General features: G+C 39.2%; 1 long non-coding RNA gene across 2 annotated transcripts; it reads right to left on the bottom strand.

The window, feature by feature from the left end:
- Positions 1-1,266: 1,266 nt before the first annotated feature.
- On the bottom strand, positions 1,267-44,062 carry LOC136790367 (uncharacterized). Of its 2 annotated transcripts, none has more exons than XR_010830192.1 (3): positions 43,670-44,062; positions 40,027-40,157; positions 1,267-1,350 (listed from the first exon to the last, which is right to left on the bottom strand). It is a non-coding gene; the product is annotated as an uncharacterized lncRNA (long non-coding RNA). The 2 variants fall into 2 exon arrangements; XR_010830191.1 differs by lacking the exon at positions 1,267-1,350 and adding an exon at positions 23,560-25,028.
- Positions 44,063-121,896: the final 77,834 nt, after the last annotated feature.

The raw sequence follows: 121,896 nt of genomic DNA, 5'->3' as shown, positions 1-121,896 counted from the left end.
TCTGTCTGGGAAGAGGCAAGGTCCCAGCACTCCCTGAGCAATTGTTTTAACCAGGAAATTAGGATTCAGCAGTTTACAGCGGGAGGGAAGGTAGAGACTTCAATGTGTTTGAGGATGAGGAAGAGTTAGGAAGCAGCTGTGAGAAAGATTTGCCCATTTCACTTACAGAAGTAACTACAAAGCCATCACTCTCCAGACAGACTGAACTGGTGACCTGGAAATGAGAAACAAACCATTTCCTTGCCCTCTGCCAAAAATTCACTCAGTGTTTACATTTACTTATTTATTTTCTTTAATAATTTATCTTTCAAATCATTATTTAGCCATCAAAGCTCCTGTGAGCTCATCATCTCCAAAATAATCTTTAATGCCAAGCAGAAGTAACGAAGCAGACAGACCTGTTTATAACAACCACACATCTACCAGTCTCCCATTTCCATTGCCACAACTCTGACGTGTCCCATTTCTACCCCTTCACACTTTCCACCTCTTATATTTTGTGTATTCAGGCCCTTGTTCTGCAAACCAGGACCTGCTCAGAGCAAGGATCTTCCTAACGTGCTGTATTCATATGTACCATGAACAAGTATGCAGAAAGGGGTACCTCCCGCAGTGAATTCACAGTGACAGCTTTTGTGACAGTGCCTGTTGTAGAGACATCTAAACTCTGAAAGTGTCAGAGGTAATGACAATTCTGCTCTGTCTGAGCATTCATAGACGTGTGAATTGGGGCAACAAGCAGAGACAAGAGAGCAGCACAGAAGTTCCTGAGCTAAAAGAGCCAGAAAATGGAAAGTGTAAAGACCAGTATCGATCAAGCAGACTGAGTCAGAATCTGCTCATGAAATGTGTTTGCTTGCTAATAAATCCTACGACGATATTTTCTCCATCCCTTCTGTAGCAGATAGCTGTGCTATTGCTTATCAAAGAATGAGATAAAACAGCAGAGCATGAGCATGCACTCAGTGAAGACAGTATTCGCTTGAGAGACAGTTGTCTGGGTAACAGCCTTGTTTCCGGAATTATTTGTGCATTTTTAGCCATTTTTCAGTACGATATAGGGGTGTGGACCACAGTTCAGGACAACCCTCTCCCAGAAGATCTTCTTTTATCTTCACAGTCCTGGTTTATATTAATTTGTTGCCATAAATGCTGTATCAATCAGCACCTCTAAATGTCATAGTCTTGTTCAATTAAATCAATGAAAGCCATTGTGACTACTATGATTTGTGCAGCATCCAGTGCACTGAATGTGCTTCAGGTATGGCAGACCTTCACTGACACGGTGAGAGGAACAACTTGCTTCCAAGATCTCAAATGGCTTCAGCAGATGTGCTGAGAAATTCAGTTCTGTCAAAACAGATGCAGATCTGAGCACCCAGAGGAAAGCACCTGGCATCTTAGAAGCCTTAGTTCTACGGAGAGCTTGAGTTTTGAACAGGAGTTTTCTGGGTCATACAGCTGATTTTCATAGAATCATAGAATGTTTAAGGTGCCTTCAGATGCCATTTAGATGCCAAAGTCTTTCTGCTAATCTGAAATGATTCTGTTTTCAGAGGTATTTAGGCATTCGTTGTGTGGGCTCATTAGGATTTGATTATCACATTCTGGAGTAATGAAAATTGCTTTGAAAAAATATTATTTTGAAAACACTTATGACCTTGTACACTCCTCCCCTTTCTCCAGCCTTTCAAAATGCTTAGGGAAACACAGTTTTCAAAATGCACCTGAAGGACAGCTTCTCTTTTCAAGTTTGTTACAGCAATATAATATTAATGCGACACATAGGGACTGCAAAAAAAACAGGTTGACATTCACGGCAATATTCACATAAAAAAAAAAAAAGAGAGAAGACATGAAGGAAGAGTTTCCTAGGACATGCTGCTGCATGCTTTGTTGGTGAGTAAGAATAGGAGCAGAGGCACAGGTTCATTTACCAGGGTTTTCCAACACACCCAGAAACCTTTGGATTGAGGTTGTTCCTCCTAATACAGACTTTAAGTAACATTTTATCATGTGTTTACATAGCACATTATGGACCAATGACAAACCTTTGCCCAAGGGAACCTGTAGTTTCAGAGATGCAGCCAAATACTAATTAAACCGAAATGTAGCATTTATTTGCCAGTACAAGTCTCCTCTGCAGTAGATCTTTGCATGTGCCCATTATTGCTGCACAAAAGACACAAAGTCCCTGGTGTTCAGAGCGCTCATCAATTAAAAAACAGATTAAAACTTCAACATTATTACAGAAAATGAAGGAATCACAGACCTTTAGGTCCTTGGGCTCCAAAATATTTAATTTAAAAAACCAAGAGGACTATCTCTGCAACAATGTTATATTACTATATTTATTACCTTCTCTGTCTCTACAGTAACAACTTTTTCTATAACCATAGATCTCAAACTACTCACATTACTATGATGATATAATTTGTAACGTTTAGCCATAGGGTAAGCATAATTTCTTTTATGAATTGCGTACTTATGTTCATTACAGTAAAATCTTTCTTTGAAAGACTTATTTAGATTTTACCAGTATACCTGCAGTTCATCGACATTCCGAAAAGATAAGCCAAATTGTCTGTCTCAAATTATTAAACCTCTTATTTGAAATTTCTTCTGTAAGTGGAAATAATGATATCTAATGATTATGTAATAATAACTATGCTGGGTTTAAGTATAAAATACATATTTTGAACTGTGAGCATATATCTTAGAAGGGCTCTATTCTCTGAGGAATCCTTACCCTGCTTACTATGCTTAGATAATTTAAGATTTTATGAAAAACACTTAATATTTAATTAACATTTGTTTGTTTGAAGACAAAAATCCTAAAACCATGAACTAACTGTAATTAGGCTGGTACCATCAGCCTGTCCAAACACATGGCTGAGAATAACAGAATAGCTCATTCCCTTAGGAGCTATTTGTTACAACGGGCTGTTAACAGTGAAACCTACAGAAAAACATTTAACTATCACCACTGCTCCTAATCTTCAGAAACATTTAAACATCAAAAGAGATAACTTTATCCTATAGTCTCAAAATGTTAATCAAATACAGACTGCAGCAAATGAATCTGAAATACAGGTTGCCATAGGGGCTTCTCTGTGCTGTTGAAAGTGCTTCACAGCCCAGGGTCAAGCGGAGCTGTGAAGAGCAGGCTCTCTGGAGGATGAGCTCTAGAACAGAGACGGGAGCTGCACTTTGGACAAAACCTGAACTTCCTGAGGGTGCCTAAATTCCCAGGTACTGACACAGGGGCTGATGGATGGTGCGCACAGCAGAGGTGATGACAGAAGTGCTCTTCTTCCACTTAGTCCTCACCTGACAGTACTGCACTTAAGGAACACCACAGATGCTTTCCTAAGGTAACAAATTGCCATACAGGTCAATTCCAAGCTAAACAAAACTAAAAAGCAGAGACATTTTTCTATTTAAAGTAAAACCCAAATAATCTATTGACTGCTTTTTATGTAATCACATGTTAAGCACACCATTATACAGTAGTGGATGAACACACCTCTAATTCAGGCCATTAACAGCAAAGTAGTTCAGAGGTTCGACCAAAAATAACATTTGGCGAGGCATGCCAGAAGACTTAGAAAGCAAATGCTGTCACTGGAGCTGTGACTTGATTTTTTCACGTGTGATTAATATTCATGAGGAACAATAGTCTGAAGCTTTTGTTAAAAGAACAGTTCAAAGACTAGAAAGTTTTTTTCAAAGGAATGACAGGTTCAGGTTCTTACACATGTCAACATGAAGAAGGCTTAGCTCTTACAGTTAAGGTCAAATGAATGTGCAGCTTCACTCATGCTTTGTGATTTCTAAAGGTAAATACATGCGTTCAGAAGGGAAAACAAGGCAATAAGCTGTTAGTTGCACTTTGGTTGGAACCAGAACTTGCCAAAGATGGCTCCTGTCCTTTGTATCATTTGATTTTAACGTAAAATAAATAAATAAATAAATAAATAATACCTATAACTATGAATGTAGCAACATTTAATTCTATAATTCAAGGATCTAGTTATGCCGATGCACTGTTCCAAGCACTGAAAATAACACGATGACAGTGTTGCTGTTTCAAGAGGGTGCAATCTAAATAGCTACACCAAAAAGGAAAAGTAAAACCTACAAACACAAGACTGAGAATGGAGGCAGAGAAAGACTTCAGCAGCGTCCAAAGCCTGCAATATAAACCAGGAAAAACACTTCTAGTTTTGAACTCTCACCTGCAAGGAGGGAGAGGAACAAAATTATAGGCTCTTAACCAGAAAGAAAAACTGATAATCATCATATAGGCATAAAATGTTGCAGGCCCTAGTAGTGTAACAAATTGCTCATCACTGGTTGCAAGAACTGCGAAGTTGGATTCTTTACTTTTTTTTTTTTTTTTGCCTGAAGGTGAACTTATTTTCATACTGATATATGTAATTTTGTATATTCAAAACTACGTGTATATAACATAAAGTCCTCCTTCAGCTCAGACTTTGGAAAGGATTCTGAAAGAATCTGCGGAGAGGAAATCAGGTTCTGAAGAGGTTAACATAATTTAACAACATTTGAGCAGATAAACTCCTCACCCCCATCAATGACAAGCACTTCTACTGCAAATGTAATTGAAATATCCCTCAGTTTGACCACCAGTACATTTCCACCTCCAAATCAAACTGCATCTACCATGGGACAGGAGCACAGTTTCCAGACAAATAGCGTACAGATGATAAATTGTAATTCATTGCCTGTTCATTCCATCATGTCACCACTTGCAAACTTGAAACTCAATATTGTAGTGGTTCAGTATTTTGAATGTAGCTATCTAAGATTACTTACCACAAAGTAAATCTGATTATTTGCTATGTACATCACAACTGCTTCTGATTTTCAGTTTCATGGAGGCTGCTTATTTACTGGAATGTACAGTAACTTTCAGAGAGGTTTAATCCAGCCCATAATACCTAAAAGTAATTTTACTTGGCTGCGAAAGTACCACTTCAGAAACTGTTCTTCACTGAGATTCAGCTCCTTACCCTCTTGATCCCCCAAAAGCAGAAGAGGTTAATGATGCCAACTTTGCTAGCTGATCATTTTCCTTTTCTTAAAGCCTTATCTGTAATAAAGATTCATCTGCAATTACTGTCTCTGTTCTAAGCCTTGCATAGAGAATAGTTTCTAGATTTCATCTAATAAAAAGTCAACATAAAATAACTAAGCAGTCTTGGGAGCAGGGACTGGACCGGGACTCAAACTTCCCCTACTGCTTGCTAATCTACAATTATTAGACTCCATACATTGCCATAGTCAGTGGAGCACACTGTGCAAGACAGATTGATTTTCTACAGATCCATGGTTAAGGTCCATGGTTAGCAGATGCAGGAAAGGTAATGTATATTAGAACTACCTGAAGCCAAACAGAAAAGTGAGCCAGTCTCTCCTACTTCCCAGGCAACCTCACCAGCAAGCAATAATATATTAGAAAGGTAGACAGTGGCCCTCATCTGATGTTTGCGGTTTTAGTGAAAATAACTGAAAATAACTTTTCCAGGCTTTTCACTTGGAAGAGATGCAGGGCTGCAGATCTCAAATGGACAGAAGTAACTCATTTCCAGAGCAGCACAGGAGAACAGGAGGACCTCTCTCCTCAGCAGAGCTGACTAGGATATTCTTCCATGCAGTGGCCGTTCTGGACCTCGCTCAAATTTGCTCCTTTCACAGTGATTGGGTCTCCTACAGGGCACATATTGTTAACTCATTGAAGTGTTCAACTTTTAGGCTCTGAAGTCCATCCCTGGTTCCACTTTTCACAGTTCTTGGGCAAAACCCAGCTCCCGGGCTGCAGGACCAGTTCACAATGGGGATTCGATTGCCCAAACCAATGAAAACCTGCTCCTGTTCATCTGGGAAGGCATGGATACTGTTCATTCCAGTGCTGCTGCAGACTAGATGTTACAGAAGTACAAAAACAACTACATAAAGATGTGAAACAGTTTATTAACATTGAGATACCACATGACAGAAGTTGAATTGAATCATCTTCTGACCTGCAATATGCTAGCAATGCTTTATGACCTGAAAGATTTTTCTATTTATACAAGTTTATACTGTGGCCCTATAGTGTATTTTGTGCTCATACTGGTCAGGTTGTTTTTATGCTTTGGGCCTTGTATGCGCTTGCAGCAAAGAGGCAAGAAATAGGACAGGGAACAAAGGAAAAATAAAAACACAGTACTTCACAGTTATGGGGTCTATAAATGTATTTATGATGATGGAGGTGCCAAACAAGACTGTATGTGAGCTATGACATTCACCTGCTTTGTCTTGCTGGTTGAAACCTTTCTTCAGGCAAATCCAATGTAGTTAAAAGTTAACAAATTAAAGATGTAAAAGAAGTGGAGACCCTTAATTATCTGTAGGGTTTTTGTTTTGTTTTTTTAAAACAGCTGTAGCATGCATCTCTTCCATGCTGCTTACTCTTTCCTTCCAACAAGTTAAGCATACAGAGGAGTATTTGTGAAGATAAGACACACAGGAGCAGAATCTCAGCAGGTGTAAATCTGTAATGATCCTTTCAAACCCAAGAAAGTTTTAAACTCATTTTGATGAAAAGTACTAATGAAATACAGAATTATACTGAACTCTTCAGGGTTTGGAATGTGCTCTTAAAAACTCAGTCATTGTTCTGCTGATGGCTGTTCTGCCTGAATAGGTTTTCCCGTTGGCCTCAGACACAGAGACAAGGAAGAAAGAGACCAAATTGCCTTTCCATTTAACAGCTCCTAAAGAGGTGTTGAAACAGGCAACTACATAAATAAGGAAATGAGCTGCTGCTTTTCTCTTACTGCTAGAAAAAAAAAACTTGGATTAATTCAGGCCTGACAGGGAACGAACGTCTACTGCACCTCAGAAAGAGTCTGGTGTCTGTCTAAAAACTGAAATCACCAGATGGGGTCAGCTCCCTGACAGTAAGAAGTACTTCCCACATTGGAAAGAAAAGTAACAGAAGAGACAAAGAACACAGGATTGCTGTGAGATATCTCCTCAAGGTATTGCTCTTTAAGCACATTATAATAAAAGAAAAACAAATTAATAAATGATGGGCAGTGAAATAAATGCCATGAGACTTCTGATACATTCTGAGTGCCTGCATACCAATTCAGTGTGCATTACCATCAGCCATGTAATAATCTCCCACTATTTCTTTGTCCTATAGCATCCACCAAATGTTTCAAATGAAAATCCATAGTTGTTATGGAGTGCATTATCCAAAGGAACAGTCTTTGTCCTAATTAATACCCAAATTCTGTACAAAAGTTCAGAACAGTCTTGAGTACAACTACTGTATCAAAAGATGTTTCCACTTCTTGAAATACGACATTCCAGGTCTGTGCTCACATAACATTGAAAACTTGTGTTAAACCTGCTACCTTGCAATTTTCTCAGTTTTCTCCTGCTTTTTCCATTGTGAATATGGAACACTTACTCTATTTTTTCATATTTTCCCTGTCATTTATGATTCTGTGAATGTATATCCCAGTCATTTCTTTTGCAATGTAGAGCATCTTTTTCCAAACTGAATAATGCTGTACAGTATTCAAAATGTAGGAGTGTCACAGGTATATAGCACAGAATAATGGTGTTTTCTGTTTGGTTCTCTGTTCCTTTCCCAGTCACTCTTATCTTCTTAAATCTACAAAAACTGTTATATTTTTTCCTAATTTTGTATAGGTGGACTTACCTACCTCCTCAGTCTGCTCATCCACATTTCATTTCCAGCTATCCCTGAACTTAGCTTGATGATTTCTCACCTACTTATCCAATATCAATCTATCCTTCTGCAGCTCCTCTCATACATCTTTAATTTTATTTTTAAAACATCTGAAAAATATCTGTAACATCAGCAGATGGTATCATGTTACTATAAACTTCTGTAGAGACAGTTTATGGATTTGTTGAGCACAGATCCTAATGGAAGACATTGGAAACTTCTCTTATTTGTAAAACCTTATCATTATTTAGCGTGCATAACCCATGGCTGACCAGATCACCCCTATGTTTGATGACTCCTCTTGAGTATTCAAAAATACAGCCATAAGACATGGCCTCCGTACACAAATATATGGCATTTTTTTCCAATATATCATGTTCATCCACATATGTACTGCTAGAATAGCTGTTATGACCTGTAAAGGAGGCAAATAACCATCTATCTAGATCAGCCCCATAAAACCTTTTAAAAAATGATAACGTTACATGCCCAGTTCTCAGATAATGGAACAATTTTAAATGATAAACTATACATGGCAACTAATAGTTCAGTTATCACATTCCTGAATAGGGCATTACTAAAAAGCAAACCCTGAACAGAAAAGAATCTTAAGCAGATATATCTATAGCTCTTACTTTTTGTGTGATAATCTTACATTGATCTTACCCCCCATTTACTTCCATTAAATTACTCATGGAATAAAGCACTCTTTATCCTGAATAAGAGAATCACAACCTTGTGCTTAATAGGGTTCATGTCTGTACAATACAAGGCTTATTTATGCTCTCAACTCTTTAATAGCAGAAATGGCACTTTGTGGTTTTTCTGAGCTCTGACTTTGGCCCTATTTATTTATTACCTGGAGTTTCTTTTTAGAACAAGGTAACAAGCAGGAGGTTTGTGTTTGATGCTCAAAGTCAGCAATACTTGCTTGCTCCTACTGGCAAGAAGGGAGAGTCAGAGAATCTAAAAAAAGCCCTCAACCCGAAATTGGGGGGTGGGGGGTGGGGGGGTGGGACACCTGTCAGCTTGTTTCTATCAGACTTCAACCTTATTGGGGGTCTAATCAGCCATGGCAGATTGATTAGGGTAGTAAGTTACATCTTTGTTATACGAGACAGGCTTAGTATTTCCCTAACTAGCCTTTTGTGCCTTTGCAAACCTCTTTCTATGGAAAATAAAGTCACAGTGCAGCAACCGCAGAGTGAAAACAGTGCACGTGAGCTTGGAGGCTACTGCAGCAAGGGCCAGCATAGTGGTCTGATTACATGAAGCACCAGGAGGTGAGTGAGCAAAAAAAATGTAAGATAGCTACATGGATTCTCCATTCCTGTCCGTACTTGTTTTGTGAAGGATGGTGAACAGCTGTAAGAGTGAAGGCACTAGTATCTAGTAGTGCTTCACATGGTGAGAGACTAGGATTTATTCAGCTACATGAACAGGCTGTGCCTATTAGCAACAAGAGCTGCTAGAGAAAAGTCTTGAAGCTCATGAAGGGTCCAGTACATTTACACATAAAAAGAAAATAATTTGAATGTGCTCTTTGCCATTGGAATTCTTCCTTGGTTCTACAATATTTTCAATACATGCAAATTTACAGTGCCCCCAAAATTGAGAGGAACTTACCTGTGCGTCTACCTCAGTAAGAGAATTTTCCACAGCACTTTTCTTCAGAGAAGTCACATCCCAGACACTGAACTCCAGCAAATTATATTTTTCCACAAAGACATTTTAAAAGCATAAATGGTGATTTGGCAACGGTTTCCCATAAGAAGTGAATGAGATTTGGTACCCTATTTCCCTTTGCACTTTTAAATATTGTATCAAATTTCTGTCCACAAAAAGAGATAAATTAACTAAGACCTTGATGTGGTGGTTTCATCCTTATGGACAGCTAAACTCTACCATGCCATGCTCTCATTCCTCCTCCTCAAGGAAAAACTATGCTGAAAAAGGGTTCAAGGGTTGAGATAAAGACAGGGAGATCACTCATCAATTATTGTCATGGACAAAACAGACTCAGCACAGGGAAATAAATATTTATTGCCTACGACTAAGAAACCAGAGCAGCGAGAAACTAAAAGGAAACTAAAACCTCCTTCCCCCCATCCCTCCTGTCCTACATCTTCCCTCGCATGGTGCAGGGGAACAGGGGCTGTGGTCAGTCCCTGACGCTTCGTCTCTGCTGCTCCTTCACAGACACTCTCTGCCCCTGCTGCACGTGGGGTCCCTCCCACGGGATGCCGTCCTTCCCAAACTGAGCCTGCGGGGGCTGCCCACAGGCAGCAGCTCTTCAAGAACTGCTCCCCCATGGCTCCGTACCATTGGGTCCATCTCCCAGGAGCAAACTGCTCCAGCACGGGTCCCCCACGGGCAGCAGCTCCCCCCAGACCCCCTGCTCCTGCGTGGGCTCCTCTCCACGGGCTGCAGCTCCGGCCCGGGGCCTGCTTCTGCGGGGGCTCTCCATGGGCCGCAGCCTCCTCCAGGCCACATCCACCTGCTCCACCGGGGGCTCCTCCACGGGCTGCAGCGTGGAGATCTGCTCCGTGTGGGACCCATGGGCTGCAGGGGGACAGCCTGCTCCACCAGGGGCCTCTCCACAGGCCGCAGGGGAACTGCTGCTCTGGTGCCTCAAAGCACCTCCTGCCCTCCTGCTGCACTGACCTGGGGGGCTGCAGGGCTGGTTCTCACTCCTCGCTCTCCCAGCTGCTGTTGTGCAGCAGTTTTCTTTTCCCTTTCTTAAATCTGCTCTCCCAGAGGCACAACCAACATCGCTCACTGGCTCAGCTATGGCCAGCAGTGGGTCCCTTTTGGAGCTGGCTCTTTCTTCCCTATGATGGGGCAGCTTCTGAGCTCTTCTCAGAGGCCACTCCTGCAGCTCCCCTGCTTCCGAAGCCTTGCCACATAAGCCCAATATACTTGATTTCTGTCTTACAGGGCTGAGTTCCAATGCAAGTGTCTAGGCAGAAGATGTAGATCAAAACTCAGAGATCTCTTCAGTTTTATGAAAATCAATAATTTACCAACACATTATTTTATACTTGTTTCTGTTACATGATTCAGCCACAGTTCTTGCCAACTTTCTTAATACAGAAAGAGTAGCTTTGTTGCACTGGAGTCAGGAAACACATCACTATATGCAATCAAAAATCCCTCATAAGGTGAGTCCCCAAGTGCTTTTCCATGAGCTGTCCAGCTTCCCCATCCAACTGTATCTGTATTTGTTGATCATTTTAGTGTTCTCAAACTACAGGTACTAGATTTGCAGGCATTGCTTTGACAGAACTAATTTCTTAAAAGTCGTAAAAAAACATTTGACACAAGGGAGTATTTGCCTTTTTATACTGAACCACACAAACAGCCTGCAGAACAAAACATGCACCATTTCCAAGCTCTAGTTTGCAAAGCAAGTAGTAGAGCCTGAAATGATGATTAGATCTTTACTGTAGCATTAGCTTATACAGAAATGTGTCCTTTAAAAACAAAATAAAACACTTTTCTCTATATAGCTTCTCAGTAACTATAAAAATAAAATAAATTAAAAACAGACAAGAAAAGCTGTGCTGTTTTATGGTCTCCCATACAAGGTGAGTTACTTATATGACTTCAGTAATAACTTAATGTCTAGTATTATCTTTATGTGCTAAACAATAGCTCCTTTTCATTCCATTGTATGTTCATCCCTTTTTGCACTGCTTAACATTTTTCTCAATTCTCTATAGTTTTACCTGTCCAAAGTCAAACAATTTATACCACAAACTGCACAGAAGCAAAAGCAAACAAGTTTCTATATGCCATCTCACAAAACGGTTTTAGCCAGCGGGATTTTCTAGTAACATATAGTACAGACTAGATGCTGAGCACTTCTGCATCTTCACAGTATTTACAATTAGGAGGTTTTAATTACCTGCTTGACAAGAACATTTCCTTCTATGATTTATCAGGTGAATAAAGTGCACTTATAATTAACTTTTAAAATACACATTATAGGTGCAATTGACTGTAGCAGCCTTTTGTGATGTATTTTAGAACGGTCTCCAACAAATACAAGTATGGGCCACATGGTAGAAGATCACTAAGCAATCCTTTGGTGTAATAACCTGTGTTCTAAGACGCAAAATAACTGTTCTAAGGGAATACAGAAAGGAAGAAAGCAGCAAAATATTCATCTTGGTTATGACTCTGTTCATCCTGTTGTTTTAAGTTCTCTCATTTTCTTATTATGAAACTTTAAAGGGCATTCAAAATCCCTTCAACAGTATTTCCTAAACAATTTCAATCTTGATAGAGTGAAATCTGACCCCAACAAACCTGATCAAAATTCTCATGCATTGTAATACGTTAGCAATTCACCCACAGGACAGAGGGGACTTACACGAGCAGGAGAATGACTGGGATATTCGTCAGTTAATTTTTTAAATAATTTTTCTCCTTTTTCATCAAACATTGCTGCTCAGCTGCTATTGACCCTCCACAGACAGTAACAGTTATACTTAGTGTTGATCTGTTTGGCACGTTCTGCATCTGTGCATGTTTATCTGCAACTTATCCATCAAGTTAAGTAAGAGGGGTGTACTGGCAGATGTGCAGCGAAGTGTAGATAAGAGTAAAGGATGAGAAACTCACAAAAGTAATCAATAGCTGTTATCCTAATATCAATGCCCTTCTATAGTACCCTTTCAAAGTTGTTTGCCTGCTATGATGCATGCATATGGAGTATGCAAAAAGCACGGGAACAGTCTAGGAGTATGTCTTTAGTAATCTGCCACATGTCCAAACATTAACATGATTTGCTCACACTGCTCAGACCTGCCTCATGCAAAAGACATTGAGACTTAAATACACGAAGCTACATTTGACAAAAAATCTACAGGGAAACTAGGAGAGGAAACTTATTTCTTCCAGATTTTATTACAAGGAGAACAAAAGCATTTATTTTATTCTTTTATTTATCAGCTTTTTGACATTCAACCCCCATCAAAAACTACACTTTAGGTTAACAGTACAGATTTGTGTGTAATCAAAGCATTTCTTTCCAGAAGAACCTCCCAGGCCTTTTGAATTTTTTGTCACTGACAACTTTAACACCTCGAGCAGAAATACCATATGCTCCCATGACACAGTCATTAATTTTGGTCTGACCCCTAATTCCTTAAATACAGACCTTTAAAATTAGCATCCTGATTCTATTGTCATTTGCATTAATTTCATGATTTTATTTCCCTCAAAGGAGATGATACTCCTGAGAGGGTTGGATTATTTCTAAAAGTTTCCATTCTATAAAATCAAAAGTTATTCAAAAATAACCAGGGTCTTCCCAAGGTTACTAAAATTCAAACTTGGCTGACCTGTATTTCTGTAGCATTCAAAATCATTGCTCTCCCTTATTTTACTCAAACACATACACAGAAACATCTTGTGAAACTGTAATGGTAGAATCAAAATAATGAACTGCTGGTGTTGGGTCAAGCATCTATTGTGTTGTGAGCTCCACATTAGCATACAAAAGCTTGTTTCAGCAATATCTTAATTTTTTCTATTCACTCCTTATTGCAATATCTGACTTGGGATAATTTGTCAGGCTTGTATTGAAATGCATCTGCCATCAGAGAGAATGCAACCAGAGATTTTTTTTTTTTTCCAAGGAGATTGGGTAATACCTGGGTTTGGTCAAATATGTCTATGCTAAATGTTGTGTATCTGCAAGTTTCTGATGGATAAACAACCCTGCTGCACATAACATCTTCACTGCAAGGCTGTTTTCTTATTTTACTGACATTTCTACAAGGATACAGTCAAAAGGAAAGAAAAATATGATCCCTAGAGCCTTGTAGGCCACTCAGGACAGTCAAAGAAGCAACACCTTGATTTCTTTTTCCAGAAAAATGCTCCAATGCCCACAAAAGCTGCACACCCCAGAAACTGAATATGGGATTCTTTAAGAAACCCAGTTCTAGGTATGACAAAAACAACAGCTAGCTACTACAGAGATCCTTTGGGAATTGTGAACTCAGCAGCTCAAACTGAAAAGCCAAACAGGGTTCAATAAAAACTAGCTAAACAGTATTTTTGTTTTTGGAAAGGAGAGCTTTGCAATGACAGGAGAGCCATCGCAGTGGGGCTGATCTATCAGAGCTGTGTAACAGGGGCAACAGCAGTAGTAGAGATTTTACAGGTTGCATTGGCAGAGTGGTTGGGAACAAGGACTGACGGTGCAAGGGTTGTTTTCATGGCAACAGCTTGCAGTAAATCCAAAAACTGCTGCTCAGATCTGAAGAGCTCTGACAACAGCAGATACTGATGGATTATTGTTAACCTTAATCCTAATGCACAGGTATTTAAAAAGCCTTCATGACACCTGTCCACATGATACCCTACTCTTAGTAATGCCACTAAGAAACCAGCGATACATTTCCTAAACATGAGGCAGAAATCCATTGTGAAGTGCTAACTTCTGCCTTTAGCAACTGTTCTGAGGTTGCGACTGTTTTCAAAGTCTAGAATAGACCTTAAATACCACCCCCACCCCCACGAAGCATCACTACAGCAAAAACAACTTTCTTCAGCCTCAATGCAGATGTCTCTCAGCATAATCCCAGTTCCGTAGCACTTGTGCAGATGTAAGTGGCAAGCTATTTTCTATAGCAAAGCATACAATAATGTAAGGATGAAACAGGAAAAAATAGTTAATAATGAGAAGTATTCAAGATGATCCACATGTCCTGAATATATGTGCCATTTAGAAGAGACACTTCAAGCCTGCCCTGCTGATGCTTATTAGTAAGCACAATGATGCTTTGTACTGAAATGTCACACTGAAAGTCACATCAGGTTTATACTCAGATCTCAATTTTCCACTGTAGTTTTATCTGGAGAAATTTTTACTTACTCATCTAAAAAAAAAAAAAAACACACCAAAAACTTTTGCTTTTAAGATACAATACAGAGCTTGGAGTGGCAGAAGGCCCGGCTGATAGACAACTTTTGAGGGACTAACTGAAATAACATCCACAGGATTTCATTAAAATACAGATCAGAGAGAGGAAAAGAGAATCAGACTAGGCAGACTAGGAGTAAGTGGATCATAACTGCAAATGACTAGCTCACTCCCCATCACATTGTCAGACATAACACCTGTGTGAATTTATGGCTGTATTAAGGCAAAGTATAGACTTATGAGCAGTCGAAGAGATATAGGTAACCAAAGGGCAACTTGAAGTATAATGATACTTTAACCATCTCCACGGTGGGTGTTAGTTTTAAAACTTGATTTGGAGGAGCTGATGCCAGAAGACTAGAAAGAAATTTGTTAGCATGATCTCTTGACTGGCCCCAAGTTCAAGACTCGTAAGCAATATAGCCTGTACACTTCAAGAACAGCTGAACCAATCATATGGCCTGAGTCCAGTTTGCCTCAGTCAGAGGAAGGAAAGGAATAGCTTGTGCAGAGTGGTAAAACAGGTGATCCCCAAGGTTTGAACTATCAAACCATGCCTCCATTAGTCTTTTTGTGTTAAGGGTAGCTACTAACCTCAAACATGTTTATGAAGGCAACTAATTAGTACTGGAGAAGCAAAAGTAAGCATCCAGGGTCATGTTTCCCTGATTGCTTTAGAGGCTCCCAGTGAGAATGGTGAAGGAATTAGCAGGCACAGAAATGTCAGACAGAAATAACCATGCACCTAAACAGAGGAATTTACAAAACATTTTTCTATGTTAAATTTTCCTCTTTCACTTTGTTCCTTTGTGTGCTCTAGTCTTCTCCAGAATAGGAAATATCAAGACACTACAAAAAAAGCACCCTTTACAATTTATTATCATGGTGCTACATGAAGTATTACAGAATGCCAACTGTCATGACTCATTACACAGCATCTAACTCAGCTTTCTGCAATGTTCCTGAAAACTAAGGGAGATAACAGTAACTTTATAAAGCACAGCTCAGATATCATTGTTGACTTAATGTGCAGATGTCAGTCATGTGTCACTCAAGTCATCCAGTCTCTAAGGAACTAACGCTGCAGTAGTTCTTCAGCAAGCTAAAAGAAGGTCCCATTTCCCTTGCTGGCTCAGGACTCAATATCAACTAGCAGTAAAGATATCTAGTGTCTCTGATCAGCACAAGAGATCCCAGATTCATTCAGATGCTTAAGGCTTCTAAAGATAAAGAATGACCAGAACAGACTCGGGGGACCTTTCAAATTTCCTGCTTTAGGTCCTAAAATGATTAGAAAGATCCAATGTAAAGCCCTTAGAAAACTGGTCTGATCAGGTAATGCACCTACTGGAGCACCAGTAGTATGTTGAGTGGAAGATGAATTGCTGGAGAAAGCATCAGAGCATTCTGATGACATAGCTTGAAATAAAGCAATCAAGGCAAGCAAATGCTTTAGTAAGTGGTGAGCAAGAATGCAGTGCTCCTATTTGGCATTGGATAAGAACTTTGAAACAGCCTACTTTGCTCTTCTACAGAAAACACCAGTCTGAATAAGCACACCTTGAAAATGTAGTAGTTACAATTTCAGACAAAAGAAATTTAAAAGTGTATCTATGGCAGGTACTTTCATCAATCTGGCATTAAAGTAAACCAGCAAAGCCACGCACTGAAGGTCACAGCTACTTATCTCTAGAGGCTGAGAACTTGTTTGCTGCAATAAAGGTAGTCATGGACCCTGAATATGGGTATAATTTATCCCAAAATAATTTAATGTAGCTCCTTGGGATACCCGTTTACAACAGAAACAGTAAACAGCTTGATTACTGACCAAAATTCTACTGAGGTAGTCACAGCACCATTACAGAAAAATCAGAACCTTGCTTTAAATATATAATGCACTGATGGTTGGGGACCAAATCCTACCTTTTTAGATTAGTTTGCACCCATGTTTTCTGCATTTCCTTGAGTGATGTAACTTAGATCAATGCAAATGTGACTGGGAACAGAAGTGATTTTAGAACTACTAAGATGTACATTTGTTTCCTCTTGAAGAGAATTTTCTGAAGTTACTGCGGCCTTTGTCAGACAGCATGAACTAGGATCATTCAAGCAGTTATTGCTGAAAGAAGTGTAAATATACAACAGATGTACCCGCCAACGGTCACTGCACTGCTCATGTAGCAGTGTTTTCCAGGGTTTGTCTGCTGACAGAAAGGAATGGGCACTTAACGGTAGTGTTTTTGCAGCTCTGATGGTATAAAAGGTTTGTAGTCAGTTTTTGTTTTGATTTTCTCTAGCTAGAGCTCTGGTTTAATAAAAATAAACAGCCTTTCAGAGACACGCTATTCCTTTGGCAGAGCACCTTTTAACCAAGCCATCCATTTATACCCATTTACACCCAGACTTTTGGTAGAGTGGGTCAGATATCACAGAATCGAAGGGGTTGGAAGGGACCTCGGAAGATCATCGGGTCCAACCCCCCTGCCAAAGCAGGCTCCTTAGAGCAGGCTGCCCAGGTAGACATCCAGACATGCCTTGAATATCTCCAGAAAGGGAGACTCCACAACCAAATGCATATAATAAAATAAAATATGCACCATTGTTTTTCAGATGTTACCCCTGGACTTTTTCTCACTTTGTTTTGTTTTCCTATATTTGTTTTCCTCTTAAGGTAGATACTGATCTTGTTGGATTACTTCACATTGCTTCCTTCAGCACTATACAATCTCTACAGGAAATTGTTATCCTGGATGACTGATGGTCCTGGCAAATCCCTGACTGCTCCAGTCTTCATAGAATGACTTAGGTTGGAAGGGCCCTTAAAGATCATCTAAGTCCACCCCCCCGCCACAGGCAGGGATACCACCCACTAGATCAGGTTTGTCAATGAAGTCATTTGCCTTGAACTCTTCCAGGGATAGGGCACCCACAACCTCTCTAGGCAACCTGCTCCAGTACCGAACCACCCTCTGCCTGAAGAATTTCTTCCTAACATCCAATCTAAATCTCCTCTCTTTCAGAAACCATTCCCCCTTGTCCTATCATTATCTACATGATTAAAGAGTCCCTCTCCATCCTTTTTATTTTTATAAGGACACTAAGTATTGAAAGGCTGCAATAAGGTCTCCATGCAGCCTTCTCTTCTCTAGGCTGAACATCTCCAGCTCTCTCAGCATTCTTCATAGAAGAGGTGCTCCAGCCCTCTGATAATCTCTGTGGCCCTCCTCTAGACCCATTCTAACAAGTCCACGTCTTCCTTGTGCTGGGGGCCCCAGACCTAGATGCAGCACTCCAAATGGGGCCTCATGAGGGCTAAGTAAGGGGAGACGATCAACTCCCTCAACCTGCTGGCTGCGCCTCTCTTGATGTGGCCCAGGATGCAGTTGGCCTTCTGGGCTGCAAGCGCACTGCCAGCTCATGTCAAGCTTCTCATCCACCAGAACTCCCAAATCCTTCTTCACAGGGCTGCTCTCAATGAGTTCTTCTCCCAGCCTGTACTCATGCCTGGGATTGCTCCGGCCCACGTGCAGCACCCTGCCCTTGGACTTGTTGGACCTCATTAGGCTCACATGGGCCCACTTCTCAACCTTATCCAGGCCCCTTTGGATGGCATCCCTTCCTTCTGTTTTATCAACTGCACCACTCAGCTTGGTGTCATCTGCAAACTTGCTGAGGGTGCACTCAATCCCATCGCCTATGTCATTGAAGACATTGAAAAACACCAGCCCCAGGACAGACCCCTGTGGGACACCGCTCATCATTGGCCTCCTCTGTGTGCATCCATCAAGCCAATTCCTTATCCACCAAATTGTCCACCCTTCAAATCCATCTCTCTCCAATTTAGAAATCAGGATGTCATGTGGGAGCATGTCAAAAGCCTTACAGAAGTCCAGGTAGATGACATGGGTCGGTCTTCCCTTGTCAACTGATGCAGTCACTCCACCACAGAAGGCCACCAGATTGGTCAGGCATGATTTGCCCTTGGTGAAGCCATGCTGGCTGTCTCAGATCACCTCCTGGTATTGCATGTGCCTTAACACTGCTTCCAGAATGATCTGTTCCATGATCTTGCCAGGCACAGAGGTGAGGCTCACTGGTCTGTAGTTCTCTGGGTCTTCCTTTCTACCCTTTTTAAAAATGGGAGTGATGTTTCCCTTTTTCCAGTCACCAGGGACTTCAACTGACTGCCATGACTTTTCAAATATGATGGCAAGTGGCTTGGCAGCTACATCAGCCAGTTCCCTCAGGACCCCGGGATGGATGTGATCATGCCCCATAGACTTGTAGCTTTTCAGTTGCACCAGGAGGTCCCAAACCTGCTCTTCACTTACAGTGGGAGGGACTCTGCTTCCCCAGTCCCTGCTTAGAGGTTCAGGGACTCGAGAGATGTGAGAAGCCTGACTGCAAGTTAAGACTGAGGCAAAGAAGTTAAGTACCTCGGCCTTCTCCATGTCTGTTGTTACCAGTCCTCCATCTACATTTTTCAGAGGTGGTACACTCCTTAGTCTTTCTTTTCTGGCCAACGTACCTGTAGAATCCCTTCTTGTTATTTTTTGCATCCCTCACCAAGTTCAGCTCTGTCAGTGCCTTGGCTTTCCTGATCCCATCCCTGCACATCCAGACAGCATTTCTGTACTCTTGCCAGGGCACACGGCCCTATTTCCACTGCCTATGCAGTTCCTTCTTTTGCTTAAGTTTGATCAGGAGGTCATTGCTCAGCCATACCGGTTTCCCGCCTTCCCTGCTGCATTTATTGCACATGAGGATGAAGAGTTCTTGCACTCTAAGAAAAATATCCTTAAAGAGTTGCCAGCTCTGATCAGATCCTCTGTCCCTAAGGACAGTGTTCCATGGGGGCTCATCCACTATTTCTTTGAACAACTAGAAGTTTGCTCTTCTGAAGTTGAGGGTCCTGACTTTGCTCTTTGCCAGGCCCACATCCCTCGAGATCACAAACTCAACCAGGGCATAGTCACTGCAACCCAGACTGCCTTCAATCTTCCCTTCTTTAATGAGGTCATCCACACTGGTGAGCACCAGGTCCAGAAACGCTTCTCCTCTGGCTGGTTTGTCTAATACCTGCACAAGGAATTTGTCCTCAATGTACTCCAGGAGTCTCCTGGATTGCTTACTGCCTGCCATGTAGCTTTCCCAGCAAACATCCAGGTGGTTGAATTCCCCCAGCAGGATGAGAGCCCATGAGGGCGATGCTTCTTGTAGCTGGAGCAAGAAGACTTCATCAAAAGGCTCCCCTTGTTCGGGCAGCCTGTAGTAGACCCCAACCACAAAGTGGCCTTTATTGGTCTCATGCTTAATTTTCACCCAAAGACTCTCAACCTGCTTGTGGCTGTTTCTCAGCAGCAACTCTTCACAATCTATCTGGAGTTATCTGCAACTGGGGGTCTGGGAAGCTCTTTCGGGTCCTCAGGGGCTCTGTCCATGTGTAAGCATGTGCCATGGGGGGTCGTGTCCCCTCCGTCTGGGTTTTGGTCTCGGTGCAGCGGGCGGACGCCATTTTTGCTTCAGCACCAGCCCGCTCTTCGTCACCACATGTACAGAGGGGCCGCCTCCCGCCCTTCTACGCGCCCTGCCCGCGCCAAACACCGCGCCTCAGCCTGATCGCTGGCGCTCCCTGGGGGCTGCCTCGGTATGTGAGGGGGAACAGTCGCGGCTCCCGGCTCCGCCCCAGCCTCGCCAGCGGCTCTCGTGAGGGCTGCCTGCAGCATCCATGCAGGGAACCCCTCGGGCGTCGGCACCCCCTTCCCCACTGCAGCACACGCCAGCCCCGGAGTCCATCACCTCAGCGAGTCTGTAGCGTCTTCCTGGACACTGCAGCCTTCCCCCACACAGTTTAACATTGCTGCATAGATTTAAACTGAGTTCGGCCAAGCAGCAGGTGATTTACAGTACTGTAGATCAGCATGACAAGTGCTGTGCAGCTGGGGCAGTGGCAGAGTGCCGCAGTCCCGCTTGGCAGAGGGGACTCACCTCCAGTCAGCCGAGGTTCACTCATGGCTCACTCAGTCCCTGGTTCTCTCCAGAGGTTGTCATCGCAGAGCCATTAGGAGTCCTGGACCAACTGTGGCAAGCCCCAGCCAGCCATCAGTCAAAGATAAGTTCGCTCGCCTCTGACTGTCAGCATTTCTCCATGCTCCACTACCCAGCAGTAATGCACAGAGGAGAGCACCATTTGGGTAATGGAGTCAAAATCCCCCCGATGTTTCCACCCGTCTAATTTATTCCTAGTAAAATTACTTAAGTCATTGATCTTTTTAATTGCTATTTTCAGCAAGCAGCAACTTTTTATGCACTTTTTTCTTTAAAGAAAAATTAACATTAAAATTTTGAATATTAAATGTTTTTTTATAGGAATTGACATTGGAAACTTTAATAAATATTTCTGTGAAATAACCCTATCATTGTGATTTGGTTTTCATTGGGATTTGAGCAACAAATACATATCAAAATAAGGATGACTTTCCTAGCAGTTTTAATTATTCTTTTTTTTTTCTCTCAGTGACAAAAGAGTTGTGAAAGATCTTAAGGAAATATCTTCAAAATCTGTAACAAAGCCAACATATTCAACTTCTCACTGTTTTCCAACTCTTTTGCCTACCAGTGCACATATACACTATTTTTAATGTTGATCTCCCTATTGATCAAGCACAAAAAAATGCAGAATGCCAATATACACCCCATGCATACCAAGATGTTGAAAACGGACAATGCAGTTTCCTTCAGCCCAACTGAAATTAACTGTGTAAAGAAACAAATATGGATGTGAGCTTTTAACTGTTGTAACAGGTATTTAGCAGACAGCATACTCTCCATGCATCTCTGAAACATACCATACTCTGGTGAGTTCCTGCTAGTACTGATCACTTTATTCCTCATGTCTTTCAGGGTACATACTGTTTATCTTTTATGCTTGCTTTTCCAAAACAGCATAGCCTAGACATTTATGTTTGGCTAGTGGTCTACAACAGAGACCAGATTCCTTCCCAAACGCTGCTGACCAGTGAAACCTTTTCACTGTCTGTTTTTAAGGAAAATTCTTTTGAAATTTAACAACTTGTTGTCAAAGGTCATTCATCCTACCAGCACACACAATGCCATTACTTACCCTCGGGAAAGTGGATTTTAAAGGAGTTTAGCCCCACTTTTTCCCAACTCCTCCTCAGAAGGTTAGTTTTCTATTTCCAGCCATTTTGACAGGAGCACACAGTTCTTGCTATTTAAACTCTACTTAGCAGGTAATAGTCACTCGTTTTGTAGTGAACACATACCACACCTGTGCCCTGTAGTATTAAAGTTAACACAAGACATTTCCTAAAGTGAGCACCATAGGAGAGCTCTGGAGCTCTCCACAGACTGAATTCCCTGCTCCTACACAAAGACTGTTTTCAGCTAGTAAACTTTATGCTTTCCTCTTTCCAGCTGGTTCCCAATTCCACACCTAAATCTACAGAACAGATGCACTTGTCAAGGTACATATTGACCATCATAACCTAAACAGCTTTTTCATACCTGCAATAGGTGTGGCTCTGAAGTGCATTCTAAGGCAAGGCAGCTAATTGGTGAAGCACCAAGCCACTGTGGAACAGTTTTGTGAATTGTCTGATGGATATCTGATGTGTGGAATAAAAGTGCTCAATGCATAAGACTGGAAAGTCAAGCTGTAAGAGGTAAGAATGTACTCAGTTCTTTGATTGTTCCTAGTAGATAATTCTGCTGTCCAGAGACATGGATGTTATCATGCCCCGGGACCAAGTCAACTAATGCATTTTACCAAGAAGAAATGCATTTTACCTAAAAGAACATGCAATAACATCAATGCAACTGCTTGAGATGCACAGGAACAGACAGAATAGAATCTAGTGGCAAGGATAATTGTTCTAGCTGAGCAAATGGACACTTGGTTAAAATACTGCAAGGAAAGTGAAAGAAAGGCTACAGTAAGGCTTTATCTACAGCAACAGGAAATAGAACAATCTGAACAGCTTTTTTTTTTTTGAGGGAGGAAGGCAGGAAAAGAGATAGCAAAAGTGAATCTGATGTTCAAAAACAATTATATTGTCAAAATCTGTATTCACCTGAAGTGAAATGCAACATATTTGGATGAGTTGCATAAAATCAACATAGAAGAAAAACTGAAGTGGCACCCTGTTACAGTACAGGAGGAGCTAGCATAGAGTAGAATATTCAGACAAAAAAGTGCTTTATTTTATTTATTTTTGCCACAACATATATATATAGAAGCTGAGAATTTCTGCCTTAAGCTATCAAGAAGACCTTGAGCTTGACACATTTCTGGGAAGGATTAGAGTCCCAAGTACAGGCAACTCCCCACCTATTGATATGGTTCATTATATCTATATAGAGATACTATGTTAGGGTATATAGATCCATAGCATGGAACAGTCTTCAGATATACATTTAAATTTGTCAGCGTGAGTTCTAGAATAATATAAGGCTTCATCCCTCAGAATATCAGGCTTAGAAACCACTCATTTAGAGGAAAGGATATTTTCTAACTGCCTATGTTGGTCTTGCCAGTATAATGCATTAACTAAATTGAATGTGTTGAGTTTTCACTAAACCAAAGAACTCCAAATGGTGTGTGGAACAGGGAATTGGAGAAGTCTGATTATTTTTTAAAGACGTTCTGCACAAGTTTTTAGTTGAAATCTGCTTCCCACCGAGTAAAAAGAGGCAAGTCTTTGATCAGGTTTATTTAAAGTCCTCAAGGTCTAAACTTTGAAATTAAAAGAATGCGAAATTTCACCATTGTAAGTACTTAATATTTAAAGAAAATAACAATATGAACCATGTTAACTGTAATAGTGAAGAACCACCTGCATTCTTTCCCTATCATACTGGTAAGACAAAATCCCATGGACAGTGAAGACAAAACTCTCTAGTCCAATTAAGGGAGGCTATTCCATATTAACAAAGTAGTGTTGACCATGCCCTTCTGAAAGCCCCTATTGAACATAAACTAGTAAGGTTTCTACAATCTTTCATCCATTTTACAATACTTAGTAAAAACAAGTTTTGTTTTAGATTGCCACTGGACAGAGGAAGAAAAATTTCTACAAAAAGGATACCTTCTGGTAGACACTCAAGTCCTTTAAGTGTCTCTGATATATTGCAACTTACCACAGAGATTTTAACTGAGTTCATTTTTATCATCTTTGGTCAATTTGTGTCAAGAAATATCGCAAAACTGCTTCCTACAGGTACTAAATAGCCACACAGTGATTTCCAGACCTAGAAAAAAAATTCCTTGACAGGCAGAAGAGATTACTTAGTACCAACTGCCAAGCTTCAGAAAGTTCATCTTTGCAAGGAATGTGTACACATCTGCTGTTGAATATTCCACGAGGGATAGCATTACATTTCCTTGGCACACCATCTCCTCCACTGGCACACTCAAGCAGCATCAGATGTTATTGTCTGTACCATATCAGCTCTGTATAAAAATGGACATCTTTTGCCCTGTCACATCAGCAACTTCCCTTTCCACTGAAATCTCAGAGTGCTTGCCAGTATTCCAGGTTTGCAGTTTCTTCCCTCTTCTTCCTCTCCTACGTAAGCAGAATGCTTTTCAAGTCTCTTTTCAGATGAATTTTGTTCCATTTCAAATAAACAATCTTTTAATGGAATAATCAGAGGCTGTATTTTGCATAACAATAGTCTCTCGATATGCCAAACATGCACAAAAGATTAGATACTGGAAGCACCATTACCTACCGTACCACTGTGTACACACAACTATGTTCCTCCTCAAGCTGCCAATGCTACCCTTGTCCTGACACTTAGCCAAACCCTAAAACATTAAATTGAATAGCACTCATAATACCTGCTAGTGATTGATGTGTCACTGGCAACTGACAAATTCACAAGACAACAGTAATGTGTAATTTGTCATTAATGGACCCAGCTTGATATCATTCACGGCCAGTTTAAGAAACTTAACTCAGAACCAATTCATTCACACAAATGTGACAATCAAGAAAATCACTCTCTCCAGCACTAAGGAAAGAATAAAAAAGATGAATATGAATTCCTATGGGAATATAGGGTTGGCATAAAGTACTCAGCTCTGGAGAATAAAAACCTGTTTATTCACTGAAAAGCTATCACAGAGGGGAGGCAATTTCTCCAAAACTGCAGTTATTTGACATGCCTCAACAATAAACTGGAGAAAATGTTTTCAGAACAGAGAAGCTCTTCTCTCCCCACCACCTCCCCTCAGCGATGCTGTTAAAGGTAATTATCAATTCTTGTCTTGATAGTGTCTTAGGTTCTTCCTCCATCCTGAAGAAAAATAGCATAATACATACCATACAGAATTATAAGCAGAAATCTCAAGACAGACGTGCTTAGTTAATACCACAGTGAGGTACCTGAAGGAGAAATACTCATTTCTGCATATCACACTTGGGACACAACTCTGACAAGGGATAACCTGTCAGAACTGTTCCTTCAGAGAAAGGGTATTTGTCAGAGGTATTTTAAATTAAGACCATGTGATACAAACAAGCCACCCAGCACTGCTAAATTCCTCCCATTAGAAGTATGCATGTGCACTTACTTACACTTATTTCCCTCCAAACACCACTACGTATGTTTAGGATAGCAAGTTCAGAGAAAGAAGACGACTAAGTTATAATTTTGGGACTTTTAGACATCATTAATTACAAAAGGGTTGTCTATGATTAGTGAAAACAACCACTGAGTAACACATCCTATTCCTGAGTGGCCTGTCCAGTAGCAAGCCATATCTTGTAGTATGACTGTAATAGTGGTAATATTGCACATGTAAACATGTTTGAGAAGTACAAGATGCATGTGGTCATTCATTTTACTCAATATAGGGGAACAGCAATGGAGACGTTATAGGAAGTTTGACTAGAGGTGATTAAATACAACTATATCTGAAATACTGACTAAAACTGCGCGTCTGCTTTGGAGGCATCAATCCCCCATGTGCTTTAGGTCAGGACACAAGACAGGAAAGCAATAAAACATGATTCACAAATAGATCCTAATTACTAAGTTCCAAGTTGCAGGCAAATGCTGAGTGTGGTTAAAAAATCCCACTTTAAATGTTTGTTAAACATGGAAGTACAGGTTGACAACATGGATGCTACTGTACACAATCCTAAATCTGGAAAACAATGTTGAATTAATTCAAAGAACCCACTGCTGCAATGTTTCTTTAAGAAGCACAGGTAAAAAGCAGAAGGAAGGAGATGGGAAAACACTTCAGTTTAAACAATATGCAATACCAGGCTTCAGGCATGAGTGTTGAGAGATCATTCTTTAAATAGCTGACAGTTAACAGTAAGAACAAGAAAACCAAAGACAGCAAATACACAACTTTGTGTGTCATCAGATCTTATAAGGTACCAATTTATAAGTATTCCAGTATCTATGAAAGTGTTTGTTCCTTCCTTTGCTTCATGAATTCTAAAACTTGTCTCATGATTCATCTGCAAGTTCCTACCTGCAATTCACAGTTTACTTTTCACTTCAATCTCTTGTTAATCACTCAGGCAACAGAGCTAACATAACCAACAGGCAAAGTAAAATATCTAACAACCAAAGTAGTCCAAAAATATTCATCCAAAGTCTTCCATATATAAAAATCTACATGTAGGTTATCTGTCAATGTATTGACATGAACCAGTAGTAAATTGGGAACTAACCAAAAACAGAAATCCACCTGCAGTGAATGTGGTTTAAAACTAGTAGTTCAACTTGTGCTCCATAGGGCAATGATAAAGTGCACTAAATGCCTAACCCCGTCTCTTAATTTAATCCTCTGTCATTTATCTCAGTTTTCATGGTCATCAGTTCCAAAGATGAACATGCTTTCCCATATTGAAAAATGGCCATCAGTTTATCCATATCTGTGACCTAGAAAATTTATATTTAACATGTATAAGATGTTTTTAAGGATTACATTCTAATCATGCTCGGGAGAGGCAGCTATTAAGTGGAAGTCTCAAACTTCTCTTGACTGCAAGTTACCCTCAAAATTACATTCAATGGTCTTGAAGTGAGTGCTATAAGGGACTGGGAAGCAGGATTTCCAGGTTCTGCTCCTGACTTTACTCCATAATCTTGTGCAATTTCACTAAGACAAAAAGAAAAAAACAAAGTTCTACTAAAAGACAAATGAAACAACCCCATAGCCAGTGGTGTGGTGTTAGTGCGACTAATGGAAATACTGTATATGTAGTGCCTTTACCACTTTTTTTTTTTTACAGTTGTCTTGTTTTTCTAGTATTGAGGCTTTTAACTCTCTAGGAATCAGTTCCGTGCTTTCTCTGAAGAAAAAAATATTACCTCTACAAATATTCCTATTCCTAAAAATCACAAGCTTTCTGGCAACACAAAATTCCAGTTTCAACTACTAACAGCCCTTACCTGCTTGCCATTGCCTTCCATGCATACTAGGTTTCTCACTGAAAGCGTAGGGGGTAGGGCTGTGGTGTAAGTTACTCTTTCAGAGATAAGGATAATATTTTGTCCTTACTTATATGAAAAGTGACAATAAGGTAGAAACATGGACATACTGTAAGTAACCACAACTCTTTTTTCACACTTGTAAGCATCTCTACCAAAAGCTCAACAAGCATTACTAAAAATGCAGCAGACAGCAGGGAACGTGTTTTTTTTGGAGACAAGAAATGGGTCACAAGCAAATTCCTGTCAATATTTCAGCATCAGAACTGGAAAGTGGTATTCTGTTATTGTTAGGTCCCAGTAGAGACAGCTCACCACCTCCCATCATCCTTGACTTGTTGGGCTTCAACCAAAACTAGTAAGGAATAAGTGTTTTTCAGTAACCTGCTTGAGCTTCTATCTTCAATATCATGCATTTCTCACCCACAGCCTTGTAATTTCCTTTGGCACACCCTGTCTCGGAGGTTTAGCAATTCCAGCTGAGAGATGGTTCTTCTAAATACTTTTAGGTGTTTTTTCGTGAAGAAACATGTCTAGATCTGAATACTTCCTTCTCTTGGCCATTTCACCTCCAGTTGGTGATGAGGCTTAGGAAATAGGATGTTTTTTCACAGGAGTCTGGGAACAGATACTCAGATTTTTAAAAATTTTTTATTTTTTATTTTTTTTAAACAGACCTCTATATCCCCAACACTACTTAGAAATCAAGAGAACTGGCAAAAACAATAAATATAGGCAGTGCAAGGAGGTAAGCACACGAAAAATGAATTCTTCTAGTGCATAAAGAAGAATTCTGTGTAACAGCTAAGGAGCTAGAGGTGGCTTTAGGTTACTTTTTCAATTCCTCAGTCTCTGGCTAGTATAGGAACAGGCATTTTTCCAAAGCAGATTAAAGTAGCCATACATAACCCCATGCTAAATTTTTGCTTGAGTTCAGCAGTCATGTAAGTAATTGCTGACTACACTCTAAACATGAGCCAAAAGACTTCTAATCTGGATCCAAGTCTCCCTGGAAGCTTAGAGGTACTTAGATCCAGCTTTCTGGGTCACATCCAATTTTGAACTCTTTTGTTTATCTTGTACAAGCTATTAAGTCTCCATTAGATGAGGAATTTAGAACAACAAGTAACAGCATGGCCTTCCCTAGCGACCTGTGTGATGGCCATGTCATCCAAATAAGATCTCTTAACTAAGAGAGACTCAATAGTGCTAACAGTGAGCAATTGCTTAGGAAAAAAAAGCTGTAATCCAATAAAAAAATAGAAGAGACCTGAACTGGGAAATGAAGCAGTGAAGAGAGGAATGAATTTACAGAATGGTGTACAGCCTGAACAAAAAATGTGAGCATCTGGTCCCCCTGTTTCACAGAACAAAGGAAGATGAAAGGTGGAAAAGGAGAAAGAATCATCATTCAGGGAGTGTGAAATCAGCTTGAGGAACTTATTGCTTACGTGCCAAGATTCTGACTGGATTCAAAGGAGGAAGTTATGCATAGCAAAAATACCCCAAATTATAACAGCTGCTTTTTAAAAAGCTATGTTTAAGAAAGCAGGGAAGAAAATGTAAAGGACAAGGTCTGTGTCTTTCAGCCTTAATTTGGTCTCTGGAAGGTGACAAGTATAGGAGGTGCAAGATTCTCATGCCACCATGGTTTTTCACAGCTTTAACAAAACTCCCAGTGATGCCCAGTGTTGAAGATCATCTACTGGGACACCTGGACCTACACAACACTTCTGTTTTCCCATGAAATGTTGAGTGTTGTAGTATAAGCAATATTTTATTTAACCAAGGTCTGTTTTCAGTTGCTTGTACATCAACATCATTTTCCTTTACTCTGATAGCTGCTTGTGAGGAGCAGTTTATACAGTCACAGAAGCCATTTGGCAGCTTAACATGCCCTGGAAACCCTGCACACAGCTGCCCATGACTGAGCAGTCAGTTCACTGCCAGTAATTAGACATTATGAGTGAATGGCACCAGAGTCTTCGTAGCCAGCACACTCTGGCCGAAGGCACCAATGCTGCCAAATCCCACTGCAAGGGAAAGCCCTCTACAGCTACAGACATCCTCTGAGGAGCATGCAGGGCCAGACCCCAGCCCACAGCTACAGCCTTCAATGAACTGAGCTGCAATAAAGATGAATTTAAGTTTCAAAGCAATCCTCAAAGTCATCAGGTTCCTGAGGTTTACAGGTACCACATGCATTGCATCTGGGACTGTTTGCTGTACAACTACTAAGACACTATAGAACACCAGCCTCTCCCTGAAGTATAAATGCAGAATTTTACTTTTATGCTATGTTTTCCAGTCAGCTGCTCTTCTTCCTCTGCACTGTAGGTAATTGTTTACCTGTACCCCTCATCCTTCATGTCTGTCTACACAAAGGAAAGGCAGTGCTGGGTGAGAGAACAAGAAGCAGCCTATGTGCAAAGGGGAAAAAGTAGCTGTCAGGTCTTGCATGCAGGAAAGAGCAGCTCAGCAAGAGTCAGCTCCAGAACAAAGGACAAAACTGACAGTTGGAGTCTCGGCCAGGTTCAGACATTGGATAAGGTCTGCTAAATTCACCAGTGCTCCCCTATCACCTCCACTTGATCCTAATTCTGAAGAGTATATTGGAATAGGATTGTTAGTGGCAACAGATGCTCATGAAAAGTTCATCCACATCTTTAAAGCAGCAGCTGCTGGAGACTAAGCATAATGCAGAAAAATATCAGGAAAAGCCCAGTCCTTCAGTGCACTCTCTTCACTAGCATCCTTTACACATGATGTACAACATCTGCTACCACGTGACTCCTCAGTGCATAGATGCTTCTCAGTCCCAACGCAAAATACTCCCAACAGCAGTCCAAAAGCTCTGCAGAAGTACTCCAGACACAGAGGGCACTTCTAACTCCAGCTCTGAGACTCCCATGTTGTCCAGCCAACACGATCAAGGACAACACAAGCTAACCATCACTGTCACAAATCTAGCTATCTTTAAACTGAAAGTTGCAGCTATGCTATGATGTTCCTATTACCTGTCATGCTCTGGTAAGTGGAAGAATGCCTCTAAACTTCATATTTACCTGACCTATTCAGGCACAAACTTACAGAAGCATGAAAGACTCTGGCCCCACAGCCACTTCTAAACTATTCAAGCAGAATTTACCCTGTCAACCTCAAGTCACTTCAACTCATTTTTACATTCTACAAGTCCACTATCAGCTATAGGTTTTTTCTGTGTTTAACTACATTAGGGATCCCAAGCTGATCAAGATGAGCATTTAAGACCTAAGTTAGCAGGGCAAGTCTTATAATTCATTTCCCAATAGAACACTGTTTGAGGTATTTGAGTGATGTTGAATATTTACATTCAAGTTTTACCAAAGTAATTACCAGTTTTTATTTTTAATTTAAAAATACTTGCACAAAAATTCTAAAAAAAGCCACGTAAGTACATTTCCCTTCTCTCAAAATGCCTCTCAAGTTTTAATTTTCTTTAGAAGTTAATGTTTTAAATATTTCAGATAAGATTTGGTAACATATTGCAGATACTAGAAAAAGATTTGCATAGCAACAGTAACACAATTTTCTCCCACACAATGACCCTGAGTTTTCCTAAAAGTAACCTGAACAAATGAGATCAGATTCATTTTTGGAGTGGCCTCACAAGGTTTACTGCAACTACCCTTAAGATGAGTCTGTCTGAATTGCCTCTGGAAACTTGTCCACTCGTTGCTTCATCAAAACTGTGCCTGTGTTAAAACTTCCCAAGGAATGAATGCATGGTGAGGTTTACAGGCACCCAACATTCATTTGGCATATTTCAGTTAAATACCACTCAACATAATACCTTTTGGTCACACTAACAGTTTAGTTCTTTTATCCTTTGATAGTTCTCTGGATTATTCCGATTTCTTTGCCTAAACCATTGAATCTTCAGTCACCATACAGAAAAAATACTAAGGAGCTTTTGATCAAGATATCTCTTTAGTTCGCCTTAACAAGTAGCACTGATTTTTAAAGAAAATCACCAGAAAACTACACAATAAAGCACTCTAAAAACAGGTGCCAGATATAAAACGGACTTCAGATAGCTCCTGGGTTCCCCTAATATAGTTCACTGGCTGCTGAGCATTCAGAGATCATAGTTATGAGTCTCCCCAGCACTTAAGGTATGTGGTATGTTCCCCAAGATATATGGAAAGCATTAACCAATACAATTGCAAGAATGTTAGGCATAATGGTTAGGAACTGTCGGGATATAGCATTTTTCCAACCACATCTGCCAAATGGAGATGTTTCTAAGCTTCTAAGCAGTGACATCAGATGAACAGAGATGTACAGAAGACTTACTTCCTCTTCATTTTGTCTCCAATAGGAAGGGAACTATCAAACACTGCCAGCTAGCAGTGCATACTACAGACTCACTGGCAAACTGGGCAGATGCAAATGAAGGCAAGGAAACACTTGGGGAGTGGTGGGTGCTTCATTTAAAATCTGTGGGCAGATGGTCCGTATTTATTCAGCCAGAGATGAAGTCAGAAAGAACCACAAAGCTTTAATAAATATTTGTTCTGTCTTTAAGACAGCTTCTCTGCAGAAGGTAGAAAGGTTTCTGGTCTATGTTCTTTGAAAACTACTGTTTCTCTCTCCTCTTTTCCTTTTGCAGCAACACATTTTGCTCCAGTTAAACATTTCCCCCTCCTGCCCATGATATCTGCTCCAGCACTGTACCTTTCAGATAAATGAGCTCTTCCTTCATGTTAATCATCCCTAATGAGACAGACATATCCATAAATTTAGTTTCTCCTCAACGTTTTTTAGATCCTGATATGGAGGCCTTCTGTTGCAATCCCCTAGACACAGGGAAGCAGGTAGGTCAGATTATGATTTTTTTTTATACCTTGGTTTAATGCAACTCAAACAGCAAGAGGGCAGAAAAGTGGTAGTAGCCAAGGGAAGTAAGCCTGGGTTGCAAAGGATTGTTTTTGACTCAGCAATTAAAACACCTAGTCACATCTATACTTGCTTTAGGACAGGTGCAACGAACTGTGTGGAGTGATATTACCTACCTTCTATAGCAAAAAAAATTAGGTTCTTCCCATCTCCTTCAAACAGTTTGCATAATTTGAAAGAGAAACTTTTTGTACAAGGTTTACCTTTCACAAATGTAGAAGTACATCTTGAGTTGATACTTAAGAACCCCAGGACACTAATCAAAGGATAGTGCCACCTCTTGAGGGCAGTATTCAAGCAGGTACCCTGTGCAGGATCTCCCAGAACCCTGCACCTTCTCATGCAGGGCAGGAAAGGAACAGGGAATGCAAGACCTGTCATATATGTATTTATGAAAGACCACTTCTGTTGACACATATCACACTGTCATGTCAACCATATTCATGAAGAATTTTTATTCTTGACCATACTGCATTGCCAACTGTTCCCAATCTCAAACAATCCTACTGAGCCAGCATCCCACCCAGGAGCATTTAGCTTTGAATAATTGCATGAATACTTGAATAATTGCTACAAATTGTAAACAGGCTATTTTCTAATAGTAGTAGTTCACACTGTTTACTTTTTTCTTTCAAAGACCTTTTGGATATAACTTACTTCTAGACAAGTACAGAAGAAAATTAAATTGACCTGAGCAATAATGTTAACAGCATATTGTGAACATGGTTAGGGAAATCTAGCAGATATTCGAAACTGTGTAAAGAAAAATAAAACCACCACAGAAGACCTGCAACACCCTACATGCAGGGTTAAAGATCTGCTAGAAAACCTTTATCACCTAAAGATCTTAGAGGCAGAAAATGGATTTTTCAATCAAGCTGACCATATGGTGGTGTTTTTTCCTAATACTCCATGTTATGTTCATGCAGAAAAGATAAATCATAGAAAAGGTCATTACATGCTTAATCTGATGTTCTACAGAAAAGAAGCCAAATCTGTAATATTTTTGTAATTTCAATGCAACAAGAACATTCTTACCGTAAGGTGGGGGAATACTGTTAATACCCAAGTCTGACACTCTTAATCTTTAAGTATACAGACCACTACACTATTTTGAGTAACCTGCAATTTTCTTCATAGATCTTCATTTAGTGAGTTATTTTCTTCTTTCCAACTAACTGAAAAAATACAGCAAGTGTTTTTTATCATCTCTTTCTGACACTGGACATTTCAAGATGTTTTAGTGGAAAGAATGAGCTATTCCAAATAGATGAAAGATTTTTGAAGTATTAAGTGTTTTTCTAAAGAAAAATAGTAATATATACGTAAGCCCATCTTGATGTTTTTGAAGAACACCTCTTCATACAGGTATACTGCTTTAAAATTGACCCTGGCTTTGTAGTGTTTTAGGGAAATGGAGCTTTATTAAATATAGTTTTTCTAATACAAGTGTTTTCTATGCTAAAACTGAGTCTTAGATCCACCTGAGGACTACTCCACTGGCTTCAGTTATAAATCTGTCCCAAGTCTTCAGACAATAGTTTTCTCTTTATTTTACAGATGTTCTTGTAAGGGGTGGCTGAAGTTATGTATACATATTGTTTATTTTTCCCCGTCAATCCAATACTCAATCTCACAACATTTAACCATTTTGCTTCCACTTTCCCTAAATAACATCTCTGAGCCAAGACAACAAAATCCAGAAAAGGCACCTAACATTTTTAGAAGGTATCAATATCTGAGAAAGTAGCCCTTGGAGCTATTAACCTTAAGGGAAACAAAAACCTAACGCTTTGGCTAACTTGTCACAGAACTTGATATGTCAACATGTACAGATTTTCTCTGTGGGAAGGAGAAATTAAATCTTCATCTACTGTACCATGAAGATTTCAGGCATTTTTATGCCCTGGGCTTGGTTAATTTCACTGACTTCAGTGCCAAGGAAGTACAAAGAGCAACAGAAATTTGATGTTAAAAAAAGCCTGTGTTGAAGGAACTCAACCCAACAAAATCCAATTGACAAATGGCAGGCAGCCAACTGCATGCATGCAACCAACCTTTTAAATGCTGTTCACACAGACTTGTAGTACAAACAGCTCATCTTTTACAATCTGCCTTTAACAAAATATTTGAATATATCCTCAGCCAGTGTAAGGTGGTAATGTTATCTGATATTTAGGTACTCTTTAACACGTGTGCAAGAGTTCAGGATTTAGTGTGTGAATTTCATGGGTGATAACAGCCTGAGAACCTATACTATGATCTGTAAATTTCCATGCAAGCTATACCAAAATTGTTATATAAAATTTTATACTTTTCCAACATATAAGTGTCCTATAGTAAATCCTTACTCTGAGCTATAAACTCATTTGTGATAAAACAGTGCTTCTGCTCAGGCCAAAAAAAATTTATTGCAGCTTTAAGTGCAACAGCAGGCAGGGTACAAAACAAGGGAGCTCTTCCTCCTGAGCTCTGGGTCTGCATATACCAGAGACCATATATATTTTTTTTAATCTTCGCACAGTGGAAGTAATTCTTAAGCAGAACAGACCTAGCATGTTTCCTTCCTATCACATGCAATTCTGATTTCAGCTGATTTAGGTGGGTGTATGTGAGAAAATAACTGGAACTCCATTGTCTCTAAACATATCACTGCTACATTAATTTAACTAGCTGTGCTTCCTGGCAAATGGCTCACACTTTTGCAGGGACATTTAGGAATGGCTTTGCTCTAAAAAAAATATTAGGTTAATTAGACATCTGCTCTTTCCTCTGTTTACACTGCTTTCCTGATCCTCTCTCATTTTTCCTCAGCATTGGCACATACAAATAATTTAAGTTTCTTCTATGCTGTGCGATAACTTCCCTCCAGGTTCAGCCCAGATTTGCTCATAGCCTGGTGCTCTTCCTGCTTCTCCACACCTTCTTAATCCTTCTGCTTCAATTCTCTCCTTCCTTTTTCATCAATAATGGCTCATCATCCATGTATTTATCTCATCTCCACTCACCAAGGTAAGAAGCATTTCAACAATGTAGAACACTAAGTGCTACAATGCTATATAAATGTTTTGAAATAATTCCATTGGGGTAAAAAAAGGAAAATTTTCATCCAGCTGAAATTAATAAGATGATCTTACAAATAAGATGAGATGAATTTGCTCAAAATTATATCTTAATATAATATTCTAAATTTATTCCCTCTCTCATTCTTAGAGAAGTATAACAACAGTGCATTACCACAATTTCACTGGAATTTCTGACAAACGTTTTGCATCCAACACAACCATGGGCTTACACTCCATCATGGTAAGACATAAGCATCAGAACACAGTGGTACAAGTTCATTTTGTTTCAAAACCAAAGATAAGGTGATGTCGTACCCTCACACTGAGTTTGAGTATACAAACCAGCCTTGACTTAAAAAGGCATCCTAGAATAGCAATGTTTTCATAATTAACATGAAATATATCCAGTTTATTTTATTACATTAATATATTAAGTAGGTTCCAAAGTCAGTCTCTTGAAGTGTCACTGAGGGAAGCAAAGAGCCTTGCACTGACAAGTCCATTTTCCTCCCCATGAACTAATCCACCTCGTGCATAGTCTTGATCATATGCTGTTTTGAGGCTCAGCTAGCTACTCTAGGAATAACAGCTAGAAGAATGGAGAACAAGTCCAATCACCTGTCCAGCCTCCCCTAGTATCTCACCGGTGCCCAAAACCTGAAGCAACGGTGCTTGGTGCAGCGAACATGCTAGTAGTGATAGGAAGAACGGAGGACTCAGGTTCCCAGATCCTTGCTGAATGGAACATGAGATGTAGACAGACCACTTGCTTGAATTAGAAGACACCACCGCACACATAATCCAGTCTAGTGTGGGGAAAACTTGACAATTTTACAAGATTGGGTTTAACTTTTTTGGAAGCACAAATCTTCTGACAACTTACACACCAGCCTGTGCAGACTGAGGGAAAAACACTGGTTATTCTAAATAACCTTTGGAGCTTGTATCAGCTGTGATAAACAAATTGGTAATACTGTCTTGGATAGAACCAGTTAACAGGTCTCAGCTGAGCATGTCTTCAGGTATGTTAAAAGCAATCTCAAATCTCAGTAGATCTCAATACTACTTGGGGACAAAATTACAAGTCTGAAAACTGTCAGCCTTTCTAGGCCCATTTCTGTTTCCAGACTGGGTATAAGTGAGATTTAGGGGTGTATTATTCACTGCTAGTGCAGAAAATACCAAACAGTGCCAGGACGCCTTTGGCATTCTTGTTCAGAGTTCACTGTCTGGGATGTTATTCCTTGTGGGACTATATGACAACAGACATTAGTCACTTCAGCAGATATTAGCATGGCAAGCCTACCCAGAACTACATGCACCAATTCTTCCTTGGCTTTCAGTGCAAAGCTCTGTCAATAAGCTTAAAGGCCAGAAGCACAGCATTTCCTTTGGGATAGGATTGTGTTTGTTCTCAGGTTCCGTCCTGAAACAACAACGGTGTTTTCACCTCAAGGTGAGGTTTCACATTCTGCCAAACTCCTATGACAAAGTAAAATGCAAGTGCACGTGGCCCTCTTGCTTCTGAAAAAGACTGACCACCTCTTACCTAGTATAACACCCAAGTCAGCACCTCCAGGATTTGCTGCTTGTCAGGAATTACTCAGCTCTTGTTTTTCTGGCTTTAGTGACTACCTGCAGGTCTCAGCAGGACACTAGTGATGAAGATACAGGGTTGCAGAGCTCTTAATTTGTTAGGAGGATCCCTCCTGAAGCACAGCCCACTGACAATTTAAGATTTTTTACAAAGGATGAATTTGGACAAAATGCCAGAAATTCTGCAAGTTTCCAAATAAATTGCCTCTTCAGAGGATGACTCAGTGATTTTGCAGACTTGGAGAGAAGTGGATCAGTAGAGGGAACACTACCTAATAGCTTTTAAGAGTGGTGAAAAATGATTTGAAAAGCAGTGTACAGAACTGAATATCAATCCTTGCCCTAAACCAGAGGGATTAGGGCAAAGAAAGAAGATTATATAGGCCTAAATTATGCCTTTTGATGTGACAGTACAAAGTCAGTAGTATAAAATCTTGTTCACAAGACTGGAAGGAAAAGATAGAGTAAAACCTAGTCACAAAATTCACTTTGTGGTGAATTCCCACAATACTTTTGTATGTGGCCTAGCTGCCAATCTTTTCTCCCTTCAATTGTGATTAAAGGTAATCTTGTATGTTGTCCAGATATTTACTATTCCTGAATGATTAAAGATAGATATTTTGTTTAAATATATGTATTCAAAAACAAAGGCAAAATCTCCTTGTAAGTTCTCATGGTGATGGTGCACCTGAAGATCCTAGTACCACTAGTAAATCTAGAAACAATTCATAAGAACATGTACAGTGAGGCCAGGACAATTCCTTATGCTTAAGTCAGTTGCATAGCAGTAAAAGAATCTGAGAATCACAATTGCTCATCTGTCCCTGTCCTATTCCTCCACACACATACACTTTAATAAAAAGCAAAAGACATAAGAGTTATGAACTTATCATATCAGTTGTTAGCATTTCAAAAATAAAGATTGTAATAAAACTATATGCATGTACATGCAGCTGAAAAATACTGAAGCAACAGGGTAACTAGAACTGTTGGTTTCCCTACACAGAAAGGCAATATAGTTTAGCAAGTAAGCATAAGTTGGGATAGTGTCAAATATCAAGGCATTTTTTTAATGCAAGTTTCTGGAACATTCAGAGCTTTTCTATACACCACTAAATACTTGTTTGACTTGGATTTTTCTATGTACAAGCATAGGCTCACAAGCCGCTCATAAATATTATGATCTATTAAGCTATAACAATGCCTTTCAGACCAGAAATCTGCAGTCAAATTCAACCCATTAAGTTCTCAACTTCACTGAAGTTGTTCTCGTGAGTCAGATTTCACCTAGACATTCCCATGAGACTGTAAGGAAATGCTCTACTAGTACAGTTCTTAATAAACCTTAAAAGAAGACATGAGATTATGCTGTGAAGCACCTTAATGTGAGAAAACAAATGTTCAGAAAGCTACCAATTTACACATGACCTACTGTTCTGTTTTGAGTGAAATGAACTAACTGTTGAGCTGAGTTAAACTATTTATCGCTCACAGAGAAGTCTGAAATTGTATCCGAAAATACATTCTGGTGTTTGGATTGTGAAATCAAAAAACTCCTTTCAAGCTCATTATTGAACTGGGCATACAAAACCTACATTCTTAATGCCATGGCCTTTTTACTACCTTGAGTCTTCCCCTCTCCCCCTCCCCAATGGAGATGCACATGAAAGAATGGCCCAACTACTACAATCTAGCTCAGATAACTGAATAAGCAGCCAGAAGGGATACCTTTTTCTTGCTCTATTTCATGTACTTTCTATATTGCCTTGAGAATTTGAGTGCTTGCAAGAGGCAATAGATGTACCTCATGCAGACACCTATGCCAGCAGAGCTATGCAGTAATGTTACAATATTCACTGGTACTGCTCTGATCACATGCTGGTACCAGCAATACCACTCTGACCAAGTGCAACCAACAGAAAAACAGAGCATTTGATTCCATCATGAAGGGAATGTGGGCTGCTTTTAACCTCATAGCCCACAATGTGAGAAGAATGATCTTAGAATCATTCAGGTTGGAAAAGACCTCTAAGATCATCTAGTCCAACTTTTAACCTAGTACTAACAAGTCCTCCACTAAACCATGCTACTAAGTTCTACATCCGCATGTTTCTTGAAGACCTCCAGGGATGGTGACACAACCACATCCCAAGGCAGCCTGTTCCAATGCGCACAACCCTTTCAATAAAGTTCATTCTCCTAATATCCAACCAAACATCCCCTGGCACAACTAGAGGCTTGATGTTGAGGCTTTGCAAGGTTAAAACTGAGGATTATCATAAAAGTTTTTTCCATTCACAAATCCTAGTGTTAAGAAGCCTTGGAGAAAAGAGTACAAAGTTTTGGATGGCTAGGCACTAGGCAAAAGTGTTTCATTGGTTACAATTTGTTTTGTAAGAGGTCTGGCCTGCCATCTAAACTGTTGCAAAAATAAAAGGAAGAAGGACCTTCCCATACTGCTTAATGAAAAAAATATCACCTTCAATAAAGAAATGAGTAACTCCCAGAAAGAGGCTTGGAGTAAGGTTAGATTTCTTCTCCTTGCTAAATAACCATGGGCCATACAAATCATGAGAAATGTTCACAAAGAAATTTTCATGCCCCTCCCAATATTTTGTGATCATCTAGTTCACTGTCTTTGATCAAAGTAGTTGTTTTCCATGCCTAGAATCATGCACACTAATGATCAGATAGTCCTTCTGCAAGACTATCAGAGCACATTTTATTTATTGTGCTATGTATGCATGACAAATGAGTCTGATGGTCCCCTGTCAGCCTGACCAGGATGCTTACATGGCTGCCAGAAAGATACATTAACAGTGTCCTCCATCACCCAGTAGGCTGCTATATCTAGAGCATGATTTAGTGAGAGATAGCTACTTACTATTAAACAAGCTGGCAGCATTGTAGAAGTCAGCTACAAGAGCTGGAGCATCCAAGATTGTGCATGAATTATGGTTTTGGCCACCTTCAACTCCATACCCTAGACATTGCCTTGAGGATGGGTATTTTGCACTTGGCAGTCAGCTGTCTCTCGAGCTATGGCCAAGCCCAATTTATCAAGTGCAAGCTGAGAAGTGGAAGATTTATGAATATAGTATAACCCCTTAATTGGTTCAATAGGGTTTTCTCAAAAGAGAGATTATATGATAGATGAAATATATGGAAAGAGGAGGGATTAAGTTTTGGCATTCCACTATGGCTAATGGCACACAATGAATTTGACAGAATACAGATCTTACCTGAAACAAACACCAAGCAGAGGCCAGTGATGACAGATTCCAGTTCCAAGCCATGCAGGATAAAAAGTAGGCAGAATTGAGGCTGGATAACACAACAGAAGCAAAAGTCATGCAGGACAGTCCCAGGCCACCTATTGCAAAACAACAGGCACTTCAAACTTCAAGGTGAACATTAAGAATCCAAAATATAAACTCACTGTGAGAACTGGGAAAAGCCTTTTCAAAAACATTGACATCCAGCAGATGCTATGGATAAGCAACACTGGGTAGGTTTAGATTGTTTACTGAACTTTTTACTTTGCTCACAGGATATCACAATGACACAGCTTCCTGCTAGACTCAGCTTATTGATGACCTGGTCTTAAGAACTTTATTAAGAAGATGCCCATCTTATCTTGGACTACATTAGTATTGTCTAGTAACAAGACTCAGAATTGAAATGAGTGCACAGAAGCTACTATAGAGTTGTTTCCTATCTACTCTTCCACCCCTTTTTTCTTGTGGCAACACAAGTTTTAAAATGAGGAACTAGTTACACAACATTAATATTTGGTCCCACTTGCAACTTCTTCCCTAAGCTTACTTCTGGACTTTGGTGGTAAAATAAGTCTAAGCTACCATGAAGATTTATAAAGCTTGGAGGCATATGGATAAATTTTCATGCAACTTGGTCAAGGAATCAGCCTGCACTTAAATACCATGTGTAGAGGACAGAATGAATACATCTATCCCACCTTTAATACAGTACGCCTTTCTGATCACCAAGGAAGAAATGAACCTGAACACGCATCGAAGAAGAGGTTGGAAGCTGAATAAATTGAAGGCTAATCCTAGCGATGGCAGTGCAGTGGCAACATTAACAAAAGATCTGCTTTCCTGATGAATGAAAATTGGAAGGTCATTAGGTTACATGTCTTCTTCAGAAATCCAGACGACAATACTGGATTTCTTAATGGTGGTGAAGAGATTGCAAGCCCCCATCCCTTAATACTAGTATGAGTGAAAAATATTGAAGTAGCATAGTGAAGCCTTCCCTTTGGACAACCTCGTACATGGAGAAATTGTCTCAGACAAGGGATTTTAAGATAAATCTTACTGAGCTTATCAATAGTTTTGTCTCAGATAACTTACTTTCTTGGGCATCTTGCTCAATTTTTGCTATTGAAGTCAGCAGAGCATAATAAACACTAACAAGAAGCAAAATGTTGGGAGAAAACACGTCAGTTTCACATTTTTTAAAGTAGATTCATACATTAACTCTTAGCTTTCAGCACCTCCTTTGCCACATAAATACTGGCCTTGGTATGAGCTCCTTCTTGTGATAGTATATACAGTTGCTCACACATCAAGCAACTCCAAGTCTAATTCTTTTTTTTCTGAAAGAAAATTTCTCTTTAATTATCTTTTGTGACATAGACTGGAGTTTCTTCTGATAAATGTCACCTGAAAGAGAGGATATTCTCACCCATTGCTCTGGCTTGCTTCAAGAATAATTCCTGTTTACTTTCTAGGCTGGAACCAGAAACAACCTAATTTCAAATATTCAGCATACTTCGCCACCTTTCGTCTTTCAGTTGCTGCTGTGCTTCAATAGCAGAACATAGTGAGGAAGAAATACTGGTGACCAGAAACTGAAGCAAGACTGGGCAAGGAAGGAAAGTGAACAGCTTGTTCCTGTGAAGCAGGAACAGAATACAGTTGAAATTACTCTACAATTACGTTCTGCAAGGTCTTTTAAGTATGGAGGAATGAAGGACTGAGTTGTCACCCAACACTTCATTGTGAAATGACACTTTCTAATTTCAAGCTGTCAAAAGCACAAGCTATCCGTTAAAGATTTTTGAAATGGCTTGAGTCTTCCCACTGTCCTGGTTTTGGCTAGGATAGAGTTAATTTTCCTCCTAGTAGCTAGTAGGGTGCTGTGTTTGGGATTTAGGATGAGAAGAATGTTGATACCACACTGATGTTTTAACTGTTGCAGAGCAGTGCTTACACTAAGCCAAGGACTTTTCAGCTCCTCATGCTGCCTTGCCAGCAGGCAGGCTAGGGGTGCAGCAGGAGCTGGGAGGGGGCAGAACCAGGACAGCTGACCCAAAGTGGCCAGAGGGGTATTCCATATCATCTGACATCATCACTGAACAATTAATATTGGGTGACTGGCCAGGTGCCAGGCCCCCCAGGGTGGGGGGGGGACAAGCTGGGCATTGGTCAGCAGATGGTGAACAGTTACATTGTGCACCACTTGGTTTGCACACATTATTAGTAGTAGTACTATTACCAGTCATTATTGTTTTCCTTTCTTTTCTGTCCTAGTAAACTATGTCAACCCACAAGCTTTCATTTTATTTTTTTCAGATTCTGTCCCCCATCCCACAGGGGGGAGAGCAAACAGCTGAGTGATGCTTAGCTGCCAGCTGGGTTAAACCACAACACCTACACAACACAATTTGAGTGTAAGGCTTCATCAGGACCTCCCAGCTGCAAACCTTAGCAGACTGGTGAGAAAGGCATAAAAATCTGCACCTGGACATAGGAAAATGATGGGTAGAGTGATCAATTAATGAATAATTCAAATGACCTGGATGATAACAGGTTTTTCTACTCAGTTTCTTCAAAAAAATAACACTTCCATTCTCTCTTACCTTAGAGAGGGGGTAAATTTGGAAAGGAGGAGTTATTATAGGAATAAGGTGGTCTCTGTCTAACCTACCTTGGGAAGAAGACCAGAAGACAACTGTTTGTTTAGCTGGTAAATTGGATCAGTAAGTGAGCAGCTAACAGCTGCCTTCCTCCTTGCACTCAATTTTATTAGGTAAATCTAAAGCTGCAGAAAAAGTGTCAAAATAGAAATTTTCAGTGTGAACTGACCTGAAAAATAAATGCCTTCTCTATCCTGCCTGTTCAGAAAACTCAAAGTTATTCTAGCTCTATTTCCAGCATTTTTTATTTTTTTTTAACTGAACAGGTGCATAAATCATCCCAGGAGCCCTGGGGGTAACAAAGCCTAGACTCTTTCAGACTGCTGTCCTGAACACAATGCTGGTATTTCAGGTGCCAGCTCTGTTGGAAACTCATTGCCCATGCTCTGGGTGTGTCTGACTGCGTGCATGCATTCAGCAGTATCAGGGAGGCTTGCGGTTGGGGCTGAGAAAAATGATATTTAAAGTCTTGAGCCTACTCCCCACCATACTCCACTCCCCAGGGAGTTAAAGTCACATAAAGGATCTGAGCTCATTTTTAGTAGAAATACAGTGAATGTTACTTAAAAACTTGCAACTTATGAGTTAGCATCATATATTCACCCATGAAGACAAATAGTCTTCACTTCCTATAAACTAATTAGTCTTATACTTTTTTACATCTTTCTAGAGAGTACGGTAACATTTTTCCCACTTTTACTGGGAGCTTGTAACAATTAGGGTGATGGTTTGACCAGATGATCTTGAAGGTCTTTTCTAACTTTTATGATTCTAATTCTCCTTCTAAATACACTGCCTAGGCATGGACATACAATACTAACTTCTTCATATGTCCTTAGCCACATCTACTACATGTGCAAGTCAAGACAAATGCAGAAATATCACTGCATCATTTCCGACTGCCCAGAACAGGAAAAAAAAATGTTAGTTAAAGCACTACTCACTGACAGCCTGCTGAACCATGACATCAGCTACTCACTGCATCCTGAGACCCAATGGTTAGAGGCACAGCTGAGCTGAAGGTTCACTATATTTCCTGGCCTCAGTTTCAATTGGCTGCCACTGATACAACTCAGCAGACTTCAGTAAAGCTGATCAACTCACTCCCATGTGGAACTTAGCCTAATAAATTCCTAGAAAAGTGTCATTGCCTAAAACTTTGTCCAAGCCTGAACATAATTCTTATCTACTACTCCCAACAGCTACAATTGATCTTTCTTTGTTTATTATCTGATTGACCCACTACATACTGCAATAAGACAGGTTGTTAAGTGCATTGGGTTGTTTTACAGCTCCTCTGTAGAACGTCTTAATTAGTATGCCCAATATTCTTCTAACACAAGTAAAGTGATAAAAAATATTGGCAGTATTGCCTCTTTTGCATTGTGATCATTCATGTTGTCATGTGGTCCTGAGAGGTGTTTGATAACTAAGAGGAGAATAGGAGGAAGTGACTGTGGTAAACAGTTCCCTGATCCTATATAATGTAACCGATGAAAGATCACAAAATCTTCTTCCTGTTGTGAATTCCTTTGCATATCTTAGTAATATTGTCTTCTGTGTCCAACAAAAACAACAATAAATGTCTCAGCAGGACAATTAATTGCCACTCTTCTGTTTTAAGACTGCCACTGTTGTCATGGAGTTCCTGCCACACAGGTGGTTTGGCCTGCATTAATATTTTTCCCTGCTTTATTACTCCTGCCTCACTTTTCCTGCTGTATACAAGTAGAGAATGTTGGTCCATCAATTCCTGTGATAGACAAACTATTTCTTTTTCTTCTTAGGAGCAAAGTTTCCCAGCAAATGATAACAGTATTTCCCTCCATCTCCATCTCTGTAATTCCTTCCATGGTGGCTTGACAGTACTCATAGTATTGACAATTTTCTGTTTTGCCAGATGGTGGAAATCCAGTGTAGACTCATTTCACATTTCAAAGGAATATGGAAATATCCACACATACTGTGTCACAATTTAATTAATGGCCCTATCTAACATTATACATCAGAAAAAGTAATAATCTCTCCACCTAACACAGCATTGTTTTAGGCTTCCCATACTGGATTTGTTCAGACAGCAGTAGTCTCTAATGAACTATGCATAATGTCATGCCCATTTTTCCTCAGAAATGCACAGTGACTTAAAAGGCAATGTAATAAACCTACTGAGCAGCTTCTTAATGAATTTCCTCCGTCTTTGCCACTCATAATGATACGACAGTTTTTTCCTCTGTGATCAGTATGTACACCATGGTCACCCACTAGGTAAACCAGAGTCTTCATGTCCTGTGACCATGTTCCACCACTGGGAAGTGAGGTCTGCAAGCACGTATAGACAGCAAGGACGGGGCTGTGAGGATAACTGGTTAGTGGCTGTGCATGTGTAACCTTGGAAAAAGTCAACTTTGTAGCTGGTAAAAATAAGAGAAATCAGGGATTACAGAAGAAAGACAAAACGTATGTATATTTGAGGTTGCTGTGGGACTGTGCAAACCTTAGCCTGGGATATTTAGGGGAAGATCAAAGGCTGGAAAGGGAGGCCTCAAGGCGGGCTGGAAATAAATTAGTGTGGGGAAAAGGAAAGGAAGAGGGACAAAGTGACTGGTTGTGTGTAACTGAGATATAGGTAGGTGCATTTGTCTTTGAGACTTGTGCCTGGTCACTGCAGTCTGTCCTGTTGGCTCCTTAAATCCTCTTTCTATTCTCTCTGTGACTTTACTCTCTGTTCTGGGAGTGCATATGTCAGATCTGCAAAGATGAACAGCAGCAAACAGACCAGGGAAGACAAATCCCCCAGGTCTCAAGTCCACCATATTCTGTTTCACTTAGGTCATGACATACTTGCCTCTGTCATGCCAGGTCAATAAATACTATAGGATCCACTAGAGTGAGATGTGAAAATACTTGTGTGCAGTTACCTGACCTCCTATAGGGATTTCTAGCTCTCTTCATGCAGTCCCTTCCAGATATAAGCAGCTCCCTGGGAGCTGACTCATGTCTGTGTCTCAGCTCCCAGTGCTCCCAGTTCTAGATGGGCTTGTGTTGAGCGCAGTTGTGGACCCTGCACTCCTGGGCATTTATGCAGAACTGCAGCTGGGTGTTACACCCTTCTAGTCAGAGGAGCTCTGAGGAGTAAAGGGTATAGCCATTCATGCTGCATCTGTTCTAGGAAATAAAATATCGCTGAGATTGTTCTTGGGAGCTGAGGCCAAATGACACAGTAAGGCTGGCCTCCATACAGCATACGTCATCCAAAACACAGGATGATCAATTCCAAAATGACGATTTACAGTCCATGATAACCCCTACATTGTAATATTTGGGAAAATGTTCATTGGTCTCAAAGAGGTATGCCATAGCTTGTACAGAATAGATGACTGTGAGACCATACACATGCCTGTGACCTTCCCCATTTAGCTTACTAGCATAGATACTTGGGGAGTTTGTGTGATGTCAAGCCAAAGCAAGAGTACAGCTGATGTTAGTAGGCCGTTCTGTAGATGCTGGCTCTGCACGAGACTAGCAGGGACCAGCAGGGAACCCTGTACAAACCAATGCAAAGAAAGAGCATTTGAGCATAAGCTGACCCCAAAACAATACAGCTTTATTTCTGTAGTGCTCTGCTGAGCTTGAAGCATACTCATCTTGAGCTGGATCTGTACATAGCCAGAACAGGTGCCATTGCATCTGTAGTACTACTACTCTACAACTTAAAAATCCACCCCTCAGAGAAAATCTGTCCAGACCCTATGGCCAGTGGATACATAATGATTTCCTTTCAACTCAGACAGTGCTGGTCATTGCTTTGCCAGAAGGACAGGCCAAGCCTTGCTTTTGCCCTTGTGATTGACTCGTAGAGGCTGTTGTTGAGCAGCTTCTCACAACCATGAAATTCGTAGAGTTTACATTTCCCTCAGAGTATATAAGCTCTGTGAAACCATTAATTAATTGCAGACATCAGTTTCAAAATTACACTTATAAATCCTTTCTTGAGTTCACACCCTCAATCATTGAACCTGAAATAGGATTTTAAAAGTCTACTTTATTATTTGCTGTTTCTTCTTGTCATGTCTTTTTCTCCAGCTATCTACTCAAAGAAAAGAGAGCAGGAGGCTTGAATATCTGCTTTTCTGGCTCCAACATCATTTTACATTTTTGGGATTGAGAAGTTTAAATCTTAACAAGCCATTTTCAAAATTGAGCATGGAAACTTTTGCAGTTAATATTGGCAGAAGATCATTCTGCAAGTACTTTGGGTAGGGGCTGGCCTGTTGTTTCTTCTATTATTATTATTATTATTTATTTTTTAGGTATATTATGTGTTATTTAGGTATATTATATTGATTTAGGTGTATTATTTATTATGCATTATAATGAATACAATAGAGTACTTTCTTTAGGCAAATGATCTAAAGTTCTACTTAAACTTGTCAGCTTCTCTCTATCTTTGACATAGGTGAATGAAAAGAACTGCAACGATTGGCAATTTTTCCTATGTTTGTTATCTTAAATTACGTCCCAGCATAAGGCTTCTGTGCTGAGTTGTTTCTTCTGTTGCCTTGCTTATTACAGTGTGTATTAATTACATATCTTTCCTTGGTTTTCTTTATTATGTCGTTTTTCTGTGAAAGTGTATGATTTTTTTGGTTTTGTACTTAAATGGGAAAGAGAAAGTTTTCAATAAATACTGCAGATTTAAACCATTTGAATATTTAAAACAATGTTCAAAAAATATATATATTTAAGTTCTTAGGGTGATCTTATGTTTAGTATACCAGTTGTAGTGTTATGTTGAGATCAGTAGAACTGCTCATGAGTGTTAAGCATGTGTCAGTCCTACAAATAGTGCTTTTCATTGCAAGTGTTTCAACAATGGTATCCCTACTTTACAAATGGGAAATCCTACATCCAACAACAAGCTGGTGACAGAGCTGGAAAAAAAAAAAAAAAAAAACAGCAGGAGACCTGGGTTTGACTCCAAGACACCATTACATGCAATTTTTTTCATTCTATCTCTTTTTCTTTCCCATTAACTCTTGTAGTGTTCTACTATATTGCCTCAGTAAAGTACATGAGCACGCATTTTTGGGAAACAAGTGCTGGCACGCTGATAATAAGCTTTCTTTTACATGAAATTTCTGATTTGACAAAAGTGTTATTAAGTGACTTCACTTCAACATAGAAAAATGAGTAATTATTAGGACAAGGCTGATTCAAAGTACTGCAAACTATAAACAGCTATAAATGCTTATACTATTAGAGACCTTAATTTATTCCTACTGAAAAAATAAGTTGCACAGCCAGTTAATCATAGAAATATATGCAATGTATCCATTATTTTAATTCTTTACTTACATTAGATTTTTTTTTTTCTAATTTATTAAGAGTTAGGTCTCCATTCTCTTATCTACAAAATTGCAGCATTGGACTGGACTCCTGCTAGGCTGCTTTTCCTGTTTCTTTCATGCTTGAAATAATTTCCTGGTGTATTATATTCGTATAAATGAGGAATGTAATGAGACAGTGATACTTCCCTTTGATACTTTTAATTACCTGCTTTGAAAGTGAAGACGAGGGGGAAGGCAAATGGAAATCTTCCTCCTATAAAACTGCAGACGAGGTTGAGTTTCTATGCTGCTTGCTGGGGTAAACTGCCTGCATATTGAATTTTGATGGACCCTGCATGCAATGCCCAGAGATACAAAGCCATCCATTCGCCTGCAATGAAATCTCAGATATAAAAACAGATCTTCATTGGCAGTGAACAACTGTGATTTTCTGTGAAGGTGAAATGTTGCTTTTCTCTCAGCACTATTACATTACATGCCAGGAGAGGTGCAGAGCGAAAGCTCACCAAGATCACTGGGAATTGTCTCCATTTCAGGCATTTTGCCTGTGGGTCAGGCAACTGAAAGGTGTTGGTAGGTCCATACTCACACCATGGGAAGGGCTGAGTTCAGTTTGCATGTAGGAGACTTTTCCTTGCACCCACGTCCTTTGGGTGCTCAAGGCTCCAGGAGGAAATGTACCTTGTGAGTTCTGAGCCTCCTGAGGCTTCACCCTTGATCTGTACTTGACAGGACTATGAGATACGAGCCATAGAAGGAAATTTGACAGGACTAATGGAAAAATTTCTCACCAGCCGTCACATGGCACAGTATTAAGTGCCAGCACCCTCTTTATCCTACCTGGAAGAGTCAGGTTTCCTCTGTAACTGAGTGAAGAAAATGAGCCTAGAGAAAGATGAGAATAAAATTTCCCCATCTCTCCCACTCAGTTACTGAGATCAGTAACATTCAGGTATTCTGTCATTAAGAGTATTATAGGGTTTAGAAGCTAAAGGAATGTAATATTTTACATCTATTGCACAGGGGTTTCAGCACTGTATCAGGGAAAGACTGAGAGCAAAATGCATAAAAACTATGCCACTACGTCTCAGTGAGGTTGTTTCTCAAAACAGATATCTGAGCACACTGAGAAATATCAGGATAACCACTATAGGTTGCCTAATTTATATTTTTAGCTCCTTGGCTTCATTGAAAATGAGGGAAAAGAAAAATTCAGATGAATATTTGGATAATTTTTTCTAGAAATGAAAGATCTTGAAGATCATGCATCTGGAAAAAATGACATTCTGGATACAAAAAAAAAAAAAAAACAAAAACAAACATTAAATACTAGAAAAAACATGAGGGAGCAAAACAGAGAACAATGCTTTGTCACTATATGAATCCATGAGTTAACCACATCTAGAGTATGGTTTTTAATTCAAGTTCATCTAAAAGGAGCATTGGAGCAATATCATCAAAGGCATTGGACAGCTTTTTCATGAGGAATACCTGAGCATTATACCTCCACCAAAGCAAAAGGTAGAAGCATCCAATTGTGGTTGTCATAGTCAGATTCAAAACAAGCAAAAAGTTTAATGCAACACATAGTGGACTTCTGGCACTGCTTGCCAAAGGGGGATTGTATGGTCTCAAGGGGAAACCTGAAAGTGTTTGGAAAATAAATCTACTGAGGTTAAATAAACATATAAAAATCACATTTTTCTCAGGTCAGGAAGCCCCTGACTAGGGCTGACTGGTAGGGTGATGAGATGTTTATATACTTTCTTATTTCAGTTCTTATCCTTCCCCAGGCTTCTGCTTTTGGCTAGTGTTGGAGCATGGATGCTGTGCTAGGCTGATTTTCGCCCTGACCCAGTTATGTCTGTTCTTATATTCTTAACCTTTCTTACAGATGCCAAATTACTAAAATCTCCATATTGCTTCTATCAGCACATTCTGCAATTGTACGTGAAGAGCTGTTGCCTCTCTGGGTTAGGGACTCTGCATACAAAGCATGGCTGCTCCTGGTGCACTGGAGGCCAAGGGGATGACAAAAGCCAGGATGTGAGATGCCAGAAGAGCAGGTCCCATGGCTGGTATGCCTACCTGACCATTAGGCCTGGGTATAGACTGGCTTTTGACTCTCTTAATGGAGGGGAAAACACTTAACTCAGGGAGTCGAGCTACCTGTAGTCTTCCCTGCAGCCAGTTTAGCTCCGCTCCAAACACACGTGGCAAGTTTTTTGAGCTGTGACTTGATCTACACAGCCTGGGATCGCAGATAATGCAGTAAAATGGGAAACAAATCTCTGTGAAAGGTGATCCCAGAGATAAATTTGTGTTCATTTAGCCTCCAAGATGAAAGGTGAGAAGCTGCCACATCCAAGGAACCTCTCATGTCTGAATATGAGTGGCTTCCTTCAGGGTTATTTTCAGCTGGTCTTTGGTAGCTCCCATAGATGTGTATGTACATACATTCTGTGTAAGCTACCTCTCCTGGTGCTTCAGTTCAGGTGCAAGTAAAAAGGAATGGATCCATCTCTCTCCAAGTGGCTTGATTCATTCTGTGAAGCTTTTGGGATTGATCACAGCCAGCTCAAGTGGTCTGTGGAAAAGTGCTATGCTGCTGGCACTTTTTGCCAGCTTAGTTGCCAAAAGAGATTCATCATTAGGCATGTCCAGTAATTTTCACACTGTGAATTTAGAGACAAAGCATTGGTATGCAAGACTCTAAGGACTCTCAGACTTCATCTTTCCCCTTGGTATTAATTCTCTACACGCTTTCTAAAGCCTCTTTTATCAGGCAGTGGAATCTGACCCTGGTCATGATTAAATGCCTCCTCATGATGAGCAGAGATAGAAGCAAAGAAGAAAGAACATTTTTCACAGGGCTGCTGCTTCTGCATCCAATGCACAGTCCACGGCTATTATTATTTCTAAGTGGTCCAATTTTTTCTCTTGCTTTCCATAGCTTTTAACTGCAAATATATTTGAAAACTCCATTTTGATTACCTTAAATCAGCCTTGCAAATTGACTTCTGGTATTTCATTTTACTCCTCAAATGATGTTTTTAACTCATATCTGTTTATTTCTATAGCTCTCCACAACACTGCTTCTTACAGGATCATTTACATTTATTTATCCATTTATTCATTTATTTGGGACATTACCAGAAAGATGACTTAGCTATAGCTAAATGCAGCTGCTTTCTTGTAGTTCCCCCACATGTTGGCCTGTGATTTCTTTTGGTCAGCACTCTTAAATTGAACTAGATGAATGCTCACTTGAGAGAAATCTGAAAGCATGGGGAGGAGGGTGCTTGTAGTTATGGGGATTCAGTGGGTCCCAATCCTCTCTTTGAATTAGCAACAAACCACTGTTATAAGCACTATGCTGATAAAGGTGCTGTCTTTTGGAAGAAAAAGAAGGATGAGGTTGTAACCTGTTAAGATGTCATTTAAGTCACGCAAAGCTCTTTGTCAGGCTGTGGACAATAGTCTTGCTTTAATGTTGAAAAGTCCCCATAATACAAAAGATAATTTCTTTCCCCTTTCCCTCCCCTACTTTTTTTTTTCTTTTTCTTTTTTTTTTTTTTCCCAAAGCAAGCCTTCTTTTTTTGTACAATGACTAGGAAAACACATCTTCACAGATGCTGAACAAAAAACTTTTATTGGGATAATGTCTATTAGTAGTAACACACTAACACTCTAATAAAATGTTTATAGAATTTGATAGCATTCTTAAGAGATAAAAAGACAACTCAGTGTACCACTTCAAAATCATGAAAGATCAGAGTTATCTAGCATCCTTTGTCTTCACTCTGTTTATATGTGCATCCAATGTGGTATCATCTTGCCCCAGATTGGGGTGAAATTACCACAGGAAGCTCTACCTGGGCAGCCCATCTTTGCCTAGCCTGAAAAAAGTTCAGAGGTTGTTAAGAGCTTCGGTCCAGTTATATATACTTGGAAATCTGGCATGAAAAGAAATGATGGGCACAATCTCCTTTCCTGCCCTCATTATTGTTATCGTGGTAAAGTATGTTGACCAATACTGCGTGGTTTCCCAGCAGCCAGTGTTCAGGAGGTCCTTCTTGTGTCTTGATACATTTGTTATTTTCAAGATCTCAGTACTACATCAACTAGGTCCTAGCTAGGGCTGCAGCCAGGACCGCAACAACCTCTGCTGGATGTAGACATGGTCTTCATCTAGGGAAATGGATGACAACTCTCTAGCCCTGTGCTCTGATTGATTTGCCTCTCAGTGTGACAAATATCCAGCATGTGCGCAGCCAGAGTCTGCCAGGAGTAGCAAAGAGAAACCAACTTGGCTAACACAGAGTAAACAGCCCATGGGTGCTTGATTTCATCTCTGTGTGGAAGCTAAGCTGCTTTAGGCCTCTCAGCACTTTGTATGAGTGACCAGCTGTAAATAACTTGTTGTCTATGTTTTGTTGTTTCTCTGTGCTTGCTCCTAATGATTTCACCTGAAGAGCTACTTTTGCACAATCGCTAGCTCTACTGCTCTGGGATGAAAAGGTCCCTGGGTCAATTCCTTGCTGGACTTGCAAACCTCACAGAATCACACAGAATCGTCTAGGTTGGAAGAGACCTCCAAGATCATCTAGTCCAACCTCTGTCCTAACACTAACAAGACCTCCACTAAACCATATCACTAAGGGCTACATCTAAACATCTTTTAAAGACCTCCAGGGATGGCGACTCAACCACCTCCCTGGGCAGCCCATTCCAATGCCTAACAACCCTTTCAGTAAAGAAGTTCTTCCTAATATCCAACCTAAACCTCCCCTGGCACAACTTTAGCCCATTCCCCCTCGTCCTGTCACCAGGCACGTGGGAGAATAGACCAACCCCCACCTCTCTACAGCCTCCTTTAAAGTACCTGTAGAGAGCGATGAGGTCGCCCCTGAGCCTCCTCTTCTCCAGGCTGAACAACCCCAGGTCCCTCAGCTGCTCCTCGTAAGACTTGTTCTCCAGACCCCTCACCAGCTTCGTTGTCCTTCTCTGGACTTTCTTGAGCACCTCCATGTCCTTCTTGTAGCGAGAGGCCCAAAACTGAAACTCGTTTAATGCTTTCCCCTTTGGTTGCTTTCCTTGTATTCAGTACCAGTCTTATTTGCCTTATTGTCCTGATGTACCCTTATCAGACAGTATGCTGCTTTGGGGAAATTGTCCAGTTTGTGTTGAGGACAGGAACAGGGAATAAAAAGACCCAGATACTAATCTAGCTCAAACAACATGTTTTCGTATGACCTTGGGTGAGTCATTAAATGCCCTTGTGCCATTGTCTTAATTTCTAATACTTAAAGAGAATAACACTGCATTCCTAACACACCTATTAGAGATATTGTGAGGCTTGTTACTCCAAAGATTTTTAATAAGCCTTGAGATTGGAAAAAGGAAAAAAAAATGTAGGAGCTAATTAATGGCACTGATTTTTCAGTTGATTAATAGTTTTAAGTTAATAATTAGCACATTCATAAAATCATTGAGATATATCAATTCCATTTACTGACATTAAAGAACTTAAGCCATATAATGCAGGAAGGGTTTTACATACATCTCCCACAATAAAAAATCCCCTACTACCTAAGCAATATGCTATTCATAAGGCTAAGCTACTATTCACCACAAAAAGGGTTGGGGTGTTATGCTGTGTCTCTGTGCATGAGAGCCTCATAGGGAATTACCAGGTTCTGTACAAAGTTTAAGACAGGGCGGGACAAAGAACACTTCACGTAAGTGAATTAAATTACTCACACAGCTTTAACATCATTAAAGCATGAAGCTTTATTTATGTGAATCACTGGTAACCAATTTCCATCATAACCTGGTCAATTTTTTACATAAAATTTATGTAACATCAAAACTGGCCAAACTTCTTCAACATAAATGCATTTGGGGAAAGATCCGAGGATACTGATATTAAACTTTGATTCATCATTTTACTCCAAATTGCCTATTTATAGAATGGGAAGAGTAAGAAAATCATGCAGGGAGGGAAATGTTATAAATCTGACACTTTGTAAAGAATTTAAATGTGAATTTAAATGTAAGTTTCCTCATTAGAAGTAACTTTTTGGTTTATATATGTTTTATTATTTAAACATGTTTGCAAATGCTTGAGATTTAAACAGATGTTTCACTTGACTCAAAACATTTTAAATTCTCTTTTGGGGATTAATAGTAAACCACTTTGCACAGTTTTACAAAGAAAACATATTTAGATTACAAGGCATTCCTATTATAACTGCAGAAAGGTACATGCTCATAACTTTCTGAAGAATTGTACACGAGCTTCTGTCATTTCAAAAGTCTCAACAGGAGTCTCTGCAAAACAGGTGAGCGACAATTTTGAAACATACTCTACCTATATTTTTTCACACAGCGTTGATGTTTGATGCTTGAAAAAATGTGCTAATGAATAGTACTTAGTGAGGAATGGTTTCTTCCTACTTATTGGGAAGAGAGCTGATAAGAGAGACTCCTACTACAGTGAGCCAGAAGTGAACATCCATAGATAGGCAAACTAGTCCTTGAGAGGAAATTCGCTGATGTGCACAGCATAAGATTTGCAAATAATTCAAACACTCAGTTAAGCCTTATCTCTGATATTACAAGTAATCCAAAAGTTTTGAGATGATAGTCTGAAAAGGGGTGAATTTCACTCAGAGAGAATGAAGAGATCAGGATCAGCAGATGTCATGTGTATCTCACGAGCAATACCAAATTGAGTTTGTCTGTTCCCAGTGCAGTCCTGAGTACATCTATCCATTATATCGTTTCTGGCTTTAAACAATATTAAATTTTTCAAAGTAAGAGGGCAGAGTGAGCTATTGGTTTCTCTTATTGCCTAGGCAAGTGTCCTCAGGGTTTCAGATCAGCATGATGAATCTATCGATTATCATTGTTAACCTGATGTGATTGCAAATTACATTTCCCTTGCTTGTAAGATGAGACCTACACATGCACCCTTTGAATCAGGATTTCCTTGAGCAGATTTGTGTAGTAAGTGTTTTCCTGTTTCAGCTGGGATAAAGTTAATTTTCTTCACAGTGGCTAGTATGGTGCTCTGTTTTGGATGTAGGAGAAAAATAATGTTGATAACACATGGATATTTTAGTTGTTGTTGAGTAGTGCTTACACTAAGTCAAGGACATCTTGGCTTCTCATACCACCCTGCCAGCAAGGAGGCTGCGGTACAAACAAAGCTGAGAGGGGATGGAGCCAGGACAGTTGACCCAAACTGACCCAAAAGATATCCCATACCATATGGCATATTGCTGCACAATAAAATAGGGGGAGTTTGCCAGGGGATGGCTGCTGCTGCTCGTGGACTGGCTGGGTATTGGTCAGCTGGTGGTGAGCAATTGCATTCTGTATCACTTTTTTTGTGCATTTTATTGTTATTATTGTTGTTATTATTATCCCTTTATTTTCTGTTCCGTAAAACTGTCTTTATCTCAACCCACAAGTTTTACCTTTTTCTGATTCTCTCCCCAATCCCATTGTGGGGGAGTGAGCAAACAGCTGTGTTGTTGTGGTTTAACAGCCAGGTTAAACCACAACAGCATTTCATAGTCTGCTGAATTTTTCACACCGAAACAAACATCTTTTAAAGAGGGAGTCTACTATCAGCTGTGCAAAGGAACATAGTAAACATCTTCCTCCCAAGCCTGCACAACAGAGAGAGGTTGATTTTATTAACCTTAGTTTGCCATAGCCAGCAACATCTAGCATTGTCATCTATGTGCTGTGCACAGGTGGGAGCCATTTGTACCAGAGGTGGCTCTGAGCTGTCCATGAATCCTCCTGGGCTGTGAACACCAGTGAAAATTGGAGAGGAATGCATTTCCCACCCAGCTGCCCACTACACTCATGCAAGCATTGACAAAGAGCTTACTGTGATTAATGTTGCTATTCTGAGTACCAGTGAAGGACAAGTGATTTGACAACTACAGAGTGCTGCCCAATTTGCATAGACTAGATAGATCCAGGAGAAACACCTGCTCACGCATTGTCTGCACTCAATGCTGTAAACACTAACTGAGTAGACGTATTTATTCTTTGCTGAGGTTATAAGGCATGATGGTGATTTTGGTTTATACCAGCAGGAAGCAACAGGTTTGTACTTCTAGAAGAAAATGTGTCTGAGCAAGAAAACAGGATGACAGAGCCTCGTCTGGTGAAAACTAGTCTCTCCATCTTGCCTCCAGGGAAGCTGCACAAGGAATTTAATCCCTGGTCTCCTGCCCAGCATACAGAGGCTCTAACCAATGCCGGCAGTGTGTTTTTTAGTAAAATTCAGTTTCTGGAAAGCCTGCATCCCAGGCACAATCTGATCCAAGGTCTCAGTTCAGCCTGTGGCTATTTCAAACTGTAGATCATAAGTCATGTCTCAGTGGACATTTTTGATGATTACTGATTCCAGTAGCAAACATCTGTCTTGAACTTTTGGCTTTATTTAGATGCTTTTTCTAAAATAGTTTTCTCAGTGGACAGAGTGAGGACAGGCATAATATTAGAATATTAGACAAGAAAAAACAAACAAACAAACAAACAAAAAACAAACACCCCCACACACAATGGTTGTTTTACTGCTTTCATATCTCGAATTATAGTTTGTAATCATTTGAACTGCTGTTTTGGGGATCTGCTCCATTCATTTCATAGGGAAGCCAAAATCAATGAATACGACTTTGTAAGCAGCCACTGATAGTCTGGAGCTCCAAGGGAAAGCAGAGATACATAAGAGAGACTGCCAGGGAACTGGACAGAGGTATCTGGACCAGACCCAGCTCTGAACAAATTGGACACATTGGGAGAAGCTAGGGTGAACTACCCAGATTCATAGCAATGCAAAAACACAGGAAGAAATACAGCTTCCGTCCCATACTACAAAACAGAACGGGAATTCCTAAGAGATGACTGGATTAAGTATTGCCCTTAAACCTCCCTGCACCATCCCTTGCTCTGTAATAGATTAGCTTTTTAGTCGGCTTTTTTTTTCTTCTTCTTTCTTTTTTTCATTGGGAAGTCACTTTCTCTCTTTCCAATGGTAACAGTGGAAACGGAAAAAAATAACAAGAATAACAAGTGAACAGAAAAGAAATTCCCAGGCCAAATGCAGTTATGGAAAGAGCAGAGCTATTTGAATTGCATATCTTTCTGTACTTCACAAACTTCAGCACTCTTCCAGCAGCAGAAACTCCAGCCAGAAATGTCTGGGGGTTGACTCTGATGTGCGTGTGTGTGGCAGAGAAAGGAGAGAGGAAAAATAATTCACTAAAATATTTCTTTTGTAGGAATGCATGTTTTCCTCTTCTGCAAAGAAGAGTTTCTGATCTTCACGAGCCCTGCTAGAGAGAAGGTGTCAGCAGAACTGGTATGAGGTGCAGGGATCCAGCTCTCACCCTGCCAGCCACCACTGGCACCCCTCACAACCACCTGCAGGCTGCTCAGCACCCCTTTGCCCCACAGCAGCACAGCCTTTCTCATCCTCCTTCAGAGGTCACAGGAAGCAGGCACAGGCTTGCCTCTGGGCTCTATTATGTGGTGAAGAGACACACACTACCTCCTGGATGGAAGCCCACAGAAGAACCATCTTTATAGTGAAATAAATTAAGTCACTTCCTCAGTCCTACTTGTTCTCTTGGCCTGACTGCCAAACCACTGTATTATCCATCTTTTGATTTTATCCCCAAAATATCTCTGACGCACTGCCAGAAGCAAATGTCAGCTAGTTCTCAGCTTGACTTAAGGATCCTGCCATTTTTAGGAAGTCTTATGATGGAGACAGGGCTGTGCTCATAACAAATCCCACAACTTTTGTTGTTGTTGCCTCTTCTTTGCTAAAGGAATTCAGAGGCAGTGCAGTGAGCCAGGCTGGAGCCTGAAAAACAAAGCATCTCCTGCAGCCAGACCACCACCAGCTGCACTTTACTCCCAGAGCCTCCACATTGCTTTGCACTGAGATGTGAAATCTGGAAAGTCATGAGCTCCCAAAGAACCACAAGCTGAATGACTGGTATCACTGGTCAACCTACCTTCTGCTCTCCAGAAGCATCCCTTTACCATTGAAAAGCATAGCTGTTGTAACCATGTAAAGAAAAAGCAAGCAAGAAAGCAAGCAAGCAAGAAATAAAGAAAGAAGGAAATGGAAAGAAACAGAAAGAGAAAGAAAAAAAAAAGAGGGGGGGGAGGATAAAAAAAGGCTGTATTCAGTATTCAGCTTTAAAAATATCAACCTATGGACCTGTAGGGTGTCAACATTTGAAATGGCTGTGAAAAACATGAATCCTATCCCCCACACGGACCAAAAGTGGTACTGAGTGGGAGACGGGAGTGAATAAAACCAATTGTCTGTTTTTTAAATTAATAACATTTCATCATCACAAATCACAGCTCTTCCACCCAAAGTATTTGGTGGTCTGTGACTTTTTTCCTAAATAAGATTGAGGTCTTTCAACTAAAAATAAATGAATAGAAAAGAGAGAAATGTTGTTTCAGAAGCTGGCACAGAATACAGTAATCAGTGTCAGCATCTCTGATTTTGGATCTGGACACTTCCAGATGCCAAATTCCAAAAAGTCAGAGATTTTCGCCAAGAAGTGCTGTCACTACTGTGGTACTGCAGTGCTTGTGCTTTGTGGTTTCTACACTCATCTTTGCTCAGCAAAGCCCTGGTCCCTCCCGGGGCTTCCCAGCACAACCAGCGACAGGCCATGCTGACAGAGAGGTAGGGGAGGTGGCTCTGTGCTAGGCTATCTGAGCCTAGTGTTTTGGTTCAAACAGTTCCCAGCAGTGTGAGACATGATCAAAACGACGAAGTGCCTAGGAAACGTCATCGTACTGCCGACACTCCACATGCTGCCTGCTGCCACGCAAAGGCATCCTGTCATTAAAGACATGAACTTGGGAGCAAGAGTAGGGGCAAAGCATTTGAATCTTCTGGCTTTTGTCAGTTTGCATCAAATCATTTGTTCCACTGGCGATGTTTAAATTAAATGTAGATTTATTTATTTTTGTACTGAATTCTTTTCTTGTTCTTAAAGCAAAATCAAACCATCCATGAAAGGTTATGAAACATGTGATGTTTTCCCATGAGGTAGCTCATTCTCTTGAGGAATATCTTGTTTTTGTTCCCACAAATGCAGATTTTAGAGACATTTATATGTGTATTTATATGATTTTTAAAAGCTTCCCTTTTGGTCTATCACACATATTTTCTGGGTCAGTCTTTGTCTACATAGCCTCGCTCTGCACCAATCAGGTAAGATCTCAAGTAGCATTTTATTCCTATATCTGTGTCTCCTGGCAAACTGTGATATCAAACATTCAGCATTAAGATGTCACAGCAGGATTGAGTCAACATTTGTTTAAAGCCATTGGAAGTAGTTCTGACAATTAATAGAAATGGCAAAAGAAATTCGCACATGCACACACACAGAGCCGGCAAGCAGGAAGCATACAGTAAATTTGTCATGCAAGCACAGTGAACTTTAAAGCATTTCCCGCTGTGAAAGCTCTATCTTCTCTGGTTAGATTACAGAGAATCAGCTCGGCACTTTGATTAATATTAACAAGAAGAAGCTTTAAAATAATTAGCAACTCTGCACTTTGGTCCACCTCTGGCACCTGAGGCTCTCGGAGAGCTTCAGGAACAGCTACTTGTGTGTGGTAGTGATGCTGCTAACAGTTCATCCTTGTTTCAGAGGTGGGAGAGTTGAGACACAGCTTATATGATTTGACAAAAGCTGTGGAAGCCTAGGAGTGCTGCTAAGGGAGCCAGGGATATGTTGCTAATTGGTTATTGTTCTCCAGACCCCCTGGATAACTGAATATATGTATATATATATGTATATTTCAATATAGTTTGCGACTAGGACACTTCATTATAAGGTTCAGAATAATCCCCCTTTCATTATTTGTCCAGATGATGTTCAGGAATTGTACATCTTTGCCCATTTCCCTCCATCTATTTAATGAGAATAGAGTTACTTGCCTTTCCTTGAAAATTGCCTGTTGTTATCTTTGAAAAATCAGAATTCATCACACCAGCAGGATTACATTTTTGTTTTTGCCTATCATAAAGACATGTTAGGATTTATTTTAAGTGTGTGTTATGGCATTCCTCTGTACTGGCAAAGGGCTCACAAAGAGTTGCCCTCACAAACAGGGCTGAGGAGTGGGAGTGATGATATTACACTGCTAAAATGTCTCCCTCTCTTCAGTACTTCACGAGGCCACAGAGCCTTTTGTACTTTCTTTCATGGTCTTTTCACAGCATGGGGCACAGCTGCTGTGTTTACATAATGCCTGAGCAAGAGCTCTAGCTGTCCTTCAGAAATGAAGAGGCAGAGGAAGAGGTAGAAGAGGGGGATATGAAGAGCCACAGCTCATGCTATGAGGAAAGTGAACCTAGTGTCCCCCCTCTGTGCTGCCCCAGGGGTATAGCTGTCATATCCCCTTCTTGCTTCCAGGCTGGCACACAGCATAGACACTCTTTTAATTAGTTTTTCAGCAGTACCATTTACAGCCAGATGTGGGAAACATGGTGGTATCTGCAGCAGAGGTGACAGCACCTCAGCATGGATGGCCACTGACCTTGACAATCGAGAGGGCTTGTGCAGTACCCACCGGACAGCCAGTCCTCCAGGGGACTCGGGGACGGTGTGAAGGCACAAATGACAGCGTTTACTGCCATGAAGTCTGGCTTGTGGTGTTTTTTAATATTATTTTTTTTTTACCCTGAGATCACAGAAGTGCCTGCTGACAGCCATTTCCTCCTCTGTACCCCACAGAGAAGACACGCTGCTCTTTTGTGATGATTTGGCTTTTGTTTGTTCTTGGCTTCTGTGCTCTCCAAATCAAAAGTAAAAGCCTTATTCTTAAATAACTACCTTATTCTTTCCGTACTGAGGATCCTATTATAGGCAGAGGAAATTCTCCAGGAATTGGTTAAAAGCATCCTGGCAGTGAAATACAACTTTGTTTTGCCTTGCTTTCTCCAGACAAAGTGTTTGCAGTTTTATGTATTACACTTGTAGATATAAATAAAGATACAGACCATCCTGTAAAATTAAGACAGGGATTTGAAGCTTCATACTACTCATGGGTATTGGAATCCCTCATCATGACATCTGAAGAAGAGAAAATAAGAAAACAGAGAAGGGAAACATATGGTTACACTATGGAGTAGCATACTACAGCTACAACTAATCCCACTGAAATTGCAGCAAAGTAATACTCAGTAGGAGTAAGGACAGGCAAAAATGAAGTTGATTGACTGGAAGTAGCTGTGGAAAGGACCCACAGAAAGAACAGGTACTGTTGGACATCTTGTCACATTAAACAGTTTCAGTTTAGAGACTGTCTTGCTGTCCTTGTAAATGGGTGGTCAGTCCTAGTGATCAAGGCTTTCTTTTTCAGGTATAGCTCCTGTCTGTTGTGTCAAGAAAAAGAACACATAGTCTCACAGCAACTGCCTTGTTATCATTTTGTTTCCATGATATTAACTTTAGCTTGTGGCACTGTTCTGGAAGCCTTGGGATCATGTCTGCTCTGCCTCAGGAACAGACGTGATGACAGATAACACAAGCATGTAGTATAGAGCTAACCAACCTCTGCTCTTGACTTCAAGATCAGAAGGGAACAGGTGTCTCAGGAGAATACCAATCAAATCTGAAGCCTTTATTTCCTGAGACCTCCCACCCATTGTCTCTTTCAGGAAAGAGCTGAAAGTCATATGCTGACATATACAAGGACAATGCTGTTTACACCTATTGCTCCGCTGCACCACTTTATCAGACTGATTTGGAAATGACCCTCCCCACTGCAGTCCCACCTCAAAATCTGCACTTTCTCCTTTCTCCTTCTTTAGTGGTCGACTCATAAAAATATATTTAATGAGGTCTCCTCCTTGCTGTTTGTAGATGAATGTCTTCACATGAACATGGAGCTCATCAGAGTTATTCACTGGGTTGCTCACAGGTGGTTCGGGAGACTCCTAAGAAGTGCTGTTCTGTAGCCTCCAATTGTGGACCCATTGTGTTGCTTCACTTTAGGACAAAGAAATGTATCCTTTCAGGTTTCCTTTCTTCTCTCTCTCCATCCATTTAACTCATCAGCATTTGCATTCGAATTACATCTAGAAATTCCCTGCTCATGTCAGCTTACATCGCACTACTCATACTTGTCACACTACTCATATTTGTCCACCTCAGAGGTGGATTTGTAATCTATGAGTCTTACTTGCTATATTTGCCCATGCCACAATGTTTACATATTCAATGTGAAAATATGTCCTGGTGCTAAACCAGCTGGTCCACACCATCACCTGAGATGTCCCAGAATTAAAGGCAGATTCCAGAGCCCTGTGATTTTCCACAGGACAACAATGCTGAGGCCGGGGCTGTTTGCTTTAACATCTCTGTACTTTTCAGCTCCTAAAAGCCTTATCAGTGAGTGGGCAGCATGGCCTAGACTTGCAGCTTCATTTACTTTTTTCAGTAAACCACTTTTAATTCTAGTGAAACAGAGCTTTTCTGAATTTAATTAATTTGTTTTAAGGCAAATAGCCTCGGTACTCATCTCTCATTGTTGCTGAAGTGTCCAGAGATGTTACAAGTGCCTGAAAGCCATTTTCCCATGCCAATAATTCAACACAGATCTCGTGCATGTATTGTCTAGATGGCTCACAGAGGGAGTCCTACATTTGTTATCTATAGGACTTCTCATGCTTATTCAAAAAGTATGTCAATATATTTGTTCTGAAATCACTGACATGGCTTCTAATCTTTTCAGGTGAGAGGACTAAAATGACAAGGTGGTATTAGTATGCTCAGGGAACCAGAGAATTGCGGATCTGTTGTTTATATCACATCCTACCCAAGATCCAAGCAGCCTGTGTTCCTTACCTTGGCTATCCAGAAACCTGTATGAAATGAAGTGGGGGATTGCAGGCGTTCCTGCTGGGGTCAAGTGTCACAGTGACAAATCGTCCTTGACCCTTCAGCTGACAGCTTCAAGCCCTGTGTATGAACCAAGGAGACCATATGCTTTTTTTCTCACTCTTGCTGTTTTCCTAGCATCAAGTTCAACAGAGAAAGGCAGTGCAAGGTTAGATTATCTACATCCACCTATTCAAATATGGATAGAAGGTGTCCATCTCCAAAGACTTTCAATAATCAATTCATATATCAAGCTCAAGTACTAGTTCGTGCATAGTTTGCTGACTTCTTTTCAGAGCAGTACATATTGTCCAGATTATCTGTCTAGTAATCCTTACAAGACCTTTCTTTTATTTGATTTGATATTTTTATTTTTATTTTTATTTTTATTTTTATTTTTATTTTTATTTTTATTTTTATTTTTATTTTTATTTCTTTCATCCTGTTTGTCCTTTTTTAAACAACAAAAAAAAATGTTTCTTCTGCTTAAATAATCTCAGTCCTGTGATTTTGCAATTCCTTAAGAGATGTTTCCCATTCTATTGGTTCCTTTAACAGATTTTATCTGAGAAATATCTAACTTATTTTTTTCACATCCTTCTTGAGTTACCTCCTCTCATTGAAACATAAACAACCTTCTAGTGGAAAGTCAAATACCATGGCAATGTTCAGTGGTACAAAAAGAAATAAATTACGGAAAGGAAAAAAAGAAAGCAAAAGCAAAACTTTTCATAAGAGATTCAGGTTTCTTAAAACACCCTGTAGCATTACCTTACACTGACTGAGACAGTAAAGGAGAGGGAACCTTAGTCCTTCCTTCAGAAAGGAACCATCTATTTCTCCTTACAAAATTACATTTCCTCTGAATTGTATGGGTTTGTTTTAAGCAGAAATGGAAGCAACAGTAAACATCCATCAAAAAGAGCTTAATTAAAATGTTAAATACACTGCCATAGAGAAATTTTCTTTCCCAGCAATAAAACTCACTACAGAGTTAATTATTTAAAGTAATGTATTTGCTTCTCTATGTCTGTATATTAGAGATTAACATATTAATGGGAATATAATTATGTTATAAAATTCCTTTTTATATGCACTTTGTTTTAAGATGCAATATTTCAATGAAATCTGATTTTTTTTTTCCTTTGTAACCTCAAGCATACAGGGCACTTTTTAAAAAAATATTATTGTTATCATTGTAATATAAGAGTTTGGAGTTACACAAAAATAAAATTTTCCTATTTGTTAATTTTCTACAAAGGTCTTGAGTTATCTTGTTGGATGCTTACAGTACATTTTCCTATGGGTTTTGCTCCACAAACGTGTTTACTCGCAGACTGACTGATTAAGGTGATGCAGCTTTTTTCTATACCATTGTAATTATAAAGCATATTCCCCTCTTTAGTCATAAGAAGCTGCCAAGAAGGTAACCTATGAGTTTTGTGGTCTCAGTTCATAACACCCATATGTGCCCACACCATCGAAACCAACCCACACAGCACATGCCTTTGAAATCATGTTGTAACCACAGAACTGGTTCCTGGTGATTTAATGATCTGGTGCTCAATAATGACAGTAACCCTGATGCGTACTAAAAAGACTATAGCACAGCTTTCACTGCTGCACTTTTCATGGTCAGACAAGACAAGTCAATGGCCTTCACCTCTGATCAGCTCAGCTACGCATGGGAAATGGTTCACATTGGTGACATTTAGGCTCAGACTGGATATGTGGCTCCAGACTCTGGTCTCATGAAGAAACCAGGGACCGCTGATCTGTCAGTCGATGGTGTACTGCCTTTATGGAGGAGGTGCTGCTGGTTGCCTGATGGTATGAGCTGCTGGCCTGCCCAGATGCAAGAGAGTGATAACTAGAGGTACCTTTGCTGTGTGCAGAAGCACCTGAATCTGGTTTCTGCTGAATTCTGGACGTAGCTGGATCATGGAGCTGGGCTGCCTCTAGCTGAGATTAATAATTTTGTCTCTGAGAGAGACAGTGGTTCCTGCTCCTGCATGTTGTGCAGGATCTGAGGGAATCCAGGGAAGACTCTTGACTGATTGCCATGTCAGGTCTCCAGAGTTGACATTTGGGCATCTGTTCATGTGGTAGCCCACAGCTGCAGCTATGCTATGCTGCAAGTCCGCAGTATTGATCACCTCCATAAGAAGATTTCTATGTATATGAGTGGTCTTTGGTAGGAAGATTCTTGTGTGGTCTTTGGTAGGAAAATTCTTGTGGTCTTTGTTAGGAAGATTCTTGTGTTTGTATTTCCCAAAACATCTTAATCACATTTTGTTGGATCACTGGATGTAGAGAGGAGAATTTTATTAACAAGAAAATTATCTGTTATTAACACGAAGATTCTCTGATAATTTTAATGAGAGTAGATTTTTCTATTAAAAAAAAAATACATATTTGCACCCATCAGCTGTTTTTTGTGTGTCTGTTTTGCTTTGTTTTCCTGAGCTGACAGTATCTCCACTCAGAAAAAGCAGAAATCAGAGTTCAAAAGGAATTATTAAGCTTCAGTGATAAGGTAATGGGACCACAAAGTACAGGTAACACTTCAACATATGTCTGAATAATTTGGAGGACAAATCCCTCTTCATTCTTAACGAAATTTTAGGTGAAGTCTTTTCTAGCAAAGTCCTAATCTTTTCCTTCTTCCCTTCCTGTTCTTTTCCCTCTGAAGTTTCCACTCTTTTCTCTAAATCTGCAGCAATGTATCATCATGCAAAACTCTTGTCTCTACTTGTATATCCTTTTCATGCCTGGCAAATGATTTAGATTGTGATAGTCCTTCAAAGACAGAAGAATTGAGCAAGAATACTGTATTCTTCAATGCAAGTATATGAGCGACTTTGCTTCTCTTCTCAGTGAAGGTGGATTATCCTTTTTCTTACTTTCAGAAAATTTTCAGAGCCTAAGTGCTTCAGGTGGGGAGGGTCAAATCCATTGGAACAAAATACAAGAAGCCATCACTGATGTGTAACATTTTTCTCTTGTACCCACCCCACTGTTCCTTCCAGTCCAGCTTTGATCTGCTCACCCCATTCATTCAGAAATGATTCCACTGTAATCATTCAACACTTTCTGGTGATTTCAGTAGTTATTTTCCTCAGCAATCTTACATTACTTCTGCATGCCTTCTTTTTACCATTTCAGAAGGAGATCTCTCTCACATTTTTGAAGTCTGTTCTTATGAAAACTCAATTTTTTTTTCTCATTGCTTTGGAGTCCCAGGGCTGATCCCTCCAGATGAATTGACCTTCAATTCAAGGAAGAGCATGATGGATGGATTCAGCTGCATGAGGAGCCTAGCAGCTCTTTGCATACCACACAAGCAGGCCTGCATGGCTGGTGGAGGGCAATACTTCGTCAGAAGGACTGAATGGCTAGCTAGTGTAAGGCTACAGACTTCAGCAGAGTAAACCTAAGCTTTCTTGGCAGACATATATTTTAAACACAAATCCTTGTAAGTTGTAGGAAATCCTGTCAAAGTGTCAAAAATTGGTTTTACATAGAATGAGAGCGGCAGTTTAAATACCTAGAAGAAAGGGATCAGAGGGATGAGCAAGTAAGTCCATAACACATTGGCATGTCACATGGAGCAAGCTGTGGATTCAGGCAAAAGGCAAGCAGGAGGAAAACACGAGAGGCATACGCACTCTCTCAGTCAAAATTTCATCTCAGTCAGTAGGAAAAACAGTTCCTCTGATGCGAGACAGCTTTGGAGCTGGTCCAAACCCCTCAAAAGTGATTTTAACAGGGAAAAAAAACAGATGGAAAATAGAAGATAGATAGACAAGTGTGAGGGGACTGAGATGAAACAGTGCATACCATGTAAATGATTCCTTCCAGCCTGCCGAATGGCCCCCTCTACATCCATGGCGGGGAGAGCCTCAAAGCAAATGTGGAGTTTTTCTGTCACATAATTCAAAGCTCTTCACATAGCTTTGTCTTCAAGGAAAACAGTTGCCCTAATGCTCCCTGCTGCAGTCCTTAATGTCTCATTTCTACTGCTCAAAAACAGGAGCACTGAAGTCTCACCAGAACACTGATGGGTGAGGGCTGCAGCACTCAGCCCTCCACAGCTGATGATTTGTTTTGTCCACATCCTTTTCATATTTGGCCCCTATTTTTTCACAGAGCATGTGAACATCTAGGCACACCTCCCATTCTGCTGGGAGCCTGAATCTAACCCTCTGCTTCCACCATTTTGGGCCTTGCTTGACCCACCTGGGAAATTCCCTGGCATTGCTACCTTTGTTTCAGCAGGGGAGAAGTTGCTGCCAGAACAGAGACTCCAGAAAAGGAGGAGTCTCTGCTGTTCATCTCATTTTCAGCACTGTGTTGTCAAAGTTCACCAACAATGCTATTGGTGCCCAAAATAATTTTGGCTGCTGGAGGTCAGTTTTTGACTTGGGGGGAATTCATCAAGAATGAAGAGAGCACATCTAGAAGCTCCTATGAAGGATGGAGTCAGTCATGCAATTCCAAAATAAATTCAAATATTAGGTGTCTTTGGTGTCATGCAAAAGCAGTCCATTAAGCCCATCAGTCAGTGACATGCCTGAATATGCAGGAGGCAGAGGGAGCCATTGGCAGCTCAGGAGAAGCCTTGCATTTCAAAATGAATTCTCTTCAGGGAAAATGGCTGCTCTAAGCTCCCTATTGGGTGCAATAACTTTTCATTCCTCTCTCCTAGAAAGAGTGATAGTAATGTAACTTGTTATGGAATTGAGCATTCAATTGTACCCCTTTATTGCTTCTTTAAGCTGCCTTTTTTTTTGTTTTGTTTTGTTTTTTTCCCATTATAGGTACACACAGCATTCACCTGGTTAAGCAAACTTTCACTGTGTAGGTTTTTTAAAAAATCTTGGTTCAGGAGAAGGTGTTCTATTTATTTGTAATTTTTTGCCTATATTTCAGTGTGGTACAAACACATTTTTCCTCTCATGTCATCTCCTTTGAACTACCAGACTCTTTGGAGCTTTCCTTCAGGCACCAAAGAGTAACTAGTCCTTGAAGACATGTCAAATGATAGATACCTCTTAGATCTTCAGGGTGAACTATCCACAGGGAGATGACTGGGCTCCTCTGAGCTGTGTGGCTCTTTGGCCATGGTTCTTCTGTCCTTCACAAGGAGGTCAGAGGATATGTGTCAGACAGCGTCTTGAGGGCCAATTACTGTCCCCACCAAGGCTCACTTTCCCTCTACTTCAAACCTCAATGGACAATTCACCCACCCTTCAAAAGCCTTTCTGTATGAACTGTCCCAGGGAGTAGACAGGGTAGCACACAGGAAGCTCTCCCTCCTGCTCCAAGAGAAGTTATTCCTGTCTCTTTGATGCTACAGCCAAAAACATGTCATTTTCTGTGTGCAGAAGTTCTTCTGGCAACAAACGAAGCCGTGACAATAAATTGTTGCAGGCCCTACAGTGAACAATTAGTATTCTAAACATGAAATTAATTTGCCCTGTGAATATAGGAACCTTGTAATTTGGTTCACTTTTATTTTATTGTAAGATACAGTTCATTTTCTACACGATTTTATGGTTGGATAGGATTCATTAGAAATTTTCCCCAAACTACCTCAGTTAAAAAAAAGAGTGGGGTAAGAGCCTTTCTATTCTTTTCAATGCAAATATTATGCTGGCTTTTCTCCTGCAAATGAGCCTTAACTCTAATCTATCCACACACAATGCTCAGCTCTGTAGCCTTAGATTATTTTCTCTTAAGTTTCATTTTAATTTTCACCGCCAAGGAAGATATTTCTCTAAAGATATTCAAATAAAGATGAGAGAGAGAAAGAGAGAGAGAGAGAGAGAGAGAGAGAGAGAGACCACCAAAGGCTGCTCGGCTATAGGGTAAATAGATGTACTCTCTTCTTTTTTATGCCAGATTTTCATAACTGTCCTTGAAGTTAGTTTTATTAAATTCTGTGCTTTTTCCTTGTCTAAATATGCAGCTGTCCTTGAAGAGGAAGTGTTTGTATGAAGACTTCTCTTTTTGGAGTAGCTACATAAACAAGAAGGTACCAACAATCAGGCACTCCCTTAAATGCTCAGTCACGACTTAACTGGGACAACCTCTCTCCATGTTGAGACCGACAGTAACAGCATATCACTCCTAGCAGGAAGGATGAGATGTGTTGTGGAAGATGTTTCTCCAGCCCCCTGTGCAGAGAAGTGCAGGTATCTCAGGACCTGTCTTTGTTGCTGTCACTGCTGCCCTGTTTCTCACTCTCACAGAGCTAATATCTTGCCTCCGACTTAACACAGACCGAGACCTAAACACCTTCCCACCAAAAGCACCAGGATAAACCCCAATCCCAGCTCTCTGTCCATCCTCCTGCTTAGCTGTCATATTCTGCCAGGACTAAGACCAGCCCTTCAATCTGAATATTTTCTAATACACTTTCATGCACTGTTTTGATTTTTTTATTGTTTTGCTTTATTTTTTTTTTAACTATCAGTCTCCCACTAATAAAATATTATTAATTTACTCTGCAATCTGTTGCCAGAAAGTGGAAAAAAGAAAAATATACTCACAAGATGCTATGCCCACCAAATAAATAAATAAATGAAAAATGCTTGCATCTACCAGTTGTGAAAGTCAATGTGCCTTAAAAGCATTTACAGTTCTTTATTGCTCCTCTGCCTGAACCAGCCAGCCTGAAGAGCAGCCCCGGCAGGGGCATGGTGCTCAGCCTGAATTTGCAAAGCCACGGTTGGAGGGGCAGAAGTAGGACGGTGCCGGTTCAGCGGTGGGAACAGGGACCCTCGCAGCGGGGCAGGGCTGGCTGCAGAGGGGCTGCTGCAGAGATGCATTCACCCATGGGACTGCGCTGCTGGGCATCCCTGATGACCCCATGGTTTGAGTAAAATGCTCTTTCTGCTCTGCAATGCATGTCCTCTCTGACTTTGAGAAAGTTGTGTTAGCCTGCAACCATAAATATTTATAGATGTCTCGGTTGTCTCAGGAGACTTAATGATTTGCAGTTGGGGTGGGAGTGACAATGAAGGAGGCTACAAGCCCCAAACCCCTGGGTCGTGTAGTAGGATTTCCTGATGACATGGTATGGCAGGGGTGGTATGGCCACCTCTGCTCCCAGTGCAACTGTCCTGCACTCTTCAAAGTCAGTGGCAGGCAGATGTCAAAATACCAGTAGGGATCTGGATTTAGTCTGCTTTCCATTTGAGTCCCATGCTATGGCAACTGGATCCATGTAAGTGTTGTATCACAGCTGACTTCTCGGATACAGTCATCCTATGACAGAGATGGTGACACAGAAACTGCCAGCATCACCTGAGACTTGCAAGGAAGAGCTGTGATCAGATTAAAATCCCCAAATCTAGGATTTATATTGAGATGAATTTTTAGCATAGAAACAGGGAAAAAAAATAAAAATGATTTTTTGTAGATGTCATTAGGTGTAGGTGTGTGCTTTTGGCCATGAACTGTTTAGTTCATATTTTCCGTGTGCATCCCTGGTGAGAAACAAGAACATTGGATAATGTGTGCTAAACTTCATTCCTTCATTCACTGACTTAATGGACTTTAGTCTCTTTTTCTGAAGTAAATGTTTGCTTATTTACCATCAAAAATACAAAAGAAACTGTAGCTAGCAAGTGAAATATTAGTCTTAACTTATGTAGACACTTCCTATTCCAGACAAAATGGATGATTTCAGTTACAGGTTGTATGATGAGTAGCAAAATAAAAGACTCCTGTTTTCTACAGAGGAAAAGGCAAGCAGGAAGACATCAGTGCTTTCTCTTAGCCACTGCCAAATGCTGGCACATTCTGTTTCTTTGCCTATTCTTGAAATTTTTTACAGATTTGGCACTATCTAAATTAATGACTACCAGTCCCACAGCTGAGCAACTGCTTGTGCATTGAAGAGCCTAAGTGTTGAAATATAAATCCTGAGACTTAAATGGCGTAAACTTATTCTAGAAGATGGTGAATTTTCTTGCTGTGTGCTCTGAGCCACTGACCTCAAAGCAGAGAAATACAATAAAAAATAAATAAAAATAAACAAATAAGCAATAAAATAAAAATAAAGGCTTTGCCAAGGTTTCTTTTGTTCCATCGCATTTGGTGCTTTTTGCAAATCTGTATAATTCCCATAGCATTCTCTGACAAACAAAGAACCCTGTAGTCTTCATAGGCATATGACCAGACTGCAATCTGGTTGCAATAATATTGCCATGTTCTGACTTTGGTTCTGGAATAACATTTCTATTTGAAGAGGATGAGGAGCATAAAAGCTCACAGATGTTCTTGTTTTGTTTTTCGTTTTTGTATTTTGTTTGCTTTTCAGACAATGTTCATTCAGTCAGCCTTGCTTTTGGAAAACTCAGCTACCTATCACTGACCAGTGGACCAAATCTGTGCTACATATCCTGCACGACTAGAAATGACAGCAGTGTATTGAGATGTCAGCTGATCCTTTCCTAGATGTAAGGGAAGACCTCACCTGGAGTCACACTGGTGACAGGTTTATGTAGTAATCCTCTTCACCTTATAATGACACATCTACAGCTACTGCAGTCTGAAAGCTCATCTGCTCACTGCTATCAATAGCTGACCAGCCCTGTGGTGCTAATTCAATTGCTGACAGCCAACCTGCAAAAAAGACGTGCTGCCTACGGAAATGTGCAGTCTTCTTTAGCCGGAAGACTAGAAAACCTATAAAATTGTATTCAAGGGTAGGTAGAGTTACAGTTCCCAAGTATATTGGGATAGGGCTGTAAGTATGACTGGAATGCCTGTAATTTGTGCTCTGCACTAAACCCTGAAGTTCACAAACTGAGCAGGATTTTTGCCCATTACAATAATGCCATGGTTTTGCAAGCCTTGCCATTCTTTCTCACCTACAGTAATCTAATTTCCTGGTCTTTATAAATGAAAATGGCATTGCTATTTCTTCAGTCCATCTGCAATACTTAGCTTACCTATTTTTTCCTTCTTTTAACAGGCTATTTTGACAGCAGCCTGTAGGAAAACAATGGGGTATTAGTATTCCTGAGTGTTTGCATAGTGAGAATAGAATGGCTCATAAAATTGTGTGGAAGAAAAAAAACCAGAAGAATCTGCTGAAGTTGGAAACACATGTCCCTGGTACAGATCACTAATTGTCATACACTGCTTCAGCATATGTATAAGAGAAAGATGAAGAGAGTATTTTGCTAACCAGCTGGAGAAAATATTCAAGAAATACACTTGATGCACCGAGGCCCAAGTTCAATGATGTTCCAAGGTCTTATTTAGAAGCTCTGGGGCATTTTTTGTTGGTGGTGATTTTAAGCAGGACTAGTGAATTTTCCGTTCTTACACTCAGGCACATACACGAGATTCCATTTTGTTTTACGGTTGTATTTAATGCACCTGCATGTAGGGATTTTGATTTTATTACTATACATGAGAAAATGGAATAACAGAGGCCATTTCTGTGAGACATAATGAATCAGAGCATTGATGACCTGTTCAAGATGCTAAACCAGGAATGTAAACACATTAGCTGGGTTTCATTGTACATAAAACAAACATACAAAGTTAAACTTAGTGAGCAGTAAATATATACATTCATATATTATTAACCACGGATGTGAAAATTCAAAGCTCTTTGAGAAGCTCAGGAAAAGGAATGATGAAGAGCATTGTATTGGGAAGGTGAAGGGCATGCAGGGCTCGTAGAGCATCGAGTGGTGGTTGCAGAAGAGAGGGCTGCCCCATGGGAAAGCAGTGCTCTGCACCAAAGGCATTTCCCCATGAAGGGGCAAGCAGTGATCAGAAGCTGTAAGGACAGCAGAGACTGCAGGGCAGCAGGCGTAAGAGGAAGACATCCTTGGCCACAAATCTTTCAAGCTGCCCAGCAGGGTCATCTGCCTCACCAGCAACCAGCCAGTTGGTAGTCTGGTCACTTCTCTCTTCCTCTTCCTATCCCCATTTATTTTAGGAACTTTCCCCTCTTATCTTCTGCCTTTTCATCCCCTTCTCCAGGCATATACAAGACTCCTCAAAATATGTATTGCTGTTTTTCCCTGTGAGAGATCTGACAGACATTGTCAGGAGTAGCTCTCTGGTATTTATTTAAAGAAACACAAAGGACAAAACAGTCAGAGCCCACAACAAGGTCTCCAAACAAGGAGTCGTTGTCTGTTTTTCCCTGGGTTTTAATATTCCACTAGAGTGGTCAAGCTCCTGCGTTCGTGCCTCCTACCCTCCCACGGAGCAGGGAGTATTCGGGAGTGTGTGACATAAATGTATAATTATCCCCAGCTGTGTTACCTAAAGAAGGAAATCAAATTAAATTTTCCATTAGAGACAAAAGCCTGTATTGTCATCCATAACGCTTCTTCCACTTTGGGACTGCTTCAAAACAGCTTCAAATCAGAGCTGGCTTCCAAAGCTCAGAAAACACTACAAGATGTCTTATTTTTAACAGATATTAGCATCCAAAATATTTAACAGCTTTCTTCACTATTTCAGTGAAATAAATATCTACAGGTCTAACTAAGTAGGCAAGTCTGTATATTTTCTCCTGGTATGTGTTTATTCTGGTTTTGTGTTATTTGGAATTGTGGTTCCTTTTTCTTTTACTCCTTACTTACATGGCAATACTGTCAATCATAGTAATTTGATTTTTTTTTTCATAACATATAAGAAAGATAGACCATTCCTGTTTACAAGTATACTTTTCTTTGCAGGTCAATAAATAGAGCAGAATTGGTTGGTATCTAGATATTCAACTTCATATAAAATATTGTGCTATGTATTTTTTTCCATTATGAAAATGATTTAAAATGTTTGAAATAAATTTAATTTTAGGTTTTCAGGAATGTTCTTTTCTGATAAAATGTCAAAACAAGAACAGAAGGTTTCAGTTTAGAAGTTTTATTTCAAATGCTCATTTTTAAGGGAAAAAAAGTCTCAAAAGACTTCATTACTGTCATTACCCACATACCATTACCCACCTCTGAAACACTTCATATCACAGGTGAGGAGATTTTCCAAAACAAAATTTCATACCAGTTTTCCTTTTCTCAAGATGTTCCAACAAGGAAATTTTCCTTTTTAGCACAAAACCAGAAAGTCATCTTGAATTACTTCAGCAAGATTTAAAATAAATCCCACAAATTAAAAGTAAAATTCTGAGGTGGGTGAAGCTGGAGGTATCCAGTTATCTGAATGGTTATTTTACTTATTTTATTTTTCTTTTTCATGACAATTCTGAAAAAAAAAATGATGTTGAGGTCTTCCAGCAAGGAATAAATCAGTAAGAGCCTATAGAAAAGGTTCTCATGTCAAAATCTGGTCATTACTCATTTTTATTATGAGTGATGGGCAGCTATATTGTATGCACCTGTAGTGTGAAGGGTCTGAGGGTGCTGCAGGTTGATCAGTCAGCTAGTTGTTTTTACAAGCTAGTTGTTTTTACAAGCACAAATCTGTTTAACAGGTGAGGTTGAAGTTTCATGGTTTAAAGATGCTAAAACTCAGGTGAAATATTCCTGAAATGTTCATTAAATATATATATATATTTATGCTTTTTTAGAGGACATTTAGATAAAAAAGTAACTTTTATACATCTGTTTCCCTGAGCAACCATGTTGCATCCAGTATAAAAGATGTCATTCTTGCTTGAGAGTTAGTTCCATGTTAATATAGGTGGCAAAGACTGTGCTTTTAATATTTGGTATCAGGCTCTGAAATATGTCAGATAGCAAGGCAGGGCACAGTTAAGGTGTCTTGTCAGGACTGAAAAAATAAGGGTTGCCGAAAGCATGTGGGAGGTGAGAATTTTTGGTAGAAGACAGAGAGAGGTGGGGATTTCCACCACAGCTTTTTTGTCTTTAACCCAGAACACGGTGAAGCTGTGAGACACATTTCTGTGAGCAGCGATGGTTTTTCACATGCTCAGACCAATGAGCAAATGAGCCAACTATCATACTTCTCCACCAGCTCTGGAGCTGTTAGGTGTCTTTTGGGTATTTCCTCACCCCCAGCAACCTGGACAGTGCCCTCACCTCTCCCCCTTCTCTCCCCATCCCTGAGGACAATGACTGTGGGTCTCTGCCTGCCAGCACTCCTCTGACTCCCTACCCTTTTTTTCAAGGGTCTGCAGTAGCATCCCTGTAAAATATGGAAGCAGTGCAGTGATTTCATAATGGCTGTTGATAAAAATTAATGAACCATTGCGAGTACTCAGCCACTATAAGTATAGGATATCAATGAGCTGTTTAATGCAATTGAATTGCTCACCACTTAAAATGCATCTTTTTGCATTCTGGCCCACACCCAGCCTGCCTAAACTAATTTCACTACCTACAGTTGTTACGCAGCTAGACATCATGTGAATGTTTTTGTATATTAGCCCTGTGTTTATTTTTGATCAGCTTACATGGAAAAGAAAACTAAGACAGGATGTTTTGAGTCTGTTTACCCAGGCTTCAACTACTGATGGCACTACACTGAACTGAATTTTGAGCAAAGAGATTATGCAAGAAAACAGGGGGAAGGTGCCATTCATTTGTGCTATTTTTTCCCCTTTCATAGAGTATCTGAGCTGATTCTTACCCCCTCCTGCAGGTGGCACCACAAAGAGTGAAGGCTTGGGGCATGCAGCATCTGGGCTGCCTGTGAAAGAGAGGTGGTTTTGTGAGAAACCAGGGCAAATTGTGGACAACAAGGACAAAGCAGGCAGTAGCATCTCAAGGGATCAGCATGAACAACAGGGATGTTTAGTATTTGTTGTCAAATGCAGGGAGCTCTTTTTGGCATCCATCACTGTGGTATTGGAGTAGCTTCCATGGAAAATGAGCAGTGATGGAAATGCCACAGAGACTGACTGGAGCCTCTGGGCCTCTCTTTCCAGGACCCACACAAAGCTTATGGTTGGCTTTGCAAAATTGCTATTAGATGGAAAGAGAAACAATTAGATTAAGAGCCTGGAATGTTATTTCTGTTAGGGACAAAATGAAATTTCATACAGAATTTCCTTTGTAATTAAAAAGTATTTGTTTCAGTAAAGAGACTTTCTAAATAAAATATTTTATTTCCTTCAAAATATTAAATATTAAAATAAAAGAGTTTAGAAAATATCTCTTGTTTTTCATCTTTCCTGTTCTTTTCTTCACGGAAAACAGGAAAAGAAAATTCAGTTGAAACCTTTCATTATGTTTTTTTTTCTCCTGTGGACAAAATGAAAAATGAGATAATCTGAGGAAAAAGTTTGCAAATTAAATTTGTTTCCAGAGGCCATTGCAGTCTGCAAAGCACAGCTTGAACAGTCACTGCATCCCTATCTGTGTCTGCTTCTGGACATACAAACTGGAGCTAGCACAGCTTTCCTTGGTGAGGTGAATGGAAGATAAAGGGGGGCTGAAGTCATGCCTCCAAAATGCAAACACTAGACTGTCATTTTTAATGTATGTCTCTCAAACCATCTCCATTTTTTTCCTGGCTCTAGTGACAATCAGTCCAGTGAGAAGGCAGTCTGTAGGTGAGACAGAACTGTTCTCCACCAAGAGAAACCTTGTTTCCTTCAGAACACGTCTTTATCTCTCACAGACACAAACCCCTAGCAAGGGTTTTCCTCCCACTGAGGAGCCTAGGCCTGGGCATAGCCAGCTGGGGAGGCATAGGCCTCTTCTTCACTGCCCATGGCCCTGCATGGCAACAGATCACTGCCTAGCTCCAGAACACATTTCTGTTCAAACCCCATTTCTGTCTCCTTCCCTCATAAATTACTCTATGTTTGTCACGCGCTTACAGCCTGGCCCTAACTCTTTTAAACCGTTGTTTCCCATTATGGGTTTAGGTCTTCGGACTCTCATTCCACCACCAGCAACGCATCTCCATCAGCTCCTTTCTTACCCATTCCTGCCATTCCTGTAAGCCTTGCTCAGGCCTCCTTGGCCCCGAGAAGAATCAGCCCCTGAATGGCAGAGAGCTTTCGGGGGATATTTTTGATGGATTTGGAATAATATTGAAGCCAGCATTATCATGGTGGCCTTTGAGGAGCCATCAATCTCAGACCTTCCACACAACATAATCATCTCCCTGAGTGGGATGCTTAGCTTACAGTTTGCAAGGCTTTGATCAATTGAAGGTGAAGTATTCAAACCACATAAAATAAAGTAAAATAAAGTAAAATAAAGTAAAATAAAATAAAATAAAATAAATAAAAATAAAATAAAATAAAATAAATAAAATAAAATAAAATAAAATAAAATAAAATAAAATAAAATAAAATAAAATAAAATAAAATAAAATAAAATAAAATAAAATAAAATAAAATAAAATAAATAATAAAATAAATGGAGATATGCATCTAAGCAGCAGCTGATGGAAAGAAGTCCCACTTTATAGATGCTGGGATCACTACCTCCCTCAGTGGCTGCAACATTCAAACACCTTTACATTTAAGCTTGCTAGTTATTTTAAAATGGCAAATAGAAACACATGCTGCTTTGGTAGCAGTCATGTCTCTCTTTAGAGATCTAGATCTTGAAGGACTTACTGGTGTTTTACTGAATGACAAAACACTGCACTTATTCAATGGCAAGTAAAGTACTCTGGGCCCCATTTTGCCAAAGGCTGCACTCCTCCATGGTGGCTTAGCTGTAGTGGCCAGTGCATGGTGCTGGGTGAGTCCTGGTCTTCCTCCTGCTCATTGCTCTCCCTCACCTCTTTGGCTTATCTCATTCGTTGGAAAAGCAGATGCAAAAGCAGGTGTCTCACAGAAGGACTTTCAGAGGAGTGACATGATCACTCTACATAGACAATACCTTGATGCTCATGAGAAACTTCTCAGTCTTTTGGAGAAAACCATTAGCAGAGACAGTGACTGTAAAGCTATAAATGTAGCTCTGAAACAGGATCAAATTTCCTAGCAGCAAATTAGTTAAAAACTGGAGGAGCAAATGAGAGAAGGTGACAGCTCATTGTCACTTGTCTTCAGGAGGATAGTAGGTATATTCTTCAGTCAAATGTTCTCAAATTCAACATTCTGGGGAAAAAATAATCAGACAAAATAATCTGGCTTGTGTAGACCTGAAAAAATGATCCCAGTAGTCCGTCTGTTTAAAGGTACTTTAGCTCTAATTCCCAAACTGGACTGGCTCATACTGGGCTGGTTGACAAAGGCTCTCACCTCTGCGCATGCCCACAGCCACTGCACATCTTCCTGTGCTTCCCAGAGAATGAGAGGAAAGCCCAGAATTCAACTCTAAGCTGTTATAAATTTTGGCTTTTCTCAATAAGATGGATTGCTCTCTGCACTTTTCTGTCCTCACCCCTGAGTCACAGTCCTAAAACTGCATGCGGAGAAGACATAAGTAGTATCTCTGTGGCAGCTAGCACTAAATGTCTGCTGTCAGGGTATGTGTGCCCTCAGGGAGGGGGAGCTGAATAGAGTTGGGCAGGTTTGTCTTCTTTTCATGCATAGTAAAATAGCAAGTGAAACAGAAATCAAATTAAAATAATAAAGAACATTGAAATATTCAGTTTGGATGCCTCCATATTTTGAATAATGCCTAAAAGTTTATTTTTAGAATTTGTGAAATTTACCACCTTTCATTTCAAAGAGCAATTTAAAAAAAAAAATATCTGAGAGAAGAACAAATCAAATAAAAAGACTGAATACCTCCAGAAGGAAGCAGCGTAATAAAAATGGGGGAAAAAAAATCATATTGAGGTAGAAAAACAATTCTGACCATGCTTTTATTTTACTTGGATTGCATCTTCCCCTCTTTACATTTTTTTTTCTTTCTGTTCAAACACAAAAGAGAAAACAAAAAAAAAATGTACTTTCCATCTTGGTCGAAGCAGGGCCTTTCTTCCTGTTTACTATTTGTCCTTGGATCTGTTCTTCCCACCATCAGGATTCTCTGCATCTTGTTTACCCGAGTCTCTCATAGCACTTTCTTTATCTAATCTGTTTTAAATGTGTTGAAGAACCTTTCATGGTAGCATCTCAGCAATGAAATCTAATCTAATCCATCAGCCAAGTGACTAGTTACTTTATAAACACTAATGGCCAGATGTTGCTACCCTTTCCTCAGACTGAAATCGATTGTACTACTCAGTTCTGAATAAAAGTGTCAGAATCTCTCCTTAAACTGATAATAATTCTTATCATCGTTTCACAGCTGGGGAAACTGAGATACTGTGAAGTAAAGCTGCCCAGGGTCACACAGTGGTTCGTCCTAAAATAAGAAACCAGAAGTCCAAGCTCCCAGCCCCCTGTTCTTACCAATAACTGTGAGCAGTCAAATCATTGCTCAAGGAATTGGCTTGTGTTTAATGCATGCAATGCATTCAGACTTGTGCCTTTGACAATAAAGGCCTAACTATGAAATAAATGTCCACAACCAGCATGTTTACTTGTACTTGACTGTCTTTTGCTAGCTGAATAAAAATTGCTTACTTCAGATTGCCAAAAATAATAATAAAAATTTCAGGTGATCAGGTTTGTCCTCGCCCTGCAGTTACAAGGAAAGCAAGGTTATAAACCAGATTTCAGGCTGCGCTGGGCTCTCAGTATATTCTGTGTTATTTTTCCTGTCCTAAATGGCCACAGGACAAAATACCAGGCTAGGAAAATAATTGAAGTTTGGTTAAAGAGAAAAAGAAATAGCAATGATGAAAGTAATTAATCCTCTATGGAGTCCTTGAATAACTTTGATTTGAAGATATTTTGCTGGAATGCATCACATTTTCTGTGTTTTTTCTCCTCAGCTCAGATATAATATATGTATATTAAACTTTAATATTCCTACGGACATTTACATGCAATTCAAATTCTTCTTCTTAAATTGCCTTCTTCTCCTCTTATTCCTGAGCTGCTCTTGCAATCTTATGTGTATGAGTCGTAAAAGGAAACAAAAGAAATATACAGCTGTTTTGAAGTTTATATATTGCAGCTACATAACGCCACACATTTAAGAAAGTTAAAAAACATTACAAAGCCAAAACTTTAATATCTCTTTTTCTAGAGATTGGGGAAAATGGGTTTGAAATAGTAGGAGAAAATTGAATTTGTCCACTGGTCACAAAATATTCCCCTGATACTGTATGGTTGTATACCTTTCCTCGTGACAAAATAAATAAATAAATAAATAAAATCTGTTGAAGATGCTCTCTGGACAGAAAGCACACTCTAGAGAATAGGATGGGTGAATGGGACAATCAAATCACAGCTCTCAAAACTCTCACGTGGCATATCTGGGTTTGCGTTTTAGCATGGAAATACCAGAGAGTAGAAAACCAAACACACCTTCAGAACAGCAATACTTGTTAAATTTAAAGCTAAATAAAATTGAGATGGCAAACGTTAGCAGTGTAGTAAAAAATAACCATATGATCCAAAGATATAAAAGATTACCATAATCACATTAATGAGTATAATATCTGTAGTGTCACCAAGGGCACGTCCGCACAATCGATCGCAAGTAGAGAAATCTTCTTTTTCCCACGTTTTGAACATGATGTGTGTGAGCCAGTTTCAGTCAGAGGCCATAAAGCTGCATTAGGGTGTTTCCCAAACTTCACCTACTATGTCCTGCAGAACAACTGGTCTTATAAGCTGAAGGACAAGCATCACCATTTTTTCACTGAGCCTGCCTTCTGCCTGACCTGCTGGGAGCACAAGCAGAGCTCATTCACCCTCCTTCTACACATCCCTCTAAAGTGTACCCTAAGCAAAAATTGGCAAGGGTTCTCAGTCTCCTATACTTCTGGGTACAAGCCTGAGAACATCAGCAAGCTGGCTTATTGGGATGAGGTGGAGAATCTATTTAGGTAAAGAAGCTATTTTCTTTTGTTCTGCACCACTGGAACATTTTAAAAATGGACCGTAGTAACAATTTGTTGGTGTTAGGACCTGCTTTTATTTTTCTTTCTTTTTTCTTCTTTTTTCTCCCCCCCCCCCCCCCCCCCCCCCTCCCCCAATACGAGGCTGCTTCAAGCCTGAACATAAGATTCCTAAACAGTATTCACAAAAAGAGAGAAAAAGTGGGGATGCTGGAGCACTGAAGAATAATACATAATAGAGAGTCCACCGAAATACATGGCTTCAACCTTTTCTTTTCTCTCCCTCCCCCCTTTTATTTTTTGTTTACAAACTGTTGCATTTCAAGGCAAGAAGATACAATCTGACCTTCTCAACTGACTTTTGAAAGCTAGATAATTTCACCCAGCAAACCTTGAATCAAATCACTTTCAAGGAGAGAGGTTTTCTGGCTGTCTATTTGGAGAAAGTCTTTACTCACATGAGCAGATCTTGTGAAGTCTGTTCTTACCTGTATTCTCAGTTAGTACCCAAATGAATCTGGGGAAAATAAGCTGCTGTGAGCAGTTATCACCATCAATAACTCAGGTTGTTATAGGAGACAGAGCTATATAAAGAGGTATACTTAAAATGCATTTAATACATGGAATGTCATCTTCTAATACAGAATGTACCATTGTTCATTAATTCACAGACTCAATAATGTTGTAATAGTTATGCACCAAAAGTAAGCTTCTCAAATTCTGATCATAGCACAGCTGAACTGGTGCTGGAGACAATTTTTCTGTAAGAATAGACAGCACCACACCATTAGGAATCACAGTTAAAATCTGTTTGGGGTAATACAGACAAACTAGAAGGAAAAAGAGGAGAGAGAAATAAGATATGGATCTGCAATTACATCTGGCAGAAAAAAGGTTTAATTCACTGGACAGCAATAACACCAGAGATCTGCAGAGTGCCCTGTCTGTAAACATCGTCTGAATTAATCGCAAAGAGAGACACTGTAATAATTGTATTTTATTAAGGCTGAACAAAAGACCAAGATATTGTTCTGAATAAATGAGCTAATTGTAAGATGACCAACTTCTCTGAAACCTCTGGCACAGCCAAAGTGTCTGAGAAATTGTGCTGAAGAAAGAGGCAGAGAAAAAGGGAAAGCATGTAGAGCCACCACGTAACCTACTTAAGGAAATATATATTGAATATGAACAATTCTTAAACCAGAAGCCTGGTCTATCTTTTTGATTTTAATACTCTTTTAAAGTAGTCATTGAACAGAGATCATTTATTTGCTTAGGAAGGCAACACCTTCTGTTTTCAGATTGTCATTAAGAAATAAAACCTCCTGTAATGTCAATAACTTGTTACAAAGAGAAGTAAAATCCTATAAGAAATTGAGCAACCATTTTAATAAATTATCTGAATAGAAAAACTGTTCCTATCTTTTGGATCTCTGAGTGTAAAGCCTGTAAAAAAGTGTATTAAAAAAAAAAAAAGGTATTAATTAGGAGGATGATCATATGGTATTAATGACAGAGGTAACTATATACATATATGAATATAGGTGTAGATAATATTCTGTGTGTGCATGTATCTGTGTATGTATAGTATAATGAATTTACTGAGTTTTTCTCTGAAATGAGTTCAAAAGCTGGTGTGTCTTGCTGAAGTGAGTGTTTCTCTATCCTGTTGCTCTGTATCACCCAGGTTTTTCAAGCTTTGAATCTCCACACATCTCTGCTAGAAAAAGCCCTCAGGAACAGCAGCCTCTGACATTAGTGTCTCAGTTTTCAGGCACATTCTTTCTTAATGTCTGTACACCCCTCCTTATACATCACTTGTTTTTTTAACCCTTCTAAGGATGTTGAATGTGATTTAACATCTTTCTTCAGCAACACTTTACCTTGTGAAACAGTTAGCAGGCCACAGCTGTCAAAGTGCACCTCTCTCCCACACTTATAAAAGGTTTCACCATGCATACACATTAGGAAGAAAACACATTTGCTGTCATGTGTACGGGTATTTTGGGTTATAATATCTTCTGTGGAGCTCTGATCCAAGAGCTTTTGTATTTTCAATTAGACCTAGAAAAGAAGCAGCAATCCACTCTCAAGCTGCAGACAAAACACTGATACCTTTCAATCACAAGAACTTTGGGAGTCTGATGCTGTTTTGGCATGTCGTTTTTGCTGTGTAAGTTTGATACACTGTCCAAATAATGCATTTGATTGATAATAAATAATAAGTGCTCTGATTTCATTCAAATGCCTGGATGCATTTTTCTTTTTCTCTTCTAAATGACTGTGTAAAGTGGCTTGTATGAATGGATTACTCAGCTTATATACTTTAATTAACATGATACGCTGACTTACCATACAGTATTTTATAGAGACACATAAGGTTTACAGATGCCATGGGAACCATCTCAGGAAACAGGCTACATGAATACCAGGTCATTCGAATAACATCTCCTCCTGACTCAGCCTTCCTCGTGTTTACCTCCAGTAGTAAGAAATATCCTTTCTTTCTGTGAAAGTGAGACTGATAAGTGTAGTAGTCAGCATAAATAAATATAAGGAATGATATTAAGGGTTTGATTCACTTTCATTGACATTGGGCTAAATGAGAAATAAATAGGCTGATATTTATAGAATTGCCTGTGGGAAAAAGGGTTATGTGGTGGGAATAGGCTGTGTGTTTTCACTGACTGTTGTCTGAAGTTTTGTCTGAAATACTCTGCCATTAAATTTGATTTGCATGTGTTTTTGTCAAATTTGGTAAAAAGGGAGATAGAAAATACTTCAAGGTAATCGATATAACTTTTAGGGATACAAACTGTATATGACTTAGGCTATAATAAGAGTATAAAGAAGAACAAATCTGTTCAACTATGCTCATAGCAATTGCAGCAGATTTGACCTGTCAAGGTAGTTAGAGCTCCATGTTATAGGCCCTTTTTGTTCTTCTGTTTTATTCTTCTTCAGTGTCCATTTGACAATGATCCAATGATCTTGTGCAGAGTCATGCTCACCTTGCTGTGCATGGAATGAATGCAGGCCAGCAATAGCTTCTGCCATCTCTAGCCTTCAACAAAGTAAATTAAAGACTCCAGCCACACTGTTGAAATAGATTTGTTCTGCTTCTTGTTGCAGAGAGTTTGCACAAGAACTTGTTGGGAAGAGAAAGATATGCTGTATATGCTGGATCTCAGAAACTTTCCAGAGGTGCTTGCCAGTATCACTCTATATGCTAAATTTGTACAAACACTGCAGTTAAGAAGTTGTACTCCATTTAAAGTGTCATTTGACAAGATGAACGTGTTCTGCTGTCTCCTCTTATCTTGTGAATGCTTTATCTCTAGAAGAAAGGAAGAACAGATATTCTCTGTCTTTCAGATCCAGTCCTTGTGCTAGAGTTAACATTCAGAGTACATCAGAACTGAGGAGAAAATTTGAGAGACCCTTTCCTCTGATGACTTCAGAGTAGTGGGAAGACAAGGACCCTTCAATCTCCAGAGCTTAAGGGAGTTAATAATCTTGGGCTTAACGTGTGACAAGGCTTTTTTGGTTTTAGATATATATTCCAAGTATCACCTAAGAGAAATGGAAATATGACCCAGGACTTACCAATCCAAACAGTTTTCCCCTTCACACATGGCTTTTTCACAATCTTTCTTTTATTCATTTCTTCCATACGAAGCAGAGCAAAACAGCAGCTCTGAGAATTCAGCCCTAGCCTTTTACCAAAAACAGCAAAGGAGCTTTTTAAATTTTGGGAGACCAGTGAAGGACATGAAGTGTTTAGCATGGTTTGCAACCTGGAAAGTTAATGCCACTGGAAGTGTGTCATCTCAATAGAAATACCTGATGGCTATGTGGTTTGAAATGCTTTGTCTTGTGAAAATCAGACTATTTTACTTGTCTAATATTTTGATTACATCCACCCTTCTATGTCTCCCCTTCCTTTCATGTCTCTGTAAAAATACCCAGTATGGATCTATATCTTTTGACTTTCTGGGGACAGACATAAAACCAAATAAAACATTAAACTAATCACAACAGAACTTCGTCACTGTGTCAGTGACAGAAGCTACTTCATTAATAACTTTTCTGCAACACCCCCAATAATAGCTACAGTTACAATTCCCTTCTTCTTCCTGCAGCTATTCTGCCTGAATTCAGGATGTCTCAGAACATTGATCACTGCTGTCAAGTGTTTACTTTCTAAAGCCTGAATTTTAAAAAATCCAAACTCATTTTAATACAAGTCACTGCTAAATCCTTCTGAGAATCTGTACCTAAATGCCTAGGAAGAGTCAGTGGTTGTTCACTGATCCTGAACAAATATTCCGCTTCTTTTTTGTTTTTCTTGCTTCCTGAATTGGTGTATTGGAAAATAATCTGGGGGTTTTGTATTTCTATTACTAAAAAGCACCTGAAAAACAATTGTTAACATTTTGAGGTACAAGCAGGGAGCATGGCACCTAAGGGGAAGTAGTACAGAAAGAGCAGCATCTGGATTCAGCATGCCCACATATGATGGAAACAGAAATTTTGCTAACAGGACCCCTTATCACAATACTACGTATTACTTGACAATCTTTGGGTGACCTTTGCAACTCCCAAAAGCTTTAGTCTACACTTTGCAAAGGAAGAACATGCCATGGGTAGAATATGAGGCAGGGAGTTTAAAAGAGTTCCAACTTTAAATTCACTTCGGAAAACCACTGCAATTTAAAGCACCTTCCAGATGCCAGCGCTCCCTGGCACAGTCCAGATCTTATGAACTGCTGAACAAGTTACTGGTTTAGGGAATTTAGTGTAAGGGTAAATTTGTGATTGTGGAAAGGTACCAGACTGGCAACTTCTACCTATGAATCTTCGTCTATGTCATCTCTTTGTTCATTCCTTCATTTGGTTGTCTAAATTCCTCTCTGTGGACCCTGCTCAAGATGCCAATCCATACATCTCACTTGTCACCCTCTCATCCCTTTTGGCAGGTTATTGCAAAAGTTCATCAGAGAGATCTCAGCCCAGAGATGCATTCAGTTGAGCAGTCCCTCCAAACTGATAAAAGCTGCTCTCTGGGCCCTGCAGATGCAGTAGTCTTTTTGAAATGACCTTTCCTAACACAAATGGAGCTATTAAGCTCCATGGTCCCAAAACATGGCAGTTAAGCATGTACTTTTTGCAGGATGGTTTCAGAGAGCAACCTCTGTATAGTTTTGCGTTTGTTACTCTAGGGCACCTGACCGAAAGTCTTTTTTTTTTTTTTTTGCTATATTGTGATTTTTTAACCTCATATTTTTCCCATTGGGTTTCTTCAAGTGGATAATTGATTCTGCCATTGGCAATTTGATGTAGAGCTTCTGTTAATTTGGGGTAAGAAGCTCGCTCACTTTGTGCATGTGTGAGAGAAAGACAGAGGAAGATTGTGACTTCTCTCCAAAAGATCAAATATTCTTCTATATAAATACAAGGACATTTTCAAGGATTTTAAATGCTGATTTTTTTCTTTCTCTCTCTCTCTTTTTGTTTGTTTTTCCTCTACTGGGTTTCTAAATACTCGTTCTCCCTCTTTCATGCCATGGTAGGTTTGTTTTGGCGGTTGTGACTTGTCTCGTACACTTACATAGCAACATGAGTATGTCATTTTCAGTGAAGGGCAGATCAAAAGGTAGGATCAAAAAATTACTTTGGCAGACAACTGAGGGATAGAGTTTCCTGGAAGGAACTTTGAAAAACAGTATAGAAGCTGTCCACACATTTTCCTTGGCAAGGACATTTTACGAGTAACCCCCAGGCTGCATCTCCTGTGCTCCCTTCAATTTGGCACAGGGAAATGAGAACTAAAATTGCTGTGGTCTATGTTAACTGTGGTTAACCACGGTGGTACGAACAGCACTCACCTGAGATTGAGCTTGTTCAAGCTGCGCTGAGACCACCGCAGGCAGCAGGGTCTCTTTGCATGCTTAGCAATTCTGCTGTGGGGGAACAGAAAACATCTCTTTTTGCATCCACTGGTACTGCTGATTTGTTCAGGCTTATTTCTAGTCCCATTCCTCAATAGCAAAACTCCATGTGTGAGAGAAGAGGACACAGGTCAGTTGACACAACTGTCACAATTTCACACAAGTGGCTGCAAGTAAAAATGTTGTTTGTTCACAAGTTAATGCTTTGTTTCAAGTTAGTATTGTCAGAAGAAGGATACACATGTGGACTTTGCATTTTATTTCTGTGCTCATTTGTTCCCTTGCAAGGTGCACAAAACACCTGGGATTATCAAGGACAGGGATGAGGAGGAATGTTACTAGTCTTGGCTCATTTACACACTGTAGATCAAGGAAAATATCAATAATATTACACTTGCACAGAACCCAAGAGCCATAAAAAGTAGGCCTGACTATTTATAACCAGGGCTACATTTTCATGACAAATAACATCTTAATTCAGAAATGACTTCTTGATTTCAGGGGAATTAATGACATAGTAAAGTATTGATTTTGGTCAAAATCAATGGAAGACCTCCTTCTCCCCTTGATGAAAAGGAAGGACAATTCCGTTAAAAATACAACTAGAAAACATCGGACATAATTCCTAAATGAAATGGCACAGGTACACTTTCAGGGCAGGAGAGAGGATTAAATCACATCCTACTTTGAAAATTAATTCATTTTCAGCTGCAAAGCTGAAGGAAATTTAGAGTAAAACATCCCTTCTGATTTCAGCCTCTCTTGCAGTGGCCCTAAATTACCATTTTTTATATGAGTAAGATTACTATTAAAGCTTTTGTCTACAGTAAAACTACAGTAAAACATTCCAGAGCATCACTGTGCCTCCACTCATTGCTGCAAAATGATGTTTTGTTTCCTCATATGCAATCTCCATACATGATATCACACAACATAAATGACTTCTTTCAGTTTTGCACAGGATAAGAAGAAAAAGGCTTAAATTACAGGCAGAGTTATTTCTCAATATAAGGAAAATTTTTAAAATGTAAAATCAAAGCAAGCTCTTAAACAAACTGCTTAGGGGCACAGCAGTATCTGTAACCCTAACATTTTAAGAATATGCTAGAAAAATACCTGTCAAGAAGAGTTTAAACAGATATTCATCCATCCTCAGGAAAGCAAGACATATTAGAAGATCTTTTGTTATCTTTTCCAGCTTTGTTTTTTATGGCTCTATAAATTTCCTTCTGACATGACAGAATTAACAGTTTTAGTTGACAGTTTTGTGGCTTAATGCATCTGCAAACTTCAGGGAAAATTGCATGCACTAGTAGAGCTAATGGACTCTGCCTCTTTGAAGTAGATTATTATTTTCATCTTGTGTATGGCAAAACTGAAGAATAGAGCACTTACATGGTATGACATGCTAAATAACATGCCTAAAACAGAACTGGGAACATGTGACTTTTACTACACCTTGCTTGCTGTTGCTAGTGTTCTGCCATGAACTCATAATTTACTCCTTGTCTCTCAGTGGGATTAAACAAACTGTTTAATTCAGATGGCAGCAAATTGCTCGAGTGGACCAAGTCACTTGTAAGAGCTTTGGAATCGAAACATGTAATTTAATATGGAAACCTCAAGCCAACTCATCTTAGTCTAGAACTTGTAATAATCACATAGCAGGAAATTCCTCACTTGCTGCTGTTTGTTTAGGAATAAGACAGATAAGGTCAAGGTATCATTGATAAAAAGATATCATTCCTTACTCTCATTTATCAAACTCTATTATCTTTTCCTTAAGCAACAGTGTATTGTTTTTTTTATATCAACTAATATCACAGCTCAATGCCACATTACCAAATGTCAGAAGAAACTAGTATGTGTATACAGTAGTAAGTTAAGTTCAATAACAACAGCACCTTTTGCAGACAGTGTACACAAAATATACTGTTTGAAAGCATTCTATAACTCTTTTGGTAGGATGGATTTAGCTTGTCTGATACCAGGCCATTGAGAAGGAGAAAGAATGTGTTTTGAGGGCAACTACGCACATTCTGATTATCAGCATCACAAGCATATTGATCCGTCTCAGAATGGTCCTGGTCATACACCTAAGGACTCTGTATGAGTCAAAGACAGCTCTGAATTTACCATAGAGCAGTCTGGAACATATAGTTGCAAGTAAACCGAACAATATTCCAGTTTATCACTGAGATATGAGACCATTCAAATATTTTCTTTTCGTAGTCCATGGTTGGGTTCCATACAGGGCTGTTTTTCAGCAGACAGTATTAAGCCTGAAGTACTCAGCCCAAGCAGAAATCTCCTAAGAGCCTGAAAGTCTTTACACTGGGTACATTCATTTGACCATCCAATGCTACTGCTTTTCCCATCTTTCCTCAGCCAGGTAAAAAAAATTATTTTGTGCTTTCACAAGACCTATTCCAAGTATGTATATATGTATATATATATATATATATTAGACCAAGAGGAACTCCTGTCTATTTGATTTATAGAAATAACACTCAGTAATTCCTGCAGTAAACAGAATTAGCCATGCTAACAGTAGAAATGAATGATGCTGAACTCATTCATTTGCATTGCAATGGTGTTTAGAGACTCCAGGAAAAAAAATAAAAAAATAAAAAATCTGAGCTTCGTTGTGCTAGGCACTGTACATTTATTTAATAAGAGACAGCCCTTACAGCAAACAGCTCACAATCAAAAGAGACAAGACAGGTAAAATATGGGAGAAAATATGTTTTTTTATGAAATTTCAGCTTTCAAATGCAATATCCGCTTGGAGTCACCACCTGAATGAAATTTAAGATCTGAAAGTCTACCTTTATTACTTGTATTCATAGATATTTATGGCAATTTAACCTCAAAATTCCCATGTGCTTAGGGCCTGAAATATGCACTCAGTGCCAAAGGAATTCAGAATGCATATCTGAGGGCTTATTGGTTTGAGTAATCAATTTGGTGTTCCCCTTGAAGCACTAGAGCACTACCGAACTGAATCCTCTGCTTTATATCCAAATACTAGTAAAGTATACAGGGACACATAACTAGCACGTCTTGCTAGTGGCTGATCAAGCCTGTTTTAAACATATCTGTTGTAGCCCACCACCATCTTTCAGGCTCTAAAGTATCACCTGCCATTCTGGACTCATGACAGGTGCAAGAATCCTGAAGGAATTTTTTTAAAAAAAATAATTATTTTTTTTTTGAAATGCATGAACTTCCATATATTAGGATGTAAATTAAATATGTTTGAGTCTTTCATCTCACCTTCTGCTACTTGATATATTACAATTTATAGTCTCCAACTCAAGGACTAGAAATTTTCTCTTTATCCATGAAGGCTGTGAAAGTTGTATAGTCCCATGACTCCAGGAACTGAGACTTTCAAGGGCAAATGGAAATTATCAAGAGACTTAAAAGAAAATCACTGTAACTGTAAAATGCAAGTTGCATCTGGAGGGCTTCTTTACAGCTAGCAGTACAGTTATCATTTCACAGTTTCATTTTAATTTTTCAATACAGTTATTAATAACTGATCCCTCTTCTGAGCTTGTTCTATAATTCAGACATTTTCAAAGAAATACCAGCTTGGACTAGTGAACTCTTTTAAACCTTTAATGGATATGTAAACTCCCACTCTCCAATCTCATCGTATGTGCTAATGCTGCTGTATGTAATTGCTGCATGTATTGGCTGGAGTAGGATAGCTCATAAAACTCTTATTCCTTGTTAGTGTCCTGTTAACAACTTTTTATTATTATTTTTTTATTTTTTTAATGTAGACCTGTTTAATTCAGTATAAGTGTTCTGTAAACTTACAGGAACACAGCATCTTGCCATATTTTCACTTCAGCTAAAAAGGGAAAATGACTATTTTCCTTATGTACAGAAGGCTAATGCTAGTGTAATAAAGAAAATAATTTTTTCTAGTACTGATGCATTACCCTTCTGCATTCTATACTGTTTTGTATACTTAGAAGCAAAAATAGACAAAAATAGAGTGAAATATCATGGATAATACAAGGTGTTAGTAAGAATGGGTTTAGTTGTGTATTATCTTGGAACAGTCTTGGATCTAGGAGAAGTATTTCTATCACTGATGTCAGCCAGGTTCAGTAAGTGACAAAGGAAGTAACCAAAGGAAAAATTTTCAATACACTGTTATTCTTGGTATGTGAGATCAGCAGAAGTGTTGTTTAAAAGCTGATTACATTACACAGTTTAGGAACACAGGGTTAAAACCATATATACAAGAAACATAATAATAATAGATGATTTTAAAATAAAATTCAAAATTTAAAATAAAACTCAAAATTCCTGGACTTAGGAATATTATTTTTTTTATTGAGCAGACATTAAGAAGTTAAAATACTAGACTTTCATACACACTAGAATATTCCTTGATGTTTTTATTTGAACCATTTTCCCTTAATATTTTCATCAGTAACAGGATTATTCAAAATTTTCAGATGATTTTTTCCAATACAAAAGTGCTGTTGAGAAACCCATGTTTTTCCATGAAAGAAAAAGAGAAAACTTTTATAAAAATTCTTGATGAGTAGTTGCAAACTGGTTTTACAGCACCAGACTGTGTGGTCTTAAATTCTTTTTAACTGCGGAGTAAACAATTTATTATTCAGGATCACTGAAATTCAGGAGTACTTGGGGACACCATAATTGTTTGCTGTGCCTGTAGTGAGTTGGGGGAACATTTTTTAAAGAACCTAAATAAAAGAGGCTAAGTTGCTTGGAAAATGAACCTTATTTTCAAAAAATAAAAATAAAATTCACTTCATTGTCTTTGGTGACATAGCCATTGGGTTTTCTGTAAATGTTCAAGTCTCCCAAATGTCCTCATTCCTCACAGACTGGAACTTCACTTGACCAGCATCAGCGGTAATGTGTAAATGTCTAAACCTCCTTCAGATGATGGAGAAGAACCTTGTCTCATGGCTTTATCCACAAGCCCAACACTTCACTTCCACCGCTCTTTCTGTCTTGGTGGCTACCTCTCCCTGGAGCAGTTCTTAGGGTCCATAAAAATTCACTGCTTCATCCTTCGCTCTAAATTATAAACTTGGGTGTTCCCGGTGCCAAACCTCTTTCTCATACACCTCTCAGATGTTAAAGGAAATATCTGCAGAGAGCAATGTGTCACTGCCATAGAACGCCAAATAGCAAAAATTAAATATTTAGTCAGTACCAGAAGAAAGCACAGACATGGAACCACCAACTCATCATTCAGTAAATCTGATCTTGTTCTACACTATTATGCTTTTGCTGAGTTGTCTGGATTTTATTTTCAAATAACACATCAGCACTTATAATACAAAACCATACCTGTTCCTTCCACAGGGGAAAAATGAAGTAAAGGAGAGAGGGCCGGAAGAAAGGATGAATAGATTAACAGACAGATCTACCGTCATCTCTTGTTCTCTTTTCTTCTAGTCTCTGATCCCCAGAGCTGAAGAGTTAATGTGACTGATATCAACTGTCTCATTATCACTTGGAGTATAAAAATAAAATTAAGCTTCTGATTTACAAAAAAAAAATCAAAAAAAAAAAAATCGTCAGATTATTATACCCACACTGTACAACTAGAGTAAGATATTGAACATCATAGTCAACTTCTACTCAAAGGCTTTATTCCCCTTTGGGAGACAGATGCACAGACTTGTTTAGAAGTAGGACCTGGGCTTTTTCGCAAAGCCCTAAAAAGATGTGTGTTACTGGGAAAACCACTTTACTTCCGCATAACCTCTTTTTCTCCCCTACCTCGTGTTTGCTTTAACTTTGCAGAAGCTGAACTCTTTGCAACAGGAACAGCCTATTTCTGTTCCTATTTCCAGTTTATGGCACAGGATATCCCTGATTTTGATTCAAAAAATTCAGGCTGTGCAGAGACACAAATACAAGAATTTAAATGAAAATTGCTTTGCTTCTGTAAGTGTTGTAGCGGTGTTAGTTTATCCTCCCACACACTTCATGGGCCTACATACATTTAACGTGTCTTATTAGACCTCACAGCATAAATTCATTGAGTCAGGAAAAACTTATTAGCTGTTTGCCTGCACATTGAAGGCAATACAAATGTGGTCTTTGATTTGTGTGACTGCGTGCATCTGAACAGATATAAAACAAGAACACAATGCAGTACATCAAAGCACTGCTCATTTGCTGCAGTGGAAGCCAAAGAGGAGAGACATGATGAGATGTCAAGTATCCAAACCCCTTCTTCTCTCAGCTCCGTGGAGGATCATCCACCCCAGCAAGCTCTGCAGCAAGATTAATGAGAGGGGCAGAGTGCAAGCATAGAGGAGAATATAGTTTTCTCACAAAAATGAGGACTTCAACAGCCCTGCTGGGCCACCACAATCAGGCCTTTTCAGGAAGGAATGTGATTTATAATGAATGATGTCCATAAACCCAACGAATTTGCTACTTCAGATGTTCCCACTGATTTACATTTGGAACCTCAGTGGTAGCTAGCAAGCCTGGCAGGTTAACAAAGTGGCATATTTTGTGAGGAGCAGCAGTCACACTCACAATGCCTATGGGAAGCATAGCTGTCATGGAAATAAAATGATTAGTATACAGAGGAACAGAAGGGCACTCACTAGCCTGTTTTTAATCTTTTAGATAATTCCAGCTTGTGAAGGTTAAAGGGATTGGCAGCATGAGACACTAGAGCTTTGTAGACATCCATTTCCCTTTCTTTCTCTAATTTTTATTCTTTGCTCACCTGACAAGATTTCTTTCGGAGGTCCAGGAGATCTTGGCAAAAGGCAATGAGAAATGGATTTGCTGTAATCTCAGTAGGTCTCATCATTTAGGGAGGCTACCACTAATTATAAAGGGAAACGAGAAGGTGAGAAAAAGATTCAAAGGCAACCCTGACAATTATGTCCAAGGAAAGCTTTTAGCAAATGATTACATCTGTATACTGTGCCCAACTCATTGCTGACCCAAGGCCTGTGAGTATTATGAAGATTGGTTTGCCATATTTGTTAATACAAAACCCTCTTCCTTAGGAAAAAGTAGGAGCTGATCACAAACTGGATCAATTTACAACCTTTGGGGTGGCTGGGGAGGGAGATTGCCATGTAGTTTACCAAGGTACAAGCATCATCTTCATCTTTTACATGAGGTAAAAGCAAACCCTTTTAACATCATTTTGCTTTCCAAGATAATACAATATTTTTATTACTGAAATCCATTGTGGAAAGGAAAAACAACAACAACAACAGCAAAAAGAACAGCAAAAAAACAAACAAAAAAACAACACACCACAATCAACAACAAAAAAAAATACACCAGGTCCACAATTCTGGGCAGCTTATATGTTTTTCATCAGTAGGTTTGCACTATTCTTGTGTCTAGAACTCAGAAGAAATCCAGACTCAGATTCATCTGGATATTTACGCCTTAGCTGCTGACTCCAGGGTGCCTTTCTGGTCAATGTAGAGAAACAGGCACATAGAGAAACAGGCACATATGATTCATTTTAAATAGAATTCCAAAATGGGTCAGATAAATCACACCTATTGTCTTTTCCCAAGGACTCTAAAGAGATCTAGAGACAAATACCAGAAAATAGATCATGCCATCATAAAATCATTACTTTTGACGTTCTCATGTCTAGAATGGGACGAGTGCTCAAAACAAGAAGAGCCTTTTGGTGAATGCACATGTACCTGGAAAAGAAAAAATCAAGGCTCTAGTCTTTGTTTCAGATCCAGTATAATGTTGGGTTTGTTTCCTGAAGAGAAATGGCATAGACCAATTTGAAGTGGTCAGGTTACTTCCCTTTGCTTCCTTCATTTTTCCAAGAATAAGCTAAAAGTTTTAACTTGTCCTAATGTAAAACAATAATATTCATCAGAATGCCAATTTGCAGTGGAATTGAATTATTGTTTTCTATTGACAATAAAAATGCTTCTTGATGAAATGCACAAAAGATTCATAGAGTTTAGTAGGTTTTGTCTACCAGTGAAATTTGGTGGGTTTATCTAGCAGCTGTTTACAGAGAGGAACATGAAAACTATTTAACAATCCTCCGAAACACTCCAGAAAAGTGCAGGGTAAGTCCTGATGAAGTGAATATTTCAGCAACCTAAAATTAACTCTCTGTATTTGATTCTCCAGATCTTGGGTTTCTACCTTAGTTCTTGTGAAGAAAAAAAAATAATTAAAAAAAAATAAAAATCCAGAGGTCCTAAGGTACTGTAAGTAATTACTAGCCCTCCTATTCCACAATATCCCTTGATGCAGTTTTCAGAGGCCTTGACTTGTTTCAATATCAGCTCAGAAAGAAGAGAAAGAACTGTATATTAGAAGTATAGATGTGAATCAAGTAAAGACTTTTTGCTTCAGCAAACTTGAGAATGCATTTGGGAACACAGCTTTTGGTCTCATATTTTGATAACTCTGGGTGATCAAGCAGCAGCCTCAGTCAGTTTTTCAAATAGCAATGTTCAAATACCTAATGTCAACAAATCACATTCATAAATAATTAGAAGAGGATCAAGATCATAAAGTTTGATTATTTGAAAAGGAGTTTAACCAACATAACCAGACAGAAACAATATTTATAAGCACAATTTTTCTTGCTCATCTTCAACTTTCTTTTTCTTTAACCACCTGTAAATAATTTTAGCAAGGAAAGCTCTGCACAAAAGTATAAACACAGAGGCAAGTTCATTTTCTGTGGATCAGACTTTACTTAAATGTGGTGGTGAGGTTGAAATAATACCATATTAGGATGTGTGGATTTAGTCAGGAACAGTGTTTTGAATTGCAATTTTGAACCTGAAGCTGGGTTCAGCTTTTTGTGAGCCTCATCTCCAATTAAGACCCATACCTACGTAAGCACAGTGAATAGGTGGATAGGTAACCCTTAATATGGAATTCCTTCTCTACTGAATGAATGCAACACAAGTCTAACAAGTCACACAATTTGGAGGAATTCTTTTTCTTTTTTTTTTTGGACCTCAGAAGATAGCTGCATCTTCTGGATGAAGGAAGAGATGATATCTGATGGCAAAGTTTTCAGAAGTTTGAAAGAGATTCTGGCCAGCTTATTTTTGTTGCTGTTGTTGTTTTGTTTTGTTTTTAACTTGGAAAGGAGTTTAAGTAGTTAGACTTTTGACTCTGAATAAGCACATCATGGGCATAATAAAATATCCATCGTGTTGGGTGGGAGACAGAGATACAAAACTGCACAAAGCAAGGGCTGAAAACCTAGAGCTATAACTCTCCAGTCATTTATTGTCTCAATGAAATGCAGTTTAATGGCAAAATAAACTGGTAAAGACAGTGGGACAATAATATTTTCTCTCTTATGTGTGGATAAGGTCTCATCTGGTTTGAGAGAAGATATGGGCTGGAGGGTGTGGTAAACACTAAATGAGCTCAACTCTCTGTTCAAATCAGAGATGAGCAAACTGAGGGGACACTTGCTAGAAGTCTGGCAGAGAGGAAAATAATCCATTTTCAATCAAAGGTAGAAGACAAGTAAAGAACTTATACTGCGGCACATTAAATATTTTTAAAGTAAAGATGATGAACTGATGAAATAAATAAATTGTCTAGGAAGTTTGCAGTGTCCATTGGTCCTTGAAGAATAAACCGGATAAATATCTGTCAGGAATCATTTAGGTAGAACTGATCCTGCCCATGGGGACATTTAGTACTTCTGAATGGCAACTTTCTACTTACAATCACAAAGGAAGAACATTTTTTAGTTTCTTATGCCTGTTTTACATTTTTTCCTACACCAGATGTCTGTGAAGAGGGGTCCTTGCTGTGAGAATCAGCCCTGTTTGAATAGACAGAATGTTGTTACCCTATGAAAATCAGTTCTTCTGGAGACTTCATCAGTCAGTCCTGTTTTAATGACCCTTGTGCTCAGCCTGGCTTGGCCATGGCAATGAAGAACCCCCAGGAGCTGGAGCATGGAGCTCCTGGAAGCTCAGGCCCTTGCTCATACATCCATGAACAGGCACACAGTCAATCTACCAGAACTGATTTAATTGAAAAGGGGCTTTATTGCTATCCTCCTCTGATTAGTTCAGAAATGTGAAAATAAACATACGGATGGTGGGTCTGACTTTCATTTACACTAATAGCTTTGATACCACTTTCTTTCTAAAACGTAGACTTAAAAAGAGAGTAAAGAGGATTTGCTGTCTTTTGATAAAGTGGGGAAATTGGCCATGATGCAAACAAGAATTGAGACCATTGAGTACTTGGACTAGGTTCTTATTTTCACAGTAACGTCTTTCTACTGCTCTGGTGTTATAAGGGGTTTTAAGATGAGTATTAATGAAGTGTAATTGCACTTCACAACACTCTGCTCACACAACGAAGTCTTAAAGGAATCTCAGTGTAAATGAGAATCTTGCCAATTATAGCTTAACCATGTTGGCTTAATTGTAATATGGTTATTCAGAAATATTTTAATCTTTTCATAAATGCAGAGGAATTGTTGGCTAAAATAGGATTTTAAATTTCTCTTAGCAGCATGGTAGAAACAGTGTTGAATGGAGAGTCCCTACACTGGAACCTTCCATTTCCTGGTTTTGTGCAGCCCACTGGTGAGCATCTAATACTGAATCTTTTTTCTCCTCTATGTTTAGCCTTTAGGGGAGAAAGAGTGTTCTAGCATTAGCTACTAAGCTTTGACTGAAATTGCTGCAACCTGTTTTTTGAGGTTAACAGTCTGATCCCAGCCCACTCTGGGTGTTCTCACACTTGCCATGTTTGAAATTGTTCACTCAGAAGCCAAGATGGAAAATGATTAATATGATAATCATTTAAAGAAAAGACTCACCTGCTGTGCCCAAGATGGGGTACTGTGCATATGAAGGGAACATAGGCTCCCCATCATGGCTGTAGAGAAACAGTGAAGCCCAAGGAAGGAGAGAAATAGTGGTTTGTGTAACCATAGATAACCTGGACCATTTGCTCTCTCTGAATCTGCAAGCTACTGCACCACTACTGTCTTATTTCTGTATCCCTGTGATGGGCGGTTCTTATCCAGACTTTGGACTGTGCCCAAAATTTGAATTATACAGTGATAGTACAATCTCTGAGAGAACAGGAGAGATTAGTTCACTTCCAAAACAGAAACATTTTTGTCCTTTTGTTTTCCTACCAAAAAAAGTGTCTCTAGGTTCAAATGAGACCAGCTTCTCCTCATTCAACTCCTTGCTGCTCAGGCTGCTTTGTCTCTGCAAAATCACCTTCCTCTAATGGTTCTACCACTCTGACAAGCAGAAAATGAAATGGGATGCAAAGTGGCTCTGATATCTATTGGAAATGAAAACAAGGAACGAAATGAAATCAAAAGAAAACAACAGAAATGTAAATAGGCTGCAGTATGAGTTCAGCAATTTCTTCCCTATATAGAAGACTTTCACTAACAATTCCATCATCATTAGTTAGAGGAGGACATTTGCTAACATGGGTATGCAACAGCAATTATAAATGGATACTGCTCTTTTGCTCCTTAAATGACAATTTATGCAAAGAGTACTATCTGATAATGGAAAAGGAGATAAAACATGCACTAGCCTTCAAACAGATGAACAGCTCTTTGCTTCAAGTCTGAAAATACTAATTCAGTTTGACTATTTTCTTATGTGAATGCATATTAACCAACTCAGATAACTTCTGGATTTGGCCCTAAGAAAGACAGGTAACATAAACAGAGAAGATCAATTAATGGATTGCCCTAGAGAAAGTTCATCCTAGAAAGTCAAAGGAAACTCTAATTGTGAGCCTAATTCTCACTGATTCTTTACAATCTAAAAAGTGGGGGGGAGATGTTCAAAGACATAAACACCAATTAGATATCCAGCTGCCATTAAGAGTCATCAAGAGTCAGATACCTGGCTACCATTTTTGCCTTTGAAAATCTCTTCCTACACCAATTACACTAATTCCCACTTCAGAACTGCAGCACACAGCCAGAGTGGTATAAAATATCCTAAAGAAATAGAACACCAGTCTGCGTAGGGAAATGGAGAGCAAGCAGTAATCTATGGAGCTCACACAGCCAAGAAGTGACTAGCTAACTAGGATGTAGTATGGAAAACAGCAGTAAATAAATGAGCAGAAGAAAGGAATGTGCAGAAGTGGAGTGAAGGTGAAGATGAACTGGAGAGCTTTTTGAGCTGGAAATGATTGTGAGTACCCAATGGGTGACAGCAAGGAAGAGAAAAGGGATGCTAGTGGTGAGAAGAATGGATAGGTCATTTCAAATGGCTGCAGATACAGCAGGGAAAATTGCAAAGCTCTTGCTGCAGATAGGGCATGGCAGGAAGGACTTGCCTGGAGATGCACCAACCAGCTGTTGGACGCCAAACAGAAAACACGACCAGAAGCAATAACCCCAATCTCCCTGCTCTACCATTCCTCCCAGCAAGTGAACAAGGAGAACTAACTATTGATGCTGCAAGCTCCAGCTCCTAGAGACAGAGCAGGGTGCTAGATGAGGAAATGTTGTTCCATGTGAAGCATCCTTTCCAAGTTCAGCCCCCCAGCACTATACTTTGTGTCTGGTCACCCAAACCATCCATTTCTTTTTCTTTCCTTTTCATTGATTCTAATGTTTTCTTTCCTATCATTTCAGCATCAGCAATGAAGATAAAGTAGTTGTGTGTCTTTTATTCCACAAAGAGTCTGTAAAATCCTCCTATGATCCCACAGACACTCTGTTAAGCATGAAAACCCCAGTGAGCTAATGTCTTATCCAACTGCTAGAATGTTTACCTTCTAAATATATATAAAAAGACCTGCAAGTCCATGCACACAGTGCACTTGCCTGCTCTTATTTGGCAATTCCAACACTAATTTAAACTTAATGAATTCCGAGAGCAAAATTTTGTATTTTTTAGTATTTTTCAGAGATGCCAGTCACAGAGATTGTGTAGAACATCAAATGGGCTTTTCCTGAAAATTCTAAAGTTGCAAGAAAAAAATCAAACAAAAAGGAGGATCTTCTGCTTGGACTGTAAGAAAAACACAGGATTTTGATCGTTCAAAGAGGGTATTTTTGAAGGAAAAGCCCAATAAATCAGTTATCTTTTTATGTTGTAATCCACGTGCTGAGTACAACTTCCAAAGCAAACTATTTTCAATAACACTAATGATAAACTGGGACAACTGAGGAAATCAATCAAATTAAGCTGAAGTCCTTGAAAAGCAAAACTGTGTCCTAGAAACAACAACTTCACTCCAAATTCAAGGCTAATAAATAATTAACCCATCCCTCTCTTCTGGCAATCCTTCCTCTTTCAATATATTGAAGCCCTAATTGTGTAGTAATATGTATTTTTATCACAATAGCACATACCTGTGGTAGTGCTCCAGCTGGGATCAGAAACCTCTACAGAGAATGAGGCAGCCTCTATATTTAGGGTAAGTCTGAATACATGAAAGTACAGGAAGGATAATATCCCATCTGTGTGTATTAGCTCATTCCTTGTATGCGCTGTGCCTACACAAAGAGAACTTGAATGATTTCACTTTGTGTTTCTCTCATTAGGACTGCATCATCAACCATATTATGGGATAATCATATATAACAAAGCAAGTGGATCTAAATCAAGGAAGAATGTCAATACATTTTCAGATGAGATTTGGGGAAAAATGTTGTCTGACACTTTTGTTACAAGATTTGAAACCTTGTTCAGGTAACAGGTAAGGGCTGCTGAGTATCAGGAAGGCTGTTTGTGTCAAAGAGGAGGCGGCGCTCACACCACCAGCTCTCAGACTGTGAGAATAAAGGAGGAAAATGAACAGAGACCAGTTCACAACTTGCTATAGACATAAAGAATAACTGGACATATAAGCGAGACCTCAGACTGAAGCCACCACTCCAAAGTACGTGTACAGTTATTCTGCAGTCAAGACAAACAAATGTAGAAACTATGGTTTAACAACTAAGCAATTCCCATACTGCCTTGGAACAAAATCATCAGGGAACACTTTTGTTTTCTATGTCTTTTTGGAGGAACATCTGGATTCAACCCAAGCTAGGTTGTCTTTTCTTTCACAAGAGAAATGATTTATGAGAAACTACAGAACGCAACAGTATAGACTGGATAAAGAAAGAGCAAGGGCCACATCCCGTCCAGTAAAATGTCTGAAATTAGTTGCTGGACTACTGGCCAGATGAGGGCATTTAAAAGAACTTTCAAAGTTCTTCATATGTGTGTTTAAAGGTGATAATGCAGATAGCTTCTGGAGTAGGACCTTTCATTGCTCCTCTAACAATTAAAAGTAATAAAGTATGTGATTAAAAAAAATATCTTAAAATATAGTAACTGAAGTGTTCAGAACTGTAACATGTCATGTGCTACGCAACAAGAGCTGCCCATCTAACTGAAAACGCCTCTGCAACATTTTCAGAAAAACATTCACTCATTGTTAAGCCAACAATTTGCCCAACTATCCTAAAATGCCCTTGTATTTTCTTCTAGAACTGAGTAAGCCTTAGACCGTGTCTCACCACTTATAACAAACTTCCAGAACACTATAGATTTTCTGTGTCTTATATCTGAAGTACTTGAAACCACTAATTTCACACTTTTTTTATGCAAAGCCATATATAATCTCCTTTTTCATTTAAAACTTGGCTCAGATCAATTCAAATCTTTCAACAACAGACGGCAAAACCAAGAGAACTACTCAAACCATACACAGTGTGCTAGACAGAATAAAGAGCCCTCTTTTAATCTTTGTAGGTACTGTTGAAATCTTTAAATGGATAATTAGTATAGATTCTCCTCTTTCTTTCTGACTGTATGTTGAAGATTTGAGGAAAGTGTATGCATTTTTCTCACAGTTTCTAACCAGTCACTTGCACATAAATGTTATGTATTTGCAGCAACTGTTTATGCAAGGTAGAGGTCCAGCAATATTTTAGAAGTAGTAGCTGCAAATTAAACCCACTGTAATACAACGGTGTAACCTTCTGAGGTTATCGTTCCAAGCATAAAAGCATTTTGGAAACAAATATTATATTATAAATCATTTATATGGGTACTTCTAGTAATATGAAGAGTGAAACACAAGAAAGAGGGACATATTTCAGAAAGAATCTAATCTGGTCTTACGTTAGAGGTACAAGAATAGAAAGTGAATAGCCATCTATTCCAAAAACAGAAATGGCAGTACATTTCTTACTATGTTAGGAGACAAGACTGGCATGAACCTAATTGTTTGCAGGCTTTATTTATTTTTTTATTTACACTAATGAAGTTAATAGACACTTTTAAGTACAGTTACAGCTGAAAAATGTCTGGAAATCGCTGTTTGAGACACATCATATAACAGAGGCTTTTGATATACTTAATCTCTTTTCTACACTACACCTGTCCCAGCATTTTCTGGTAGCAGTAAAACTCACAATGTGCTGGAAATTACATTAATCCTTCCAGTTCTGCAGAAGTTGTTCATAGGCAACGTTTAAGCACCCCAGCAGTAAGAGTGACAGAATGACTAGTGGGTTTCCAAATGTATGCAAACAGCCATTTCCCCAGAATGGCTATGCCAGCTGATATAACTTCTCTGTCACACAAAATGAACTGGTCAGGGCTGGACGGGATCCCATTTCTTTCATTCCAGCTGGCAGCCCTCCCTGAAATCAGCCTCGACATAAGTCTTTCACATCTCTCAGAAATGTTGCCAACCATCCACAAAGAGAGTGGCACCAGGGTATGCACAGAAAGGCTCCTGCATGCATGTAAATACAGGACACAATCCATATATACCAGCCTGATACCTTCTTAAGGAGGACTCCTGCTAATTTCACCCACTGTTAAGTTTCTCCTTTCCCTCCCAGCCAGGCTTCAAAAGACTGAGATGCTATGACAAGACTAATCTTCCAACAAAACTTGATGATTTAAAAGGGCAAACTCAGGGGGAATCCATCCTCTATGTAAGCTCCATCTTGGCTGCTTGCCCAGCTAACTTATTCTAATTATCCAGAGGTATGAAAAACAATAGATTCTCTTCATCATTAAATCAGTCTGATCAGCAAAGGCTTCTCTTAGCGGTGAATGACTGTAGTTATCTCTGCTTTGAAGAATCATCATATGAGAGATATATTTCATATGCCAACGTGATAGCACCCCCATAGCTAAGCTGATGAGACTTGTCAGCACCCCAGCACTCAGCAGAAGATGGAATTTCATGCACTTTTGCAGCAGAGAAATAATCTTGAGGGGGTGGGCAGGACACTGGCATCGCAGAGAGAAAACAGCTAGCTCAGAATAGCTGTCGCATCTATAAGCTTTAACAAGTAAATCTCAAATATCCACTCTACTGAGTCAGACGTAGAACTTCTCTATATTTCTTTTCCCATATATCATGAGGTACCAGGGTCAGGCCAGATTTAAGCCTGAGCTACATTTCCAGCATCTTAAACTCAACTGTCCTTTTCAGTTATTTAAATAAAACAGTTCAGATGCTACCCAGAGCTACTGGGATCCATGCAGGTCAGGGAGGCAGTTAATCACCTAGTTTTACTTAACAAAAAAAAAAAAAAAAAAAGAGGTGTGGGAGATTGAATATGTCTCATGGCTTCATGGATACAGATATGTGCCTCGACCCTGATGTTATTATTGCCATTCTTGACTTCACCTTTGACTGGCTATGCAGGACCCTTATGTGAATGCGTTATCTGGAACAGGAGCTTTCCAATAAAGCGTCTAGTTTTATTATGGTTATTTCAGACATTCCCAAGCATTTGGTTTGGGCTTAGAGTTCAGGCTCATTTCCAATATCTTTTGATGGGCATTGAATATCTGTTCCCACTCCCTCCCACACAAACTCGCTGACAATTAAAGAGCAATAACTGAAGCAAGCAAACATGGAGGGTAGATGAGGGTGCAGAACTTCTGCTGGGAAATGAATAGCACTCTGAAACAGCAGCCCTGTCCAGCAATGACTTTTATACAGTCTGGGATGAGACACTGACCCTCTTTCAGTCACGTTATCAGTCTCCTCTCAGAGGATATTTTTTCATTTTCTCATCTCCATTGGTCCACTCTGTACCTCCTCCAGTTTGAATACAACTTCCTTGAATGCGAATAAGCAGAACTGTGCAAGGCACTATATACACGATTGTAGCAGAGCTGGGATGGACTAGTGTTTGCTGATGTTTATGGAAATATTTCTCCTGGTACACATTTGCTGTTTCACAGTTGTACCACATCATTATAATTATGATTGACACGATGTGATATGATTGTGACTGGCTGTGATATATTTGACCTGTGATTCCTTAATGCATGAAACTCTCTTTGGTTTCATGAAACTTTCAAGGAATTAAATTTTTTTGCAGCAATCTTACTATTGCCTTTGCCAGTGAATGAGTCTGCACCTTGAAGTGAAACTCCTGTTAACTCATTTATTTTCTTCTTTGTGCTGAAGTTAATTTGAACACTGGTTAACAAATTTGCCAAATATAGTTAGCCAAAACCAACTTTTTGGGCAAAAGCCTCTAAGATTGGTATCAAAACAAATTTTTGATGAGCTTTCTGCTAACTTCCTCTAGTTTGGTAGTTCTCTTTTAAGGATCACATGCTGTTGCCTCCATTTTAACTAGTTCTTACCAAGTTCAAGTTTTGTACAGAATTTGTGTTCTCTCTGGTTTATGTATGACTCCTTAATGAATGCTTTACTTTGATCCAGATGAATTAGTTCTACAATATTTTATTTCTTTCTTTAGAAAACCAATTACTTTATGAGAAATGAGACTGGGTTAATACACCACAATGTACTTTTCTCAGCACTATATAATATTTTCTTCCATTTCCATTCTCTTATTCATATTTAATTATTGTTCCATTTAAATTTTATTCTTAGAGCTTTTCATAATATTGAGCCCAGATTAACAAGTCCATCATCCCAGGTTCATTTTAATCCACTTTCCTAAATTCAGGTACCACATCAGCTACTCTGCAAGAATATAGTACTGTTTGAGAATGGTGGTTAACTACAGCCTCGCTTTTAGTTCTTTCAATACTCAGAAGACTCAGTACCCTTTAACATGAGTGCTCAACAATATTTGAAGTGTTCTTCTATTAGGGCTGTGATTGTTTCCCACACTTACTTCCATGAGTCTCATTTCTTTCCCAATTTTACCTCATGCTCGCTTTTGGGCATGCAATGTTGCTATAGTCTCCTCACAATGTTTCAGTTACCATTTGCAGGAAACCCAAGGCAACAGGAAGACTGAATCTTAATAATCCAGGCCAATTTTACAGTGGTCTTGAAGGAATACCTGCTGATTCTTTGATTTTTTAATTTCACACAGATTTCAGCTGCACACAGAGATCTTCAACCCATTGACTGGGTACGCATCTCTCACCTAGCAGCTTTGGAGACTCCTGTCTTAAAAGTAGACTGCTCAAAGGTATGTTGCTAGGCTCTTGACATAAAATATGACAAAGCCACTTCTGAGACATTTGATTTTGTTTTTATGGAAAGCCTGACCTGCATTTTGTCTTACTAAGACATAATAGTAGTTGAAGAATTTAAAGACTGTTTAAATATTTCCTGATATATTTTGCTGGGATTTTATCAGGTATACTTACATTGCAACATTTACTTGTGTTAGAGAAATAAACATACAGACACTGCACGTTAGATAATTAGATAAAAAATATTAGATTTTAAATTATTTTTCATTGTTTTTGCCAACGGATTTTTTTTCCATTCCATATAGATCTATTGGCTGCCTATTTCTTTCTGATATTATCCAGCTGTGACCTCTGGTCTTTTGTAAAGTATGCCATATATGAAGTGTGGACCTCTGCCCCACGGTATTGTTCAATAAGTTTGAATGACCTCTTTTCTATTCAGGATACTGTGACCTAATTCCAAGTGAGCAGAACATACATTTAGGCCAGATTTCTACCGGATTTCTACCAGAAAACAGATCTTCTTTCTAACATTCTAACCAATTCTTTTGTCTGAAAACATAAAAGGCTTAAGTTCCACACTTTCAAGGGCTTGTCAGTGTAGGAAAGCTATAAAATAGGTCTATATTAATAACTGTCTTCATAAACAATTGGCCAATATGATAATGTCTTTCTGTTTTTTTGTTTGTTTGTTTTTTTCCCCTCATGTTGCTTTGGAAGTGTTGTTGTTTAAAGCAAGAAAAGAAGACAGAAAGAAAATTTTCATTCCGGAGTAAAATGCCTGTAAGTACAACCTGTAAAATTATCCCTGGTGTCACTCACACTTGGATGATTATCCAAGCCAAACAATAAATTCTTTTACTTACTTTCAAGGATCTGTATTGGCTGCAGAGTGTATCCTTTTAGCTTCTTCTCATATCTGCTTTTTCTTTCCATGTTTGGGATATAGCCTTACCCAACCAGTAGGAAAAGGAAGATTAGGGCCAGAGTCATCTGCCACAGCCCTTACCCTGAGGTAGGGTTGTTGTGAGGGAAAACAGACTTTATTTATGTAACATGCTTTATTTATAGAGTACCTACATGTGAAACAAAACCATTTGGAAGAAATAGCTGGAAGAAAGTGTGAGTGTCCTCTCTTAACCCCGTCACTCAACACTGCAGTGGTGCCTTTCTCTTGAAACAACAGCTCATGTACTTCAGCCAAGGTGGCTTGAGAGCCTTTTCAGAAATCAGAGGAGTACCACTTCAGTTAAACATGTGCTGCAGCTTCCTCTTGGCTGAGGGCAATCAAGGTTTCACTGCCTGCTTCACCCAGGATGTTCTGGCAACATTCGAATTCTCATAATTCAAGAGGAAAATGTGACCATTAAGATGTTGTGTTTGCCTCATGGGACCTACCTCCATCAAAAAGAAAACATGTTATCTCCTCTCTTGGCTGAATGTGTTAAGCCCCATTTGAACAGAAATGTAGGCAAGGAAAACCTGCAACAGCCTCCGTATTCATGATCTGTAATTAACAATTGCTCCAAACTTTAGCCAAAGAGGTGCTAATGAAGTCACTGACTTCAGCTATTTCCAAGAATATATAAGATCTTAAATGCATCTATATGTCTTTATTGATTCCAATCAATTCAAAAAGATGCTATAAGGGAAGAGTTTGGTTTGGTATCAACTATGTAAAAACATGATTTTATATGCCACTTATTTATAAAACTCTTCACAAAGTGATACTGTGAAGTACTTTTTCAGAGTTAGAGAAACTGAGACATGGGAATGATTTGCCCAAGATCACAAAGGAAGTTGTGGAAGGATGTAGGTTTATACCCACAGCTCTAGACTTGACTTCGAACACAGTACCTTGTCATATGAATGCTTCAGGCTCTTTCCTTTTGAGCAAGTGCCTGTAGTTAATCTTCTCTTCATTTACCAGCGCTCTGAGCACTATGAAAGGATGTGGGAGGAATCAGATTGTGTTTTCACTCTGAAATTTCAAAAGGTATCATTTGTACTCTGGGACCTGTGCATATTTTAAGTCTCTTATGTAAACAGAAATTACACACAATGTTACCTTTCATAAATTTTTATTCTAAAATTTTATACCACATACTGTCTTTCTGAAAGTATTTGAAGCTGTTTGATCTAAAAATTTCCCTCATCTGGGAGGATTATACAGCCTGTCAAAGACATAAGGGTAAACAATCCTTTTGAAGATATTTTCCTGAAGAGTACATTGATTTCAAAGACATTTTGTGCTTGAAAAGTTTTAAGTTTGGCTCCAACAAGATGTTACGTCACTCCAGCTTGTGATGTCAGCTTCTGCTTTGATGTGAGACTATATTTTGACATTGGTGGACTATAATATCACATGTATTGTTCCATTATTTTTAATTCTTTTTGATCATTGGTTCCAAAACAATTAGAAAATTTTCTCATCCTGAAAGAATGGTTGTTTCATAACAGATGAATGGTCTCGCTAGATTTCACTCTATTAGACTTGAAGTTGTATCACAAAATACGTGACAAAATTTTATCAAAAAATAATTCTTCAATGAAATTTTTCCCTGCTTTTGATCAGATCTGTTAATGAGCTTTGTCTTTTCTTTATCTCCTGACATATATAAGTAGTTCACATTTCACAAAACATTATAGATAGAAATTAGATCACCAGCTCTTCCAAGCTGAGATTACACAAGAGATTACATTTTCAGAAGTCTTGTTTTTCACAGAATAGCTAATCAACATATACTGAAAATGTATACCACTTTAAGATGTTTTATGGGCAACAAAATCAAATGTAAAAACTCCAGTTTTCAATTGATTTTGAAAATTTGTACATACATTTAGGGTATTTTATTATTATTATTATTATAACAGAGCAAATTAGGAGAGTTGGCAGACAGCAGAGTTTGTGTTTCTCAAGGTAGAAATCTGCCTGCTGATAATCACAATAATTTAAAAAAAAAAAAAAAGTAAAAAGATTTTAAATGAAAATCACATGATCGATAGTCATTGTCTTGTGGTATGTGAACTATGAGAGAGAAGAGGCATAACTGGTTCTGATATAGACTCTACAGCCTTGTTTCAAATGTCTGGGGTGTAAAACGCTATCAAATTTTCAGTAACCTCTCTCAAAGTATTAATCTTCAAGTAGCTCTCTGAGGACCTTATATGCTAGGTCCTCTGCCTCTTTCCATATGGCTGTAATGACAATGCTGTGTTCAACATCTTCTGTTTGCTTTCCTTGCAAGTAGTTTAAAGCTGATGCTTATCACTTCTCCCATCTCTTGAGAATCCTCTTCAAAATGCAAAAGTCTTGACTGTGCATGCAGATGAACCTAGCCATGAGGCCTTGCCAATGACAATGCTGAATTAAGTGCAAGTGGGGATAACCTCAGACATTTAAGGAACTGTCTCCTCCACTACTTCCATGGTTGTAACAACCACAGTGCAGCACCTGGCTAGTGCTATGACCAGCATGATCAAGAGGAGATATTAAATCACTTGTTTAGCACCTGATGCCTGAACATTTCCCTGGGAATGAGATCTGCCCTTTGAGCTGCCAGCTGTGTTATACTACACATCTTTCAAAGCTTAAAATGCCCAGATCCATGTACATACCTGCTTCACTTAGCACCCACACTGCTTCCATCACTGGAGATTTTAAAAACATATCTCATATACCAGCAATTTACAATAAATCATCAAGAACTGTATACAATGAGGTGCAAATTAGTATCCTGTTAAAGTAAGGAGGTCTGGTGACTGAATGAACATAAATGCTTATAGTACGCGTAGGAGAAGGGCTCCTTCAGAAATATGAACTTTTCTCAACTTCAAACACAACTTATTTTGAAATTTATAAATCTTTTATTAGCTGTTTTTTTGTTTGTTTGGCATTTGTATTTTACTTGCTTTTTTCATTCCTGACTTGAGATAAGTGTGCTTCTGAGGGAGCTAAAAAACAGCAAATGAAAGTGTCTGAATGGAGCATGAAGTTTGCCTGGGTGCAGGTAACAGAATCTGAAATGTCCTCAGGAAGATCAGTTCTGCTGTTCCTGAAAGACTGGGTGAATGTGTGAACAAGTAAATATATAACACTGTGGGGAGGAAAGCTGCATAAGAAACTGAGGAATTTTCTCAGAAAGAAAGTTCCATGCCCCAGTTTTCCCATTTCCAGTGCTAAGGATTGCCAAAGCACGTCTGTGTGCTATATAGAGTTTGTACTGCTTGCACTTCACACATTAGGAGAGATGCACTGAAACTCACTTCTGCATAAGTACCTAAGGTGCTTGTTGAGTAGACCATAATCTACTTCTCATTTTGGCAGTCTATGAGACTTCTCTGACAGCTCCGAAAACAGATCTCATGCCTGGCATATTAGCAGAGCCAAAAGCAACAGCTAGATCTTACAGCTGATTTCATAGCAAAGCCATCTTGTGTCACTTAATCTTTAAACATGATTCAACTAGGATTTTCAGTCCCCCAGGAAAATGGCTTGTTCTTACATCTAGCACTAGCAAGTACATTGTTCACAGGCTCATGAGAAAAATATAAGCACCGAAAAAAAAACTTCTATCTATCATGTGTTAACAAGTCCAGCTCCTTACTGTCCAGTGTTCAATTACTGATGTGTTTCTTGAGAGCAACCACGTCCTCTCTCAGCGTTCATTTTCCTAAGCTAGAAAACACCTTCCTGCTAAGTCTCTTCTCACCAGTAAAATTCATGATTCCCCCATCCTCTTTTCCCTGCAGCTGTTCCCATTTCCACGCATCCTTCCTTTACGTGACAGACTGGACCTGTACTCAGGCATCCCACTGTAGTCTGCTAGCTGCCCTGCAAAATGATGTCTGCAACCCCCTCTCCCTATTGAAAACACCTTATCTCATGCATTCTGGGCTGACATTTGCTTTTTCTAAGTTCATATCACATTGATTATGGATAGAAAAATTTAAAATGACTAACTATATGTGAATATGTTTCTCATTTTGAGTGCACGGTCCTGAGTTTATAGAATTTCCTGTTCACATTGAACATGTCCCCTTGCATTTTGTATTATTTGCCCATTTCAAATGCTTCTGGCCTGTTGCTGATCTTTTTTTCCTTTTTCTTTTTATCCTGTGAAATTTCAGTCCTTTCCTCTGCTGCTGATGCTGCTCAACCATGTATTATCTGCACATATCATTAGTATACAAGATTATTACAAAACTACTAATTAATGAGTGGTCACAAGATCAGTTCCAAGGGAATCCCACCACTAACTGCCTCCAGCTGAATGCTTCCTCATCTGGCACAGCCTGTTTTCACAGCAGAACATTGGCTCAAGCATGAATTTTAATGGCACAGGATCTTCTGGCAGTCAAATCCTCTGTGTGGTCACAGTAATTAGGACCTCTTGGATACCAAGCACCTCCTTATAGGCTACAGCACACCACTCACTGCCATCAAAAGACAGTGAAAGCTGTAGGCAGCATAGCATCTCTCAGAAATTTAGCATTATTCAGGCTCCACCTGCAAGCAAGACAATATTTTTCATAGTTTTTATTTGTTCATAATAGGGCTATGTCTGACACTGCTTCAGCTCACTGGGACTGATCCTGACCTGCACCGTCCTTGGTTGGTCACCATCCCCATGTGGGGTGCTTGATGTCTGGGTCTGCCCCTGCTGCTCCCCGTGTGCCCTGTTCCTGTCTGGGGTGGTGGGATGTACTTTGCATGGCAACGCCTACCCTGCCACCCCAGAAAACTCCCCACAGCTCCTGGTCCCTGGTCCTCAGGGAACTGTTGGTCCACGCAGTGTCCTGGCAATGACCAAAGCTAAGATGCAGCTCTGGTGCCAATTGCTTTGCTCATTTCTGTCACATCTCTTGTCTTCATCCACAAGTGTTCTAGCATCCACATAGTTCTAGCATTGCATAATCATTTTTATTACCTACATTTCTGCATAACACTTAAGCAGGGGTTATGAACAGAACCATCTGCATTTCTGCATGCTACATTGAATGCCAGCTGGGGTTTTGAATCGAAAAGATGTTTTTTATTGGAACCAGGTCTTTTACTCATTTTATCTGTTCTGCACTCATATACATAAGAATATACTATAAAATTTCCCTGTTAGTATTTAAGATATCTTGAGCTACTTTGAAATTCTGCAGTAGAGGAACTGTGAAATCTCAGCAGGGAGGAAATTAATAATAATAATAATAATAAATAATAATTGTTATGTTTAAATTTGGTTGCAAATCTGGTAGAATACTATCATGGTTTCTGTAGTGCAGCTGAAGGCACTGGAATACTTTCTGCCTTACACCAAGTTTTCTACTAGTTTATTTCCTTTGAGGAGGGAGTTCAAAATAAATGTCCATTTGCAAATATAAGCTAAAAGCTGATTACTAGCTTATTCAACAGTATATAAGACAGCCACTTCAGATGTCATCCATTCATTAATGAGCAGGAGAGGCATAAAAATCCTGGAAAAGGGTTTTGTAGTTATCTGGTAGACTGAATGTATGGCAATCAATGCAAAAGCCCTTTTTAACATACAATGTAGCATAACCAGGAAAAGTTGGTAAATCACAAGTCAGAGCACCTGCCTGTTGCTCTAAGTCTCTTTACTTCATGTTACATTGGGTAGCCTCAACTAACGCTTCATTAGAGGATGTACAAGTGTATCTTTGGGAGCATGAAGAAGAACACTAATAAATCTCATCTCTAACTTCACTAAAATAAAATGGGCTATTTCTCCCAGCAGATGGCTTTGCAGAGAGACAAGGAATCTGTTCTGTTCAGTACAGCAGCTGACTTCAGGGATAGGATCAGTATGCATCCTACCCTTGCTCTGCCCTTCAGAGTCCAGAATCGTTAGACCATGCAATGCCCTCCTGAAGAAGGAAAATAAGCTGAAAGTGTCAGTAATGGCCTCCTGACTGTCCCAGAGACATGGCTCCATCACTATTCATCCTATTATTTTCTCAGAGATCTAAAGGTATGAGGGTGAAATCAAAGCCGCTGCAGAGCCAAATGCAGCTGCACACTTTTTTTTTTTTAAATGAGCATGCTCATATAATTCCTCAGTCATTTTGCTTTCCAGTTGTATGAAAAAAACAAACAAACAAACAAAAAAAAAAAACTAGGCAACAACAGCACTTCTTTTCCCCTTTTATTATATTTTTATTATTTATTTTGTATTCCATATAGAGTAGAGACATGGGTGCTCTGGGTATAGACTGTGGGAGAATTGGGAAGCTAACATTATATTAATATAGTAAAATCATGTGACAGTGTTACCATTAAATATTCGCAGTAAATAAGGTACTATGCTACTTTATATGGATCTCTTTATCTTAGGTATCTTAGGTGTTTGTTTTTTTTCCCCCTTCTTATTACCCATTTCCCCAGAGAGAGAATAGTTGTTTACTATGAAATAATTCATAAGGTTATACCTTTTATTTTCATTTATATTTCCAGAAACATTATGAAGTCATTGGTGAAAACAGTAACAACTAGTCAAAGCAGGAGGGAAGTATTTTTCTGTTATCTTTTTCTTATCATTTAAATTTTCTATCTGTCTCAAAATGAGAAGAGTTCTTTTCTATCTTGAAAACAATTTACAACAGTCTTTCTTCAGCCTTGCTCCAAGACTTATTTAAGGATGAAATTCTGAAAATACTGATGAATTCTATATATTTGCTCACATAAGTAAAACTTCATTGATATTTGTGGAATAATATGATTGTATAAAATTAATCTACTTATCTATCTGTATTCAGAATGGAATATTAAGTGGATAATCTTATTACAGTTGTGTAAATCAGTCCTAGGAAATATGTTTCTGATTTATTTTTCTATTTTTTCTGCCTCAGTACTGAGAAGCCCATTCCTCAAGTTTATTGTTGCTTGATGCAGAATACAAACAGTGAAAAAGTCTTGAAAGCCAATTCTGCAGTTATTTAACTTTACATTTTTTGAGTGGGTTGCTGACAGCTTGTTAAGTTCAGCATCAGAATAAGACTTCAGAGTCCCAGTATGAAGCTGCTGCTAAGTGACTCATTAAGAATATTTAACAGTCAGAATTTAGACTGTTCTTTAAATTTGATATAAATCACATGATTTTTTTTCAACGAACACAAGTGTATTCCTAAGGCTACAACCCATAATTGCAAATACAAAATTCACTTTCTGAGTATATTGTGTTTTGATAAACCCAACACAGTTCACCTGAATGACTTTCTCTGTAAATTCCCTCAGATACAGCTTGCTTGATATGGAAATCCTTGCCCAGCTCTGGAACAGTGTACATGAGAAATAACAGAGGAATGAATGATCTTTTGCTGTAATTGCCAAGAAGCATCATGGTGACTCAAAGTAGAGTCAGCTTAATGTCATCTCAGAAAATAAATAAATAAATAAATAAATAAAATTTAATTTTGGACTAAAATATCTTGACTAAGAAAGGTCTAACTCTTTATTTTTGACTTTTCCAAAATGTAATTTTTCTAAGTATTAATTTTTAGGAAATGATTTGCCCAGGCACAAGAATGGCAGAAGAAATTGAGATGTTGAAGAAATGCAGAATAATACACAAGGGAAACCTCGCATGTAAGCAAGCTTAAATGATGATGGTTTTTAAATTAGCTATCACCAATCAGAAAATATTTGATGGTTCTCTGAAAATGCTAGCACAATGTTCTGCAATGATCATAAAGGCTAATATAATGTTAGAAGTTATTAGGAATTGGATAGAGAATAAACCAGAAAATATCTTTGCACCACTGTATAAAATAACAGCATACCCACATCTTGAAAACTGTCCAATCCACTTGACAACAGTACAGTGGAGTTCCAAAGTCATGAGAAGAGTGATTAGAAATACAGAACAGTTACCATGTGGGGACAGCATGCAGCTCTTCATTTTGGAAAAGAAAATTTAAGACTAAAAGAAATCATCAAAGAGGTCTATACGAACTTAACCAGTATAAATCTGACAAATGAGCAGTAACTACAAGCTATTTTAAGTGAATATGAGAACTAGAAACAGCCCAATGCTTTTAACAGGAACAGCAAGCAAATAAAACTACCTTTAACACAATCCACAAGTAAATTGCAAAACTATTGCAAGATGTAGAGGTGAGTGAAAGTTTAAATATATTCAAAACTGTCCTACGCAGCTCCTGGAGATAGCTCCACTGGTGTGGTGTAAAACTTAATGGAAATGATGCAACATCTAGTTTTTGTCATTTCTAAAGAAGCTGCCTTGGGACACCACTTAAGAGACACCCTATCTATTCCCTGTTTTTTACATTCACCTTAAGTATTTGCCACTGATCCATGTAATAAGGAACATTTTGGGCTGGATAGACTTTAAATGTGACCCAGAATTCCCAGCGATGTCACTTCCTAGAGCCTCAAGAAATACAGGTGAGTTTGTTGGTTTTTTTGTTTAGTTTCATTTTGTTTTGCTTGTGGGTTTTTTAATTTTATTTTTATTTTTGGACCCAGACAAATTAATCTCTTTACTACTAATATACTTGTTATACTAATTCAATGTTCTCTTTTATGATGACAGCAAACTAACAACTGATCAAAGTACTTCTTATTGACAAAATTTGCAAGCACTGCAGTAGTAAAAACAATATCCTAAAACTTGGCAATAAAACTGCAATAACTTTGCTGAATATTGTGTGCCTAAAACTGCTAATACAACAAGCGTAATAATTACCACTCATGTTTTGCAAGAGTTAGGTCCTGGAGCCAAGCTTCACGTAGGTCTTTGCACAGGACTTTTTAAATATAGTCATCTTGTCTTTGCAGAGTGAGTTTTCATTTTTTAACAATGTTCGGAGTCTCTAAATGAGTAGAATTCCCTACTTTGTGTGACGGTAAATTTAAGCAATGGCTTATATTATTTGCTCTTTCTTAACACTTCTTTTAAGCCAGACTGCTGAAATCAGCGAGTTCTGAATATTCCAGTGTACTAGGAGGTGATTTTTTTTCTCTTGTTCTTTACTCAGTGCCTATGAATCAGATCTTCAGATGGAGTAAACATTTCACTCATATCTGTGATGCTACAACAGTTTATATCAGCTGAGAATCTGAACCTTCCAGTTAGATAAGGAAAGGGACAGAATGGGGAGAGCAGTTGTTCTTCATGCCTTTAAAATGAGTATCTGAAATCCTAACGCTGCTATTACCAGAATTTACAATAGGCTTGGTAAAGATGAGCTGCAGTCACATCAGTTTTTCCCTTTGCTGACACAGCTTCCTGGTACAAACTTCATTCACACAGGGGCCAGGGAAGTGCAGGCATAAAACAATTATGACTTGCTTCTGCTTTGTGTTGTTTCTTTTGCTGTCAAACTCAAAAAAGGCAGAGAAGATTGGAGGAATATCATACATTAAGATTTTGGCAGGCTTTTGTTACTTCCTTGTTTGCTCAAGTTTCTTTGGATAAAGGATGTGTGAAACAGGTTAGATGAAGCAGACAGGATGCTAAAATCTGGAATCCAAATCATTCATTTAATACACTAGTATGATTATTTCACTAGTATGAAACCATTATTTCACCCATTAAATCCTGCAATCCCTGATTTCAAACCACATTCAAAGTTCATTATACTTTTGCCCTAAGGTGTTTTTTTTTGTGTGTGTGTGTGTGTGTATTTTTTTTCTACCTTCTACATGAGTTATTTGCAAGTCACTGAAACCAGCAAGAAAAGCGGAAGCAAATGTCCATCCATCTATCCCTCCATCCCCACCTCCCCTTTGCACCCACCCCAATCCAGAAATGTTGTTCTTCCAAAACAGCAGACTAGAAGGGTCTGCAATTTGGATATATGTATGTTTAAACATTTTCCCAGTGGGAATATTTTTTATCAAATGTTAAAGCAGAGCCAAAGCAAATCCTAACCACTGACTGTTCCCTCCTAATCCGAAAAGCATGGCTGTTTGGAGCAGTCTTCTGAAAAGCTGGAAAGACTTCTCCCAACATTATTATTGACATGTCTCTCATTTGAGGATTTCCAGTGTTTTCACATCAAATTAAACCCAGTGGGAGCTCAGGGCAACCAACATCTCTCTGAAGAACACTGCAATGGTTAGGAGCCATGGGCTACATTTGCAAAGGTCTTAAGTTGCCTTAAAATGCTGGCAGGTGCCTAGCCAGAAGCAAGTAGGCACTCAGCTCATCAGGATGAGTAGAACAATCCTCACAGGATTCCTGTTTGTAAGTTAAAAGACCAGTGTTAAAAATATATTTCCTACCATGGTAACATCCTAACTTATGCTTTCCTGCGATACAGGGATGTTTTCCCAGGTGTTTGGGGAATGATTGAGGGACTCCTCCTGCAAGGGACTGAATATCTCTGTTTTCTTTTTTGACTGCTCCAAAGACTTGGCTTCTCATTAGCAAATGCCAAATTCTGAAAGTGACCAGAGGTAGTGGGGATTTTCTTGGAAAAAAAGATTCAATACTAGCTGTTTTATAATTTCAAAGTGCTATTTATTACAAGTTTTATTCATGGTTGACAGTGAGAAATCTTTAGTGGGTAGAACAGAGTCATATGGCATCAGCTTTTTTCTTTCTCAGGTCTTTTTGACCCAAATACTGCCAAAATACAAAATAACATTCCTTTGGTTTGATTATTAGTGTCTGCAAATGGCAGTCACGTGTTTCATCCCACCCACAGGTTTTCTGCCTTTTCCTCTTCTAATATTCCTGTGCTCTGCATTGTGAGAACTTGATGTAATCACTTTTTTTTTTCAGATCTCCCCCTCTCTTTTTCCAAATTTCAGGGTTAGATACTGATGTTTTTGTCCTCATGTGAAAAGATAAGACCTTCTGTTCTGCAGCATTTTGCATACCTTTTGAGCTGTCATAAACAGTGTGAGGAAGAGCAGGGGAAAGGGAAGCTCTCAAATGCCTGCAGCATCAATTGGCACCATAAGTAACCTTTAAATATCCATAACAGGCCTTACTCAAGATTATTCTTGTGCACAAAGTGGTGAAAACTGCAAAAATCTTAAAGGTTTAGGAATAGCCTAAATGCCCTGCAATCTTATGAGTTTTGGCACCCCGAAACTCTTGCTACAGACCTCTAGGGACTGCAGTACATGTCCAAGGCACAAGAACTTCATGTTCCTTTTTGGAAGAAGTTTCCCAAATCTGGTGCATTAGGGGTACCACACTTTGCAGCCTTTTGGGAGGCCATGCTTGGACAGGGAAATGCACCTTTGTACCCTGCCCCTGCTCAAGCACAAGATATCTGTCCCATTAGTCTGCAGAGCCATGGATAAATATCTAGGGAGATTCAGTTAAACAGAGCTTCTTTTTAAACTCTTCTGTCTTCTAAAGTGATGGGACTCACACTTTTAGCACACTCACATTGTGTGCTAAATGCCCTCTGGAATGCATCTTTTAAAAGATAGAAAATGACTTGTCACATGTCCAACTGGCATGAAATAAAACACAACAGCACTAGCTACAGAGAAAAATACATTTTCAGTATATAAGTTCAGCAAAATAATTATTGTTAGTGCTGAAACAGAAATTTGTTACAGCTGTCAGGGATTTCCAGAGATGCAATTGTCAGGTAGGGACCCAATTCTTGTTGTTAGACCATAGGTTGTATATCACAGAATCACAGAATGGGTGAGGTTGGAAGGACCTCTGGGGATCGACTGGTCCAAGTCCCCACTGCTCAACCAGGGGCACTTATAGCAGGTTGCCCAGGACCACATCCAGGTGGCTTTTGAAGATCTCCGGAGAGGGAGACTCCACAGCCTCTCTGGGCAACCTGTGCCAGTGCTCCATCACCTGCACAGTAAAGAAGTGCTTCCTTATATACAGAGGGAACCTCTCATGTTGTGGTTTTGCCCTTTGCCTGTTGTCCTGATACTGAGCACCACTGAGAAGAGCCTGGGTCCATCTTCTTTAAAATCTCTCTTCAGGTATTTATACATATTGCTAAAATCCCCCCCGAGCCTCTTCTCCAGGCTGTCCCAGCTCTCTCAGCCTCTCCTCATAGGAAAGGTGGTCCAGTCCCTTGGTCATCTTGGTAGCTCTCCGTTTGACTCTTTTATGTCTGGGTCTCTTCTGGAAAGAGTCCAAGAGTCCAAAGTGCTCTCTTCTACTAATTGTTATTTTTATCTGGGCAATAAGAGCTTTAAATTAAAATAGTATTTATATTTTAATCTTTGTAATTAATAGTCATCTTCTTGTTCCCAGGTGAGAAGGCTGAGGGAGCAATCCAAGAGTCCAGCCTGTGGACATGCCAGTGGCAAGATCACTGTGTTCTGTTCTGACTAGATGATTTTAATCCCAACAATTTATTCTTTTTTTGTCTCCCTCTCCCTCTTATTCTTCCAAAAAGAGGCAAAGAAAAGGTGTCTCAGACACAATCCCTTGAAAACTGAGGCAATCAAAGTAAAGCTAAGATATGACAAACAGGAAGAAAATGTAATAGAGTCTGTTGCACAGACTAGGAAAAGTGCATTGAAAAAAAGGTCTCATTGAAAAATCTGGTTGCTGCACATTTATTTTTATAAAACTAATATCTTAAAAATGTGTTTTCTAGGTTTTCCACATACATTTACTGCAATTGTATAAGCTGCTCAAAGTCTTCTTTTCATGTTACAGAGGAGTAGTACATAATATGCACGTTATGTATGTACACACACAGAATGTGAGGTCAAAGCAACCAAAATACCAAGAAATACTGGATAGAGTTACCTGTATAAATTTAACATGGACCACTTGAATATATGAATTCAGGCATATTTCCATTTATATTTCCACACATTATCCACTGCTTTACCCATCCAGTTTCCATCATCTCTTCTTTGCTCTCCCTTACAACTTCTGGTTTCATTTTTACTATTTTTTTTTTTTTTCCTAACATAAATTTGATATTTACATTACCTGTACCATTTTTTTAAAACTCTCATTTTCTTTGTCAGCCTCTTATTTTTCTGCCCTTAACCTAGTCTTTCAAAGAACGTTTTCTTGTTTTTCAGTTATGTAAACATGCCTGTAGTTTAGCAATCCATGTCATTGAGTAATTAAAAAAAAAAAAAAAAAAAACCACAAATAATGAAAAAATACTTGAAGAGATATTCTTTTTCATTTTCCACAAAACTGAAAACTATTTTACTCAATTAAAAATAAAATAAAATAAAATAAAATAAAATAAAATAAAATAAAATAAAATAAATACTAAAAGGATGCTATTGGCAGTTTGAAATGAATTTCAGGGAAATTATCGTTTGAATGAAGAGAGATTGGAGGATGGAAGCTATCCGGAAACCTTAACTTCAGCATTTTTGACCAGCATTTCCATTATAAAACACTCAGCTCACATCTCAAACTAATTTAAATATAAGAAGCTAGAGATCATCAATCGGATTAAGATGATGTTTTTGTAAGTGAATTTAAAATAGGATATTTGGGGCATATCTATACTGCCTTTAGACACATTAATAATATAGTCTCTCTGTCTCAGGAAAATATCTTTCCGTTATATAAAGATCCCTACCCTCATAATATTATATTTTATTTGAAAAATAAATCTTCCTCCCACTTTCCAATGAGACTGGTTTGTGGACCCGGAATGTGTTAGTCCCTATCCATGCAGTACGTACAGGTAAATATAAAGGCTGTACAGGCATTGACATTAAGTGACATGCTTCAGACAGGATGATTTCAACCTATTGCGAACAACCTTCTTGCAACTGTTATGAAGAGACTACAGGTAAGCCCTTCTAAATGAGCTTTTGAAATTATCATTCAATTTCGTTAAATCCCCAGTTTTCCAATAGTGCTTTCTTCTGCTTTCAAAGAACAGATTATGCTCAGATAGGCTATGTAAGTGAAAGGGGCAATACTGGCAAATCTAGATATTGTCACCCTCTGTTCTTCTCAAAACTTGGATAAGAGCATTGGAAGGCGTTCTTGCACTGTATATCCCCAGGCATCTCACTCTTTCTCTGAGGAGGCCAGCACCATGTGGCTCAGGATGAAAGATGTTCCACAGATTTTTCTTCACTTAGACTCTGTGAGGATTTCCTGCAGAACAAAATAAAATTAGAGTGGACTTTGCAGTGAAGACTTCTTTATTTGTTTGGTTGGTGGTTGAAACCAGAAACTTTAAATATGGTAGCTTTTGGCTCTGGTAGCATCCAGAAGCCTGAAATATGTACTTTAAATTACACAGGTTGAAAAGAAACCCTTGCCTTGGAAAGGTTAAGTATGTATGACAAAAATACGGAGAAAAGAAGAATGGTTCTATTTCACGGATGAGGAGCTGAGGCTCAAATAATTAAGTTCAAATTTCCAAGGCTTCTTTGACATCTAAAGACAAAGGAGGACTGTCAAAACTCAGTAGTTCATCAAAATCATTTAAATCTAGGTGTCTGCATACTTGCTTAAATCCTACCCTCAAGTTTGTGTTCATCTCCCCTAATTTTACCCATCTAGAAATGAGGTGTGCAAAACAAGCTAGTTGCCTAAATTCCTGCAATAGGCTATAGGGACAGAGTAGTGTCTTCAGCAGACCATTCAGCCAATGCTGTGTTGTTCACCAGAAACTGACTCATGATTTTCATTAACTTCCGAGATTTCTCAGTCATCAAGCAACAGATCACACCTGTACATCACAAGTTCCAAACTACTGACTCATTTCATAAAGAAGAGTTTGTAGTCAAGAAGTAACCTTCTTAAGGACACAGAAGCTTGGTGACTCTATGTTAAACCATATAGATAAGCAAAACATGGATTATGACAATTCAGACAAGAGGCCTAGGCCTAGGGGCAAGAAATTTCAGGTGTCTAAGCCCACGTGGAGACAGAAGTACTAACAAGGCAGAGGTTGAACTAATACTTTAAACACTTAAGAAAAAAAGCATCCTTAGCAAAATGAAGTGTTTGGCTTCATCTCATAGAATCATAGAATGGTTTAGGTTGGAAGAGACCTTAAAGATCACCTAATTCCAACCCCCGTGCCATGGGCAGGGACACCTTCCACTTGACCAACAGTGCAGACAGTGCTCAACAGTGTAGACAGTGGTCTCATCTGTCATGGCAAGAGGGGCTGAGGGATTACCAAATAATCTTTTTTGAAGACCATCTGTGATGCTTTGGAAAAATGTTTCCTGTTCCACGAGTCATGACCCAAAACTACAACCTACATGTAGCTTCTCATCTACTCCCGTTTAGGTTTGGGTTACACTCCTAGCCCAGGCTTGGGTTCCTGCTAGGGCTGGTTGCTCAGCAACGGTTTCTGCTGAGACCCACTTCGGCAGAAACAATGGCTGACTTTTATTGTTGCAATTGTATATTTATTTCCTGTAAAGAAGTAGCCATTTGTTTTAGCTCAACTCGGTTGTAAAAACAAGCACCGCTTAATTGCAGTGGAAAAAATGTCTCACAAAGAGTCTGGAATCCTTTGCCCAAATCACAGAAAAAGCAACTTTTCTTAAGATAACGTAAAGCATATCACCAATAACTAGGTTAAAACCCTCTTAAAAGGAAGGTCACCACAATCCTTAGTGGACAGAGCAAATTACTCCAGTGCCTTTTTCTTTCAGCTATGATTTTGTGCACTGACCTTTGGAAAATATGGTCAAATAGCCTTTAGCAGCAGTTGTAAAGCGAAAGATC

Source organism: Anser cygnoides, chromosome 3 (genome assembly GCF_040182565.1).
Source record: "Anser cygnoides isolate HZ-2024a breed goose chromosome 3, Taihu_goose_T2T_genome, whole genome shotgun sequence".
In the NCBI taxonomy this organism is placed as follows: domain Eukaryota; kingdom Metazoa; phylum Chordata; class Aves; order Anseriformes; family Anatidae; genus Anser; species Anser cygnoides.
This window is presented reverse-complemented; position numbering and strand designations above follow the sequence as displayed.